The following is a 119,419-nucleotide window of genomic DNA, read 5'->3' as shown; positions in this document are numbered from 1 at the left end:
GCCACGACTCTATCTCGTTATATTATACGTGCCGATTGCACGACAGCTTTTGTTCGTTAGTATAGAGTGATCCCCTGGACTGTGGCCTGTGCGTGGCGCGTGGCTGATTCAATTAGTCAAAGGTAAACATATTGCAGTAGTTTACGTAGTTACAGGACAACAAGATTTTAGATGCCACTGAACACTTACCTTTCATAATTCCTAAATTTTTTTTATTAATTAATTATGAGGTTTTAGGAAGCTACGATAATTCAAAAGCATAATCCACGAGGTGTGCTTGTAACAAGCAGACCAGAGCCGCAGGATATTGCTTGTATCTTAGCTTTAGCTCTACTCTTTTCCTTGGATGGTTGATGAGCAACCTTAGCAAGCATTGAATCTGACGGCGCGGCGGAAGGAAAATAGAAACAAATAAAACTAGGTGATACACTAGTCAATGAGCAGAAAACAAGGCAGCGGTGGTAGCTCAGTCGGGTTCGAATCCCGGCGCTGACAGATACCAATGAGTTCTTTTAACTTAAGTACAATGTACCTCATCGCTATTACGGTGAAGGAAAACATCGTGAGGAAACCTGCATATCTATAGATTTAGCACATCTAGATATGTGAACCCACCAACCCGCAGTGGACCAAGCTTAGGAAGGCAGTTTAGACCTTGGGGATATGCACAAAGGTTCCACTCTAGAGAGCCAGGTGCAGGTACATACACCCCCACAGAGAATAGAATAGAATAGAGCAGAAAACATTTGCTCAAGCCAGAGATACCGATACCCAATACCTATTTTCTATTTATTTAATACTTTATTGCACAAATATGAGATCCTATTCGTTGAAACCAAGCCGGAAGCAAGACAAGAGAATCAAACTTCCGCGACCGAGCCAGCGGACCGGGCTCCAGTCGGGATGTTGACTGAATGCCCTTCGGCAAATCTAGGCACGCTGCTGGATAGAACAACTCTGTCAGTGGTCATTAGCCTAAGACTAGGGCTGCATACCAATGAGCCCCATCGCTGCCGCTGTGGGGAACATGCCGACCGCCGCGGCCACCACGGCCTATCGTGTGGCCGCAGTGCCGGGCGCATAGCGCGCCATGCCGCGCTTAATGACACCATCCGCCGGGCCCTTGCCAGTGCAAACGTTCCCGCTACCTTAGAGCCAAGCGGGATCATGCGGGACGACGGCAAGAGACCCGACGGCATGAGTCTGGTGCCATGGAAGAGGGGTCGGCTGAACTTAATACTTTTTACTGGTGCCAATTATAATTGGTATTTCATATTTTTTTAATTAATACTTATCTGTTAACAGCCAAACCTATCGGCTAGCGACTAGATACTAAAGTATACCGGAAGTCCGTACCTACTTACCAAATTAAAATGGCTTTAGAATTAGAATTGAATGCTTGGAAATCCCTACTTACTATTTAATTTATTTCGTACCTAGGTAGGTATTGTCGTTTAATTGTATGAAGATAGTAAATTTGTAGTAATTTTGAACCCGTTCTACTTATACAGTGACCTTACAGGCCTGAATTGATTAGTTGGGGACACGTTTAACTATACGTCAATATAAATTTCACGCGTTTACACGAGCATACATGTTGAAAATATTAAATTTTAGATGAGTAGTTACAGTGTGCAGTAAATGAGAGTAAATTATTATAACAAGAGATAGCAAAAAATGGCGTGACATGACGCAAGGATAAGGGAGAATATTATTATAAAATAACAACATAGCAATAAGAAGCAAAACTTCAAAAGGACTGAAGGACTGAATTTTATATAAAAACTTATTTCGTTCTTACTTAATAGTTTCATACCCCTACGTACCGATACATAACCCGTGACGTAAAAACAATAAAGTTTTAGTAGTCAGTGACGTCAAGCAGTACGTAGTAAATAATAGTAGTAGTAAATAATGACGTCAAGCAGTTACGTAGTAAATAATAGTAATCTGTGGTTTAAGTAGGTACTGCGTCAACATCAACACCGACGTAGGGACAGTAGTAGCAGACATGTCCAATAAGCTTACCAACGTAACGTTACTGAAATTACAATTTATTTTTTTCATAATTCGAATCAGAAATCAGTTATTATTGAACTGTTATGTTAGGTACCCGTCCTGAAACTAAGGGCCACTTGCACAAACATTTAAATCTAGATTTAGTGTCAAATCTCGATTTAAGAAACGTCAATCCATATAAAATTTGACACTAAATCGTGTTTTAACACTAAATCTAGATTTAATATGTTGGTGCAAGTGGCCCTAAGCTATAAAATAATCTAAGTGGTATTTCGTACGGGTAGTGATAACGATAAACGAACCAAATAAAACCTGAATGCTCTGATTATAATGAAACGTGGAAAATCTTAATTCACCACGGTTACGATAAGGTCAACCGGGGCCAAGTCGCCTACGGGGCTAATGCCTCGAATCCATTTATCTTCCGAACCACATACTTTAGAACTACTGGAGTCATCTGCTATCTATCTTTGTAACTGAAACTTTTACCTCTGACCAATAGATGTCGTATCCGGGTAAATTTTCTTAACAAATCTGCCATTTTAATTTTTTCACCTTTTTTGGCCACCTCAGGTTTCCTGACACGTTTTTTTGAATCGTTCCAAATGTGTGTTTGTTTAAAAGAATCTATGTTTCCCAACTGTAAATACTGTTATTGTTTTGTTGATTTACATATTGTTTTGATTATTTTATTCAAATAACGTAAGATTCGGACACAATATGCAATTAAAAATTTATAGGTTTAGCTTTTTTTTGGGGTAAATGCCTCTGGGCTGATGGGGTTATTGCCTCTATTGCGGCGCAATAGCCCCATTTCCAGAGGTTCTAAACATTTTATGTTATGATCAATGTATTTTATACACTCACGAGCAATGAAAAAGTTCCACTAACATTACCACCAAATTACTCCTAGACAAGAAGAACATTTAACAGCGTATCAGAATTAACATTCTTAGATTGGTAATCCTACTAAAACGTAAATTATTTGAATATATATTAAACTAAATGTTTAAAAAAATTGGCGTCATTTGGTGTTGACATTATATCTTGTTAACACGGTATATAGAAAATAATCATTAATAATAAATAAAAATTAGTCATATTAACTGAATGATCCCACTTGTTTTTAAAACTCTAAATAGTTTTGTAATGATTTAAATTCCGTCAGACTCTAAAAATGGTATACTTACTAATTTAAAGTTGTGGTTTGATTGCAAATTATAAAAAATATGCCCTTGTATGCTTTTATACTTTATTTGTATTTGTCATGTAATTATTTATACTTTTTTAAGTCCAATAAAGTATTCATAAATAAAATGTTGAGCACCCCTGGAATCTTGGATGGGGTAAATGCCACTACAAGAAATTAGGGTGTGTAGGCGCCATAGCCCCGAAAATTTTTTATCAACTAATTCTCCTTAACTAAGCGCAGTATTTAGTTTAAAAGCTAATAATTAGCTACGTTAATAGTAAATCTATACATTATATCTACTTAAACTTGTAAAAAGCTCTTCCAAGCACACAAAACTAGTGAAAGAGGCATTAGCCCCACTAGGGGTTATTGCGCCTAAAAATCCCATTTTTTGTAGAAACGTCGTTTACACGTAGAAGATATTTAAAATTCTATAAAATTGCATCAAAATATGAAACTAGATAAAATTTCCTAATATGTATCACAAGTTATAGCTTAATAGGGCGTATAGTCTGTTTGTTATGTTCAAATGAATATGAAAGTCAAAGTATTGTGGCGCAATGGCCCCGGTTGACCTTAACATATATTAATTTATTTATAAGAATAACTATACTGTTTAAAATCGAGTATCGTTTCGTTACGTTTGCACCAATTAAAGAAATTTACAGCTCGCATGATTCGGCTCGGATTAACCGCATATTTTTTATAAACTGAAGTGCTTACGGAATTTCACTAAAAAAAATACACCCTGTATAGATAGCTATTTCTAAGCTACCCATGATGCCGATGCTGAAAATCACGAGCCTACCATACCATAGATGTGAGACTGCAGACATTTCGAACTCATAACGCCTCTTTATTCCGTAAATTATGTATATACCTAATACACATATTTTTTTTCAAAATAACATATTTTTTTTAGTAAATAAACGATGTGTCTTTGTCTATGTCTATGTCTAACTTGTAACGTGTAATACACGACCACGGGCTCACAAACGCTTCGAATACAATAATAGCTAAACATAACTCTGGCTAATATTGCTATTTTATATGCGCAGGCGTATGTTGACACTAAAAATATAGATTCTAGTCATTCTGGATATATAATAATTGTGCATTCTCTACTAAATAATAAAGAGAAATAAAAAAACAGGATAGTAATAATAATAAAAATACTCATTTATTTTCCAAAACCTCGCACCCTGATTTGAAATAAATAAATGTGTAGGTAGAATAAAATAATAACCAAGTATATCAGATTTCCTTTTGGTTCTCAATAATAATACGAAACTTAATAGGAAACATAATAATAGAAAGGAATCTATCTATTATGATCTTGCATAATAGTGCAAACTAAACATGAAATAAAACAATACATACGCCTAAGTACCACTGAAATAGCGTCTTTACGCAACATAACTAGAGTACACGAAACAAGCAGGCTAACACATTATGCTCTATTTATGCCAATACCTTGGTATTACACAACAAATATAAACCGACCAATAATACTACTAACAATAACAACTGTTTCATCAACTCATCTATCTTTCGCGTGTTCCGTGATCTTTTCACCATGTTCCATCCACGGGAAGTTAGGACCACCACCCGTTCGCTTCTTCCTCGCCTCGATCATCTCATCCGACACGGACTTCAGGTCATACGCCCAGCCGATCTTCGCGAAGAAGTCAATGAAAGCCGTCGTGAAGTTTAATCTATTGTTGCCGAATTCAGCCGCTTTGTAGTCCCAGGGGAAAGTGTGGTGGTAATTGTGGAATCCTTCTCCGAACGAAGCCAATGCCACACTAAGGTTTTCAGCTGGTAGCATGGTGTGGTCGTAAGGCCGGTAGCCCCAGAGATGGGCAGCGCTGTTGACGAGGAACATGACGTTCAGGTTGGCTATATAGCGGAACACCGCCACGTGCCAGGCCACATTGAGAGACTCGCCCCAGCAGTACACCGGGATGAGGGTGGGTAGCAGGAAGCAGATTGTGCCGCAGAATGGTATGGCGTAACTGAAATGGAAAGAGGTTAGGTTAGTTACTGTAGAATAGGAATTCCAGCTTAATAATTAATAAAGGATTGTGTATTATTAAGATTTTCATCTGAGTTACATTGTGCGGAGTCATAAAAAGGATATTTGTAATAAAAAAGCTACTTTTTCATAAATAAATCATTTCTACAATGTCATATCGACATAATTAGTATCCACTTCTGAATAACAATTATTGCATTTTATACTGCATTCCACTTACTTCCACCGAACACAATGTAAGTTAGTAGGTACTTGTTTTGCATAATAAGCAAAGCAGGTGACCGTATATTTTGTATAAAATTTACTTATAATGTCGTGTCTGATATAAAAATATCGACGCCTTGGAGGTCAACTAGTCTGACCCACAAATTTGTGAAAAAATTAGTTAGGTATACCAAACGATTCATAATCGATGAAAGTCTACAATGGACAAAAAACAAAAAAAATTGTGGGTTGGACTAATTGACCTGCAAGGCGACGATATATTAAGTAATTTTTTGTCGCATGTTCATTAATACTATTTGCGTGTAACATACTTTTACACATAGGTACCAATTACTGAAACTTATGTCACGCACTGACGTGATCTTTTGCGCATCTTTCGCCCCGTGCTAGTTATGATCGACATGACTTGCCTTTAGGCAGCTAGAAAGTCCTTATACCGACTTGGAGCTCGTCTATCGCACTAAGGACAACAGGTGGAGATTTTCGGAAGCAAAAAGACTGGTGTGGAGCTCGACAAACGCTGGTGCACATACATCCCTTGCAACTATACGCCAAAGGATCTCATATCCGTATAAACTTACTCTTTCTGAAACTTGACCACCGGGTTGGCGTCCAAATCCGACATGTCCATAGTAGGTCCTGCCTTCTTCACATCAGGATGTTTCCGCACCAGCAGCCAGCCCACGTGCGCGTAGAAGAAGAAGAAAGAAACATGTATTTGTCTGTCTGAGAGGCTCCTACTGAACATAACTTGCCTTAGGTGTCCTGGAAGTGTGACCAACTTCGAAAGTCAGAGATTCTCGGAAGCGAAATGCTGTTGTGGAGCTCGACTGTACGAAAAAGGTGTGCTCATGACTTATAGCATACTCACTCTTTCTGAAACTTCACCACCGGGTTGGCGTCCAAATCCGACATGTCAATAGTAGGTCCTGCCTTCTTCACATCAGGATGCTTCCGCACGAGCAGCCACCCCACGTGCGCGTAGAAGAAGAAGAAAGAAACATGTCTGTGTCTGTCCGAGAGCCTCTAAACTAAACATAACTTGCCTCAGGCGAACTGAAAGTCTGACTAACTTCGAAAGATTGGTCACAGTGAGGACTGTGTCAGAGATTCTCGGAGGCGAAAAATGCTGTTGTGAAGCTCGACATACGATGCCTTTATACCTGTACGTAGAAGGTGTGCTCATGACTTAGCATACTTACTCTTTCTGAAACTTGACCACCGGGTTGGCATCCAGATCCGACATGTCAATAGTCGGTCCAGCCTTCTTGACATCAGGGTGTTTCCGCACAAGAAGCCAGCCCACGTGCGCGTAGAAGAAGCCGCGGTGAGCGTTGATAGGGTCCGCGTCGGTGTCGCTGTATTTGTGGTGCAGTCTGCGGAGAAAGAGGTGGGAATGTTAGTGGAAGTTACGGGTAATTGTTCTAATACGAGTATCGGTGAGCGACGGGAATTGGGCTAGAATATGGTCATCGTGGTGAGATGATTAGCAAGACGCCGAATACCTTGGGTGCGCCGGTCATATAAGAGGTACAGGTTTCCGTCAGTCGGGGAAGCTCTTTTTGTGTAGTTTCCCATTACACTGGGAAGTTAAATCATAGTATAAGCTATAGTATAAACTAGCCGCTACTAGGAAGAGTCCAACAGAGGACGCTTCTTCTCTGATGATGCCTTAATTTTTACATACGCGAGATAGGTATATTTATTAGTAGCGCTTCTTCTTTTTCGTAGCGTGGTGAAAAGATTAGCAAACAGAAAAGTGTCTTGGTTGGCGGGGTAGCTGTATTATTATGATCAATATTCGTTCATAGCCATGGTCTTTCTAATATTATAAAACTACAAAGCATTAAAATTACCTGTGTTCCCTGACCCAATGGTACGCGGTATACTGGAAGGCAACAGAGTTGAAGAGCATGAGTATGATCTGCAGCGGCAGCTTCGCCTTGAACGCCTTGTGGGACCACAGCCGGTGCGCGCCCGCCGTCACGCCGATCATGGCCATCGAGTAGAGGATCACCGCTGAAGAGAGAAGGTTGAGTTTATTATTAAGTAGGTATATATACCTATTGTTATGTATCATCACACAATCAAAAGCCATCACGTCCCCACTGCTGGGACACAGGTCTGCTTCCACCACGCTGGCCTAGTCCGGGTTGGTGGACCCCAACACAAGCAAGCTTGTGCTGAGAGAGTTGTCGGGTAAGTGGGCAACCCGACTGTCAGATTTTTTCTCCGAGTACCTCCTCTGTATACCTATAGTTTTAACCCCAGGAAGGTTACCCCAGCTTGGCTTGCAGTACAACGTATCTACAACGAGATAAAAGTCTGATAAAGGATTGATGTTATGAAGACCAAGTAGATATGGTCTGCAGAGGCAGCTGTGTGCAGACTAGTAACTACAGGGTACTAGTTGTGATAAGACGTGGGAAAGATTGTCCGTCGCACAAGCTCTCGAAGCGAATCCGCTATGTGAGATGAGACGACGACACCCGGGCATTTTAGTGAACCCCCAAATCATTTTCTTATGGCGATGATGGAATGGTATGCATGTAGGTAAGTATAATGTAATTAATATAAACACATCCTAACTATAACTAAAATAATATGCTGTAGTGCTTATTTTTTCGTAACATTTCAATGATTGCTGTAATGGTTTGTCAGTTTTTTACCTCACTAATGTTTTTTCCTCTAATTGCCCATAAGTGGATATTTGTGAAGAATATTCTACTTTATTATCTTGTACCTTAGTGACATTGTGTTTTATGAATAAAATACTCATTCATCCAAAAAACTACAAAGGGCAAAGGTTAATTAGTATTCTTCACAACCAAGTATGTAGGTAGGTATGTAGATACTTACAATGACGAATAATGTTTCGTTATTACTTATTACATTTAAATTATGAAATGTTTTGAAGGATCTCCTATGCTAAATAATCGTTAGAGTTCAGTCACCTACCTACCTACTTGTAGAACAAAAGTTGTTTAGATATTAGTCATATAATATGTAGTGCAGCAGTGGATCAACTTTACGATGATCATATCGGACACTGAATGATGTACCTTCTTAAGTTTAAGATTTAATATGTTTTAGTGTACTATTAAATGCATCAAATACTACATTTTATTTATTTTTTGCACCTTTCTACTTGTTTTCTTGTACCTCCTGCAGGTTGGCTGGTAGAAAATGCTTTTAGCATTAAGTCCACCTTTTGTACACTTATGTTATATTTGTGCAATAAAGTATTAAATAAATAAATAAGTACAGTTGCACATAAGTATTAGTTGTTACATTATAGGTACTTAGTTGTCCGTATTCATAAGATGTAATCGTTCGAAACAGCTGGCTCTAATAAGTGTGTCACTATTATATTGTATTACACACGCGCGACGCCCCGTCTTATCTTATCAATACGATCTTTCTTCATGTAACCACATTCATCATCATATTCATCATCAGCCAACACGTATTCACTGCTGGACACCGCTCTTTTAGAATCCCACTTCACAACACTCCCTTCACTTCAGGTTCCGGCGAATATAAAGCACAGCATTTACCCATTAAGGAAGATATAGTCGATTAAACCTATAGTCGATAAACACTTTCTTAGACAATGCCAACACTCACCATCATCATATTCTAATAAACATGAAAGTTTGTAAGTACCTATGCATGTAGGCATGCATAAATATTTATGGAATTCTACATGTACAGCCTAATTTCAATCCAAGAATTCCCTCGCTCACGGCCCTCACGGGCAACAGTCCCAAATAACAATAAAAAACAATAAGTAAAAATACTCACAGAAGATAATCGTCTCCCATTTAGCAGCAGTCAGACCCAGATACAGTCCATACAGCGCCGCAAGATGCGCGTACGTGAAGGTGGCCACATTGAACCATACGATCTCGTATTTCCTCTTGGACACCTTGATCTCGGGCCTCTTCGCCGGGACGTCCCGGGGCATCTCGGGGGCTTCGGGGATCTCGGGCCCGAACATGTCCTCGTCCGTGGATTTACACACCATGGTTGTGGTACTGGAATATTCGTGGGGTTGGTTAGGGTAAGTTAGGGAAGGGTTGTTGAGGTTTGGTTAGTCTAATTTTTCATACAAATAAACACTCGCGCCTGAATTGCATATGTGCACCAATGTGTTCTATCACTTATATTATGTTAGGTTTATGTAGGTAATGGAAGGTAAGTATTATCATCATTTGATTCCAGTCCAAAAAAAAATTTGGTTTCTAAAACAACAAATAAGTAAGTTATTTGATTCTAAACTCTGCTTAGCACGGCGCAACCTACCTGCCTCAAGACTGTCTCTAAATTGTGCATCGCCCGTGCGCCCGATCTTAAATAAACTCACTCAAAACGCTCGTCTCGCGTAAAAAAAACCGTCTCGGTGGGTCAATCACCCTCGAAACCGGCCTCACGTGGAGTCTAAATCACTGAGTCCACAAGTCTGTCGGATGTTATCTGGCCGGACCCGGTCAGGTAAAAGTGAAATGTTTGTTTAGGAAGTATCGCATGCAGTTTGTGCACAGATTTGTCTAAGAGTTTGTGCCATAAGGGATTTGTTCTTTCTCAAAAAGGGCGTTCAAGCTTCAAGGCATCAATGAAGTACCATGTTACAATATACATACGTAGGAATTAAGGCGAATTTATAAAATAAATTTATAGTAAAATCTAATTGATTAATCAAATACGTGTAAAATCTTTAGATCATCACAATCTGGTTTTATAAGCTACGGATCATAAATTTTTGTGCATTTGAAATTGCAGTGTAAAATTCCACTTATTAGCCGCTCTGTCTGTTTCCAGTTATGCTAATTGGGGTTACAATCAAATAAAAAATAGCACATTCGATAATTCTCATCTAAATGTGACGATCAGGCACCTAACACGTGCTATGGTGGGCCGGCGGCACGTGGTAGCTTAGTGATTGCATTTCGCATGTTTCACACAATAAACAATAAATATCAAACAATAGCATGAAGTGCCAATATTATTTAGTAGCAAAAACAGTAAAATAGAAAAAAACTCACCTTTTTCAGCAATTAAACTTGAACCGGCGGATACCGTAGAAACTTCACTCCCGGGAAACTGCGCACCAAATTTAAAACTGTTTCACCGATACCCGCGAAGATTCCTTCCAACAGTTCTTATTTAACCCTCTTTCGATCACCAAAAGGCAAATATTATTAGGGTAAGAAGAAGAGACTTATTGAAAGAAAAGAATGAGAGTGATCCGACCTATGGCCCCCACACCGGCTCGGCCGAGAATGGAATAAAAACTACTCACAATGCAGCACCGCGGGCATTAGAAACGCATACATATAGCTGCAGCTATATCTACATGCATAACTGTAGTTATAGCTGCGTATAACTTATATTACATTGCATACATATACACATAGGTAAGTATATGATACATCATACGAGTTTAGTGAATATGAACCGGGGCAGACGCCAAGATAGTGAAGAAGTGCATGCGCCAAGTTATTATATTTTCTCTGTTACGATCAACAAGAGTTAATATTGTAACGTATCTATGCCTAGATACTAAATAGATCTATGCGCCTGCCTACGTAAGAATAGCTTCCTACGTCGATGCGCCGGTGATTAGCTGGGCCACTATGTTGAAATGCATTTCCCATTGAAACACACAATCACATAATAGATGTGCATAATATGTGCTACTTCCCATACAGATAGCAGGTTGTGGTGGTATGAGGTAGGCAGAGGACCGTTCGTTCGTTGGTTGCAGTGACGGAGAGGCCCACGTCCAGCATTGGAATATTGTTGTCCAAGAAACTCATGTCTTATTCGTTACAATTACTGTTTCGAGAGGGGGTCAGGTTTCTGTGCCCCTTACTTTACCCAATAGACTTCCTTTACCCAGAATCAGTCACTATCACTATCGGTGGGAGCGGGATGCTCCAAACGGAAACTTTTCTATACCACACAATACACACATGGACGAACAATGACTCATAATATAACTCTTACTACACAAGAAATAAGAAGCGAACAAAGATCAAGATTGATGTACTACATGTAGGTACTTGTACAGTTGACAAGTCCATCTATCACCCTACGCGTGCAGTGCGGGTGATTTGATTGGTTGAATTTGATTAAACTGTTCACCCCTGCTCTTTACATAATAACATTAACAATGAAATTGGATCGATAAGAGAGGTCGTGGGAATTATTAGCAACTAAGCAGTGGCTTTTGCACCCTATGATAGATAGTGAAAACAGTCTGACAGAAATCTTATAGCTAAATAGGTAAGTAACTTCTATTTTTGAGCTGCTTGTAAGTTGTAAGTAATAGGGATAATGTGATAATTTTCTTAGAAAACCCGTGTCAATGTCGAGTGCTATCATCGTATTATTGTGTAAACTTTGTACACACACGCACTCACGCCTTGTACTAATGTACTCCCTTGCGGGGTAGGCAGAGGTGCATTGTTGCACCCACTTTTCGCCAGAGTGTATGTTAGTCCCAGTGTAATAGGGGGCGGGCCTATTGCCATTTTACGGGCACATCCAAGACCTGAGAACAAATATCTGTGTTTAATCAAATATCTGCCCCAGCCGGGAATCGAACCCGGGACCATCGGCTCAGTAGTCAGGGTCACTAACCACTACGCCATTCGGTCGACCATTACCTACTTTTTAAAATATGGTATTGTTCTGACTTCTGACACTAAATGATTAGGTGCAAGTAGTAATTACCTATTGTAAATGTGTATTATATATCAATATGGATTTTTATAAGATGAGAGAGTTTACACCTATAAAGGTACTGTAGACTGTAGGTAATATCGATAGTTTATACACGAAGGTGCGGGTAGTAAGCGATACGAAACAGATTAATGAATGAATCAAGCACCTTCACACGTTGTAAGATACTATAGTTGTTTACTATCTTCTTACGATAAGTTAAGATGTAGGTCGTCAGAATATATTATGAAAGATTTATCTTGGAGATTTTCATTGCTGGCTTTTGTATTTTCATATAAAAATATTTGGGGAATACGTAACTAGACTGTAGACAAATTGACGAATTTAGACTAAAAGAACATTAGCTCACACTTAGGTACTTAATAAGCCGTACATTAAAACTTACTTAGGAACTTGTACACACAAAGTATATCCTTTTCAATTATTAATTTCATGATTTTTCAGTGAAACAGTTACCTATGACGGAATAGCCCAGGTACCTACATAAAAGTACCTAGGTCAGTACTAGGTCCTAATGCCTCCTGGATCCCCCAGCACTTCCTGATCATCACAAGCAGGATGCATGTCACGCGCGCAGTCGCAACAACACCGATGCAATTTGTGCAATACTTAGGTATACTTTTATGTACAATCAGAAGAATAACACTATTTAAATCATATTTAAATGTAACAAAAATATACGTATAGTACAAAAATATATTCTGGAAACAAGTAAAAAATTTAAAAGAGAACAGTGTGTACAGTGTTATTCGAGCATTATTTACACGTGAGATTTCAAACATTTATTACCTAGGCACAGTATTAATTAGTTACAGTAACAAATCTAAATCGAATAAGTAGATTGAATATTTTAATGTGACCGATTCGATTCTACGCTACCTACCTGCAAACAATGTAGGATTGGTAAGTATGATGCAGATTTGATTAGGTACAAATTACATCACTTTATTCAATGCTCATGTTCTTTCTACGGTTGTAAATTGATACGTGAAAGACGTAGGTATGAAATCGCTTGAATTCGCAAATTGCAGGCATATTACTATGTAGGACTTACCTACCTATGTACTTGGTATGTTTGTATGTAGTCCATATAGGTGTGTATATTGATGTAAGTACATACAATTTCTCCGTAACATAAACAGTCACGCCCGTAAATCCCTTTATGTGAATTGGCTTATCGGCTATAATTCAATAGGTACAGTATTGTGCAAATTAATGTGAACACGAGTGAAAATTTGAAAAAAATACATTTATTGGCTGTAAAATAAAAAAACTGATTTATATTAATACAATTTAAGTTATTTTAATAGAAAATGTGTCCTCCCTGGCTTTTATAACTTCTCCAACACGTTTTGGCATAGAATCGATATGATTTTAACAGTTTTCTGATATTTACTGGTCTAAAAAACTTGTATGGATTACAGCCTCAATCATTTTAGTTTTTCTTGTGCAATCCGTTTTACGAAGTCTAACTTTGACGATGGCCCACTTATTTTCAATGGGATTAAGTGCCGATGAGTTCTCTGGCCATCCAAAGGCATGATATCTTGTTGTCCTTGAAATATTTAAGCATAATCTTGGACACGCGGAATGGAGGCGAATTTTGTTGAAAAACTTATTGACCGTTATCATCAAATTTTCTTAGTTCAACTTCTAATCTCCGTTCTTGCAAGTCACTGTATTTTAGCGAGTCCATCATCCCTTCGACGGGCACAAGTCATTAGGTACCTATGTAAGAAAAAACATCCCCAAACTAAGAAAAGTTGATGCTAACGGTCAATAAGTTTTTCAACAAAATTTGCCTCCATTCCGCGTGTCCAAGATTATGCTCAAATATTTCAAGGACAACAAGATATCATGCCTTTGGATGGCCAGAGAACTCACCGGCACTTAATCCCATTGAAAATAAGTGGGCCATCGTCAAAGTTAGACTTCGTAAAACGGATTGCACAAGAAAAACTAAAATTATTGAGGCTGTAATCCATACAAGTTTTTTAGACCAGTAAATATCAGAAAACTGTTAAAATCATGTCGATTCTATGCCAAAACGTGTTGAAGAAGTTATAAAAGCCAAGGAGGACACATTTTCTATTAAAATAACTTAAATTGTATTAATATAAATCAGTTTTTTTTATTTTTGAGCCAATAAATGTATTTTTTTCAAATTTTCACTCGTGTTCACATTAATTTGCACAATACTGTAGGTACATGATATATTATTCTATGTAGGTCTAATATTTGCACTAACAGACCTACCTATGTAGTAACTTGCCATTGCTACTCTTGCCAGTGCCACTACCGAAGTATCTTGTCCTAATACAATATAAGTATTTACTTACAGATTAATGTTTACTACTTTTTTTTATTAATGTTTAAGTACCTTTAAAGCGTAGCAAAAATAGCCGACATTGTTTAGTTTTATTGAGGAATCTCTGATTTTATAAGTTAGATATCAAATTAAGTATAAGTAAGTAATGAGAATACATTATATGGCATTATGAACATGATATACCTACATCCCGCAGATATAGGTATTAGGTAACACTTAGGGTGCCTTCAAATTAGCCGCGGAAGCAGCGTTGCTGTTAAAATCCATATAAATTTTGTAATTTAAAAGCTGCGCGGTCGCAGCGCCGCAGCAGCGCTGCAGTCGCGCGTTAATAATTTATATGGAATTCAGACAGCAGCGCAGCTGCAGCGCTGCAGCCGCGCTGCTTCCGCGCGACAATTAGCGGCTAATTTGAAGGCGCCCTAACACACAACTTAGTAGTTGAACTAACTAGTTACTAGATATCTATACCTATCTAACAAAACTTTTTAGTTAAAATAACTGTAACTTCCGGAAGCTATTTTTCAGCATCATTGAACAAGAGTCGATAGTACCGCAGCGATTACTATGCGAACATGTGATATGCACCACGCGGCATCATACGATGCAAGTTGAGTGCTCTCTAATCTAATAATGTTTCGCTGTCACGGCCACTACTGCATACATCTGCATATGGCTCAAGGTCGACTATGCTTTGACACTCTTCCAATTCCTAATAGATACCCACCATACGATCGCCGCGTGGTTCACCCAAAATATGGGAGGCAAATGTAGGTTTCTGCACCTTTAAAAATCTGCGTTCATTATCATCATCAGCCCGTGCTGGACATAGGCCTCTCCTTAGGAGCACCACAATACTCTGTCCTGTCCTTCCTCATCCAGGTAACTATGTACCGGCTTCTTATATTTTAACGTTATTAGTCTAGCGCACCGAAGGGCTTTCCACGCTACGCTTGCCTGATGTTGTTCTCCAGACAAGAACATTAACTTGCCTCAAATTCTACATAGAATCAAGAATATTAACCACTACATGACCCTACACTGTGCATTCCATTGACGTCTTCCCATAGTGATTTCTAGGAACTTAATCATATTTAAACTACCTCTTACGCAGGCAAAATATAATAGGTAGGTACAGTAGGTAGTAACAATCTAATTTAAACAGATAGGTACCTAGCCTACCATGTTACCACAAATATGACCACAAGTGAAGTAAGTACATAATGACTTTATTGTTGTGAAAAGTATATAAGTACATAGCGTGATCTATTCAAGCTCGTCCATTATGTCAATAGGAAAATAAGCAAATAATATAAAATGTCTTCACTAGCATCATACATAAAAGTATATTTTAGTCAAGATCTATAGCTATTATTGGAATACATAGATATTACGAAAGATATCCTATAGTTTCAGAAATACTATGCATTTTTTTAGTAATCCACGTAAAAGGGTTTAGCCTAGAGAGAACACACACTGTGACCTCGGCCTTCCTCATCCAGCCTCCAATGGATATGTGTGTAAGTACCTATATGACATGTTTTCCACATTACATATATACTTTTGCGATTGGTTGTCAAAGGTTGATGAACTCCCTCTAATATCTATCACCGCTAGAAATGAACAATAAATTTGAACATCTTAGTAATTTCCAATGAAATGGTTAGGATAGGTACTTCACTGTAGGTTATAGGTAGGACACAAGAACATGTCACATTTAGTAAGGAGGTGTTGGTGTCAAGTTCAAGAAAATTAAGTAAGTTTTTATTATTGTTTTCCTGTTCATTGTTAAAACTGACCCGTTCAAACCTATTTAATTCTGTGTGCCAAAATGAAATTGAATGTGAATTGCTTATATTTATTTTAAGGGGTCACACGTTTTTGAATATTAAGTGCAATTAGGTAGGTATATATACTTGTATTATAAATTTGAATTAGGTACTAGGGATTGGATTATATACTTAATTAAAATTTAATTGTTTTAAACCTTGTCCTCATTTATAATTTAGCTAAAGTTACGCACAACAGTTCCCTTTGACCACCCCTAAGCTAAGACACAAGTCGATAGTAAAATGTAATAACATAGCTACATATCTCATATAACACACATGAATAGGACATTAATTTTTTTATCGTGGTCGGACGCTCTATTTCGGCATGCTCAACTATTACGTATACTTACATAGGCACTTATGATAAATAATGAACAAATAGTTTTATAGAAAAATATATTCGTCTTATAATAAAATTAATTATAAGAGTAGGTGTATAAAATGGACGGAATAATAACAATTTATCACACTTGTTGTTTCAAGGACTAAGAAAGGATGAAAATTCTTAAGAACTTGATAAAAAAAATGGATTATTATTAATAGATAAGACACACATTAAGATGTAGACTAGATTAAATTAAATAATATAGGTACACAAGTGATGTTATTTTATAATACATACCTTACTGATCGTTATAAATAAAAATTAAAAATTTAATTATAAAAATATATTAAGTAAGTATATGATCCATTCTCAGAATACTTATAGCTAAATCTAATAATACTACATATTATGTAAGTTAAATATTTTACACAGAAAAAATTAAATAGCTTCATATGAAACAAAATAGTATTCCGATTGTATAGTGCCACAAACTTATCTGTTCCGGTGAGAGCGAACTAAATTGGTCCATATAATCTATGTCATGTCAATATGAAATTCATTAGTAAGTAATGAGGTATGGACCAATTTAGTTCGCTCTCACCGGAACAGATAAGTTTGTGGCACTATATGTGAATCGCTACCTTCTCTTAATATTTTTTTTCAAACAGTCTGTTTCTAAACAACGTAGTAGTCATAGGCTTTTTAAATTAGATTATGCGTATTCCACTGAACACCTATACAATAAACATTTCGTGTTATTGTAAATTAGAAAATAAATACGTTCCCTTCGCCACGACTATAATTAAATCGTTCAATAAATAGGAATAAGTATTAGTTATTTATTACATACCAAATCGAAACGGAAAATTAATTATAGGCAGTGCATTTTTCCTTTAACAGCTACGATAAGAAAAATACTGGTTAATACAATTTTATGTATGGACTATTTTTCCTTCTATTTTTGCATAAATTGTTTTAAAATGTATTAAAGTTAAACAGTTAGGATATGAAACTTAATGTTTCGTGCACTTTGATCTCATGTCTAAAATAATCACTTTATTTTGTCTGGCCACAAAGGGAAGTTTAAACTTTGATATTATAGTAATTTGTATTCTTATCAATCATTCAATTTAACCTCATTTACTTTATATAAAGAGTATGTAACCAGCACGTGCCTGTTATAGCCTCTAAACGTGTCTCTTTGCTTTATATACTTTCCTATCAAATGAATGTGTTTACGTATAAAGTCAGATCTTTCTAAAAGTACTTGTGTCTTCTTCTTATCATATTATTAATGTATAGTACCCATGTCTTCTTTTATATTTGTGACCTGACTGGTATTCATTAATCTACTTAAATTAAGTACAAAATCAACATAATATCCCGCCTACACCCTGCAAACTTACATCTAAAAGTCCCACGATTCCAACCACTTCAGGCCATACATAGTAGAGTTCGGCTCATTAGCCATTGGTCCATTCATGCCATAAGTTAGAGGGGCGAACATATAGAAGCTGTGAACAGTGACACACACCACCAGCCCTATGGTCGCCTGGTAGAATGCCGTCCCGACTGTGGGCTGAAGGTAGCTCTTGATGGACGATAGGAAGTATTCAATTAGGGTACCTGGAATGGAAGATAATGGTGTTTTTAGGTGGGAGTTTGGTGTGTAATGTAGTGGGAAGTCGCTAGCTAGACAATAGACACTGTAACTTACAAAATTTTATCTGAAATCTAAAAAAACATTAAAGATATCTAGAACAGGACCAAATTCTGTAACATACGGCGAAGATAAGTAGTACCTACCTATGTAATTATTACTTTCTTTATATTTGTTTATTTTTTATTTTATTCATATAAATTTATGCTCTCTATGGAACTCTTCCTTTCGCAAGTTGACTGCGAAAAGAACTGCTGTTTGATTGGATGCGGAAAGCTAGAAATAAAGATAGAGAGAATCCAGTGGCGTGCTTTGGGAGAGGCCTACGTACAGCAGTGGACTGCTACAGGCTGATGATGAAACTCTTCATGACCGATACCCTTTCGGACACATCTACTAAGAGGGGTCAGTTTTGTTTCCAGTCTACAAAGATTTTACTCATTATTTTTAAGAACCTATTGTCTGCCACTGCTTGCCAAAGCCAATCCCTGGGTCTTCCACCTACCCCTGTCCATGGCCTCCTCATTCCAGTTCCTACTAAACACGTCTAGGTAATTCCGCCATCTTCTTCTGGGTCTGCACCTGCACCGGCGGCCGTTATCGGGTATCCATTCGGTGGTTTTTTACCCCACCTATATCCCATTCCATAGAGAAAGACTTCTGACAGAACAATCATTACATTCGAATAAGGGTAGTTTTTGTTTGTATCAAATGTCTTTACCCGTGGAATGGGATATAATCCTAACTAATATTATAAATGTGAAAGTAACTGTGTCTGTCTGTCTGTCTGTTACTCTTTCACGCCAAAACTACTGAACGGATTTGAATGAAATTTGGTATACAATATACATACGATATTTAGACCCTGGGAAAGAACATAGGGTACTTTTTATCCCGGAATTCCCACGGGAAAACTTTTTAAGGCGAAGCGAAGCGCGCGGGAACAGCTAGTATGATGGTATGACGTAATAAACCCACCTGTGAGCATGCAGCTGAACACGAGCGCCGGGAAGTAGTGGTGGAAGTAGAGGATGCGGCCCATCGTCCAGAAGGGGACGTAGTGTAGTGCCCAGCCTAAGAAGCACCAACCGCTGCCGTTTAGGAGTAGGCGGGAGGGGGATTCTGCGGGGGAGAAAGAAAATTCGTCTATTACACACCCACAGAACAACACAAATTTAATACATATAAGTAAAGAAAATAAATGAAAAGATTAAAAAGTAATTAAACAAATTGCATGATGGTGCGGTGGTAGCTCAGTCGGGTGAGCGCCCGCTTCTCAATCAAGAGATGCGGGTTCGAATCCCGACGCTGACATGTACCAATGAGTTCTTTTAACTTAAGTACAATGTATACCATCGCTCTTACGGTGAAGGAAAACATCGTGAGGAAACCTGCATATCTAGATCTAGCACATCTAGATATGTGAACCCACCAACCCGCAGTGGACCAGCGTGGTGGGAAATGGTCCAAGCTTAGGAAGGCAGTTTAGACCTTGGGGATATGCACAAAGGTTCCACTCGAGAGAGCCAGGTGCAGGTACTTACACCCCCACAGAGAATAGAATAGAATAGAATAGAAATTGCATGATTGCTGAAACGCGTTATAGGTCTAGCTCAGCTTGATACTATGCATCTATGAGAGAGGGGAAGGGATGTTTATTGTAATTCTTAGTTAGTATGTTACACAAGTCTTAGGCCCCGTCTCGACAGGCGAGGAAAGCTCGACGATACCATCGTCGCATTTCTATATACTCTCATAGAAGGTGTCTCCGCACGGCTATAGTACGTAGAAGTAAACCTCAGCCTCGGGCTAAATCTGAAATGAACTCAAGTAAAGTTAAACATAAAGCGCCAATCAAAATCCTACCTTCACGCACAACACCCAAGGCTTCATCGCGCTTGTCTCTCACGGCGTTGACTATGAAGATGACGACATATCCCATCAAGAAGGCCAGGTTGACCCACCAGATCACCGGGTTGCCGAGTAAGTATACTCGGTGGGAGCTACCGGAGAAGTATTGACCCTGGAAAGGAGGATGTGTTAGTTATACGACATGGTTAGCGACATACAGGTTTTGCAAAAGTTATGTAATAATAAGCCTGATAAATTTTGGTTTTCATGGGAATTTCGAGATAAAAAATTGCCTTAGTATCAATACAGCTTACCAAAATGAATGCCAAATTTCATAAGAAATGGTTGACTTTGCCGTGAATGAGATCAATGCATCTTTCTATCCACCCATGCATATTTACAAACTTTCACGTTTATAATACTACTACTGACATCTAGCGGTCGGTAAACTAACTTCTTACTATTAGTAGGATGCAATCTGAGTACATAATGTCAGCTGTCCGATGCCCATATTACTGACCATAGAGAAAAAATAAACAATTGTGTAAAGAGTGCCATCTGGAGGAGTTTTTTGTCATACTCTATACGTCATACTGAGCCTACAACGCCATCTCTTTATATTGCTCAACCTCATTGTACATACATACAGGGTGCCCTGTTGGGTCACCCTGTATATATAGATATTGTTATCACAAGTTAATAGCCGGATCTCCACCAAACGATCCAATGCGATCCGATCGCCCGATCCAAGAAGTTTAGTATGTAAGATTCCTTGGATCGCGCGATCGGATCGCGTTGGATCGTCTGGTGGGGATCCGGCTATTAACTTCAATCTATAAAGATAAAATATAAGACATATTTGCGTTGACGTAGTTACACCACACAACAGTTATTACATTTATCAGCTAAATTTAAGTTCAATCTATTTATGTACCTACCTACATGCAACAATAAATAAAAAACAAATTATTATATAATTCTTTATTACCTCGCATATAACAATGTTTCAGTTCAGTTTTGTTCATGTCACTTGTAAAATAATATGCGAGTGGGTGTGTGTATTCCTTTCACCATGAAAACCAATTCATGTTTTGCTAGTTTATGTTTCCCAAGAGAAGCAAATCTTGTCACTTGTGGTGATAAAGTCATTTCGTCCAATAGTGCATCATTTATCCTCGCGAGGCAAATCTTTGACGACATTTATCAGTTTGGTACACATAGTATTTTAATCTTCAGCGGATATGAAGATGTCGATCGCTCTTTGCCAGTGCCGCCATTTCAGCTCGGTTCCCGTGGAACCACATGGAACCTGGATCCATATGGAATCTGTCAGGTCACAAGAATTTCATAAAAACACTTTTTGCGGATAAAGATGCTTTTTCTTGACACACCATGTTTATTTTTATTTGTAGGTATATAAAATTTATAAATAACGATATACCGAGAGTATAGGCTTTTATTACAAAAATGTTATTTGCGAGGAGTTTGCGAGACATTGTAAGACAACTGAACTGACACTGACACGCAATTTCTTCATAAAAGCCATAGATCATGACAATGATAACATTCAAATACTACTTATCTATGTGTCTTGTTATTGTTCTATGGTCTTGTTGATAACGCCATCTTACATCTTTTTTGGTAGTAAGAGTAATAAAAAGAGATGGCACTACCTTCTACTAAAAGTTCAGCCATTAAGGCACTGACTCCCCCCTGTTACTGACCCGGCTTAGCTTGGTGTCAGATAGCCGAGCCGTGTGTAAGATTTCTCTGACACCCATATTACAGACTCCGCATAGCTTGGGGTCGCATCGCCATGATTTAGATTTCCGCGAATAGAATTATTATCTCACCTTATAATTAATAGGCCACTGCCACGGCTGGCTGGCGGCCTCGCCCTCCTTGGGCTTGAGGCCGGCGTTGCCCTGGAACATCACCGCGTGCGCTTCGATGAAACGCTCGAAGAAACCGGCTTGGAATTCCGAGGTGGAGACTTTTGGCACTGGAAGTGGAAAGGAAGGGGGATGAGATATTGGATTGGTAGTTGAAATGAAGGCTAGGCCCTATTAGTGCGTTGCGCTGTGTTCCCTATAATTGTTATTTATGATATGCCCCATTGACGATGCGATGCAACGCACTAATGGTGACTACAAACAGGGAAGCAGTTGTACCAATATTGATATGTGTGTGTTCGATTCGATGAATCGAGTCCCAATCACAGGGGAAGATATTATTTTTGGGATATTTGATGTACTATGTAGTATACTTACTCACTCGTATTTAGGTCTGCTCCATATTTCATTACAACAGAAGGGATTTTGAATACATTTTTAAGTAACCAATATTCATTACAGTGGGATTAACGTTACTATACCACAACCAATGAATTAGTAAAGACACTACACTATCAGCTACATAATTTATCATATGAATCTGATGGTCCACTCACGCGCATCAAAGATATTCTCCTCAACGGTCCACAAGGCATTCTTATCCCTGAGATTCGGATTACAAGCCACTTCATGTTGTTCATAACCCCACTTAGGTAAAGTCTTGCCAGTAGAAGTCAGGGCACAAGACTGTAGGTAGTGGACTAGGAGTAGACGTGTGGAGACTGTTTGTATGGTGTCTCCGTCTGAACCACCGTTCACTATGATACGCCATACGTCGTTTGCGTCGCCTATGCCGTCCTGGAAAGGTTGAAGTGGTGATTTAAACAAATATGTTGGTAGTAAGTTAGACTTAACCAGGAGATCATGAACACGCCAGCGTAGCGTGGGACGCCCTCGGGCCTACTGGACTGGACCATAGACAGGTGGCCGGTAGTGGCTGAATGAGGAAGGAAGACTGTTGTGGCGCTCCTTGAGGGAAAATTATGCCAGACAATGACGATTTTTTGATAAATACAATAAATAAAATACAAATAGGTGAAACCTGAAATTATTTGGATGTTTCACAAAATGCTTAATTATTCTTACCTCACCATATCCAGTGACCTGCATTAGTTTAGATGTGAGTGGCGCGGGCTCTCTGTAATAAAAAAAAAAATAATCAATGGTTTAATGGACAACATTTCAAAAAACTAAAGCTGCTATAAATCGAAAACCATTTCGAGATATAGCTCTAAAGGCCACAAAAAAAATGTTTTTGTATTTTTTGGATGTATCATTTTCGAGAAAATCATGAAATAGTAAAAAAGTGCTGATCACGTCATGCATCAGGTGCGATGCGTTTTGATGATCAAAGCCTATAGATTTAAAAACAAAGTAACTGTCACTTTAATTTTTTTATTGACGTTGACGTTTTATCGTGACGTTGTTGTTTATTTGGGTCATTTTCATAAATTCTGTTCTGACACTTTCTGACTATTTTTTTATTTATCATATAAAATGGTTAGAACGTATTAAGAGATGACCTCTATACAATATGTCCCTGAGCATGCCACCGCCTACACAGCTGAAAAAATGCTTATGATTATTTTTTTACATGATAAGTAAGTACTTTGTATCATCAGAAATATCAATGTCATTTGAAAATGACCCATTTGTTGGTTGGCATGTAAACAAAGTTTAAATGTCACTTGTCAGTGTCATTTATGTTTTTTTTCGAGACCAAGGCAATAGACAAAAATAAAAATTGAGCCTAATATGTGACGTCCCTTCCGGTTTTAAAATAATTAACTTTAAAGTTAAAAATAACATGCAAAAATTAATGTATATACAAAATAAAAAAATACGAGTCTTCTAATTTTTTATAACCTTTCCGAATAGCTAATAAAAATATAGGGTAAAGAAAATGAAATGTTGTCCATTAAAAAAGGATATATTTTCCATTAGAAACATAAATACAAAAGTGTACATCTATAATAATATACACAGGAAGAACTGCGACAAAATCTAAATTAATTTTAGAATGTCACAGAACACTGGAAACATTAAGAATTTTGAATGATGTAACAATACAATGGACGAGGGTCTTAACGATATCATTGGGAACTTCACCCCCTACCAGAATAGAATAGAATAGAATAGAATAGAATAGAATAGAATAGAATAGAATAATATACACCTACAAGCTATTCATATCACACCACAAAAGTTTCGATATCGTTAAAATCTCAGGAGGTGCTTGATATACCTACTACTCGTACCTTTGTTGTTTACTTTCCTAAATCCTGATATCCTTGTTTAAACCCACGGGAAAATTGATTTTTCTTTCATTTTATTTATTTTATTTAGTTTTTATTGAAAATCCAACAGCGTTACATTGTAAAAATTAATGCTAAGTACAAACAAAACAGTAAGGCTAATAATAGGATTCACAGTAAGATTACTATAGTAAATTCTATATCGAGATCGGGACAGATCACAAAAAAGGCTTAAAAAACTTAGGTATATATAAGTAACATAACTATAATCTTATCAATTAGATAACTTAAATGTAACTAAATAGGTCCAACTAACTGCATAATGATGTGAGTATAGTACTTACGTAATTAAAGTTAAAATTAAAATCTTGTTTGTAAGGCAATAAAACCATCATTCATCAAGTAAAATTGATTAGCTTCTCAGAGTAGTGTTTGGGAAGAAGGATAGGGTAAGAAATAGGAATTAAGACTAATTATACTAATAAATATAAGTTGTATATATAAATTACTGTTATAAAAATATTAAATAGATAATACATAATTACAATACATACATAAGTACTTACGACAAGTAAAAATTTACTATCAAATACATACATATAAATATATAGGTATAATTAATACATTAAATTAATGAATTAAATTAGAATTGGTAATGATAGGGGTAAGATAGATATTATCTGTTTGTGAGTATATCTATAATTTGTTTTTTAAAACACATTTTAGAACAGTTAAAAATATCAATATTTCCGAATCTCTTGTTGAAAGTCTGTGTTATTCGGTTGAGTACAGAATTAGCAGCATAATTAGTGGAGCAAGATGGAACGTGAAACAAAGGCGTATGACGGGTGCGACGGCCTGGTACTCGGTATCCCACGCTACCTACCAGCTCAGGACAGTCTAGTAATCCTCGCACGATGTCATACAGCAAGCACATATCAAGCACTGTTCTGCGTTCTTCTAGCGTTAACAGTCCGTGCAATCTGCACCCATCTATGTACGCGTCCACGGGTTTTCTAGCACGATAGTTTAGGTGGTTGATAAATATTTTTTGTATACGCTCCAGTTGTGTTTTGTATATAACATATTGGGGTGACCAAATATGACAGGCGTATTCTAATATGCTGCGAACATATGCATAATAAACTATCTTTATTGTGTGCGGATCATTAAAAAGTTGACAGGTACGTAAAACAAAACCTAAATTTTTGTATGCTTTGTTAGTGACTGTGTCTATATGTTTATCAAAAAGTAGTTTTTCGTCTAGTAAAACACCTAAATCTCGAATAACTCTTACCCGGTTGACATTTATACCGTTCAAATGGTAATTGTAATAGATAGGGGATCTCTTGCGTGTAAAACTTATACATTCACATTTGTTCGCATTTACAGTAATATTGTTATTTTCGTAAAATTTACATAATCTGTTGAGATCAGCTTGAATTGCGGCACAGTTTTGTTCATTGGTTACCCTAAAAAATATTTTTTTGTCATCTGCGTAAAGAAGATGTTTGGAGAATTTAAAACAGTCAGTTATATCATACAGGTATGCACAATAGAAAAGCGGGCCCAAATGAGATCCCTGTGGGACGCCTGTAGGGATAGAAACATAATCAGACCGATATCCTCCAATAACAACTGCCTGAGATCTATTGGTGAGGTAAGATTTGATCCAACGTAGAAGATCTCCGTGAATTCCGAGGTTATGTAGTTTTACGAGCAGGATGACATGATCCACACGATCGAAAGCCTTTTCAAAATCTGTGTAGATCACGTCAACCTGCCCGCCACCGTCCATAGCACCCATCACATAGTTCAGAAAAGTTGCCAAATTAGTAATAGTCGAGCGTCTGCGAAGGAACCCGTGTTGTTTATCTGAGATTATTCATTACCTATGTGAGTGCAGATTCCGCCCCGTGGCTACATGCGTGAGTCTGACCAGCTCCCCGCTCCTTACTAGAGTCACTTCTCCTTCCGCAACTTCCCTGTTGTACGGCTTGATGATGAACCGGTTGTTCTCGTCCTTGTGTGTGTATGCTGTTATCTGGAAATGAAATGAAGTAATAAAATTTTACAAGCCACCTGCCTGTCTATTTGTCTAGCCCCGACACACTCGTATTACAGTCTCTGGGTATCTAAGAATCGTCTCCCAAGACACTATATAGAGCTTCGCTCACTGTTTTAGTCGAGGCGACTTTATGGCGCAAGCGCATTTGTAAATGAGGCACACTTCCCTCGTTTACAATGTCAAGTACTCGCTTCGCTTTCACATCATCCATGCCGTGTCTCAGCCTAGACTTCGTCAGCCTCGGAAGAGGTTCGTATATAGCAAACTATCTATAATGTATATGGGTTGGTGTGATTTTTTGCCGCCTCCTCAACTCTCGTGCAGTGTGCGGATCGCCTATATCTACCTGCTGTTGCCTGGCGCCCACGGCCGCCGGGTACAGATGATGGTGCGAGTGCAGGTAGCCGCCCGCCACGCGGCTGTTCTTCAGCGTGATTGTGGCTCCGTGCGCGAGCTGACGCGGCGCCGTCGCGTTGTGCAGGCTGTTGTTGAGGAGGCAGGCCTGGAAGCCGGGGGAGTAGAAGCCGTCGCCGTTGCCGCTAGAGTGGGAAATGAGAGGGAAAGTTTAAGGTGCTGGTGAGTCAGGTAAGCACTGGCTGCTAAGGATGGAGTTACTGGGAAATAACGTGACATGTAATTATGAGTTGTTACGAATTTATGTGCAATGTAATCGACACTGCACTGGACCATCAGAAGTCGCCATCTCTTGTATCTGAGGCCAATAAGAATCACTCTGGGTTGCTCGGCGGAGTAAGTAAGTATAATATTGGTCTTTTGGTGAATGAAACCTGCACATTTAGATCTACCTACCCACACTGGATCAATGTGCTGAGAAAGGTTTCAATGTTAGTGAATAGGTACACCCAAAAAAAAACACTTTCTAAAGTGTTTAGGCTTGTTTGTACTTAACCTGAGAATAGCAAAAACTGGTAAAAGCTATGAAAAGTATACAATTTCAGCACATAAACTCACTTAACAAGTACGTTATTGGTTACCTTCTGTTGAGAACGGCAAGATGTATCCAGAAGAAGAACACGTAAAGAGTGAGCGGCCACGCGATCAGTGTCACGCTTCTACCCACGAAGTGCTTCACTGTCAGCTTCTGAAATATTATAATAATAATAATAATAATAATTTATTCATTCATAAAGCCTTACAACATATTATCAAAGTAACTTTATTGTACCTACTTACCTAATTAAAAAATATTAATTTTTATAACACACTCTTATTCTAAATTATAAAGATCTTTTGTTTCTGACTAGGAGGTGTTACTGACTGATTCTACCCACTGCGGCCATTTACTGCGCTATTCATAAATAAAAAAAATCACATGATTTTTTATACAAGCAATTAAAATACTCACAACAGGCTGACTCAAATCGCCAAGCACCTCCCACAGATCCGCTATGGTCCGTAACCCCACAAACATCACCATGAACAGTCCAACAAACTTGACGGACATGGTGCAGGCCAGCGAGGTGCCGAGGAACACCTGCCAGCACAGCATGCGAACGGAGAGTGGGGGCTCCCCGTCTGATGTTAGCGATCTCACCTGGAATTTAATAGGAGTTGAGGTGAATGGGAGATCTTGGACAGTAAACGCAAATAAAGAAAAAATATGAAAATGGCAGCCAGACTCATGCTAAATTGTAGCCCAATTTGTAGGTCTGCCAATACTTGTTTTGTAATGACCACTATTTCCATATTAGCCTCTAAATCTGCAGGTATTATATAATAAATGTGTACATTATAACCTTTTTACTCACTTTAAAAGCTCCATACATAGAACAGCTCATGAAGAAGAGTAATATCGGATCCAGTAATATATATCGGTTGAGTGTGAGGTAGCCAACATCTGAAACATTATGTCAGGCATATTTACAATATATGTATAAAAAATAATATTGCTTAGACATATTATGTGGATTACTTACCAAATAGCAATAACATAGTTCCAAGTGAAGAAGCTTCTAGAGATTTAGTCATTTCCCACAAAGTCAGGAATGTCAGAGGCACAGTCATTGCACCCAGTGCAGTACAAAACTGAAATTGCAAGTAAAATAATTTTAATATACTTACTAGATATTATCTTTCAGTTTAAATGCAAGTCTCAGACCCAGTTTCAATTATAATTCAATAAGGGAATACTCACAATTCTCATGCCTTCATATCGGGCGCCATCATACTTGTCCCCCGGTGTCTCAAAGGGAAATTTCCCATCATATCCTGTCAGTGACCCTGACAGAGCAATGAGCATCTACAGAGGACATGGAAATACATTAAACAGATGTAAAACATGGCATAGAAGTGTCAAACTTATGTAGGTATTCATAATATTATTAGCAAGAATAAAATTTGTAAACATTACCTTTCCAAGAGGTGGATGAACATCAAAGAATAGAGTTCTATTGATGTACCAACTGGCCATCTTGCCAAAATGCGTCTCATCCCAACTGAAATAAATAAAATACCTCACATAAATACCTACCTCAGAAAACTTAACTATCTTTAGTAAAAATTCTGAAATATTTTTAAGACCATTCATCATTTTAGGAGTTAGTGACGCATCATGCAGCTCAATTTATCTGTGTAATCGGCCAGTTTACTTACTATCTAGCTAGATGATTTGTAAAAACAAATACTTGCAATTTTTTAATGAAAAGTTTTCACAATTAACTTACCATACATGGTCTGGTACTAGGACTTTGTAAAATCTGGTGGTGAATGTAGCAGTACAAATTACTGCAAAAGTTATCCACCATCTGAAAATAATTTTATTGTAGTTAGGTAACTTTCGGTAAAAAAGCTTTAAAATAAAGTTTAGTAAACTTACAACTTGGTTGACTGACACACTTACATTTTATTTGATGATTGTTTTGTAGAATGTTCGCTTTTTGCACCCATATTGGAATTCTCATGAATATTCAATATAAATCTTCAGCACATTCTAATTAAGAAATCTAACAAAAAAATATTAAAGTTTATTTATAATTTCTCAAAAATGCCACCAAATCAAAATGAAAAAACAACGGTAATAAAAACTGACGTTGACAGCATAAATCACAGAACACATTTTACTCTAGCGAGAGGCCTGTCGTTCTACGCGCAGTGGAAGTGGAACCAAGCCACACCGTGGCCGTACCTACACTGACCTGACTGAAGTGGATCCTCCGTTATTCGTCGTCTTTCCGTAAGGACAAATCCGTTAAAAAGTCTTTATTAATCGGTATTTTATTTTTAAACTGTGTAAAAATGGAAGTAAATAACTAAAAAATAAAAAGTTCTTTGATGTTGCCGCCACGCTACGGATCTCCGGCACATGCCAACGAGCGATCGTTTGCATTTATTTTATTTATTTATTTATTTATATTTGGAAAACCAACCAGCAAAATACAAGTTTATGTTACATGGGGGTTATATGACATTTCAAGCGAATAACAGGTTTTCACATTTTTCTAATTTAGGCACTTAATTTTAACTAAGATGAAACAGTGACTTAATGACATTGTAAAACTGAAAATTATACAATTTTATAGTCTGAAGAAAAAAAAAAAAACAAGCAAAAAGAAGTAAGTTGAAGACTATCCCCCAAATTCATAGTGATTTTAGGTACTGTAGTGTATTGACATATGGGGTATATTAGTGTAAGACAATAATAGTGAATGTGGGTAGATTGAAGATCTTCAGTCTGGACCTTCCATGAGCCTAACCTGTGCTGCTCATCAATTCTGAGTGCTAATTGTGAGTATATAATAGTGGCGACGAGAGAAAAACGTAAAATAGTGTGATAATTGTGTGTACAAATAAGTGTTGCATATAATCAGTGTGATATTCGGCAAAATGAGTGCAGTAAAGTTTGGTGAGTTTGATGTAGCACATGGCTGTTGGGAAAACTATATTGAAAGGTTCTCTTTTGCCCTACAAGCTGCAGGTATTGTGGATGATTCAATTAAGAAGGCTAATTTACTGGCTTCAGGCGGCCCTGATTTGTATGATTTGATAATATCACTGATAGCCCCATCAAAAATAAGTGAGGTTACTTTTACAACAATCAAATCAAAATTAGACAATCATTTTCATCCGACACCTAATGAGATTGTACAATCATACAAATTTCATACTAGGAATCAAGAAGAGGGGGAAATGATAAGGGATTACATTGCACAACTGAGGAAATTGAGTATTCATTGTAACTTTACTGAGTTGAATCGTACTCTAAGAGATAGGTTGGTTTGTGGTATTCTGGATAAGGACATACAAAGGAAGTTATTACAGCAGGGTCAGTTAACATTCGAACAAGCTTGTGAAATGGCAGTATCTCATGAAACAGCAAATGTTGACTCAAATATTATTGTTTCATCGGGATCACGTCCAACTGTGGATATAATGGAGGAACCTATGGAAGTAAATAAAATAACAAGTAAAAAATTTCAAAAACCTATGGATAAATCATGTTTTCGCTGTGGGAAAAAACATGGTGGATATTGTAGGTTCCGTTGGAGCAAATGTAACTTTTGTGGAAAAGTAGGGCATATAGAGTCAGTTTGTATGAGCAAATCATCAAAGAATAATGATACAATGAATTCTAACTGTAATGGTCTTTATGAAGAACAGGTTAATTTAATAAAACAGGAGAGAATTGCAGCCTTCATGATACAAGTTATGTTGAATAAAAAACAAATAGAGATGGAGGTTGATTCAGGTTGTGCTTTTACAATTATAAGTGAAGCGACGGCCAGACTCATTTTTGATGGAAAATTGCCTAAATTAGAAATGGTAGACATAGCACTAAAAACATGGACTGACAGTAAATTGCAATTATTAGGGAAAATATCATTGAACGTTTGCTACAAAGATATTAATGAAAACCTCACAGTTTATATTGCTCAAGGAAACGGACCAAGTTTAATTGGCCGAAACTGGTTTGCTGCATTGAAAATTCAGTTATATGGAATAAACAGTGTGAGAGTTGACTGTAATAAAGTATTAAATTTATTACAAAAATATAGAGAAGTATTTCAAGAAGGATTAGGGAAATATACTGGACCTGTTGTTAGTATTATACCAAGAGAGGGAAGTATGCCGAAATTTTTGAAGAGTAGGCCAATACCATTTGCTATAAAAGAACGTGTCATCAAAGAGATTGAGACTTTAGTAGCGGATGATGTGTTAGAGCCGACGCCTCACGCAGAGTGGGCCACACCCATTGTGCCGGTACTGAAATCAAATGGTGGAGTGAGGCTGTGCGGAGACTATAGGTCTACTGTAAATTCCGCTATTGATACAGATACATACCCACTTCCGACCCTAAATGAAGCTTTTGCAGAATTACAAGGAGGGGTATTATTTTCAAAAATTGATTTGGAGCGAGCTTATACGCAAGTGGTAGTAGACGAACCAACATCAAGGTTACTCACATTAAATACACCTAAAGGACTCTACAAAATGAAAAGATTAAGTCAAGGAATTAAAGCATGTCCTGGAATTTTTCAAAGGCTCATGACATCATTACTGGCTGGCATTCCTGGGGTATCAATATTATTAGACGATGTGGTACTTTGCGGAAAAAATGTAGAGCAACACGACCAAAGATTAGAAATGGTGCTGCAACGACTACAAAAGGCAGGACTTCGGGTTAACAAAAGTAAATGTATGTTTGCTGTGAAGAGTGTCGAGTTCTTAGGCTTCATCATCGATGAATTTGGTATTCACCCATGTGAAGAGAAAATTCATGCGATTGATAAGACACAAGCACCTAAAAACATCAAAGAGTTGCAAGCTTTCTTAGGATTGCTAAACTTCTATGATAGATTTATACCGCACAAAGCTACTGTAGCAGAACCACTAAATAGATTATTGGAAAAAGATGCTGCATGGAAGTGGAATAAAGAGCACCAAGAAGCCTTTGAAAAGTTGAAGAGAATGTTGTCGAGTAAAGACACATTAGTCCACTATGATATGAAGAAAAAGCTAATACTTTCGTGTGATGCTTCTCAATATGGGTTAGGAGCTGTATTAGAACATGAAATGAACGATGGTTCAATAAGGCCCATAATGTTTGCTTCAAGAACGTTAAATGTACATGAACGCAACTACGCGCAAGTTGACAAAGAAGCTGCGGCGATCATATTTGGACTGAAGAAGTTTCACCAATTTATAAGTGGAAGGAAAGTTTTGATCAAAACTGATCATAAACCGTTATTGGGTATATTTAATCCGAGGAAACCAATACCAAATATAATATCACCTAGAATGCTCCGTTGGGCACTACTTCTTAATTCATATGATTATGAAATCGAATATGTGGAAGGCAAAAAAATTGGCAATGCTGATGCATTAAGCCGTTGGCCGTCAAATACAGAAGAACATACGGAAGATGAAGAGTACTTAGGCGTTCTATTGATAGAAGAAACCCCAATAGCACTAGATTTGTCAGCTTTAGAAGTCGCACGGTTGACAAGGAAAGACAAGATACTTAGTAAAATAATGTATTGGATAAGAAATGGATGGCCTGCTAAAGTAGAAAATGAATTTAAAGTATACTGGCAAAAACGAGAGGAACTATCTACATACCAAGGATGCATTCTATGGGGTAGTAGAGTGGTTTTACCTGAAATAATGTGGTCTACGGTACTTGAAGAACTACACGGGAATCATGACGGCATTGTCATAACAAAGGCATTGGCTAGAAGTTATTTTTGGTGGCCTGCGTTGGACAAGCAAATTGAAGACATGGTGAAGAAATGTGATACCTGTGCTGAACACAGAAACATGCCGCCTAAAGTAACACATCACTGGATCAGACCAGACAAGCCCTGGTCTAGGCTACACGTAGATTACGCAGGACCATTTCAGGGTAAAATGTTCCTAATATTGATAGATGCCTATTCAAAATGGCCTGAAGTTAAGGTGGTTAATGATTTAAGTAGTGCCACTTTAATAAAGGAACTTCGTCAAATATTTGCTGAACAAGGATTGCCAGATTGTCTTGTCAGTGACAATGGAAGAAGTTTTATATCTAAAGAATTCAAAGAATATTTAGTAAAAAATGGTATTAAACAGATATTGGTAGCGCCTTATCATCCGGCTTCTAATGGTCAAGCTGAACGAACAGTTCAAGTTATAAAGAATAAACTGAAAAAGCAGACATCAGAGCCATGGAATGTGAAACTCCCCAAAATATTATATGGACTAAGATCTACTCCAAATACGGTTACGGAAACCACACCAGCTGAAATGCTAAATAATAGAAGATTTAGAACAATTTTCGATAATCTGAATCCCTTATCATACAAAAACAACAAAAACAATGACACCATGGAAAGCAACGAAAATACAAAAGTAAGAAGCTTTGAAGTAGGCCAAGCTGTCTACGTTAGAAATTATTGTGGAAATCCTCGTTGGCTGAAGGGCATTGTAGAGAAGAGAGTCGGAGTATGTCGTTATTTAGTTAAATGGAATGGCAAATAATAATTGTTAACAAGACATATCAATCAGATGGTCACTGCTCTTCGTGGGGAGGAACATGAGGATGTCCCACAAGACACAATTGTACAGCGGACACAGAGTGAAGATGGAAGAGACATCATATCCTTACCACCGCGAGAACAATGGGCTGAAATCATTGGAGTATCAGGGCCAGCAGATGTCATCATACATCAAAGTCCTGAAGTAACATCAGATACAGCCAGAACCAAGAGAATCCGTGAATCTCCACCAACATCTCCACAACCTCAAAAGAAATATGTCATGGAAGACATTGATGATAGTGATTTAGATAACATAGAGCCTCTTGATATGGATGTAGAGACTCAGTAGATTAAATACCATTATAGCAGCCATGTTAGCATTAGTTAGGAAATAAGTAGATAGTAAGTGAAACAAAACAGTAATTGTGAAAGTGACAATTAATTAGTGTTAAGTGAAAATATAAAGTGAAGTGTACCACATATCTCGAGGGGAAGGCATGTAGTGTATTGACATATGGGGTATATTAGTGTAAGACAATAATAGTGAATGTGGGTAGATTGAAGATCTTCAGTCTGGACCTTCCATGAGCCTAACCTGTGCTGCTCATCAATTCTGAGTGCTAATTGTGAGTATATAATAGGTACTATAAAGTAAGTTTAAAATTAACGTTGTGATAAACGAGATTTAACTTTTTGACTGACGTAAAGAGTCGAAACTAGTCGACTATCCCCCAAATTCATAGTGATTTTAGGTACTATAAAGTAAGTTTAAAATTAACGTTGTGATAAACGAGATTTAACTTTTTGACTGACGTAAAGAGTCGAAACTAGTCGACACTAGTACGATTCAAGGTACTTAAATTTAAACCTTGTTGTAAATTTACAATAGTGTCTTATGAATATGAGGGTAAAATATGTAAAATCTTACTTATGTAAAACCATATAACAAGCAGTATTATTTAAATTCTTATACATATTATTATGTAGCATTCGCTAAGCCGTCCAGATTGCAGCAACGAAGGCTAACGAAACCCGTTCGTTGGCCTTCGTTGGGCCGGCCTGTACGCAGCTTAAGCCCAAACCGACCTAGTGAGTGTTTTTTTTCTCTGTGTGCGTACTCTGCGTTTTATGTCATATGTCAAATTTGCTGGTGGATGGTTGGTTGGCGGTTATTGTTTGAGTTTTGATTTTGAATATCTACCAATATTTTAGTTGTTTATTTTATTTTTCTACAACACTAGAATCTCCACTCCATTCTCCAGTTAATAATATTTTCAAACTATGGACTACTCTACTATAAGCAACAAAACTACCGACCGCACCGAAGTGGAAGAAGTTACAAATGGTGAACTATCGGAAAGGTATTATTTGCTTAAAAAACAGCACGACAGCTTATCACTCAGCTATGAAGCGACGAAACAAGAGCTGCACGATACCAGAAGAAGCTACCAAACAGCACTAGACGTACAAAGTCACTTAACAACCGAGTTAGAAACTCACCAGGCTGATGAGCAAAAACGTCGGCAAGAGCTGACTTCTAAAATAACTTTACTACAAGAAGAGATCTCCGCTTTACGGGAGGAGCGTTCAGAAACAGCTGAGCGTCATGCATCGCAAATAAACAGTTTGGAAAGTGAGATTCGTCGTTTGAAAGAGGAGAATGTGAATCAGGAGGCTAGGAAGAGTCTGGAGCGAGATCCGGTTGAGCTTGAAGAGACGCGGGCTGCTTTGTCTGCCGCGTTGAGCGAGGCGGAGGCGGCGACGGCGGCGCTGGAGGCGGCGCGGGGCGAGCTGGCAGCGTGGCAGCTGCGGGGCGAGGCGCTGATGACAGAGCTGGAGCAGCAGCGGGAGGCGGCGGCGGCGCGGCGCGAGGAGCTGCGCGCGCTGCAGGAGCGCGAGGCGGCGGCGCTGGCCGACCTGGCCGAGGCGCGCGCCGAGCTGCATCAGCTCACTGGCGCGCAGGACCACGAGCCACACGGTGAGACACTGCATACCTGTTTGCTACTTAAGGCTGTGTACAGAAAGAAAGCATTTAGGTACTTTACTATGGATATTTTTCCTATGCTGATTTAAAAAAGTATGATAATTTTTCAGCAAATAAGTTTCTAGCTTTCTTTCTGTATATATAGCTTATTGATAATTATTGTTATCCAGCTGTAAAATTTAATTTCGATGTTAATCATTTTTTCTAATTTCTTTTAGCTGCTAAAGGAAATTCTCTATTTGCTGAGGTGGAGGACAAGAGACAAGAAATGGCTAAAAGTCTGATCCAGATGAAACAGACCAACTCAAAGGTAAATATTATATTTACTCATTCTTGCTTGCCCCATCCAAAGTTAAAAAACTAACAAGGTCATTAAGAAACAAACACATATAAAATACATTTCATTCAAAGACCAACATTTTATTTCAACTCAACTTAAGTATTATGTAGGTAAAATATCTTGTTTGGAACAATACAGTGTTCTTTATTTATAGATATTATATTTCTTCATCCTTCATTACATGAGTATCTTGTATATCAGAATTTTGATCTGGAACTCTGAAAAATGCAGATATAACTTAATTCATGTACAGCTCAACTCGAAACACCCATTGTCTCAATAATTTAATGGATATACTTGTACCTTCCTGCAAGTGTGTGTCTGCCTGTAATTGGAATTTCTAGTGGGTCTATTGGTAAGTCTTTACCTATATTTACAGATCTGTAAGATAAATAGAAAATATTTAGTTCTAATAGGTTATTTTTAATATATGATTATATGATTATCATGAGCCTCCTATTGCCCAATGTTGGGTATAGGCCTCCTTTTGTGTACACATTTTTTTGTGCTGCTTTTGTACTGATGATACTAATGTTTTATTTAAAATTACTTACTTATCATAGCTTCTGTTTAACATTTGGTTTTTCTGAGCATTAAATATAATGTTAGTTATTTCGCTCTTTGCCTCAACCAAGCAGTGTTCATCTTTCAATTTCCTTAACTCTTGTGCAACAAAGTTCCCAAATACAGTGAATTCATCTGCCAAAGAACTCCTCTGTGAAGTGTGGCCTTCAATATGTTTCATTCCTTTTTCAGTAGCCTTCTCGTCAAAGTTATCAATCTTACCCTTTTCGTCATTTATATTGCAATCTTCAATGTTAAAATAAGAGTTATGTGATGCTGATGAATATGTTGAATGGTGGCTCTCATCAGAAAATAGTTCCTGAAATTATACAGTCCTTTAGCTTATAATACAATCATCATCACGACCCATTACGTCCCCACTGCTGGGGCACGGGTCTCCTTCCAATGAAGGAAGGGTTTAGGCCTAGTCCACCACGCTGGCCAAGTGCGGGTTGGTGGACCCCAACACAAGCAAGCTTGTGCTGAGAGAGTTGTCGGGTAAGTGGGGAACCCGACTGTCAGATGTTTTCAAGCCGCCCGAAGGCCTCTGACTAGGCTTAACGACTGCTGCCGAAGCAGCAACCGGGACCCACGGCTTAACGTGCCGTCCGAAGCACGGAAGCGTCCAGAAAAGCACCACTTGAAATTGGTCACCCATCCAATGGCTGACCGTGTCAGTTGTTGCTTAACCTCAGCGATCAGTTACGATCACTGAGGCCCGCTCGACCACGGACGCTTCATCTATATAATACAATATGAACATATAATTCATAAATGTTAAATTCCTTCATAAAATAAGCATGCAAGACAGGTAAATTTCCATTAGCTGTTGAACAGGTCAACTACTAAATGTAGCTTACAAAGTCAGTAATCGGGATTTTAATAAGTTTTTGCAGTAGATTAATATTTCAAATATGTATGACAAAGTATTACCATTTTGACCTCATGCTCTTCATTCTCACTTAGTTTAGGTTTTTTAATGCCCTGAATAACTCCATCTAAAAACAATAAACTCTTATATGCAAACCATTTCTTTCCTTTGAATCCCTCAGGACTATTATACAGTTTATGTGTCCTAGCAAATGTAGTTCTCAAGTTTCTAATTTTTGCTTCAATATTGCGCCTATTTTTGTGCAGAACTCTTGAAAATGCTTCAAGTGTCTCTATTCTGAATAGTTTTCTTCCATAGTTTTTATTGCGAGAGTCCCACAGTGCCGGGCTATTTTTGTACATTTCTATTAGTTGCATAATCTCATCTCTGCACCATTCATCTTCACTGCTACAATTATTGGTGGTATCCAAATCCTCATTATTTGTTATATTAGTGCTAATTTTTTCACATACATCCAAGCTATCTTTATTTAGGAAAGCCATCTTTCTATAACCATACCAAAGTTTCCCTGTAAATTTTCCATATTTTTTTATTGCAGTTGACACTTTATGATGAGTATTGGCAAATACTGTGCGTAAATTCTTAATTTTGGTCTGAACTTCAGGTGCTAACTTATTTAGAGATTCAGCAATTTGTTTGATAGCTTGGATCTTTGCTCCCTTACGATAATAGCTTCCATGTTCTTTATCCCACAGTTCGGGATGGGATTTGTATAATTCAATTAGTTTGAGAATTTCGCATTGCCTCCACAGGCTCACTTTGGTTGTAGAGTCTGATTCTTCATTGGACTCGTCTGACATACTTTCATCTCCCATTTCACTCTGAAAATATAACACATTTAGTACTTTCAGAAAGATTGCAGCATGATAAATAGAGATAATACCAAGCACTTTGGTAATCCATTGTAAAAAACACTTCTAAACTACATTTAGATTGAGTTCCCATTTATGTGATTTGTAGTAATAGTTAGTAAATTCCTAATTACTTATCTTACTTACCTTGGAATCATCTATTGATCCCTCATTTTTCCTAACATAGACTTTGCTGAGAAATGACAAAGGTTCATATCCAGACCAGACATGGCCTGTATAAGTGCCTTTCTTTAATGTTTCAGTCTTGATCTTCTTGTCCATCCTCCGGTACATGGTTCTTAGTCCTCGGATCTTCTCTGTGACAGAGCTCACCCGTTTGTTCAGAGTCTTGGCTATTTCTGTGACTGCTTTGCGTTTTTTACCAGAGTTATTATGATCAGGGTCGTCGGGGTCCCACAGCAAAGTATTATTCTTGTAAAGCTGCATCAATTTCTCAGTCTCCTCATACTGCCAACTCATTTTAAGTTTAGTTTAATGTTAACAAGATGCAAACATAAAGTTTGTTGATGTTTTTTGATTCTGCCAGCTTTGACGTGACAGTGACAGTTCCGATTATGTTTTGACATTTAGATTTCTTTATATGTTTTTTTCTGTGTTGCCAAGAGTAAAAATAAACTTTAGTGTGAACATTACAAAAAATATATTACAGTGTTCGAGGAGTTCCTGTTGTAGTTGAGGAAACAGTTGATGCTTAGATGGCTGATTTTATTGAGCCGATATTGTCGAAATCCGGCTAGAAAGACATTGTTATTTAGTAAATACATACCTGCATACCGGTAAAAATCATAACCCTCCTTTTCCCCTCACCGTAGTCAGGTAAAAATACCACTTGGCTAGGACTATGAAAGCATTGTTAGGTATATCTATATTCTTTTTCATGGGGAAAGTCATCTGATACAAACAAATACTACCCTTATTCGAATGTAATAAGGGTTCTGTCAGGTGTCTTTCCCTGTGAAACAAGGTATAATAACACTAGTGATATCGTTCCAGTTACGCCGCGAGGTGGCCAACAAACAAGCCGAGGTGGAGGCGCTTCTACATGAGAAGCAGACCGTGTGGCAGACGCAGCTCGGCGCCGCCGCGCACTACGACCGGGAACTCATCGGTACCTGCTCCATTCTGTTGTTAGCACATCAATGACAATACATTAGGGATGTAGGGCAACAGCATGCGGATTTTAACATGGGCGCGGGATGGCACGCCAATTTTCCGCGTCTCGCGTGCATATTCCTCACGTTACAATACTTAAACTCCTTAATTGAAAACACAATTGGAAGAATTCATTGGTTTCATTCATTCATACTTTTAGGCGCAGGCCACCGTACATCCAAGGATTTGAACCCACGGCCTCTCGATTGAGAGGACGAGGCCTTATCCATTACGCCACCACTGCTTTGGTTATGGTGATTATGAAAAAAAAAACATTCATGATTTTGACTATCTTTTCAAAGGTTGAACCTACCTTTAATGCTTACCTACCACCCTTCCCCTTCCAGAGAGCTACGAAGAGCGCATCAGCCAGCTAGAGGGGCTGACGGAGCGGCAACGTCGCGAGCTGGCGCGCTGGTTCGGCAAGCAGTGCGACCCCGCCAGTAACGGCTGGCTGGCCGGCGTGTTGGACCACTTGAAGTGAGTATACTGCATACATCGGCCAGCTAGAAGGGCTGACGGAGCGGCAACGTCGCATTAATGCATAAAACCACATGACCTTCTGGACAAACTGGATACTTAAATTGAAATACATAAACATTTGGTTTTGTGGGATGTACGAGGGCGGGTCAATAAGTCCGTGACTTTTATAATTTCCCGCCACTTAACTGAAAGAACAACACTGCTCCTGTCAACAAGCATCTGTCAGTAGACATCTGTCAAAATTTGCACAAGTTACGTCACTTGGTTTGTGTTTTACACCCGTTCTTAGCAACAACCGCGTGATTTAAAACATAATGGAAAAAACTGAATTTCGTGTGCTCACTAAGCATGATTTTTTTACGGAAAAAAACCATCACTGAAACCAAGGCTAAGCTTGATAAAGATTATGGGGACTCTGCACCATCAATATCTATGGTTAAAAGTGGTTTACTGAATTCCGTTGTGGCCGTACAAGTACGGAAGATGCCGGACGTCCATGGCACCCAGTTGAGGTCTCTACACCTGAAATGATTGAAAAAATTCACGACATGGTGTTGGCCGATCGGAGATTGAAAGTGAAAGGGATAGTGGAAGCCACAGGGATATCACGTGGCTCACTGGTTTCAATTTTGAATGATCACTTGGGTATGAAAAAGCTTTCCGCAAGATGGCTGCCGCGTTTGCTCACAAACGCAATCGAATGACAACTTCGCAGAGGAGTGTTTGGCGTTGTTAAACCGAAATTCGGACGAGTTTTTGCGCCGTTTTGTATCCGTGGATGAAACGTGGATCCACCACAACACACCAGAGACCAAAAATCAGTCTAAACGGTGGGTTTCTCGGGGTGAATCGGTGCCAAAGAAGGCCAAGGTGGGTATTTTGATGACCTCGAGAAACCTCATTTTTTGGAAGGGATAAAAAAATTGCAGAAACTTTGCACAAAGTGTATAGAGCTCAAAGGAGACTACGTTGAAAAATAAATAAAAAAAATATCCAAAAACCAGTATTTTGTTCAAAAAGTCACGGACTTATTGACCCACCCTCGTATGTAATAACATAAGTTGTTTTCTTTGAATAAAGATTTATTCTATTTTATACATTTGCGAGCATCGCCAGTGCAAGTATGTATTTGTCATTCATAGAGTTCATAGTCACCCCGTTATACCAAATTCCAGTTATTTATTAGTTCTCTATTATTTTCCCCAACCCCATCCACCTTCTGTTTTCAACTCCACCCAACAACAAATTCCTCTCAATTCCAGAACCGAATGCGAGCGGCTTCGCGCAGAAGTATTATCCCGCGGCGCGGCGCAACTAGCCAGCGCCGCTCAAGTACGCGACTTGCGCCGCAAGATGGCAGCACTGTCTGCAGGAAAACAACCCTCAAACAAAAATACTCCAGAAACTAAACCCTCCCCGCAAAGAAACCTTGTCATGAGAGATATCACCAACAACGTCAAGGAAAGAATCAGTCTGCCGACTAAAGTTGAAGAAGAGAATTTGCCGCCGAAAGTACAAATACAGAAGTTACCGAGTGTCGATGATGTGAAGAAAAGGGTCACGTTTAATTAGAGTTAAGGGAAGTTGTGGCTGGTGTAGATGTAAATGATAGTTGAATGTTGAATATATTAATCATGTCTTTATTAAGTACATTCGGGTTTTTCTTCTATTAAAAGAGATACATTTACATAATATTTTTTTATAAAATATGCCAAATGGCTTGTTTCGGATTCAAATGCTATACAAAGTTTATACCTAATACATTTACGCTACATACATGTAATTTTTAAATGCAGTTTAAACTTTGTTTTGCTTTGATATTAGATTGTAGTAAAGCGGTTTCGTAAAGGGTATATAATGTTCCCTTCTACCAACTGAAATGAATCGTAATTATATCTTTAACTGTTTCTTCTACTTCCTTGAGTTATCGAGGTCCCACTGCACCATACATCGCTCTAGCGACGTGTCGCCGGCGTCTTGCCGTCTCCTACATATTACTCCAGCTAAGCAGTGGTCTCCCGTGCCATCATCATGTTCTGTCTCGCTCTAGCGACGGGTCGCCGGCGTCTTGCCGTCTCCTACATATTACTCCAGCTAAGCAGTGGTCTCCCGTGCCATCATCATGTTCTGTCTCGCTCTAGCGACGTGTCGCCGGCGTCTTGCCGTCTCCCTCGCGTCGCGCTCGGTCGCCGCGCGCAGCCGACGCATCGTCGTCTCGCGGACGCAGTTGTTGAATGACGCTGAAATTTATAATTATTTTTACAATTATTCCAATTCAAAGTCAAATGTTATTCATGGTATAAATTATAATATAATATAAAAAAATTCTGATGAACGTAAATTTTTGCAAACCACTCTCCGTTTGGATAAGGGGCTCTTTCATAACATTTGACGATCATATTATGAGTCTCCCACGATTTTCACTGAGGCTCGGTCAAGAATATTTTAATCCAGGCACTACCGACCGTCTACATACTAAATTTTGCTGTCAGTTGAGTGGGCTGGAGGGTGTCCCATGCTAAATCTGTCTATTTGTGTGACCTCTACTAGAAAACTTTTCTGCCTTTCAGAAACTTTCCTGTTGGAAACAGTTATCCCTTGTTAATATTCAAAAACATCAGTTACAGTTATCTTACCAACAACATCATAGCACTTGAGATAATCGCCATCGTCCGCGGCATTTTCATAGCAATCCAGTACGGCCTCCTTACAGCCGGGGCATACGGGTTGCAGCTGCCGCATGTGAGCGGTGCGCGCGTCGATACGGCCCGCTATTGTCGACAAGTTTTGGATTGTTAGCCTGCAAAGGTTGGGTAGTTTGAATATGGAAAATGAATACTTAGTCTGGAATTATCCATCTTGTTGCCTACATAGTGGCGCCTCTTGCGAAAGCGATGATGAACCATCAAATTGACTGAAAATATGGATACTACCTAGAGAGATAATATTAGGGAAACTTTCCGTTTAAGTCTGCTGATTAAAGTAGGTACACTTTCAACTAACCCAATTTTAACATGAACACAGTCATGTCGCCATATATGAATCGGCGCAAGATCTGTTTCGTAGTCCTATATTTATGTACTCGTAGAATCATAAATATTCCTTCACCGACACTTACAGGTCAAATATACTCGATCTTTCAATAAGAAAAACCAACAAAATCACCTCACCCCCACTTCTCCGAGTGTTTCTCATCCACCACCCTGAGTCTGTCGACGAGCACCTTGTCCCTCGGGTCGACGCCAGCGCCCCGCGGCGGCGGCGCGGCGCCGGCGAGAGATGCGTCTTCTACTAGACGTTCCACCTGGATGGTGCAAAGAATAGATTTTATTTATTGCACAAATATAAGGACTAGGCCTTTGGAAGGAGACCCGTGCCCCAGAAGTGGACGTGATGGGTCGTGATTATGATGATGATGATGACAAAATATAGGATATGAGGACATGAGTTTAGTGTTTAGCTAAAAGAATTTTCTACCAGCCAACTTACAGGCGGTAGCTACAGAAAAATTTGTAAAAAATAGTAAAAAATATATTTTTAGATAACTACTTAGGTATGAAAGAAGAAAGATATCAAAAGTTGAAGGTTGTAGAGCAGTGGTTCAGAAAAATCCCCTGAGTCACCTCATTTCGGCTTACTAGTTATACCACTTTTGGAACACTGTTAAATAAGCACATGTATGTTATGCAGGTGGTAGAATGATTAAGTTCATGGAAAGAGGGAAGATCAAATGGTGAGATGATGAGCAAAGAAGAGTGAAGAAATAAGGCGATAGAGGTATGATGGACCAACTAGTAGAGGGAAGACTTGGCTTCCATTTTGGTCCAAAAATTTTGGTGCAAAGCTCCAAAAGTTTTGGAGTCAAGATATTTCATGATAGGTAAGTACTTACATACTTATCCTGTCAGGTAGGTACTACAAAGACCGCTCAGGACTCGAATTATTAATACAATGGAAACCGTACTCTGTCATGGTAGACACCAGCAGTCACTAACTGCTATAAGTCACGTGACACATGCTAACCATTTTGTTAGAGATGCTGATCTTCCGTCCTTGGTCTTCGTCGTCGGCATCGTGTGCCGGGTTACAAGGCCCTTCGGCTGGGCGCTGGCTCTGTGACTGATTGGCACCCATTTTGATCTGCTAAAAGAGTTAGAACATGACATGGGTATAAGTATAACCAGAAGGGAAATTTTCGCTCACTTGACATTATCTTCGAGAATCTCGAGATATATCGAGTCGCGTGTTGAGATGATGTCGAAGGAGCGAAAATCAAGGGCAATGGAAAGAGCAGTTGAAACCTACACTCTCCGGAAGGCTCCTTTTGTACGCCCCATTTATGAACGGTCACCCTATAACAGATTTATTCGTGGACTTTGGTCATGTTAACAATCATTGTATTGAGTCAGGATTCGTTGATTACTATCGCTGTACAAGTCACAACTGCTACCTCACCGCGTCGTGGCTTAGCTTCATGAGTTGTATGTAAATAGGCTAGGTATTATTAGGTGCTTTTTATTCACAATTCTGCTAAACAATACCTAATGTACCTACTAAGTACATGTACCTACCTAGCCACTTTAGAGTAGGAAAATATATATCCATTTTAAAATTTCAATTTCGAGGGCATCGTTTTAATTGAATCCTTGCCAAGCCATTACTAAATGACTATTGTTGAAAGTCCCATTTGCCTAGGCTTTGGAGAAGTTAAGAGTTATAACTGACCGAAGGTTAAAATCCGCAAGCTTTATAAAATAGCTAATAATATGTAGGTACAATAAATCATTAATAATTTTTTTTATAACAGACACCAAACTTTTATGAGATCTAATCAACTAATTGTTGTGCTTTTGAATGTTAAATCAGTCCTGTAATAAAGATGCTCCGCTCCATAGCCGTGACCTTGACCTTCTCGTGATTTGAGCTGATCTAATCAGATGAATCGGTAGCATCTTCCAGCACACAATATCCACCGAGGGTTAGTCCAGCTTGAAAAACAAATTACGAATGAGTGCTGTTATGCAAGTAGGCCACCCAAGGAAGCAAAAATAGGAGAAATCATTCATGTCTAAGCGAATTTTGGTATACCTACTTAGTTGTAGGGAATGGTGTCTGAAACAACATATAAGTAGGTGGTCAAAGTACTGAAAAAGGGGCATGCCGCATGCCGCTAAGGTTAAGGGGGAATGTTAATTAAGACCCCATTTTACAGTTTTTCTTTTATAACTCGTATAATTCTGTAGAAAAAAGGTTCTTTGCACTTCTGGGATTCGGTTGCACTCTTGGCACTCTTGGGTTACGAAACTTAGTTTTCCGTAATCTACAGTGACCCCCTGGGACTCATGGCATAACATTTGCATGCATTTGTGACGGATGCCCTATTGCCTGCCGGATCTGATATTTGAAACCACGTTTTTTGTTGAACGGATTAGATGCGAAGGATAACTCATATACTGTAGCGTCGCTAATCCAATAAAGATTAATCGGAGATAAGTAAATGTTGTTAGTTATTTTGTTTTGTACTGCGAGAATAGTCTAGATCTACCTAGGATAGCTACCTAAGTACATTTATACATGGTCCTTTTTGTAACAGCTTAACTACATATGTAGGTATTTTTGATATTGTTTACAAAGATATCATCTTACCTATATGACATCATAATAGTAATACCTTATAAGATATTTACTACGACCTACCTACTTAATTAATCACATGTAGGTATGAATCATCATTTACTACAACGAATTTATTGAAATTAGGTTTCCTTGTTTTTGATTAATAATTATAATCTATAGAAGATGTGTATCCGGTATCATTATTGTGATATTTGATGTAGATAAAAGTACATAAAAATAATAATAACTATGTACCTAAACTTTACTGGGACTTTTGAACATTTAAGTAGGTGCTTTTTGGTTATTATGTAACAGACTAGACAGAATGTTTTATAGATGTGACAGAGTACTTTAATTCTATCCAGACTAATGTTTTATTAATTTTATTTGATTGAACTTTCATCTGCGTTGAATTCTTTTGTATCGAACATGTGATGAACGTTGTCGGTGACCACTTTTGTTGATTCCATTATTGGTTGATTCCATTATTGGTTTATGAATTTTGATGTTAACACATCAAAATTGTCTCACACGCAATATACTGTAACATAATCGGACCCTTCCCTCAAGGTCACATGCAGACACGCTGGCCAAATCTCGGTTGACGGGTCACAATATGAATAAGTTACACAGTTTAGTAAATTACTTTATTTCCAAGTAACATAAGCTCCAATTCACATGCAATGTCGGTCTGTATTGTGTTGTTACTGGTTTACATCATTCGCGCAGATTTATTATATCTTTACTAATAAGATGGGCTAAATTTAATTCGGGTGTCATCATAGTTTCTTTAATTTTGTAACCGGATAATATTATTACCTATGCTATCGGGATAGGATGACTAATGTAGAGGAAAATTGATAGTATGACAAACATTATTTTGGGTATCACCCAATGAAAGGTTTGTTTGTAGTTACCCCTATATTGTGAGTTTTTCGACAAATTTCGTTCTTTAAACTGCGTAGTTTTAACACCTGGTTTATGCAAAACTCTTCAGCAATTTTCAGGCACATGCTCAGCTAATATGTCAGGCTATTATGTGCACTTGTTCAGCTAATAGTTGCAAGATAAGCATATGCAATCCAGTTAATTGCAGCAGCCGAGTGCTAGTGTCAGACTAATTTGGACCTGCAATGTATACATAAGTAGGTATAACGCATCTTCCGCCTCAGTTGTTATCAATGAATGTGTATAACACACAAACAAAATAAGTAAACACTCATGGTAACTTTGTAGCCACACTCAGGCTTAGCTGCGTGCAAAAAGCGTAAGTTTACGCCCAATTGTCATCAGCATTTAAATTTAACTGCCGAACTGTACCCGGTACCAAATGTGGCTACCTACACAGGCTCTGTCACATTTTCCACTGCTCTATTTGTTGGTGCGTTTCCAGTCGAGCGCGTCGGCAACCTTCGATGGAGTGTCAACAATGGAATAAGTCCGTGAGATGATGGAACTCGTTTGTGAAGATGATCTCTGTTGGCGACCGGGTGGTGACGTCATAGCACCCAGCCGCAGCGGGGGTAGTGTAGAGATGCCACTAAATGTTACAGAATTTCAACAAATTAAAGGTATATCAACAAAATAATAATATTAATTATGATGACAGAGTTTATTATTATTTCAATACTAGAGTACTATGTAGAGTACCTATATGAAAATTATAAGACAGTCTACGAGTAGACGACCGAATGGCGTAGTGGTTAGTGACACTGACTACTGAGCCGATGGTCCCGGGTTCGATTCCCGGCTGGGGCAGATATTTGTTTAAACACAAATATTTGTTCTCGGGTCCTGGATGTGCCCGTAAAATGGCCATAGGCCCGCCCCCTATTACATTGGGACTAACATAACACTCTGGCGAAAAGTGGGTGCAGCAATGCACCTCTGCCTACCCCGCAAGGGAGTACATTAGTACAAGGCGTGAGTGCGTGTAAAAAAAAAAGTCTACGAGTAAGAGCGGTGGTGGCATCAGTCGGGTAAGCGCCCGCTTCTTACAACAGAGATACGGGTTCAATTCCCAGCCATGACATGTAGGTACTAATGAGTTCTTTGATTTTATGTAGGTACACTGTATACCATGGCTGAAAAACATCTTGAGGAAACCTGCACAATGCACATGTTGGAGCTGTAGGGCGATCCGGAAAAAACGCAGCACATTCTATTCGATAGTCTATTCGAAAGTGCTGTCAACCTGTCAACAACAAAATGGCGGTGTATTGCGGTGTACAGATTTGCGAAAGTTTGACAGCTATCATTCCATAGGTCATTGTCAGAATAATATCATGTACTCTGTGGTCATTCTTTTCGAAACTCATTCGAAAGGTAAAAAGTGTTCGAAAGTGCTGTCAAGTTGACAATAGTCGCACTCGAATTCGATTCTATTCGTTAGCTCGAATTTTCATGATACGGGTACTGGTATGGATTTTAATTATAAACACTATACTTCGATTTCTGTTCAGAATAATAGAGGTTTATAATTGTTTATTTTTTAACGTTACCTATTTTGGTGTGCCAAATGCAGACATGTGCATGTAAAAATATGTGTGTCTACAGACTCTAGATACTACGCAAACCAATATGTGTGTCTAATAGAGGCTTTATTATTATAGATGCAGATTCGTGTGGCATCTCTGGCGTGTTCTAGCCGCGAGCAGGCAGATATATAGAAGATGCGAGCGCAAACATCGTTTGTTTCTTGGTTCTACGTGAAAGAGGAGTTTGTGAAGGAAACGAGTTTAACGAAAAATACGAAAATGTTCAAAGTTTTGATGCTGGTTGCCGCTACGGTGAGTAATTAGGATAAATAGATTATAGAAATAAATAATTTTAAGGATCAAGCTATTAAATCCAAATGTATATAGGTACTTATTATAAGTACATATAAGTACTTAGTCAACTAGGAAGTATTTTCCTACCTATCTCGCATTAGTAGAGTTGGCTATTTAAATCAAAATTAGGCATAATCATATTTTTTATTAAAGTACTTAGGTACCTTACCTACTACTGAAGTTTAGTCAACCTCATAATTTATAACTGCTTAAATATTGAGATTCAATAAATTTTGGTGTATGTGTTACCTACCTCAACTTCCAAAGCTCCAGCTCAAATTTATTTAAATCTTAAATTGTACATATTATTATAAACATTAAGTACTATGTCATCAATGAATCATGTGAATGAACCAACTAAATAAAACTTTAAATTAATGATATACTTAAATAAAGCGACTGACATACCTACAAATATTACGTCCTTAAACAAATATTATGTACCTGAGATTTGTTCGCGGTGGCGGTAGTAGGTACCTATTAGATACCTACATTTAATATGAACTCACATGGAGGTGATAATATTTTCCTTTACTATTATCATATTTTACGGCTACTTTATTTAAATCGTTCTGTTTCATTGCCAATGACTGTTGCATACATCGAGTGTTTTACCCTCTACCATAATTTTATTTAGAAAAGTTATCTCGAGTTCAAGTTCCAGCCCTTTTCCTAAATCCCATAAAACTCTATAAAAATAATAATTGATGTTAGTATACTGTGAAGTCAAACGAGTGATTAACACTAAACAATCATCAGTAGTTTATGTTTAATCTTCACCAAAAAAGCTTTTGTAGCAATCCATAAATACTGTGAAATAAAGTAGATTCTGGGCAAATGGATATGTACCGAAGACCACAGTGTTAAGGCACTCTTTGGGAGAGGCCTATGTCCAGTAGTAGAGGATTGAGGGCTTATCATCATCACGATTCATTTATAGCATTATATAAATGCTACGATGACGTAGTTACGTACGTATTGTAAGTACACGATAAGGATGGATAATGTATACCAATTTTATCTACTCTGTTTCTACCCCATGCACCCATTAATTGATATTATAGGTAAAAGATCTCCTGAAAAAGTTATAAATCCGGGCAGATCTAGCGCCATTCCACCTCACACTACCACAGTGTCCTTATTACAGTGGCTGAAACTAGCCTTTTTAATTTTAACTACGACGCCGACGATACCTATTAAATGAATGATAACAACGTAAACAATTTAGGCCGAAGTACACTGAATATAATGGAATCTGTAACGGTGGCTTTGGTATTGAATTTTTCCAATAAGGATACATTTTAAGTGGGAACAACTTAGAACTTACCTCAGATATACTAGTCCTTTGTGACTCGCTCCGAAGCCTTATTGTGGAACCGGGATGGGCACGATTATCCTTGATTTTATTTATTTACTTAAACCGTGCGTATTTCTGTGTGCATTATAGTAACTGAAGAAAAATTTCCGGGAAACATATTAAAATTGGTCTCGGATAATAGAATAAGCAAACATTAAATTCCAAACTAAACACGAATAATTTTGAAACACTTTTGAAATTAAATCAATTTTGATTTTGGGAATCTATGAAATAAAGTCTCAAATTGACATTGACAACACACCCAGTTACATACTCTGTGCCCAGGTGCCCAGTAAGAAAATTGAGCTATTTTAATTTAAGGGCCCGTACAGGGTGACGTGCCGCGCCAATTTCGGGTTTTCAATGCTCTTCACACAGCACACGCAGTGACACGCACACATGTAAGTTTGCACAGTGGGTCGATAAACTTTTACTCGCGAACTTTATTGACAATTATGTTCAAGTACATTTTGGGTGATTTTAGGGTAAGTAAGTATTATTCTTACTTACACTGGTAGGCACCAGGAAAGAGTAGAAATTAATAGGGGTGCCACTTTACTCTATACTCGGAACCCGATTAGCTTTCTCAAACAAATGTGGTATTTACTTGTAGAAACTACAAGTATTAAAGTGTAGATAATAAGTTTCGGGCATCCTCCAGCCAACTGAACCCCGACGACAAAGCAAAGTAAATACATAGTGTCGCAAAAGGGCTATACTAAGCCAAAAGGGGATGACTCAAGGGCTCATTCTGAACAACTTTTGTTCTACGAGATTTGCAAATTCGCGAAAAAAAATATTCGTTTTCCATGGTAAAAAGTCGGTTCTACCTTTTTTGGCATAAGATTTTTTTGCCTAATCTCGTATTGCATAGTAACGTTTGGTCAAAGTCTCGTTACGCCGAAAATCGTATGGCATAATTTTCGTTTAGTAAAAAGTTATTTCGCATAACATTGTTTAGCCTAAGGTATGGCCAAATCTTGAATAGCCTAATAATGCTATGGCAAAGGTTTATACAAAGTAATAATATTCGGTTGGCTTTAACTTTGACGGAGCGTCTCCCTACATAGCGCAAACTGGTGCCTTGTATTGTTTCCGCTGTTTGGAAAACGCTCCGCTCCGCTTCGCTGCGCTCCGCTTTGGTTTTGATGAATATGTGCACCTCCTCGCTTTGCTCGTCGTCGCACCTATTTTTAGGTTTCGATCTCATGGGGTTTGTAATAATTATATTGGTCGTTAACTTTCGATTTTTTGATCATACAATATCGTGATTTTCGGGATGTAGGAGAAAAATACCACAATTTGTACATTTACTACATACTTAATATATTATTTATTAAGATAACATTAAGAGAAACAAGATTATACATAGGTATAGACGAACATAAATTTGAGCAAACGAAACTTAGGTGTTTAAAGATTGTGCCTAAAGAGTTTTAGACGAAACGAGCCTTATGCCACATAAGTCTTGGCAAAGTGATGGTTCGGCCAAAAAAGTTTAGACCATAGAATAGAATAGAATAGAATAGAAAACGTTTATTATCATACATATACACAGACAAAGTAGAAAAAAAACAATATTTAAAAATGAAAATCTAAGATAACACTTGTGTTTACAATATTTTATCATCGTTATTGTATGATAAAAGGGGTAGGCTCAGCATAAGCTATGCAAGTGACCAAAAGGGCAAAGCACAGCGCTGGTTTTCAGCGGACCCCAATCTCATAAATCCACACATGCATGTTAAATACATTTATGATACTGTGTTAAAGCACAAACTATATACAAACAAACTATATTAAAGAGAGAAGAAAAAAAAAATTACAGCTATATTTTTTTGAAAATTACAAAATAGTTATCAGGGAGTACTCAAACCATTCGGACGCAGTAGTAGCCAAGTATATTAAACCTTTTTTGAGAAAAATACATAAATGCCCAACTAATTATGTAACATTGAATCGTTCAAACTTGATATTACTTCCATATTAACTTAAATAATTATGCATTTAACATTAAATATTATAAAGGCATCTTCTGATATTCTAAAAGTATTTTTTTTAATTTAGCTTTAAAAGAAAACTGGGACATATTTAACCTTAGAGGTGGGGGAAGATCATTCCAGATCTTTGCCGCTGCGAAACGAAAACTACCTTTGAATCCCATAGTTTTATATTCAGGAAGAACTAGTGTGTTTTCGTACTGCATACGGGTTCCACGAGCATGAAGTTTCCGCGAGCACTTCCTAAACAGGTATTCGGGTTTTTCGTCATTGAGGATCTTATATACAAAGTTAGCATAATGTAGTTTCCTTCGAGAAGCCATGTTTAGAATACCCTTTTCGTTAAGGTATGGACTTACGTGACTTCTCTTCGGAATATTAAAACAAAATCTAGCACATGCATTTTGGACCCTTTGTATAGCTTTTTCCGTTTTCTTAAATATTCTAGGACCGTAAACAACATCACAGTAGCTAAATAATGAAAGTATAAGCGAATCTACTAGAATTAAACGAACTTTCTCACTTAAATTATTTCTAATACCGTAAAGCATTTTAAGTCGGAAGAAAGCTGTTTTTATTTTTAAATTAATATGTGCTTCAAACCGAAGATCTTCATCTATAATCAGGCCTAAGTTTTTAACTTTAGATGCCCTTTCTATATTCTGGCCATCGATTATGATGATTGGATTATGATCTAAGACCACTTTTCTTTGTTGTTTTGATCCTAGTATCAGATACTGAGTCTTTGATGGATTCAATACCAAGGTGTTATTTGTTGCCCATTCCCGTACACCGTTCAAGTCATCATTAAGCAATTTAACAGCATTTTGTGTGTATTCTGGCTTGAAACTGTGATAAAGCTGCGTATCATCCGCGTATAGATGAAAATCGCATTTTTTTATACACCTGCCAATATCAGTAGTGAACAGTATGAAGAGAATTGGGCTAATAATACTACCTTGAGGCACACCTCGTGATAGGCATTTAGTTGATGACTTTTTTTCTTCACCATGTTCATTTTCTGTGACAACATATTGCTTCCTGCCAGATAGAAAAGACTTAAACCATAAGCACGTATTTAGCGACAAGCCGTAGTATGATAATTTTGCAATAAGTAGCTCTGTATTCACACAATCAAATGCACGAGAAAAATCTAATAAGACCAGAAAGGTGGCGTCTTTAGAATCGGATGCAGAAATAGCATCATCAACAACGTTGGTTAGTGCCGTAGCTGTGCCATGACCTCGTCTGAATCCTGATTGATTTGCGGGCAAAATGTTTTGCGCCTCCAAATAATTTGTCAACTGAGCACATGCCACTCGCTCTATAATTTTAGACATTACTGGTAAGATGCTGATTGGCCTTAAATCTTTGTGTGTCTCCACATTGTTATGTTTAGGAAAAGGTATAACTTTTGCCAATTTGCAACTTTCAGGAAAATTCTGTGTAGTGAGCGACACGTTAACAATGTGAGTTATAACTGGCAGAGTTATTGATAAAGTCATTCGGATCATTTCAGCAGATACGTCATCATGACCTGTTGCTCCAGTTTTTATATTATTTATAATTTTTTTAACTTGCTTTTCATCGGTAGGTGAGAAATTAAATGTAGTACCTCCGAATTTATTAGTTTTAAAGAAATTTAGCGTATCCTTGTCCGGTTCTAAACCACCCGGGGTATTTAAAAAGGCTTCATTGATTTCATTAGGGTCATTTACTGAGTTTGGTATTTCAGTAGGGTGAGAGTTATTAAATTGGGATATTTTTGACAAATGTGACCACATTTTCGTGGGATTTCTATAATTATTATTTATGTAATAGTTAAAATAAGCAGTTTTTTCTCTTTCCAGTGTCAATGTTATTAGGTTTCTTAAGCTTTTGTAGTAGTTAAAATGTTTTTCAGAATTAGTCCTGCGTGCTCTATTTAGAGCCTTATCTCTGAGCGACATCATTAATAGCATATTTTCGGTAATCCATGGGTTAGGTCGTTCTTTTACTCTAACACGTTTTAACGGTGCATATTTATCATATAGAATTCTAATTAGGTCATTGAATAAATTAATTTTTTCGTCCACGTCATTAATTACATAAATATCCTGCCAATTCAAAGAGTGAAGATCCTTCAAAAACAGTTCAGAATCAATTTTATGTAGAGAGCGAACAGAAACATACTTAGGTTTTGGTTTTGGTTTTTTTATATTAATATCCACAAGAACTAAACCATGGTCGCTAATAGCACGATTATGGTAGACTGATACTGAGCTACAACGCTCCGGAACATTTGTTAAAACAAGATCTAATAATGTGGCAGAGGTATTAGTAATTCTCGTTGGCTCTTGGACTAACTGCTCTAAATTCCGCATAGAAATAAAATTTGTAAACTCGCGGGTAACGCTGCTATTTTTTTTCAACATATCTATATTGAAATCTGTCAATATAAAAACACAATCGCAATGTTCGAAACAATCAATCGATTCACTTAAGGCTTCAGTGGCCTCACTAGGTTTGAGACCGTTTTTAGTTCCAGGCCTGTAAACTGACCCTATGGCGATGCGCATACCCTGAATTGAAAGTTCAATCCACATTTGTTCTAGCTCAGAAATTGGATGTGGACGTACTCGTGTTCGCAAACCCTTGCGAATAAAAAATCCTACTCCTCCACCTGATTGAGACTTAGGACGAGGGTTATGTTTCAATATGTAACCAGGCATAGATGGAATAAATCGATCGTTACAATTTTTTATCCAAGTTTCGTTGAGAGCGATTATATCTGGATCATAATTCAATAACATAGAACAGAGCTCGTCGTTACCGGTATATAGAGATTGGGCATTTAATAATCCCAAACGCAAACATTTTTTTCGTTGGCTAGTCATTTATCATATTAATATCATTGTGTGGAGAGTCAGAGTGGTTTGAGTTTCCCAGACAATAAAAACAGTAAAATATTAATTTTAGATACATATTAAAGTGGCATGCCAGTATATTATCATAATTTCCACCCCAGTGGCAACCAAAAAACAAGTTTTCTAACAATATTAAAGCCCAAAAGTTTTATCTACAGCATCCAAGTTACTTATTCGGTGAACGGCTTTTCCTTCTTCCTTGCGAGCAAGTACATGGCCATTCTGAGTCCAAATATATTTCCAATTCTTCTGTTTCCCGATCTCTCGGGCTTTTTGGAATAACGTTTGATTCATTTTAGTTAAACGCTCATTGACGTAAAATATTGTAGGTTCACCCGGTAGATTCATGTTCTCTGTGGTAGTTCTCCTCCTGACTCTAGCATTTTTCAGGAATTTATCTCGTACATTTTGCCGAACAAAACGGACCGATATTGTCCGAGGACGAGATGGTTTTCCTTCACGCTTAGTGCCTTTGCGGTATGCGTGTACAACATCGCGTTCCTCTAAAGTCATACCTAGTTTGCTCGCTATGAGGGTCGCTATGTGTATGACATTTTCGCCGCTACCTTCTGGAATACCTGATATTTCAATATCATTGGAAAGTGATTGTTGTTCTCTGTCATTTATCTGGTTCTCTAGGGTTGAAATAGTATTTTTTAGCTTACTAATTTCCTCTATATCGGCTTCTCCAAAGGATTCCATACGTTTTTCCAGTGTTTCCATTCTATCTTCCACTTTGTCGACTCGTAGGCAGCATGACTTTAATGAGCTAGAGAGCTCTCTTATTTCACTACGAAAGCCGGTGAAATCAGATCTTAAGGCATTCAAGTCTGTACGAAATTTCTGTAGCTCTTCTAGTATCTTGGATAAATTAGCGAACTCGGTTCCTGTTGCATTAGTACTAGCAATATCCGCCTTAGGGGAAGTTGGGGCATGTTGATCAGGATTCTGACCCAAAAACTCAGCGGAATCAACGGTTCTTACCGGTGTTGAGTTGGCATTATTACGCGGTTTTTTTGCCATGCAACTAGTACAAGTCCAAGGTTTAGTGAGTACTAATTTGGTCGATAAGCCTACACAATCTCTGTGATAGATAGTAGCGCAATCAGCAATAGCGCAAGTAACGCCATCTGCCGCTTTTGGTGACATAAATTTCTTGCAAGCACCACACTTGTTCATTTTTTGTAGCTCTAATTAAAGATCACAAAAGTGGCCGGCCGGTCCGCGGATTCGAACCCACGCTCGTGCGTTGGCAGGGTTTGGTACCAAAACTATAAACCACCGCGCTATTTCCACACTACGAAATTATTCGAAAATGTTGATCAGTATGTTATATAACTGTTACAATATTAATTGGAGGGTAGAGTTTGTGCTTAGACTTTTATTTAGTCACGGATGCTTGCACTAATTAACACTTTTTGCACTGTTTGCACTAAATACCGATATATGTATCCGAGAGTTTGCAGCTTTAGCTATAATTTGATACTAAGTTGTCTCGAATCTATTATGTTTAGACAATAAAAAAATATAAAGTAAACGGGAGCAATGAACACAGTATCTTGTAAGTATCACGCGCCGAGCCTTTACATACGAGTTATGCGAAATGAGTTTTGGTCAATAAAGATTATGCCAGATGAGCGGAACCCTAAAAAGTCACATGTCCAACAAAGTTTCTATGAAAAAGGTTTTTTTTGTTAATTTCCAAAACTCGTAGAGCAAAAGTTCAGAATGACCCCCTGTCTTACTCCTTTTTACCGGACTGCTGAAGGAGGAGGGTAATGTTTTTTGATTGTATGTTTGTCTGTTTCTTTGTTCCCTCCTGTAGCCTAAACGGCTTGATAGATTTTGATGTATGAGGTATTGTTAGAAGCTTATTGATGGCGCAATGGTTATAGGCTATGTGACGTTCCATTAAAATGTACATAGCGCCCTCTAGAGGACATAACGTGATGATCGAAAAAATAATAATTCAACTTTGCCGTGTAAGGTATCAAATGAAAAGGCTTGATTTTCACATTACAAAAATATGCATATTGAAGGTATTTAAATAACAACACCAAAATTATTGAAATAAAAAATTATCATGAACTACTGACGTAAAATTTCATAAAACAAAAACAACTAAAAAGTTACAAATAAAAAAACTTGACCGCCACTCAAGGCCGTTTTCTAAGTAACATTCAGCTAAATGGTGAACCCTCTGCTGGTCCCCGCCTACGATACTTTCCATTAACATTGGGACTTGTTTTCATCTTTTTAGCGTGCAGTCGGGTTTTTTGTTTGTTTATAATTTGTTTAGTACTATATACCGCTTTTTCAATACCTGTAAGTACATTTTTTGGTAGCAGCATAATATTTTTACTTAATTTTAGGGTTTCGAACGTCAAAAGAAAAAAAGCAACCGTTATAGGATCTCTTTGTTGTGCGTCTGTCTGACTGACTGTCTGTCACCGCCCTTTTTCTCAGAAACGGGTAAAGATATCAAGCTGATATTTCGCATAGATGGGGAGTACCCCAAAAAAATATTATGGTACTCCCTGTCCCACACAAGTAAATTGGGGCTTATATTTTTTCCAGTTATTTTGATGTGTACCTATCCTTTTTTTTCTTTGTTGTTTTGTATAAGTATGTGTTTCTTTTCTTTAAATCTGTATTTTTTATCTTCAAATCACGCCATCTATCGTTTGTTTTTTTTGTATAGAAGAAATTCCGTTAACATCTTTAAAATAAAATTGAGCCACCACCGTGTTACTGCCCTCATCAGATCCTCACGAGACCATACCTCAACCAGCACCAAGAGACTGTATTTTTGATGCCTAACCTAATGTTCGTGCGTATTGTCATCACTTAGATCCATTCGCTATATTCCTGCTCCTCATCAGACCTTTACGAGACTGTAATGTCACGAGAATATTGCACACTATCTAATTTAATTTAATGTATTGAATATACTGGAAGAATTATGCTTCCTGAATTTCAAATCAAATTATGTTGGTGTCATAAAAGTTGAAAAAGTGCAATGACAACCAATGTGCAGTGATTTTGTATCTGTACACGATAAGATCGCGAGCTGTCAGTGCTGCCTAAACCGACGTGACCCTTCTTTGGAGGCCAGCGGCCAACTGAGTCAAACGTCACTTGTGTTTATGATTTTATAACACAGAAAGCCGCCATAGATATTTGTATGAAGATTTGAGGGAAAAAAATTGCTCAAGTTTGGGATTAATTTACACAAAATAAGTGTGTGTTTATTAAAAAACAAGGTATTTAGCGCCTAGTCCAAGCCTTTACCTTTATAATATGATAAAAATCATATGAAAATTCATAATAATTACGAAACAGTTGTTACAATACGGGAGTGTGATTTTCTGGTTTTTCGTCATATTCTGAATTTTATTTACAGTTATCCATAACAATTTACTTAAATTCGAATCATTCAGCACCTAGCTAGACTCTTCGACTACCTGTGTGATTTTTTTCAAGGTTGTAGAGCATCGTTTACTACATAATTCTATGACAATGCCAACCCTCGATTACCCCTTGCTGACCCTTAAGTGCAACGGATTCTTATCTCAATCATTACCAGGAAATAAAATTTTCAGTTTTCGACCTTCTCGTTAGAGACGTATACTATGTTGCTTGATTTCAGCCCCATATCCTAAATCCTTATAAATGTGTACCTAATTAATATATAAGGTTAGGCTCAGATTATATTGTGATCAATTGAACTTATTGAAGTTCGATCAATATTATATGAGTAAGCTTCATTCGAAGATATAAATTAACAATGTAGTCCTTTCAACCTACAAGGCAACTTTCGCACGTGTAAAGAGTACCTAAATCGATTCCAGAATCGATAGTGTGTACCCAGCCTAAATAAAAAAAAGTTATCCTACCCGTTCTTTTCTAGCCTATGCCTGTCCCTACAATTCTCTTCATTATTTTTAGAGATGCCGGACAAAACTTATGGGTTAGTTACATGGGTGGGTGGGTATTTATATCTTCGAATGAAGCTTACTCATATAATATTGATCGAACTTCAATAAGTTCAATTGATCACAATATTATATTTCGTAGCTTCATTCTTCAGATATAAATTAACAATGTAGATGTTTAGAGTTTTGTAAGTTTTGTCCTTAGAACGGAAGTTTTCTTGTAATAAAATAAAAATTACATTTATATCAAACTAACGTTTATTCTTATAACTATAATAAGTACAACTGTCATAAGTTAACTTAGGTAAGTAATTAGGCACTTTTGGTTTGTGATACATAATCAAAATAATGAACAATCAAAATAATCAACAATTATTGGTCATTTAAATTATTACCTAGGATAGATTTAGCAAAATCACTCTCATCAGAAATAGGGCGCTTGTAAAAGCGAGCAAATGTTTCTGAAGTCTTTGTCCAGCTAGCTGTCCTACGAATAACGTCTAAGGAAATGCCCGCGGAGCTCGCAGCCGACGTGGAGGCGTGCCTCGTGCTGTGCGCACCGAACACCGTCGTGTCCACCCCGCTGTCGGCCAGCACCTGCTTTATCCATCTACTGATAGATTGAGCAGAGGCTGCCCTGTGGGGCCGTTTCCAGGTAAGTATAAGGTTATTTACGTCTGTGGGTCTTAATTCCTTGGTAGATGTTAAGTATTGTTCTATGACAGTGGCTGGACAAATACTTTTATTCTCATTATAATATGGTAAAACTAGTACAGGTTGGTCACGACCAGGAGCTGAAGTCTTTATAAGGTCAGAGATAATAATCTTAATTCCATTTGCATCAGATTTAATGTTATTTAATTTTATTAGTGACAGCGTTTGTACTCTGTGCGCTGTACATAATGCTAATAGAATAACCAACTTCTTGGTTAACTGTTCTAATGAAAGATCTTTATTTGAGGGCCAATTTGATATATTATTTAGCACAACTTGTGGGTCCCACGTTGAGGTATATTTTGGAACAGAAGGTCTTAGTTTAAACGCTCCTTTCAGGAGTCGTTTGATTCTGACGTCTGCACTTACTTCGCCTCCTAATAGGAGGGAGAGTGCCGAACGATGACTATTCAGAGTTCCATACGCGGAACCCTTATCGAATTGTTCCGTTAAGAATAAAATTACATCGGATATAGAAGGTTCGTAACTGTTAAGATTATTATCTCGACAAAATGTCCACCAAAGTTTGAAAGAAACATTATATTGTTTCAACGTGTTCTTGGCCAGTGATGCAATAGTCAGATTTAAGGCAGCCTCCGGAGTTCCTCTTCTAATGAGCGCGAGCCGCAGAGCCTCGCTGCAGCCAGGGTATGCTCCCTGGCCGGTGGACACCGTTGGCTGAAAATGTGTTGAACTTCGTCATTTAATATAATAATCTCTGAACTAAGCATGCTTTTTAGAAGAGGAAACCAGGGCTGAGAAGGCCAGTAAGGGAATACTAAAATGCCACTTGACTTGTCAAACATAATTTTTTGAAGGCATTTAAGGATTAATGAGTATGGTGGAAAAGCATAAAAGAACCACCGATTCCAATTTTGTGTGAATGCATCGACTGAAATTGCATCGGGGTCTGGTTTCCATGAGACGTAAGTATCGCACTTAGCGTTGGTGCGGGAAGCGAATAAATCGATCTCAGGTTGTCCTAATCTGTGAACTATTTTAGTAAAAGCTTCTTCAGATAGTGACATTTCAATATCTGGATTTATAGTTTTACGAGACTCCTCATCTGCATCCTTATTGTCATTTGTGTTTATGTAAGAAGCAAACAGCCAGATTTTTCGCTCCTCGCACCATTGCCAGATCTTTTTAGCTAAATTGTTAAGATGGGGGTACTGAATACCCCCCATGCGATTGATGTAACTAATAGCAGTCGTATTGTCAACTCGTAACAATATTGCACAGTCTGAGCTATTTCGGGCCAAACTTTTAAGGCTTAAGAATATTGCTAATAGCTCCAAATAATTAATATGGAACTGCTGTTCGCCCTCTGTCCAGCCACCATTAACGCGATTATTATTACTGTACGCACCCCAGCCGGTTCTAGAGGCATCTGTAAAGATTTCTTGATCGAATATTTGGATGCCTATGGTATTGCAAGAAGAATAGATGTGCTGAGCCCACCATTCTAAATCTGGTAAAATATCTGTAGATGGTTTAAATTTCGCGTCAAAAGAATGATATTTCTGTAACGCAAGAAATTTATGTCTCTCCAGTAATTTCGTGTACAACCATCCATAACGCACTGCTGGACAAGCTGCGGTCAAAGTGCCTATTAATTGAGCGAAATCTCTGATTGAACACGAACGTAATGTTTGGAATTTTTTAACCAATTTGGCTATATTGTCTCTTTTTTTATCAGTGAGGGATATTGTCATATATCTTGAATCGTAGACAAAGCCTAAGAAACAGCAACTTTGTTCGGGTTTCAATGAGCTTTTACTGAAATTAATCACGAATCCCAGGCAGTGTAACAAAGAAATGGTTTCTCTGACGTTCGATAAACATTCTTCATAATTTTCTCCGATGCATAATATATCATCTAAGTAAATAACCGAGGTGAAGCCACGTGATCGAAGATAAGTGGTGACTTCTCTCATGAGTTTCGTAAAAGTTCTTGGGGCTACTGAGAGGCCGTAAGGTAATGCCGAAAACTCAAATAAGGAATCATTTCCATTATCGTCTTTTTGAAATTGAAACCGTAGGTACTTTCTATCAGAGGACGATATAGGTAAAATTAAATAGGCCTCTTTTAAATCAATGGTGGCCATGAAGCCATCTTTAGGTATTAATCTAGCGGCCGTTCTGTAATCCTCCATTTTAAAATGTAATTTAGGGATAAACTTGTTAAGTGGCTTTAGATTTAGGATAAATCTCTTTTCACCGTTGGCCTTAGGGGCTAGAAAAATCTTGGAGATGAACTGTTCGTCGCATGGCGTACATTCAGATATAGCTCCTAGCTCCAATAACTTGCTTATAGAAACTGCCATATCTTTTTTCTCCGATAGAGTAAAAACATTTTTAGGAACAGTTTTTTGGAAGACTTTGGTTTCGAAAGGTATAGAAAACCCATCTTTTATCCAGCTCAATACGACAGGATTATTCGTGATTGATAGCCAGCAATCGAAAAAATATTGTAACCTGCCAGCGTGACGTACCAAGTTTAGTGGCGTGGAGGAGCACGCTGCTTGTTGTAGCTGCCCTTCGCTTGTGTCGTTCCCCGCGACGGATACGTTGGTCTCTGCGTCGCTTGGATCTTCTGCGCGCCTCCCCTCCCCCCCCTGTTCGACGACGACGGCTGGAAGCGGGAAGGCGTGGACCAGTTTCCCTGGTAGCGGGATCCGTTAGCCGACTTGGACGTGGACGGCGCAGGAGGTTTCTGGATCGTGACGACTTTTTTAATTTGGAGTCCTTGTTTCTCGATCATCTGAGATGCTCTGATCTTGTCACCGAGTTTACTTCCAAATAGCGACTCGTCCCTTTCTACATCTTGAATGACAGAAAGGAAAGATTTGTCCAGTCCTGGTAAAATTAAATTTGATCTGGATTCTGATTCTTTATAGTGAAGGTCAGATAATATGCGGCATGCATCAGATAAAACCTTAACAGCTTGGACTTTATCCTGCTTATCATCACCGCTGCCAGTAACCAGTGTATTCATGGCTCGGTTGATAGCAGTTATGCCCAGGCCGAGTTGTTGCTGAAGATTCTCGATCTTCTTATCTCTGCCCCTGGCAGCACCGTTTATGGCCGAAATGATTTCTGGGTTGAGTGTCGGCGCTCTCAACAGTTTACAATTTTCGGGAATCCTATATTCCTTTAGTAATGATTCAGCTGCCTCCTTAGGCAAGCCGCGGCGGAGAATTGGCAACCATCTTTGCGCCAATGTTTCGTGAATTTTTTCGCCGTACATAGGCGTTTCCGGAGTTGTATCGCCTAAAGCCGAAAGAAACTCGACATCAATTTCTTCCGACTCGTCCACTTGCGTCAGGGTATCAGTATTGGTTGTCTCAGGCGGAGCATCAATCGTTACCACGGGAGATTGCTCTTCCGGTTGTGGTGACAGGTTTTCGGCCAGCGGCTCGTTGTCTGAAACAACGTAAATTTATTATCAAATTTGTTGATATAAGTGGGTAGTTTTATTTTTTAGCTCGTTGTGACTCTCGGCCTACACCCAAGCTTAAGGTTCTTGACTCATGGTTGCTCTCGGCCACCACCTCGGTTAACAAATCCTGTCGTGGCTCGCGGCCAACGCCCAGGGTAAAACAAATCCTGTCGTGGCTCGCGGCCGACACCCAGGATGAAACATATCACTTTAACACACACTGTTCGTAATAAGTAAACTTCTAGACTTACCTGAGTTGTCATCCGTTGATGAATCTGAATAAACTATACATCGTCGGCGCACAGCCGGCGGTGTGGCTTTTTGTTTTTCTTGTAACTTCTGTAATTTTGCTTCATAATACTGAATCTTCGCTTCACTACTGCGCTTTGGCATTTTAATAAAAGTACTTACTTATTCGTGAAAAAATTATAAAAGAAATTAAATTTTAGGTTAACGTGTTACCGTTGCCTCGCACGAAAAAAGAATGAAGAGAATTGTAGGGACAGGCATAGGCTAGAAAAGAACGGGTAGGATAACTTTTTTTTATTTAGGCTGGGTACACACTATCGATTCTGGAATCGATTTAGGTACTCTTTACACGTGCGAAAGTTGCCTTGTAGGTTGAAAGGACTACATTGTTAATTTATATCTGAAGAATGAAGCTACGAAATATAATATGTAGAGTAACGCAGACAGAAACTCTAGTTTGTATGATTTCATGTTATCTTATAAATAAATAAAATTTTAAAACATTCAGAGTACGAGTACAATGAACTATCACTTGTAGTAACGAGTTATTTTAATAGGTTCATTTAATAACACCTTTTAAATTGAAGATCCGACGGTGAGATATCATCGACGAATTGATGAATTTAAACATTGTTTTCTTGTTGTGGCTGCCACAATAATATAAAATATAAAAATTATGTAAATTTTCTACCAATTTTAAAGCATTTTGTGCTGTTTACGGTGAAGTTTTTCAAATACTTTTGGCACGCACGCATCTTCGAATGAAATTCACGGCAATTTGATTTAAGTGCGATGGAAAAAACATTAGTTGGCTCTGCGCATTAAGTTTTTTGTCGCTCAATTTTAATACGCATTGATTCAAAATCATTTGTAAACATATTTTTTACCAATAAATTATGGCTATCGTCTTCGTTTCCGATAAATTAGACAACTTGCAAAATTAATCATAACTTGGACGTGTGTATCCGTGTTTCGACGTGTCATGTACGAATGGATGTGCCGGTATAAATAAACTTGATTCATTTAATAATGCATTAGCTCGTATTCTCTAGAGACTTTTTAGCTATGTGTCACCAAAATGAGATTAGTGTATTATAGGTATACAGTACCTATAATACCTCATACTAAAGTTACTTATTAAAACTTCACTTGGGTAGGTATGTGTGGATACATTTAAAATTAACTGTTAATTTCACCAGTAGAACAATACAGGTAGGTACGCAACCTGTATTGTTCAATTAATAAAAAATATCCTTTAACGACTCAACACGTTATCCGTCAGTGGTGCGGTTTCCGGGTGCGGGTCTGTTTGATATGCGCGTGTATTCATCATGGCAACTATTTATACCTCAGGGACCTTCAACCTTCAGACCTCGGGGCAAGGGATCAACGCCTGTATTCCAGGTATCGAGACAATGGATCTGTCTTGAAAGGGTTTAATGACAGCTGTAATCTTATATTTGTTAGTTTTTTTCTCGTTTATTATAATTGTTATAAATATAACGATGCTATGAATGTCAATGCGATGCGATAGCTAACAAAACAAAAGAGAATCAGTTGATTAAAATAAAATGTAACCATAAATAACCCAGAAGTCATTTCTCCTTGGCTACATTTTAATGAACGAATATAATAGTATGGTACGGTGTTCTTGTTAATTAATAATTATAGACCAGTATCAAGATATCCGAGTTACAAGTTACCTTTATTTCCATTTGAATAGGTATAATTGACAAAATATTACAAATAAGTGTCTAATTATATCTAGATTATGTTATAAAGATAGGTAAACCTTAGGTTACACATTACCATACAAATTCGCTTGTTCCGTATTCTCATCACGCAAAGTATAACTCAGCGAGTCCGCTGTTTGACCGAATACGGCTGCAGATTTAACAGGAGCTAGGGCTTTCAAAATTATACGGAAAAAGTTTTATTTTAATGATCTATGATCCAATCCATACTTTTTATTTTATTTATTAAATACAGAAAATATACATACACATACAGCATACTTTCTTATCTACCTCACAAAGCAGATAGGAAGTCCCCTGAAAGTTTATTATTTACTTACTATATTTATATGGGGTATGGTGAAGATATATTCCATAATGTTCCATAACTAATTATCTAAGTACTTAATATGATTTTGGAAATGTAAAAGCTCCTACAGGCAACCCTAATTTCAGTGACAGTTGCAGTGATAAGGCGCTAGATTCCAACGTGTAGAGTAGAGTTGTCGTCGCGCCGCGCATCGCAATCGAATAGCTGTTCGAGACCGATGGGGCCATGCAACCTGCGATTTATAAGTACACAACATAAAAAGGGGGTTATGAGTTTGATATGTATATTTGGCCAAATATCTCCGAAAGAAATGGACTAAGTACTTCAAAGGGATAAAAGTACGAGAGTGATGCGTGCAAGTATAGGAAATGCTGCATCAAAATGTACTCATCTTCTTGTTATTTGCCTTTGACGTGTGTGTTAAACCTTTAATTATGTAAGGTTTTACTATGAAAACCACCAAGATACCATCAACTTAATACCGTCTAAGGCTGGTCGCTAATCTCGCAGCCCGACACCTTTCACGGTGACGGCCAGAATGGCAAGTTCAAGGCAGACGAGTGCGAAATATACACGCGGAGAAACCAGAGGAGACCAGCGGATGTTACAACCAATTAGGCAGGATTCACAAAAATAAAGATATCAAAAAGCGTGACACAGCATTTTATGACTGGAGGCAAGCTTCTTGGCGTAGTTTTCGTGCGCAAATTCTTAATTCCAACTAAGTTTTTTTCAACAACCTGCTTTTGAGCAGACTATTGTTGTTGTAGGGGAGAAAAAAGGAATGAGCTCCTAATTCTTTGACTACTTTAGTTCACAAAAAACTGAAAACCGTGTCCTTTCATCCATTCGGTCAGTTGGATTCAGGAATTATGCCAATATTACACCAATATTATATTAAATTAGACCGAATATCTACTTATATCTTAAAATAGAACGAACTGTTGATGCGCATCATTCTGAGTAAAGTTATTCAAATGAGACATTCCTTCCTTACTATTCTTGACCTTAGTGGTCATTTTGCGCTAACACAGTTGGTATTGGTTATTATCATATTAGTTGTTAACTTAGACCTTCGAACATCGGAGATGAGTGAGTATAGTATCTACTTAAATAAGTGCTTTGTTAGAAATATGCCATATGAGTCAAATGGCATACCTTTGTTGATATTTGCGCATCGCTGGTCACTATTTTAACTAAAATGGTACCTACTTTGAGTTTGAGACAATCCTTCAGCAAAACGGCGATTCGGCTCGCGACCTATACGTGAGTGCACCACGAGTCACTCTGACAACCCCTTTAAGGGATTACAGCCGTTCTGATTTACTAGCATAATAAATATGTCTGTGAGTTTAGCAGGCCAAATACACAAAAGATAGACGTCTTTTCCGACACAAGTTAAGAAATAGACACCTATTTGAACCACTCTTGCGTTTCTTTCTTCATCATTTTCATAAAATACTTATATTAGTTATCACTATATATATTATTACTCTCATAGGCATCAGGGTATTTTTTAGTTTATAGTATTTATTTGTTATTGTAAATACCTACATTGAGGCTGTATGGTGGCTCGCAAAAACTCGAGATTCTTCTAAATTAATGACTCATTACGGTTTATGAGGTCAGATTAATTTTGCGTCTCTCTTAGCGTCGCATTAGTGCTAATAACAAAAAACATATGTTATGAGAACCATTGTACTTAATTAATACCCGAGCAGGATACAAAGTAAATATAACTTTATATAAATTTATTTATTTAAGTTAATTTAGTATTGTTATTTTTGGAGTATTATTTGACCAATGCAGATTGATCGTGTCAATTTAAAGCTGTTAGGTTACCCAAACATGTTTCATATAATATGCGTAATTCATGTGAGTGATATAAAATAAATATGAAATAAAATTAATAAATAAAATTTTATTGACTTTATTCATGCAAAAGAAAAAAATACAAATTAAATACTAAAAGCAAATTAAAACTACGAAAAATAAGTCAAAACACGAAACATAAACATTAATATTAATCTAAGTCACAAAAATAATTAAAACAAATGTCAACAATGAAATTTTGTATTCATAAAATCATTGAAATAATTTCTCAATATAATTTATTTCAAAATAAAATAAGCTACCAGCTTAGCAGCAGACACATAAACCTAAACAAATGCCACCCAAAGCTAATTTAAAAGAATCGTGCCCAGTCAATTTACGGGGAAATATCTTACCTACACAAAAACTCATGAGAATTATACTTACTTATAAATTTACATAAATTTGGTATTCATTACATCAGTCTTACTACAGTGTATATTGGATGTTCGGATTGGTCTTGAAGACCACTCACGATCTCGACTGCGTCTGATGAATCACCTACGATAGGGTCACTGGTATTTTTGGACCGAATTAATTAACTATGGGAGAGGTTACGCCATTATCAAGAAAAGATGATAGTCCATTAATTTAAGAGATTAGATTAGGACCCTATGCCAATGAAAGAAATAATATTTTTACCATTCAGAAAATTGTAGGTTGGTAGGTAACGAGAGTTGTTAGCTAGGAACTTTTTGAATCTATGATTTAGGTATTTATTCATAGCAATTTTCACTGTGTTTCACTGCTTTAAAGAAGTTGTTAATTTATAAGTTGTAATAAACGAGGGATTTCAGTGACCGTGCGTGGGGACCAAAGAAAAGATTGGAAAGATTTATTACATATGTTTTAGGGTAACAACCTTTTGCTTACCTTTTTTGGTGTCTCCAAAACCCTTTTCATTGCTATTTATATCATTTGCTGATTTAGGTGGTACATTACTAAAAGAAACAGCGTGACTTCAGTACGCAGAGGTAGTTTGGTGCCAGAATTTAATTAATTGTATTACTTATGAGTTTTACAGTAGGTAGACCATATTATTAATTAATTACTCTTGTTGTATGTAACCGACAGACTTAGATATTAAGATTCGATTAGATTTCATTTGAACTGGGGTGGCTCTAGCTATGCTTTGATGGCTTTGTTGGTTGCCACAGAACAACGCGGACTCGGTGTTTGGTTGCTAGTTAGCAGGAGGGTTAGCTTGAGTCTATCTTGATAATGATACGAAAGAACGAAAGCTGTAATGCGATAAGTCACCGCAATAATATTAAAATTTTCCAAGTTCTAATATTTTTCCAAGAAACAGCAGAATTACGTTTTGATATGTTGGCACTTAATTTTTTTTGTATTTTTATTTTCTTTATGCAAATTGAGCTCTCAAACAAATAATAACTAGAATAGAAATAGTCGTAGAGAAAACTTAAAGGTCACAGGACCAGAAAATCTTGTTTATCCCACATTTATACACCAAAAAATCTTTCTGCAAAGGTCATATTGAGGATAATATTTATAATCTAAATGGTGCAGCATTTGATGGACTATAGAAACAAGGTTTTACGATTTACCTACGACTAAATAAATTACGAACACAGTTTCGCTTATTTTATGATTGAGTATTATGTAGGTACTGCCGTACTGTCCCCATAGATAGGTTCTGCAAGAATACCTACTATTTGTTTATGTTTATTTACTTAACTTTAACTCGAGTCTTATCTGACTGCTTTTTATCCACTCTGAGATCCTTTCCTCTTTAAATTTCATTTAGGAACGTAACTGAAATCCTATAGAAAATAGAACCTACTTACTTACCTACTTTTTTCAGGAACCTGTCTGAAATTCCCTATAATCAACTATTAATTTTAATTCCCTCTTTTTCCACCAGGTGGCGCTGAGCTACGGCGCTCCCAACAACGTGTTCGAGATCGACATCTCTCCTGAAGAGGCTCAGCGGTACCTGAGCAGCCCGCCCTTCACGGACCCCCAGCTTACCGCCCGCACTAACGTTCTTCCTTTAGTAAGTTGTCTTTGGTATTTAGTCAGAAATCGTGGAACAGGCTCTAAGTGCTTATTCCCATGACACAAAGTACCTAAATGGTTCCTTTTCACACAGAACATGATTAAAATGTTCATACAGGCTTATTTCTTGGTATAAAAACAAATGCGTGGTTCGCGAGTGTCGCGACGAGAGAAAAAAATCTAACGTGATAGTGCAGCCAATCAGCTTGAAGTGATAAGAGACTTTTCATATGCTTTTCATTGATTTAAAATACTGCTAACGACATCTGTGGTACTTTTAGTGATACTAGGTATTATTATGCCATCACACCTAGGAATAACCAACTCTAGATGTCTCTGTTACCGTTGATTTACGTAAAATGTTGATGTAATTTCCCAGGTCCGTTGGAATGACCCTCGGTTTCGCGCCGCCGAAGCCGGGCCCACGCTCGGACACTACTGGAAGAACGGCAAGGAGATCGAAAACACCGACGACTATGTTGAGGAGGTAAACTTATAACCATTATTTATAAATCAAAATAAATGTTTGATTGAATTAGGTGCGACCGTGATGTCTGCCTCCTCTATCGTAACCAAGATTGCCGGCTTTCTGCATTATTATTTCCTAATTAATGAGTTTTCATTAGCAGTTTATGCCTGTCAATGCAGCTCTACGTTAATCAACGCCTATTTATTAATGGACCTACCCTAACAATGATTTGCCAAGTTATCAACAATAGTTTATGACTGTCAATGCATACGGTTTACGGTTGCCAACGAACGCCTTCCAACAGTGAACCTACCATGACAACGATTTGCCAAATTGCTATTCCACATCCTAATACCCACATTTCCACCTTCCAGGTATACGACGCGTCCCAATTCCACGGGCAGGACGGCCTAGGAGCCTACGCTTACGGCTACAAGGGCCCCGACTCCGCCAAGGTCGAGAACCGAGTTCAGTCTGGTGACGTCACTGGATCGTATACGTACAGGGATGGAGACAACAATCTCATTAAGGTGAGATTGCTATTTGTGGTGTGCAGGCGCGGGGGGAAAAGTTTAGAAAGATAAGAAGTAGTGAAAATAATATAGGGCTGTAGGTCTATTTAGGTATACTAAGTACGGTTCTATAAAACTATAATTTTAACCTATAATCGGTGAGAAAGATATGAAGGAGTTCCTTGCGTACGTCTGTCTGTAAAACCTAGAACTCCATAACGGATAGACCATCTCGAATCTTTATTTATAGGTATTTTAGTTTAACCTTGAAAAAGGTTCACCTAATGTAGAGTATAGTGGTTAGTGTCCCTGACTACTGAGCCGAAGGTCCCGGGTTCGATTCCCGGCTGGGGCAGATATTTGTTCTCGGGTCCTGGATGTGCCCGTAAAATGGCAATGGCCCCCTATTATGTAAATTGGGACTAACATAACACTTTGGTGAAAAGTAATGCACCCCTGCCTACTCCGCACATATTACAAGACACATTAGTACAAGGCGTGAGTGTGTGTGTGTGTGTGTTTTTTTTTTTAATTGTTTCACTACTTTAGTATGGATGTAATACCTATCTGGAAATAAATGTTAAATAATAATAATAAAAAAACTTATTGAAGTTTAGTTTACCCGTGCGTACCGTGCGTGCATACAAATCCTGCAGCAACCCTCTACATCCCCCAACCCTCCGCAGGTCCGCTACTGGGCCGACAGCGAGGGCTTCCACCAAGAGGACAACCTGCCCAAGGTGGTGCTAGAGCCGGCTCAAGAGACGGAGGAGGTACGACAGGCCAGGCTCGCTCATGAACAGGCTTGGAAGGAGGCCGCCGCCGCCGCCGCGCAGCAACCTGACCCGCAGTGAGTATAGAATACCCGCCTAAGATCGTCGGTCCAGCGGGCATAGGGTTTCTGATTTCTCGACCTGTTTTCGTTCTCGAGCTTCGAGAATTCTCGAGCCCAAATTCTCGAATCTTCTCGAGTCTCGAGCCTTTCTAAGAAGACCTTTAGAAAAATGCCTTAATTTAAATAAAAAAAACACAAAATCTCCTTTTTTACTTTGTCAACTTAATCACAAAGAAAATACTCTACTAATACTCATAATTAGCTGTCTAGCTAGCTACTTATTACTAGTACCTACAAGGTGGGCCAAAAGTAATCACCCTATTGGAAGTTGCTCTCATTTGTGGAAATGGCCGTCAATTTCAAATCAGTTTTGATATTGTTGGACTAGATAAATGCAGAATACTAGTTCAGAAGCCGTGGAGAGATATACATATATACTTACTCCTCAAGAACGCGAAATTATTATGTTTATTCAGTTTTCAGGTCGCCTTTTTTTTTCGTTTTATCTGTAATTTTTCCCTGCAATACCGCCCGATTTCAGACAGTTTTTCTGGGGTTTTTTGAAGCGGGACTTAGTGAATAAGCTCGTGTCTCTGGAAGCCCTTAAGGAAAACATTCGACACGAGTGCGAGAATCTCTCGCCCGAAGTTTTCGCTGAAGTGATGAGAAATGCCATTATGGCAGCCCGTATGGCAATCAATTGTGACGGCGCCCATTTGGCCGATATCATCTTCTCGACTTAACCAACAAAATTGTATACGTTCAAATAAACATAATAAAAAAACAGATTCGAAGTTTTTCATTTAGAAAAAAAATGAGAGCAAAACAACATCGGATGACTTCTTTTGGTCCACCTGAACTAGAAACAGTATGTAACTATTACTAACTAAAAAGTTATCTTTTAATCATTTATTAGTACAGCACTAGCTTAAATGGAGATGAAATATAATAATGCGTGAGTGTTGTTAAGCGGCGCAGGAAAATTCGAATAGAATACCTATTCTTAATTTTTATCTCAAGGCTCGAGAAATTCTCGAGTCTTCAGATATTTTTCTCGTCTCGAACCAAGCCGAATTTCTCGAATCTTCTCGAGCTCGAGAATTCTCGAGCAGAAACCCTAAGCGGGCAGGGCCGTCCCATGCTGCGTTTGCCTGTTCGTGGTCTCCCCTAGGAGACTAATAAATATAAGTTAAATATCTATGGTTGTCGGACAGCTGATATATGTATATAAAAAAATACATCGGTAGCAGACCCTGCATCAGGTCATTGGCTGGTATGTGCGACCTGACCGGCCGATTCTTACACCACGGTGTTTTCTAGTCTAGCTGTTCTAAAAACTATAAGAAGAAGTGAGTAGAGGATCCTAGAAGAGGTTAGAGGATTAATCACGGCATGTAGGTAATGTAAACAATAGTATAATTAACTTAAAGTATTTTTCCAAGAATTTACCTTCCTTGAAAATACTTATGGCTCGTCCAACTTAATCTCATATCTCGTAAAGTCATAACAAATATAGTCACTTACCCATGGCAATGGCCTCATTAGCATGGACAAACAATGATAAATTGATAAGTCACTACATACTCGCCCCACGTTACCTCTCTAATGTAATATTAATTCTACAGGCAAGGTGGTGCGTCAACGTACGGTTAATTAACCATGGATGACATAAAGTTACCCATGTACTGCATAATGATTCAATGAATCAAAGCGTATCACTTCTACTGACCTACTCTGGGTCTAAAATTAATGTTAGCCAATGAATCGATTTCTGCTAATGGTTCTGACTTCCTAGTACGGATTACAACATAAGAATACTCCCTCTAAGTAGAAATACGTACCTAATTATTACTGTTTTCGTCTTCCAGGGGTGAATACTCACCGAACTACGACCAAGGCGCCCAGTACCAAGGCTCTCAATACCAAGGCGCCCAATACCAAGCCCAGCAGAACCAGGGACCCCAGCAGTACCAGGGAGCACCCCAGCCTCAGTACCAGGCTCAAGCCCAGGCTCAGTACCAAGGAGCACCCCAGTACCAAGGGCAGCAGTACCAAGCCGCGGCCTCAGAGCCCCACGAGTCTGTAGTCCCAGCTGACGCGCAGACGGCTCAAAGCCAACAAGCGCCTGTGACCGACGCCAGGCAAGGCAAGGCTTACTACGCCAACGCCCAAGCCAGCTTCCAACAGCAGCCGGCTTACCAAGGTCAACAGCTGAGGGCTCAAGGTCAAGGGTTCCAGGCACAGGGCTTCGGTCAAGTGCAGGGTCAGCAAGGTCAAGGAGTGAGGGCTCAGAGCCAGGCGTACCAAGGTCAAGGTCAGGCGCAAGGACAGGCTTCGTACCAGAAGCAGCAGGCTCAGCTTCAGGATGAAGAGCCTACTGTAAGTATTCGTTCAGATATCTCGAATGTGAAGTTAGATTTATTGAGTCAACGTTCTTAGATAGCTACCAGATTATTTAAGTGAACATCGCAAACAAATGCCCTAAATATAGCATCAACTTATCTATAGGAGGTAGCCTTTGATCACACCATATCCTTACGTTCCAGGGTCCCCCCCGTGGATTCTTCTACAGCTTCGACTACCCAGTCTCAGTGATCGTGGCCAAGAATGCCGCCGGTCAGTCTGGCCCCGTGAACCCCGGACAACCCATTGACCACGACACCGTCGGGGTTAACGCGAGGGGTTAAATGCGAAGATAGGGTTAGAATGTAAATTTACGACAGGTACCGCTTGTTTAGTTTAATTTCTTGTGATTTTTACGCCCGAGTTACTGTGACTAACAATAAAGTATTAAAAGTTTACTATCTGACTGGATTGACGACAGGAAGAACTAGCAAAGGTGCAATGAATATAAAATGATAATCATAGCCATAAGATGTTTGTTCCGTTAGAGAAATCACATTGGTACTCAAGTATAAAAATTGTTTCTAATAGGTCACAGTGCTCTGGGTACTTTTCGTTGCCATTTTAGTTGACAAGTATCTAGGTTAAGTTAATTTTATAAATACAATGAAATTAAAAGTGAAAATCTAAATACCTTGCCTTATGTTTGGTTAAGCATAACAATATGATGTTGAAGAGTACAAATATGGATAGCTCGACTGCTGTTCGATAATATAACTTTCTTGGTATATTTTTTTTGGGTATTTTAAAAAGTTTTTTGTTTATTAATTCTGTCAGTAATTATCGAAGTTAAATTCTTGAACGCAGTCATTTTGGTACTTACTTACGTGTAGAACGACATAATTGTAATCTTCACTTTGTATTACAAAATAAACAATCAAAATTAAACGTGTTTTATATCACAATCCAATAAAAATACAAAAGCCAGTTAAAGAGTTTATTGCCAGATCTGTCCTAATTGAGGTGGAGCCAAGAGTGGCATTGTATTCAACGGAGATCTACCCAAAGATATCTGCTGCTGCAATTGTAGCTGTTGCATTCTCTGCAACTGTTGCAGTTGCTGCAATTGTTGCATTTCCTGCAATTGTTGCAATTGCCTCAGTTGGGTTTGTTGTTGGATCGTCGTCGGTTGCTGTTGCAGCTTCTGTGAGAATGGAAGCCTTTGCCCTATTCCTCCAATAATGTTGCCCAGTCCGTTCCATGCCCAAGAAATGGTATCTGGTACATTCACTTCAAACGGGAACCAAGGGAGACTCTGAATGAACTGGCCAATGCTGAACTTAGCTTTAGGATTGGGCATCACGAAGAAAACTCGTTGTTGTTGCGACGACGGCTGGGCCTCAATTATAATGGCGTCGTCTACTTCTTCGTTGCCATTCAATTGTTTGAAAACTTCAACGTCTTTCATGTAATCCCGGTCAGTGGATGTGTTTTGTTTGTCCCCGTTGAGTTGGCCAGCGATGGAAGCGACCGCATCGCCCGCGACCGGCACGACGACCTGTTGTAGCCAATTGCTGAAACAATGACAATTAAATTAAATAGAGTTGTGTATTCAAGTGTCTCCAAAACTCATAAATTTTACTTAGCCACCATACAATTTTGGAGTCATTTTGTCAATATATCTGAATACTATGCTATTATTATCCTAAATAGGTAACTACTGAATAAATAAAGAATAAAACATTAATTTTGATGATTTAGTGACCATAAGTTTATACAGAATGAATGATTAATGACATCAGTCAATAATTAAATAAGTGTGTTTACAATAAAGTAGAAGAGGATTTTAAGTTACTGTGCATAAAAAAAGTTACTTAACTTTAATTAATATAATTATCATGCATAATTTTCTATGTATAACAGGTAAGTAGGTAATCCACAACCTGCTTAGGTATGCTAAGTTGCACGATGGAACTTTAAGCTTAGGTCGACCTTAATTCATCTAGTGATGCCTTGCTCTAACAGAATACGGGTAGGAAGTGACAGATTGTTTTAGATTACTTACGGATTATAGGGTCCTTGAAATGGTGTTGCTGGTGGATAGTACGGCAATCCCTGCAATCCTTGTACTCCTTGCAATCCTTGTACTCCTTGTAAGCCTTGCAATCCTTGGAAATTATACCCAAGAGGATTAATCAGTTGTTGCTGCTGCAAATTTTGCAATGCCTGTAGATTGTAAGCTGATTGTAGCGCCGCCGACGCTTGCAGCGGTAAGGGCTGTTGTTGAATCGGCAGAACTTGAGGAGCTCCTTGCAGCTGTATATTTTGCAATAGCTGTAGTTGGTAAGGAGACAGCTGTGGAACCTCCTGTGATAGAACAACTTGGGGCTGTTGCTGCTGATTTTGCAGAATCAGTTGCTGCTGCAAGTTCTCTTGTTGCTGTTGCAAGTTTTGCTGTTGCAGTTGAAAGTTTTGTTGCTGTTGCCGTTGGTGACTATGGTGCCTGTGTGAAAACTGCTGTGGGGGTTGATTTAATGACTGAGCTAACTGTGAGATCTGCTGCGCTTGTTGCGAAATCTCTTCTTGCTGCTGTGCTTGTTGGGCCTGCAGCATAGATTGCTGTGACTGCAAATTCGATGTCACTACTTGTTGAGGTAGTGAGATGCTTTGCACATCTTGCAGGATTAACGGACCTTGGATCTGTTGCTGTTGTTGTAATATCTGTTGGTTCTGGTCGGAGATACTTTGCATATCCTGCAGTGTATATTGATTACCTAAGAGTTCTTGTTGCTGTTGCTGGATGACCTGCTGCGGTTGCACCAGGGTCTGTGTCGGCAGCAGCACCTGCATCGGGGCCGCGAGGACGCATGCCGCTTGCAGACACACAAATATTACCGCTAGGAAGCCCATTGTGGAGATGTCACTTCCACAATCCACTCGGAATAAATGATAGCACTCTTGTTAAAACAGTTGGTTTTATAACAACGATTAAACTGATAATTTAACACAAGGTTACAATTAAGTTTATTCACTCACACACAAACTGAGAAAACACAGATGGCACGGTGTATTTTTGGTCAAAAATCTAGGTCCTTAGTGGACCTGACTGGGTGTTATCGGTAGCGTCCAGTGCGAGAGTGCGCGTAATGTGTATTGTTCATTATTATGCTCGAAGTATCGGCAGCACACTTACTCACTGACGGGGGTCCTAACCTTGTCCTCGACAGGCTTTCTTTTTTAGGGTTCAGTAGGTAAAGAGGAAACGGAAGTGCACATAATACTTTTTTGTACCGATTCAATAAATGAACAATAAGAAATAAAAAAAAAATATGTCTTATGAATTTCTTTAGACGAGAATTTCGTTAGAATTTCGCTACCATAACCTAGCAAAGAATGATCTAGCTAAAGACTGTCGTAGTTTGCCTATCTACTTATCTTAGGTATAGTGAAACAAAATAACTGTTTTTTTTTCACGACAATGATTGTTAGTGCTAGCTCAAGGCAACAGTGACTGACCTGAAAACCATATCTGTGACTAACTAAACGTATTATCTGATGACATAAATTTTTATGTGAGAATTAATAATAGAGTTTACGACGACTTAAAACTCATAATAATCCTTGAAAACAGTTTAGATACCGAGTTACAATGTTATGAATGAGATAACAGATGCAAGTTGACACAAATGTTTATGAATTAGATTAGTTACGGTAACGTTCGTAATATTATACCCAGCCACAACGGTTCATTAACTTACACAATTTGTTTCTTAAATAATTTTTTTATAGTTTATAATTAATCTAATATTAAAGAAAGAAAAGAATATGGGGACATTTCAGACACTGTCATCCGCCCCAAACTAGGAAAAGCCTGTAATATGAGTTTCGGACTGCTGATATACACAGACACATAAATAAATACAAGTATTATTATATACCTAGGTACATATTATCAATACACAGCAGGATCTGAGTACAAATTTAATTCTTATCTGTATTCAAACAAATATCTGCCTCAGCCGGGATTTCAACTCGAGACCTTCGGCAAAGCAGTCAGGGTCACCAACCACTACACGCCCCGTTCGTCTATAGGTGAATGGAGTACCTATGTATTATATTCGGCATACATAAACATACAATATTGTGACTAGTCATTTCGCTATCTACAGTTCCTAGACATGATTGAGAGACCAAGTGATCAAATCCTGGCAAGTACCTATGTACTGATGCATTCGTTTCAATTAAGGAAATGAAGTACAATTATATGATTTATACCACCATGCTCTTACGCTGAAGGAAAACATCGTGAGGAATATGGTGATTCGCACATCTAGATTTCTAGAAGTGACCCTCCGTGATAGAGGCCTATTTCCTGTAATGCATGTGATTAGGGAGGAAATAAACGGCTCCGTGTTCGATTCCCAGTAGAGATCATTTATTGGAGTTTTATGTTTATTATATTATAATTTTGGCACACTGTAAATAATTATGTAAGTATAGGTTTATTGCCTGAAATAAAGAATTTTTATTTTATTTTTATTTATTTATGTATTAATTGTTCTACTCTTCAACTCCGTGGTGAAGTCGGTTCTGCTGTTCGGTTGTGAAACGTGGAGAGTGACTAAGGGATTGATGAACCAAATATAACTGTTCGTCAACAAATCCCTGAGGTCGATCCTCCGCATCTTCTGGCCGAACACAATCCGGAACGCTGACCTGTGGAAAGTGTGCAAACAGTCGCCATAGAGCAAGAAATCGCATTGCGAAAATGGAGATGTATCGGTCACACTATAAGAAGGGGAGCTGATAACATGGCAAGCATCGCTTTCGAGTGGTAACTGCTAGGAGGCCATCGCGGAGACTCGGTCGCCCTGTGCACACATGGCGGCGCACAGTGGACGGCGAGCTGCGAGCGCAAGGCCTGAGCTGGACGGAGGCCAGAGCGGTTGCTGAGGACAGGACGGCGTGGCGCACTCTCGTGAAGGCCCTCTGTACCACTGGGGTACCTTAGGGTTAGGACGACAACAATTGTTCTACAGGTTCATTCTGACATTTCAGAAAACCTTTTTTGTTTATTAAATAAAAGCCTCATCCTTACCTTACCACTCGATATCACATGCTATCTTGGGGGTACTTACTCATAAAACAGTCGACCGGTGCGGCGTGTGTTCATTCCTAAGGTTCACTCAAGGATATTTTTTTAGCAAGGAACATAAGTATCTACTTCTCTGTTATGGAGAGTGATTGATGGTACTAACGGCAATTAAGATGAGAGTATGCATATTTTTTTTAAACTGGTTTGTTTCAGTTAGCTGTTATCAATCACACCGGGCTACCGTCATCAGAAATCGGGTAGATATGGTAAGTAAATAAGAAAAACAGAGTTTATGTCATTGTCATGTTTATGTCTATCAATAATTTTGCTTGATCTTATCATGGAAGTAATAAGTACTTAATTATAATTATATATTATTATAGTACTTATTAATTCTACGGCCCGCCGGCCGCGGCCGCCCCTGCGGTCCCCCCGGCGGCGCGCGCGCCCCCGGCGCCCTCCGCGTCCACGTCCACGGAGGCCCCCCCGAGCAAGGTGGCTGACCTCCTCTCGCAACAGCGAACCAACTTCAGAGCATTCAACAGAATGGTGAAGAATATCAAAGTGGACGAGATACGCGACAAGTGGGAACTGGAAGACGAGCTGAAGAATGTACAATCAAGATGGAGTGCGATCGACACCTTACACTTACAGATCGATAACTATCTCCAGGGATCGGATTCAATTTACGACGAAGAATTTGGAATCTACGAGAACACCTACAGATCAATCAAGAGGGACTTGAATCTTAAACTAGCGTCAACAGCGCATCTTCAACAATCAACCCCTCGCATCGACATCCCAGTGTTCTCCGGAAGCTACACACAGTGGCCCACCTTCTTCGACCTCTACGTGGAGAGTATACATAACAACAATCTCCTTTCTAAATGCCAAAAAATGCAGCACCTGAAAGGGAAACTACGCGGAGATGCGGAGCGACTCATCCAGCATCTTCATATATCATCCGAAAACTATGACGCAGCATGGGATCTGTTGACCCATAGATACAATAATCAACAATTGTTATTTACAAAGCATATTGAAGCATTCCTAAATCAGCCGATTGTGCAGAAACAGACATCATTTGAGATCCGACGTCTCTATGATACTACGATGGAGTGTCTACATGCCATACAGAACCTGGGTATCGACACAAGTACTTGGGACCCTCTGTTGGTGCACCTCATATCTAAAAAATTAGACATCGAGACCTATGGTGATTACAAAGAAGCACGGAAATCGCCACGTGACCTGCCATCGCTTTCTGAGCTTATGGAGTTCCTAGAAGGCAAATTCACAGCATTGGAGCCCATACATAAGAAAGAAAGGGAAACAACATCAACTACATCAAACAGGCCATATCAACAGAACAAGCCGTATTATCAATATCAAGGCGGGAATCGCAGTGGAAAATTTCCAAAAAGGGAACTGCAAGCTATTGCAACATGCACGTGGAATTGCCCGCTATGCAACAACAGTCACGCGTTGTACAAATGCAACAAATTCGTCAGAATGACCCCCGAGGAAAAGCTGATTACAGTAATAAAACTACACGTTTGCCAGAATTGCCTCTACAAACACTACGACAATCCGTGTGTTTCAACAAAAAGGTGCAAACAGTGCCAGAACACACATAACACCATTCTACATGATGCCTACGCCAATGTCAGCAAAATGCCGCCGCGCGCACATATGCCGCGCATGAATGAAGCCGCCGCCGTTTCCGTGTCGAATTCGACACCCGTACATACAGTACCTACGATGCCTTCACCTTCAACTTCGCGCCAAGATAACAAGCAGCACAGCGTAAATCACGTTGCCACAGATGACGAAGAGATCTTACTGACGACCCTCTCACTAAAAATCAAGTCCATTGATGGTCGTTATATCACCCTGCGGGCCCTACTCGACCAAGGCTCACAGATATCCCTAATATCTGAAAATGCTGCTCAGCTGTTAGGCTTACCAAGGCAACGCTATCATGCTTCAGTATCAGGCATCGGAAATGGCTCGAAACAAGGCAAAGGAATGATTACACTCGATTGTCGATCAATTCATGACGACTATTGTTTCACCACTCAAGCATTAGTCATAAAGCACGTCATAAATAATCTTCCCAACATGACCTTCAATCAAGAACCATGGGACCACCTGCAACATATCAAGCTGGCCGACCCCCAGTACAACGTATCAAGACCTATAGACCTACTACTGGACGCCAGCATCTACTCTAACATAATTATGAGTGGTCTTATCAAGGGTCCTAACATGGCACCCATCGCCCAGCAGACGAGAATGGGCTGGATATTATCAGGAAGCGTGAAAACCTTCAATTGTCACGTGGTAGTCAACAATTTATCAGACATCTCTCAATACTGGGAGCTTGAAGAGATTAACAATCAACCAGAGGATCTCACACAGGACGAGCAGTACTGTGAAGAGTTCTACCAATCCACTACCAGACGTCTGGAGGACGGAAGATATGAAGTGGCTATACCCATGAAGCCCAACTTCGAAGAAAAACTAGGACAATCAAAATCAAAAGCCATGGCACAGTTCCATAATTTAGAAAACAAAATGAAGAAAAATCAGAACTTTTCAGAAAGTTACATAAAATTCATGAGAGATTTTGAAGAACGCAACCACATGCGCTTAGTCAGCGAACAAGTACAAACTTCGTACTATCTCCCACATCACGGTGTGTTGAAATTATAATCAACCACTACTGCATTGAGAACAGTATTCAATGCGTCAAGCAAGACTTCGTCTGGATATAGCCTGAACGACCTGATGGAACGTGGTCCTAACCTTCAGAAAGACTTACAAAGCTTGATACTGGGGTGGCGTCAGCACAAATACGTCATCACGGCAGACATAGAGAAAATGTTCAGACAGATCAACGTCAGAGAGTCAGATCAGCATCTACAACGCATAGTCTGGAGGGAGTCACCACAAGAAGCCCTGAAAGAGTATCAACTTTCGACCATCGTCTTTGGGCTGAAGGCCGCGCCATATATGGCAATGAGAACACTGAAACAGTTGGCGATCGACGAAGCAGACAAGTACCCATTAGCATCAAGGGCATTAATGACGTCATTCTACATGGACGATCTTCTAGAAGGAGCGAGCACGATCGAAGAAGCAAAACAGCTACAAAAAGAACTTATTGACATCTTGGGAGGGGCTGGCATGAATATCCGGAAGTGGTCCAGCAATACAGCGAAGCTAACTGAAGGTTTATCAGCCGAGCAACTTGATACCCCCCTCGACTTCAAGTGCTCAGAATCCAGGAAGACGTTGGGCATCCGCTGGAACCCTACAAGTGACACGTTCACATTCCAGAACAAATATCAATCAGAAAACAATGAAAAACGACTCACAAAACGAGAGTTACTATCAAAGATATCAGTGATATTTGATCCGCTTGGATGGTTATCGCCGCTTACTATCCGAGCGAAATTATTATTCCAACAAACATGGTCCGAGGAACCCTTAGATTGGGATGGACTATTACCAGAATCGCTAAGCAACGACTGGGAGCAACTAAAACAAGATCTTCAACACATAGATCATTTCGAGATACCTAGATATCTGGGAGATAAATCAAACTATCAAATACATGGATTTTGCGACGCCTCGGAGAAGGCTATTGCTTGTTCTATTTATATCACAACACATGATTATAAGGGCGAGTTTACATCAACACTCATGACTGCGAAAACAAAATTATCGCCGTTGAAAACAAAACCGTCGCTACCCAGACTTGAACTTTGTAGCGCGCTCCTATTATCACGACTTATGGAAAAAGTCATGGAGACCATATCAGACAACACACAGATCTTCGCATGGACCGACTCTATGGTGGTCCTTGGCTGGATCCACGGAGACATCAACAGGTGGAAGCCATTTGTCGCCAACAGAATACGTTCCATACTGGAAATCATCCCTGCTACATGCTGGCATCACGTCAAGTCAGAGGAAAATGCAGCTGATTGTGCCACACGAGGAGTAACTGCTGCACAGCTGTACAAACACCCGCTGTGGTGGAATGGCCCGGCTTGGTTATCCACATTCGAAACAGAGAAGATCAAAGAAAAGACATATCAACCTCCAACAATTGAGATCAAGAAAAACAATGTGAACGCAGCCTTATGTCATAAGAATGACCTAGTGGACAAGTTATTAAACGAATGCAGTTCACTGCACCGAGTAGCAACCACTATCGCTTGGCTATCACGTTACATAAAGTGGCTGCAAAATAAACAACAAGTATCATATAAAAACTACCTATCAACTGCGGAGTTGCAACAAGCACAAAATTTAATTGACAAAAGTGTACAATCTGGCGAATTTGAAGAAGACTTATCAAGATTGTCAAAAAAGGAGAATATGAGGACTTCTAGTAAACTACTGAGCCTCAACCCATTCATCGATACGAGTGATGGACTACTGAAAGTTGGCGGACGACTCAACAATTCGTCTCTCAGCCATGCAGCCAAGCACCCCATCATCCTACCGAGTCACAGCAGACTCACCGAGCTCATCGTACAACAAGCTCACTCCGCCACGCTACACGGTGGACCGAGCCTAACATTATCATATATCAGAGACAGATACTGGATACTAAGCGGACTCCGAACGGTGAAACGAGAATTGCGCAAATGCGTGAAATGCAGGCGATTCAACTCAGAACAGAGACATCAGATCATGGCAGACCTGCCGGAGCCTCGAGTGACGCCATCCCGCCCGTTCACGTACACAGGTGTCGACTTTACTGGGCACTTTGACATCAAGGCCAACAAAGGGCGCGGCGTGCGAACACACAAAGGCTACGTGGCGGTATTCGTATGTCTATCAACAAAGGCCGTGCACTTGGAGCTAGTATCTGACCTCAGCACACCTGGATTCCTAGCTGCCTACCGCCGATTCTGCGCTAGACGGTCTACACCCCGGTGCATGTTCAGCGATAGAGGAAGCAACTTTATAGGCGCCAACAGGCTGCTGCAGAAGGAGTACAAAGAGATACTCCAAACTATCAATGAAGACCTGCTAAGTAAGATCAGCAGTGAATACCACACACAGTGGAAGTTCAACGCGCCAGCCTACCCATCAGCAGGAGGCCTTTGGGAGGCTGCCGTCAAGAGCTTAAAATATCATCTCAAAAGAGTGATTGGCGAACAGAAACTCACCTACGAGGAGTTTATCACTCTACTGCATCAGATCGAGGCGTGCCTCAACTCACGACCTCTCATATCATTAAGTGAAAGCCCAGATGGCGAATACTTGTCTCCAGGACACTTCCTGGTGGGCGGCTCACTAATCACAAGGCCACAGACGGATCCCGAGCAAATGAATTTGACTACGAGATGGCGTTTAATCCAATCAATGAACAAACAGTTCTGGAAGAAGTGGTCATCAGATTACCTACAACAGTTGCAAATAAGAACAAAGTGGAGAACATCTACCAAAAACATGGCAGTTGATGACGTCGTCCTTATCAAAGACGACAACCTACCCCCTGGCAAGTGGGCGTTGGGCAGGATCGTCGCCGTACACCCGGGCCAAGACGGACACGTCCGGGTAGCTACTGTGAAAACGAAAGGCGGCATCATAAAACGACCGATCTTAAAATTGGCTCTGTTGCCAGTTAGAGAAGAACACGCCACGTCACAGATAAGCGACGTACAAAGCACGACACCAACGACTGATGACGTCACAACAGCTGATTCGCATGGAGACGCGCCCGATCAAGTGACAACTCCCACGGTCAAGGCCAGCGGGCGACCAAAGCGAACAACAAGGAAAGGCATTTGTCACTACATATCCATGGCGCTACTACTTTTCTTATCAATGATGACTTCAGCACAATGCGACTGCAATATCACACAACTTAACAACAACATGAACATGTATTTCGACAAGATGTACGATATGAGCATCATCCGAGACGACTGGAAATTAATCATGTATTACAATATGAGTACATACTGGTCCGGACTGCAACACCTGGAAAAATACGTCTATCACCTGGAAGAATTTCTGGATTCAAATCATTTATCAACACAATACCAGAGTATCGTATATCAACTGCAACACGACTTATCAGAAATATATCACTATAATAAAATACTCAAGAAACACGTCACCAAACGGCAAAAGAGAGGCCTTATCAACGGAGTTGGATACATAGCCAATTCATTATTTGGAGTTTTAGATGATCGATTCGCAAGAAAGTATGAGAAGGACATTGAGAAGATATCTATGAACGAAAATCATCTACTACTTCTATTCAAGAACCAGACGAGTGTCATAGAAGCACAGTCGAATATTCTACAAAGGAACGAGTACATCATGAACAAGCAGTTTGGGATGATCCAAAAACACCTACAAGAAGTAAAACTCGCCAATAATAAACTGCTGACGCAAAACAATAATGAACTTTATATCATATCAGCGGCCCTCTCAGCATCAATCATGATATCCAACGTGCGCCGTGTACAAGAGAACCTTATCAACACCATTACAGACCTCACCCACGGGCACCTGGACGCGCACTTGTTGCCACCAGAACAGCTGGAGGAGCAAATGAAGGTCATTTACAGTCACCTGCCTGAAGATCTGACTGTACCTACTGATAAACATGACTACAGAGACTTGTATAAATTAATGAAAATTCATGTGGAAGTCGGGAAATCTTACCTAATCATAGAAGTCAGAATACCTCTGGTGAGCAAAGAAACATACGAGCTGGACAAAATAATCAGTTTACCTCACCAGTCCTACATCATCGAAACAATAACTCCGTATATCGCATTTAACCTTAGAAGGGATCAACTTATATTGCTATCAGAAAGTGAAGTAAAGGAGTGCACCCACACATCAGTAAATAAAATACTATGCTCCATTGATAAACTCATACATCAAGTTCAGATGACACAGAGCATATGCAACATCAGCATTCATAACAAACCCATGTGCCGTACAAGAGCGGAGCCGTGCCACGAGCTGTGGATTAAATTACACAACAACAATAGATGGTTGTACTCATGCTGTGAGAACTGCTCGCTGCGCATTTTCTGTCCTGATAACAAGATGACATTGAAGTCGTTGACCGGTAATGGCCTACTGGATATAGGTCAAGGTTGTGCAGTAAAGAGTACGACATTCTCGATCATTGGACATAGCAACTATATGAGCCACATGCAGATGGAAACTGATAATACATACATTGTTGGATCATCAATTCTAAACCACATCGTGAATACGTCAGATATGACGCCGTTCGTTCCAGAAGACCACATTCATGACTGGGACAATTTGAAAACACAGATTGACGACCTGAAGCAAAAGGCTAACGAACCCCTCAGCATTCATGATGTGCACCAGTATTCGGTAATGTACACCGTAATGGGAGTCGTCATCATCTCCGGAGCTGTATACTCTCTCCTGCGATGGCGAAAATACAAGCGCCGCCTCGAGCTGACCACAACGAGCATCGAGTCCCGCGGCGCCCCCCCGGCGCTGCCGCTGCGGCTGCTGCGAGCGCGCGCCCCCGCCCTGGCCCACGCCGCCCGCGCCCCGGCCCCCGCCGCCCTCGCCCCCGGCACCCCGAGCGCGGACCACCACGACACTTGGACTACGCCGACTGTTCGACCGCGCTCAGTTAGATTAGACATTCCTTCCGTAATCATTAATAGTGAAGTGTGTGAATGAAATACTTAAGTACTTACTATATTGTATTTTTTGTATTTGAATGAAATATTTAAGTTCAATATCTTAACATTGCATTTTATACCTAATTAATTTAATTTACAGTTATCATTATACTTGCAACTTTACTTTAGCTACAGTAACATTTAAATCTTATTTTATATAATGCTCTTCCTTCTTTTGAGTGGGCAGGATGTACGGGCTACGGCTACCGTACAATAGGTACTTACTTAGATGTTATATGTATTATGTATATTGCTATAAGGTTGAAATCAGATTGATACTTACACACACATACATTACTTGTTTACTATGCAGTAATATTTTATAATGGAAATAAATTAGTGTTAAAACAGCGCTCATTGGGTTTGGTACTATCAGCCTTAACATAACCCCAAATCTTATCATCTATCATTATCATAGAACTGTAAACACACTACAGGGAAATGGGAATGATTACAGTGACCTCTTGACCTATTTGTATGCGTTTTATTACATGTTGGACCTATTATTAGAAACTTTAGAGAGGATCTGGTACAGATATAGATACAAATTTTAATAAATTAAAAAATCACGAAACAAAAAATTACTTTATTTAATCTCAACAATATGGCATGGCAAGAATAAATAAACAACACATCGTCAACACCCCGTACAAACAAATCAAATAAATAAACAAACAAAATAATCGAAACCTAAAACTAACAATACAACAACGATCAATAAATGCAAACTTTACTATCACGATTTAAAGGTACATCAATTTCAATATCATCTTCCACCACAATCAGTTACTCTGCTCCGGTTTGTCTTTGTCTTTCTGGTCCCCTGGCTTGCCATCGTCTAGGACAACTGCCATCTGCACCTCGTAGGTCCCGGGCTTGGTCCGGGACGGGCGCACCACCACCCCGGGCAGGCGCGCTTCGTGGAGCCCCTCCACCTCGTTCTCCGCCGTGTCCGCTACAGGGACCTCCTCCGCCGGCGCCGCGTCCGGGATCTCGTCCGGGTGAACGCGCACCGACAGCAGCCCTTGCACCCGCTGCACTAAATACTCCAACAGAGGACCGAATCTGGATACGCCATTGGTGGAGATCAACACGCGGTCAGGGTTGTCGGGTTGTGGTTTGAGCACGAACATGTTGAAGTTGAGCGTGCGGCGCACGGGCGCGGGCGCGGCGCCCAGCACCAGGCAGCAGAGCAGGGCGGCACTGAGACGCATGGCGGTGGGAGTCAGGGCGGTGGTGGCGTGCGGTCCGCGCGGCGATGGCCTCAACACTGCTCACGGTGCGTTTTTGCCCCGCACCTAAGCTTCATAACGGGTCCGCGGCAAAAAGATAATAATTGCCTCATTTTATGGCGCACTCCGGATAATTGCGGAGATCTCTCGACACCTTTCGTTTGGAAAGCGCTTCCGTCTTAATTCGAGTGAGCCGGCCGGTTGCATGTGGGCCCCCGCAATTATTGGCTAAATACTCATCATTACTGGCAGTCCGCGTGTTCGGAGCCTGCATCTGCAAATTGGTTTCGACAGCCAATTACGAGGAATTAAAAGATTATTTAAACTTTTTTGTTTGTAATGTTTTCTTCAGCCCCACGCTTGTACTTATCACGGGTATCGAAAGATCAAAGTCGCGTGAAAGCTTGCAGTGCTTTGTGCGGCTTGTAGCGCTACAACTGGTTTGTAACTGCAGTTAGATCGATCGATCATAATCGAGGATGAATGATTGACGGCGATACATTATTTATGAAGTATCAGTAAATAAACAAACTAATTGATGTTTTAATGATGATGTTATCTGATTCTTCACTGACATTTTACACGACAGCAATAGCACACGCTTTCTTATGCATTCTCACTTTGTATACTGAGTATAGTGGTACAGATTCAGCGGTCTCCCAAAATACTTATAAGTACTATAGTTACACCTTACTTTCTTTTCTTTGTCTAAATTGAGAATGCACAGCGTGTGTACAACTTTGGCACCGAAATTGGAAATTGGACAAAAAAGTAATCGAGTCCGAAAACCATAACAAATAGGATAACCGCGGCCGCGGGGTAATTGTAGTTTAATTAGACTCGTGCCGCGCGCTGCTCCCAATACACGATGAAAGAAGATAGAATGTCCGTTGCAACGAGTTCAGGAGGGTCACTCTAGACAAAAATAAAGGAAACAGCTAGAGCTGTCATGCAATCGGCACGTTTATTATTACAACTAGATAGAGTTGTAGTTAGCCCGGTATAGCTCTGAAAGTTCGTTCTTCGTAAGGTAGAGTAGAGGCTGACAAACCGCCGCTTATTATTTGTGAAGTAATTACTTACTGAACAGATACGGAGAGGAAAGTCGCCTGTGACGTCTGCTCGTAAAAACTGATCGATGTTTCACCAGCATCAGTTTTCCTATAATGAAAAGCAATCATGACACAAACATGATCTTGTATCTTGTATGGTACCATGGTGGTATTAATTAACTTATGCTTTTAAATAAAAATATCAATTCCCGTGATATAAAAAAAATCTTACCAATTCAGATACAATGATGATGTGACTATCGCCTAGATGAAAAGTTATTTCCCGCTAAAGCCACGTTTTCATAATTTGAGCACTAATCCCACAATTCAATTTAAATAAAACAAGCCAAGGGTTCGTGTATCCAGTGAGCTAGGTCAGGGCGCGGCGGTGGGTGGCGCAGCAAGAGATCTGGTTATATCGCCTGGTTTATGGGTGCATTCGCGGGAAAACACGCCGTTAGCCGTCTGTTTGCGGTCGAAGTGTTGGTAGAAAGCGGAATCTATAGGAAATAATCCATATGATAATACTGAAGCTATCATTCGTCCATTTCCCACCTAAGATGTAATACGAAACTATGACTTCTGCCTTGATAAATTTAAATTTGCTTGCAACTTTTTCGGTGACTTACCTGTCCAAAACGCATTTATAACATAAATAGGTACCTACTTTTTGATGTGTATGATACACTTACGCACATTCCCTGTAAGCTGGTAGTAGATAAGCACCTGATTGTATTCTTAGTCATAATCTTATCGTATATCGTCTGCACCTTCTGCCATATGTAGATTTAGACGTTCATTTTATTAATTATAAATATACCGTGCGTGCTACATGTACTGACGGCTGCTAAGAAATCCGAATGTAAAAGCTATTAAAGGTTCAAGACGCCTCTCAACGCCACCTCAATCCATTCACACTGTTGCATTTCCCTTTTACATGTCTAAAATAATAAGGTATACTAAATAATAATAATAAATAATAAGGCCCAGAGTTTCATTGAAGAAAATCTAGCTATAAGTGTAAACTTAAAGTCTTGTTTAGCGACAATTTTAGACAATTTAGCCATTCCCAGCTCTCCATTCCACATTCAAGTTGTGCCTTGACATTCTCAAGTGAGAAACTGTCGTATCTACAGAGTGTCTCCGTGATCTCCCAGCCACTTGGGCCGTGGTGTCGAGCCTCATTTGTCTCGGCTCGGCTGAGGGCGGTAGAAAGCCGGCCGGCAGGTTTGCGCCGCCACCAGACACCAGACTCCCTGGTGCACTATCGCTCTATATACCTATCTAGAGTTAGGTCGTTGTCGGCGCGCTCTTTACTATGCGCTAGGGGACAAAGTAATAGATGCAGTGGCAATTCGGCTGATAATTTGTTTAGTTTTATTGTTTTTTACATGAATGACGTAATGTTAACTATAAATACCTACTTGACTTATCTTACTACCGTGATCTCTTCTTGGCTTTGATGAGTCTGTATACCATTATACATATACGAGTATATGATATCATACCAGATATAAGGTCGATCTACATATTTGTACATTTCAATTCGTCGTAATAGTACGAAATTTTATTATTTTACTATAATACTAGGCCTAAACCCTTCCTTCATTAGAATGAGACCCGTGCCCCAGAAGTGGGGACGTGATGGGTTCGTGATGATGATTTTAATATGAAGTAAAATGATGGATAGATCTTATAGTGTAAGTAATACTTAAGTACCTACTTACGTTCTTGGTTCTAGTAACTCTAGTTGGGTGATTAAGCTTTGTAGGTGATCTAGCGATTATCTGCGTCTAGAGTATTTGGTGCACTAGAACTAACTGACGATTACTGTTTCCTCAATTATTCCAAGCTGACCCGAGCCTTAATTACTGTTTTATTACTGTCATAAATATAACTTGAAGATGTTTAAAACGTAGGCACCTACACGTTCAGTGCTATGTAAATACAAGGAGTGTAGTATTAATTAAAAGCAAAGAATTTCAATTAAAAGTTTATTCGTTTCAATGGTAACTACTTTTTATGTTTTCCATCAGGCTCCTTGTATCTGATATTACCAGATCTTTCTAAAGTTTTGTGTTTTGCTCTGGTTGGCAAGTTTGTACATAAAAAAATTAACGTTTTTTCTAGTGATTGCTAATTTTTTTTCAAATTCAAATTCAAATTCAAATTCAAATTCAAATTCAAATTCAAATGGTTTAATCGACGTAAAATTTTACAATTATTTGTCGATAGTCATCTACCACCATTTCAAATCTACAACACTAACTTTTGGTCATCACTTTGTTTTAAAGCCACCTTCGATACCTAAATGTAAATTAAAATTGTACCTACGTCATGGTTCAAAGAATCTCGAATTGCCAACGAATTGCATAGGTGCATAGACCCATTTTTCGTTTTATTAGGCTACGAGTAGATACTCGTACATAAAATACCAATCAAACTTGGGAATTACTCTTACACATTCCGATACATAAAAAATGTCGTACTTGCAAAAATTTAAAGGTTTTTCTCAAGAGTAAAGAACGTAATATAAAAAGAAAAAATAAAAATACGTGCTTTGGTCACTTTAATCTAATCCAAGTTCATCTAAATCTAGTTTTTCCCAAGTTTGATTGGCAGCTATCTTCAACACGTTTGTCTGTGGTTCACTGCTGCGGCTTGTTTCGCTGTGCGTGTGGCGGTATGGGCCGTGCGTTGCGTCTCATTGGCTCCTCGACGTCTTCTAGAGATTCTTTTGTTTCCGCGCTGCCCTCGCTAGCTTCTCCCAGGCGACTCCTCTCCGATTGCTGGATGGTCTTTTCTGTGAAAAGAAAGAATATAGCAATATACATTAATATATTGATGAAGGGATTCTAAATGAAAAGATCGCATAGTTCTGTTCTAACTCTAGAATCAATCAGAAGGGCTAGTACGGGGTGCATTTAAGACGTGACAAGAGTTTTGCATCGCGCTCACTATAACATCGCGCAGCCTGAAGAGCGAGGATAACTTTTGTCATTAAATGCGCCCCGTACTAGCCCTTCTGGACAAGACAATTCTTCCTCTTATCGTATCCATCACAGGGTTTTTCACCGTGGTAAAAACATAGGGCTGTCAGATTAGTTTTTCAATCGATGAAGGTCTGTATTTATACAGTTGAATATACATACCCTGGCTAGCAGCTCCACCGTCAGCCCCCGCGGCATGCGGTTGCGCCTGCAGCGCGATCAGCTGAGACAGCCTCACGGAGCCCTGGGGCCGCCCGCCCTGCGCGCCCTGACCGCCCGCCGCTGGGCCCGGGCCTAGGGGACCCGCTATAGGCCTGGAGTGGGGAACAGATTATAAGGTAAGAATGTTGTTGATAGGTAGATTTAGTATACTTATGAATGTCGGACGTTATTAAATTATATTCCTGTGAGAATGCAAACAACGACGTTGCATAAACTGTCGTTGGTTGTTTGAGGTTTTCTGACTGTTTTAATAAATACAGTTGAATTTATTAAGTAGACTTCCTGAAGGATATTTTCCTGGGAAGTAAAGTGATAGACTCAATCCCATAAAGTTCTTTTTTACCCGACTGCCGAAGGAGGAGGGTAATGTTTTTACAATAGAGTTGCAGAAGTTGTTTAGAATGATAAGTTTAAAAACACTATACCTATTCATAATTAAAATGAACCCCAAATGTGTTAAAATATGTCCAAATTTTGGATGTTTTTGTGGTAAGTAACAGCTGCGGTAATGTAAATATGTTCAGATAATTTATCGCACACGGATATAGTGTCAATATAAGTATTCATTATAATGAGATAAATTAATATTGATTTAACTTCCATGAATCAAATAAATGTATTGTGCTCAGTTTAACGTTGGTAAATAATGAGTTTTCAGCAAGTATAAATAATATGAATGCTTTTCATAGTTTCAAAATACTTTATTTATAGGTATTAAGTAAGTAGGTACATAAAATAAGATAAAAATATAACTATTTAGAAGGTGTGTATTTTATATACCATTGAAAGTTTGCAATCTATTATTAATAAAATAAACCTGAAAACCATTTACCATATAACAACGCGGACTTGAGTGTACCCTTTATAATTATTTAACGGTATTTACATACTTACATAACATACATTTAAACACCCACGCCTTGTACTAACGTACTCTCTTGCTGGGTAGGCAGACTTTTCGTCAGTTTATGTTGAACCCAATGTAATTGTCATTCATTCTCAATGGCATTTACATTAAACAAGGTTCAAAAGTATGTTTTTTATCATTTATACAGTACCTAATTCGACCAAAGTGAACAGAAGAAAAGTATGAGAGGTCTCATGTACAGTATACGTGCGGTGTTTATTTATAAGTACATATTTACCTATGTAGGTAGACTTTTTCACATCATCCAAAACATCGCATATTAAAATGATAAAATTAGTTTAATCCTTATTAAGATTATTTCTTTTGTTAATTAATAGCAAAGATACGGAATTTTTGCATGTTTACACAAATTGGCTTATCTTTTGACCACCAGCAATCGATATTATAATAATGGATAGCATCTTAAGATGATAAATACTGATAATTAATACACCAACAAAAACTATAGTAAGTAATTAAGATATCGATAGTCTATAAATACAAATACATGTCAAAAACACTACGTCTTCACTGTTTTAGAAAAGTACCTACAATGAAGTCGCTGAGTGCCTTTGTTTTTCTTTTGATCGGTACATATTTATAATTATTTTTTTCTGTGTCTTTAAATTTTCATTTACGCCCATTGATTTATTGGATTACCACCTCGATCATAGTCCCTAATAAATGAAAATATGTAATATAACACGCAAAATATCATATATCAAGTTCTCCTTTTACCTCCATTCTCACAATAACACCCTTCTCTTCAGCTCACGCGGCGCTCTCCACCCCTATCGAGGATGAGTTCGAGCTGACCCGTGCTCAGGAGCGGGCGCTGTACCCTCGCTACGTGCAGTTCGGGGAGGCCACAGCCGACCTGGAGGCTCCCGTGGACTACCAGCTAGTGGAGGAGGTCGCCAGGAACCCGAGGAATACTGCCTACTGGCTGTATACTAGGTGAGTGCTTTATTTGAGGTGTGATTATGATTAATCTTGCAGCTCCATGAGTAACATAGCATGGCCTCCTACAGACTTCAGAAGTTTCTGACCTAGGCTGTTTCTTTGGCTTCGCCCCAGGAGATACCGACAGAATTGAAGTCGCTGAGAATGGATCTCCTACAACTTATTGCTTCTTCTACCCTGCAGCATAACATGTATCATTCCTCATTAATACACAGGGGTAATCTGTTTTGAAATGCGAGCTTAACGTAGCTCAACTCTCTCAATCATCTCTTTCTAACTGACGCCCATATCCCCTCAACAGACGCAACGCCAACCGTTACCAGACGCTGACGAACGGCGACGAGCGATCTGTCCGCAACTCCAACTTCGACGCGAGCAAGGAGACCGTGGTGGTGGCGCACGGCTGGCTCAGCAACGGGAACACCGAGCCCAACCCTGCCGTCAGGAAAGGTACAAGCCTGGCTATCTAGCATTATGGTGACCTGACTAATGACAACCAGGGGTCAATCAAGGCGTCCCTGAGTTAGATGAAATAAAATTTTAATCTTGTCCGGCAAGTGGACTCGCCCGGCCGGAACCGCTTAAATTTGTCCTTCCTTCAGCAATGCAAAAATGTGCCCTTATGATGACGTATATTGACTGTTAACATATAATCATGTCAGGCATATGGTAGGCAAGTTAGCAAGTTCTCTGCACTGACTGGCTACACAGATTTTTACAGTGAGAAACTGTATTGTCTTCATTCTAGAGAAGACCCCAAATAACTCTGGAAAGTGGATCTTCTTGGAATAGAAGTATTTAATCACCACACCATCCATATCTAGTTTTTACCACACGATAAGTCTAATTTTAATGCATACCCATTTCTCCACAGCATACCTCAACAAAAAGGACGTGAACATAATCGTAGTCGACTGGCGTCGCCTAGCCATGTCTGACTACGCGACGGCGGCGGCGGGCGTGCCGGCCGTCGGGCAGGGCGTCGGACAGTTCATCAACTGGCTGCACAACTCCTTCGGCCTCCGCTATGAGAATGTCCACATTGTCGGGTTCTCTCTCGGAGCGCATATTGCTGGCAACGCTGGGAGGGCTACTAGAGGAAGAGTCGCTAGAGTCACAGGTAAATAAAGGTGTCCTGGACGCTTATAGCAGTGAATAGAATGAGGAAGCCCAAAGCAGAGATAGTTGATCCAAGGAGAGACAGCAGTGGTTAAAAATGATGGTAAAATTAATAATGTGGTAGTGTGAAATTAGCAGAAGATGCCAATATAGTTTCACGAGGGTAGGATATGAACCTAACGGCGCTATCAGCCATCGGAGTGAATGAAGGAATGTACCAAATATCTTCATCATCCCCAGGTCTGGACCCCGCCGGTCCCATGTGGAACTACAACCGCAACCGTCTTCAACCCACGGACGGGGTCTACGTGGAGGCCATCCACACGGACGGAGGCTACACCGTCGGCGGTCTCGGCATCGGCTCTGCCATCGCTCAGGTTCGTTGCTGAGATTGTTTCATTTTGCCAGCCAATATGTCATTGTTTAATGTCTAGATGAGGCTTTAGTCCACCACGCTGGCCTAGTAGCAACATAAGCAAGCTTGTGCTGAGAGAGTTGTCGGGTAAGTGGGCAACCCGACTGTCAGATAAGGGAAACGTTATGTATATCAGTACATTTTGACATTCAGACCTAACCACCCGGAAGGAAGTTTTCAAGCTGTCCGTAGGCCTCTAGAATTACTGCCGAAACCGCAACCGAGCCAGGGCTTAACGTGCCATCCGAAGCACGGAAGGGTCAAATGTAATTTTACAGCATATTTTTGGCAAATAAATGCCCTTCTTTGTTCATTCCAGGTGGACTTCTTCCCCAACGGCGGTATAAGCCAGCCGGGCTGCCTCACCAACATGTGCAACCACAACCGAGCCTGGGAGCTGTTCGCCGCCACCGTGACCCACAACCACCTGCAGGGGAACCGCTGCTCCAACAGCCTCCAGGTCTCGTGGAACAACTGCCGCGGGACTAGACTCATGATGGGCAACTCGGACTTGAGGAAGACTGGGTAATTGTGGTTGCAAGTTTTCGGTGATTCATCATCATCATCATCTCAGCCATAGGACGTCCACGGCTGAACATAGGCCTTTCCCAATGATTTCCATTTTGTCCGATCGGATTTCGGTGATTGGCTTTTGTTTATCGGGTGTTTCTTAAGGCTTAAATTGCCTTAGATGAATGGCATCAATCAATGTGATAAGATCTTCTTGATGGTTAAAGTCAAAGGTTGGTTTTCGACGAAGATATTGCGTTATTGAATTATAAATTGTTATTTTCAGATCCAAAGGCTCTTACAGGCTGGACACGGGCCGCAGGTATCCTTACTAAGTAAAACCGACAGTAACCGAGTAGACATACAAGACTGATGACCGCTAATTTTATAAGAATAACTATTTAATAATTATCAAAATCAAAATCAAAATCAAAATCAAAATCAAAATCAAAATCAAAATATTTATTGCAATCAAGTGTACATTAGATCATGTCGTATCTGATAAAACTTCCATGTTTTATTTATTATGTACTCCGCATTTAGCACCTTTATATATAAGTAAAGTACTTACTGAAATCCGAACGCAGCAGGGTCTTGATAGAGATCATAGGGCCGGTTCACAACAAACTGGTTCTGTCCGTTGATGAGGTAGCCGTTAGGGCCGAGACCAGCGAACCCTGGTCTCTGGTAACCGAGGAAGGGCGAAATGACTCCTTGGCCTGAGGGATCCAACAGGATCGCATTCTGATAGCCTGGAGAAGAGAATAAAAGCATGGTAAGATGGTTAAGCAGAAATAATTTAACAAACATTGGATGTTGGTTTATACGTAGGTAGTGGTAGGTACTTATCTAAAGTCGGAATGTTTTGAAATAGAAATGTTGATTAGTAAGATTAGGTTAGGTATAATAATTAGTAGTCCGATATTATATGTTTTATCTATTAACCTTATTAATTAATAATGTTGACTGATTATTATGTATTTTCTATCTAATAGCGGAAGATAAACCAGTCGTATAATTTCTCTCAAATGAGTAAACAAACTATTGCCAAATAATTAAAGGCTGGCGATTTCCGCTATCAAAGTATTTAACCTTATTAAATGATAAAAATAACATAAGCAAGTATTTTTTGCTATCTAAGTCAAGACGTAGGAATAGGAGTATAATTAGAAAACTAAATACCTATTATATGTTTTGGCACAACGATTTAGACCGTAAACAATGTCAGGCGAATATTCAATGACTTCTTCATTCAGCTTATCCGTCCATAATCGCTATACGATAACTGTATGTTTCTACGAATTTAAATCTGACTGAAACGACCAATTCCCTCAGCACTTCAATTTAACTTTCCGCTGACTTCAACCTACCTCCAGGCACTCCCTGCACCCCTTGCACCCCCTGCCCCCCCTGCCCCTGCCCCTGCCCCGGCGCGGCGGCCACCACGTACACGGGCTGGTACCCTCCGATGGTGCCGGGCCGGTAGCCGGGGACCGGCATGTTGATGATGTAGACGCGCTGCCCGGGGATCAGGCCCGGGATGTTGGGGGATGGCGACTGGAAGGGAAGGTGTGGTTAGGAATTTAATTGGGGTGTTTATAACTATCTTAGAGTACCTATATGAAAATAGTGCGTTGCTACGCCGCCGGACGCAATAATTATTTGTGTTGCGGCGAACCTTGTTCTAGAAGACTTTATTGTCCTTATTAGGTCTAAATTAGTCGGATTGCTCACATGAAAAGAAGATCATCCAAGGAGCAACCATTTAGTCTATGCAGCAACTAAAGAACTTTTAGTATGGACCGATAGATGGCGTTGTGCGTTGATTATAAGGAAAAATAAAGAAAAAAAGGCTCAGCCACCTGTTGCGGCGGCTGCTGCGGCTGCTGCGCGCCGGGTATGAGCTCCACCTCGCTGTCGGGCTCCAGGGTCTCCAGCCGCGACGGCGCGCCGTTCTGGTTGCTGGGGGCTGCCCCTGGAATTAACAGCAATGTTGGTTTATTGTAGCGTTGTGGCGTATGGAAGATGTGTTTTGCTAGTAAGTAGACGTAGCATAAAGTACAATTAACACGCTGGTGTTGCAAAAAGGGTACTTATACTAAAGCCGAAACCTACATATGCAGCATATGATATCTAAGCCCGGGAAAGAATTCAGAATTTCAAAATAATGTACCTACCATTTTTGAGTATAATTACGTCCAAAGTTTATCTCGAAAATTGGGTACTTACCAACAACCCTTAAAATATGACACCGTGGCCTACATAGCAAGGACCTTATAAAATGACGTAACCTATCTATGGAAAAAGAAACGGTTATCGGTTTAATTTTAATTCATTATTTTATTATTTAGATTAAAAAAAACATTTATTCGAGGTTATAAATCGGTTGTTTATTTTTAACAACCGATTATATATTATAATTGTCTTAACAGAATGTTTTCTTAGTGATAAAACCCCAAACTACAATATTCCTGGTTATAACTGTCATTATTCTAAACACTTCCTTAGCAAGAATGATGGTCCTGTAATATTTACCAGGGACAACCTTCTGGTTAATATCATAGAACCTCCTTTCAACGAGTCCAATTGCCTAGTAATTAACGTAGGAACAGAACTGACTCTAATTGCCATCTACAGATCACCGTCTTTCCATAAAATTGAATTATTCTGCAAATCACTTGAAAATGTAATTGATAACTATTGTAAAGCTGACACTTGCGTTATCACGGGAGATATCAATATTGATATTGGGCCTCATAGTAAAGACAAACGATCTGATGATTACCTGGATGTTACAAACCACCATGGCTTTTACCCGGGACATTTGCTTGCGACACATGATACTTCCTGCCTTGACCATGTTCTATTAAGGACGAAAAAAAATTGCCGAACTGTTGTGTGTCAAACTGATATAACGGACCATGACACGGTGTTATTTGGAATTGAACGAAATCATGACCACCAGCCGGTCAATGTAAAGCCTCCGATAGTTAATACTACAATAGACTACGTCACCTTGGCTTCCGATTTAGAGAAAAAAGATTGGACTTCCATCTATGAGTTGACTGATGCCGATTCTGCTGCTAATTATTTTGTAGACGTAGTGAGTAATGCCATAAAACTTCACACTAAAACTGTTTCTGTAAGAAATTCTATGTCAATAAAAAAACCCTGGATCAATGACGGAATGCTAAAATGCATACGAAAACGTGATTTACTACATGCAGAGGCTAGGAAGAAAGTCAACAGAGGCAACTTAATCATGCAAGCAAAATACAAAGCTTACAGAAACTTTTGCAATAACCTTATACAAAATTTAAAAAATAACTACGAATCCAATCTCATTAAAAAATCATCCGGCAATAGTAAAAAAATGTGGTCTGCTTTAAAAAAAGTATGCAATATTACTAAGAAAGACTCCAAAAGCCTAAAACTGCTAACCAACAAATCTAACCCTGCTGATTCCCTTAACGATGTCAATCAGTACTTTACTAACGTTGGCGGTACGCTAGCTGAGAAAACATTACAGCGGCTTAATAAAACTGAGGTAGACTTGGCGAATGCTCTCTCAGTAACTTCGAGCTCCGGACCACCTAAAGACTCGTTCTTCTTTACGCCTACAGATGAGATAGAAGTCCACAAAATAATCGTGTCTCTTAAAACTGGTTCTGCTCCAGGATGGGATGGAATCACTAACTCTGTTCTAAAACACACATATAGAGCACTGCTAAGCCCTATAACTTTTATATGCAATTTGAGTTTACAATCAGGTATTGTTCCTGCCTGCATGAAAAGGGCCAACGTCTGTCCAATTTATAAGGATGGCGACGTATTAATATCAGCCAATTACCGTCCAATCTCCCTATTATCTTCAATATCAAAGATACTTGAAAAAATAGTTAACAAACGTCTGCTCAACTATATACATAAGGAGAACATCCTCTCTGATCGGCAATTTGGTTTTCGCAATAATAGATCTACAGAGGATGCGGTAACCAGCTTAGTTGATCATATAGTGTCAGAACTGGATAACGGCAAAAAATGTGTGGGTATCTTCCTAGATCTCGCGAAAGCCTTCGACACGGTGTCTAGGGTGATCTTGCTGAAAAAACTAGAGATTATTGGTATACGTGGTGTGGCTCTAGACTGGTTTCATTCTTACCTTACTGACCGCCAGCAGAGAGTTATCCTTCAGAACCATACCAGTAAATTCAAAACCATTAAGTTTGGGGTCCCTCAAGGCAGCGTTCTAGGACCAACCTTATTTTTACTTTACATCAATAACCTCTGCCTTTTGGACATCCCACACGCAAACGTATTTGCTTTTGCTGATGACACCGCTCTGGTTATCTCGGCTAAAACATGGGATGCTGCCTATGCTGCTGCCAGCTATGGTATTAGTTTGGTTGGTGACTGGCTATCCCACAATCTCCTCACACTCAATGCCGATAAGACGAAGGTGTTAAACTTTAGTATTAGTCATCGGTCTGCTCCCTCTGCTGTGATTCCTGTCTATGCTCACACTTGCGAAGTTAGACAAAATTGTGATTGTATCCCTTTCCAGCAGGTAAACTCCATAAAATACCTCGGCGTTCATATAGATAAACACCTAAAATGGGTCAATCATGTAGATGCAGTTAAAGAATCGCCTTAGAAAGCTAATATTCGTCTTCAAACGCCTGCGTTCAGTAGCTAATGAGTCGATTATTAAGGTTGTTTATTACGCACTGTGTCAAGCTATTGTATCTTACGGCATCGTTTGTTGGGGTGTAGCTTGCAAAAGTCTCCTAATCAAGGCTGAGCGTGCTCAGCGTGCAATATTAAAAGTAGCATACAAAAAGCCGGTACGTTACTCAACTTCTAAGCTCTATAGAGAAACGAAAGTTTTAACAGTACGACAACTTTTTATTCTAGCCACAACTCTGAGATTTCATAAAATTGCCCCTGTAAATCTTGTGGAGAGATCACGCCCCCTAAGACACGAAAAATGGAAAGTTGCAACTACAAAGACTGAGTTTGGCAAAAGACGTTTCGGTTACATGGGTCACTTCTTATACGAGTACACTAGGGTTAACCAAACCTTATCCCTCCTAAAAACTACAAGACATATATGTAAACAAAAAGCTACTGCGTGGCTTATGTTACAGGACTACAATGATAGTGAGCTACTTCTACCGCTAAATACCTAAATCCACAAATTGTTGTTACTCGGTAGACATGGGTACTAATATTTTTATTTTTTTTTATTTTTTTGTCTGCTACTTTTTGTTTGACTAACAATGTTACCTTAACTAAATGGAGATTAATAGAAAAAATTGTCTTGTCGCAAAAATTTATAAATACTGTGTTACTACTAACCTTCATTCTTAACTTATAAATTTTTTTTTTATTGTATAGCATAAGACGAAAGAGACTAATCCCTACGACACAGGGAATCCTAGTGTAGGGGTTAGGGATATAATAAGACTGTATCAATGTTTTGGCTATCAATAAAGATATTTGTATTTAATAATAATAATAATAATTTATTTTTTTTTCAACCAACATGGATCAAAGTGTTAGTAATACATGTACAAGAACAATCACACGACTTAGACATCTATTGTTAGTATAAAAATAGGAACTAATAAACAAAACACGCAACATAAAGTACTTAACTAAGTATGTAAAATTTACATTCCCGGCTTAACCTCCAAAACATGAATCATGCAACAATGGTTCATGTACTGGAGATCAAACCGGTTTGCAAATAATGCGAGGATGGTGTTGGCGCTGGCCCGCACCCTGCGCACCAGCGACGTGCAGCGCTTGCGCATGGTCGCGTGGAAGCAGTCCACCCTCGCGGCGGCGAACATGCCCGAGGCGCTGCAGAACCGGGGCAGCCCCATCAGCACCCTGAACGCATTATTGTATTGGACGCGCAGGGCGTTGTAGGCTCTTTGTGTGTGATTCACCCACAGACTGCTCGTATAGAAGGAAGAACAGTAAGCTCTAAAAAGAGTGATCTTCACTTCTGCTGAGCAACGAGCGAATCTGCGGGCTATCATGTTAGCTCGTACTGACAACGCCCTGCGCTCCCGTTCAATGTCTGCATTGTCTTTCAGGTCGGCGGTTATCACATGACCCAGGTATTTAAATTGCTCCACAATTTTAAGTGGTGAGCCATTTAGTTTTATGGGTGGTACACACGATGGAGCCTTACTACCAACTCGAAACACCATGCATTCACTTTTAGACACATTATATTTTAAGCCGTGGCTGGATGCGTATCGCTCACAAATGCCTAATAGTTTGGTTATACCACAGACCGATGCACTCAGCAGGACCATATCGTCTGCGTAACTTATATTATTGATACAAACATTATCAATATGGCAGCCTACTCTGGTTTCACTGAGCTCCTTTATCAGCGCACTAACGTACAGGTTGAAGAGCTTCGGAGAGGTCAACCCCCCCTGCCTCACCCCGCACTCCAACCTGTACGGCTCGGATAAGGCGTTCGACCATCGTACTACGTTTATCTGACTTTGATACCAGCATTTAAAGATATTATTTAATTCTGGTGGCATCTCAGCCTCCGACAACTTTTGCCACAATATATCGTAGCTAACGAGGCACACACTCTCGGATTGGAACATTGCACAACCGACACATTCTGGAACACCGTGCGGTTCCACAGCAGCGCGACGCCGCCGTGCGGGCGCCCGCGCAGCAGGCCGGCCGCCGCGCCCACCGCCGACGTGCCCGTGCTCTCGAACTCCTGGGAGACGCTGCTGAGGAACGCCAGCTCGTCTGGCATCAGCCACGTTTCTTGCAGTGCAATAATGTCAGATGTTTGACACAGCCATCTAATACTTTCAACCATGGAAGTAATAATAAAAGGGGAATTATAAAACGAGCGAACAAAAAAAAACTTTGCGACTGATGATGACATACAGTTTTAATAACTTGAGCGGTATGAATTTGAGTAAGCGAAAAATTAACTAAACTGACGACGAATATTGTTTTATAATAAAATCCAGTACGAGCTTACAAAAAGTGGACTGTGACAAATCCATTTCAGATATTAAAAAAATATCCGAGCGACTTAATTACTAAGTGAGCGACTGGAAATACAGAGAGGGCAACTTCAATATTAAGATATATTCGATTTTTCTAAGTGAGGTTATACTTAGCGAACTACTAAAAAGTTCACTTTGAGCAAAGTTTTGTATGCTGCTTTATTAATGATTATTGGTTACTGATATTCTATTTGAGGGCTTATGTTTTTTATTTTGATACGCTTTTTAATGAAAACTACAGATTTTTAAATGCACTGGCAAAAAGGATCGTGCGACTGTCCCGAATTTTTCAATAGATATGTATGCAATCACGTTTTGGGGCTAGCAATTCGGCTCAAACTAACAACACCACCACTGGAAGCAAAAATAATACCCATTGGACAAAAAAGAAAACGAGGCCGGCCCAATAAGTCCAAGCCCGCACTTATTTACCAGTGTCGATGAGTAGTAGGGCTCCTCATACCTATCAATGTTTCTTAGTATTTATAAGAAGTTTTTTTTTTAGTTGACTGAAGCGTCTTATTTTAATTTTTGTTCATTTTATTGAAATAAATGCATGCATATTTCTTTATTTTTATGGAGTACATTGTTTTATTTAATTACCCTTATATTTCAATAATAAAATTTCTCAACTAATAGAATAGTGTTTCTTAAAATAGTTATTTCATATTATTTTTATTTTTTAAATGTGAGCTCATTATACTCTGCTCATTAGTGTATTTTTCAAAGTGGTTTTTGTATTCGAAACACTTCATTTAAGATAAAATGCCGCTCAGTATAAAAAATACATTTGCCAAATATTGAAAAAAATGAAGGACGTAACGTTGACACTCAAACAAATATTAGGTCGCTCAAATATTATGAAGCTGCTCATTTTGTATTTTAAGTAACTCAAATTAATGTTTGTAAGTTGCTGTCCTGTTGATTTCTCGTCACTCGCAGTCAGTCGCTCACTTAGTAATTCTATAACCCAAATTAATTAATTTTGACACTTAGAACTGTAATTTACAGTCACTCGTTTTATTGCTACCCATAATAAAACAGGAATGCGCACTCACCAAAATGATGCAAACAAAAATAGACCTAACGAATTCACCTTAAGATTTATATTTGAACTGAAAGAGGCCGCGAGCCGATTGAGAGGGTTACCACAGAGCCCTTCCTCTCTTTCTAACAATTGCCAGGATTTAGTTGTGTAAATTTTAGTAGATTTTGTACGAAGAGAGCTATGCAAAAAAATATTAAATTAACTCATAGACTACTGTATATCATATCATTTTCAAAAACAAATTTATAATAAATCATTATTAACATGTAATTTTAATGAAATATTTGGTATTTGTATGAATATTAATTTCATAAAAAATATTGGTAGTTTTTCTTAATACTTTACGACAAGACCAAGGTTGTCAAGATGACGGATGACGTTTATACTGTTGTGAGAGACGTTATGGTTAGGGTGACCATTCATTCGTACTTTTGAATCACTTTCCATTAATTAGGACCTGTTTCATTAAATTTTTTGTTTTATTTTATACCTAAGTATCATTAGGTATTATTGTGGCTGTTATCTTATAAGTCTGGTAAAGAGTTATGAGCTGTTGATTTTTTTTGGTGAGAGATATGAGTATTCTATTCTATTCTATTCTATTCTCTGTGGGGGTGTAAGTACCTGCACCTGGCTCTCTCGAATGGAACCTTTGTGCATATCCCCAAGGTCTAAACTGCCTTCCTAAGCTTGGACCATTTCCCACCACGCTGGTCCACTGCGGGTTGGTGGGTTCACATATCTAGATGTGCTAGATCTAGATATGCAGGTTTCCTCATGATGTTTTCCTTCACCGTAAGAGCGATGGTATACATTGTACTTAAGTTAAAAGAACTCATTGGTACATGTCAGCGCCGGGATCGAACCCGCATCTCTGGCGTGAGAAGCGGACGCTTACCCGACTGAGCTACCACCGCTCTTGAGTGACTCTGATATGAGTATTATAAGATAATTTATCAAGCTTAAAACCGGCGGAAGCACTTAGGTTGAGATATTTTTTTTGAAATCTTATGATTTTCATCAACTAGACTATGTAAACGGAACACCCACAGAGTAAACACGTTTTAGGTACATAGTTGCGTTTAATGTTAACCTGTTTTGACACTTTCTTGTCAACACTACACCCAACTTAATTTTATTTACTTAAAATTATATTTTCCCAAATATCAGCTTTCCTTCCAATGAAGAAACATAGCAAAGATGGTTCCAAGTAATTCCCACAAATTTTCATAATTTTAAACCCGATGATAAATCCCGATTCATCGCAAGTGTTTATTATCGTTACAGTCGAACTAGCGTGTTTTGAAACTATACAAGGCCAGAACGCACCCATAGTGTACTAGCACTGTATAGTTTCAAGTGAAAAAAATAAATATTTTACTTGAAAATATACACGATTTGTGCGTACTAATCGCGTATACTTTCAAGTTGGGATTTACTGAATCGTACTTGAAAATATACATTGCTATTACGCATATTGCTTGATTGGCGTACTTGTCGCATATAATTTATACCTACATGCCGATTCTAATTTACTTAACTATTTCGGTAAATGTAAATGACTACAATTGACTTGTTCTGCCTGTCATACCTATAAAATGATAATAAATGAAGATGAACAAGCTCTAATTTGATTGATAAATTGATATTTATAGCAATCATACTTGCAAGTAAGCATACCTACTAATATCTTATTATTTAAATGAATGAAGATTAATACCTACTACACTCCTCGAATCGATAAGACTAGCTTAATGACGCCGTTGGCAATATTAAAGTGCATTTAACAGCGCATCAAAATATTATTAATAACCAACTAAAATAGTAAATTTTGATCAAATTTTAAAATTAAAGTTTAAAAAAATTTGGGTCATTTGGTGTTGACTTTTTGCTACTTGGACTTATTCATTGCTCGTGAGTGTAGTAGGTAATAGTAGGTATTACCCTATAGACCTATTAAAGACTTATTTTTCATCAAGTTTTGAATTCACCGTAATTGTCTTTTATGAATTGTTCTACACCCTCTTATGAGATAATTTTTACTATTAACAACAGTTCTACAGTTTAATATCAATTTACTTTTTAACTTACGGTGTAAACAAAAAACACGTTACGAAATTAATGCCAAGTGCGGAATGATGATGCAATGTTTAGAAAGCAATAGACTTATTACTATTTCGCATGAAAGAAAGAGAGAGCAACAATTCAAAAGGGCTACCTGGTAACTAATCACGTATAGTTTCAAGTGCTCGCATTGCCGCTTGGCGCTTGAAAATATACACGATTAGTACGCAGTGGTAACTGCTGCAGTATATTTTCAAGCCATAATTTTGGCCCAACTTACTTGAAAATATACGCGATTAGTGCGTAATGGCCTTGTATACTTTCAAGTAAATCATGGCACCATTTTAATTTGAAAATATACGCGAGCAGTCCCAACCTCTGCGTTCTGGCCTTGTATAGTTTCAAAACACGCGTCGAACTATAAAGTCCTGACAATTGTCATATCACCAAAATACATTCGTACCTACATTGCAATCGAATTATTCGAATAATAGGTGACTTTGAGACCATCGACACCTATTCGCGTTATGATAAAATAGAAGTGATGTCTCATGAATTACCTAAAATTATGGTCACCAAAAATAGAAAGAGATGGAGGGCTCCGTGCTGACTATCTCTGTCGGCTCGTTTTTTTGGTGCAGTGCGCATTCCTGTTGTATTATTACTTCCATGCTTTCAACTGACCTTTTGACATTTTTACAGTTGAAGCTTACAAACTTATACAAGGAACTATGCATTAGGTTTTTGTACTAGGCCGCTGGTGCTACCACCATTCGCATCCTTCGGCTTAAAATGCACAAACCTTCGAAATATAATACCCTTAGGCCATATATTTTCATTTAAAAATAAAGGCAACTTGTGCTCTGGTACGAAGAACTTGTATGCATTATGATCTGCCTTCCTTTTCATATAGATTTTTTCCAACGACACACATTCTTGGGTTTTTAACTTAATATAGTCGACCATGTGAGGTACTGTTGTCTCTTTATGTACGTTTGTTATGAACACAGGAACACTTCGATCCGCTGCTTTGAAATTATTATTTGATTCACAGGCAGCCGTCCCCATCAATCCAGAATATCGATATGATGATTTCTTTTTTCTATAAGAAACCGTTTGCCAATCATCTTGTTTATTTACAAGTTTTTCATTCATTTTAGCGCTCGCCTCAAAACCTTTATCGGCACAGCTGATTTCGCATGACGTCATCGTAGGCGGTTTATCGCACCGAGCAAACTCGCTGCGCATACCCTCCGCCGCGTCATTACTAATATTTCTGTAGCTCAATTTATGTGTCGATTTTGTATTATCGACGGCTACGGTATGTTGTTCAGAAATATTGCTATTAGGCGAAGAATCTTTCATTGCCTTTGTAGATGTCGGTGTTTTCGTTATTGTGTCCAGTGAATCATTTACTGACGCAATATCACACTGGGATAAACCTATCGGTCCACTATCCAAACACCATGCACCACGTCTAGTGTTTACACTACAAATTGGAAGAAGTGGCGAATTATTTTTTACTTGTAGCTCTGATTTGAATTCTTGCAGCTGAGTAGAAGTAACATAGGTTTCCTTTATGTTATTTATTTCTGCTTGGAGACGTACAATATCTTTTAATAGTTGAGTACAATCCAGGTGATCAAAAGTCACCGGTGGCAGCTTCTCCAGCTCGCGGGAAACGAAAACAGGCATCACCTCCGCGGGAACAGACTTAAAAAGTGACATAATGTCTTCCAGGTCACGGTGTCCTTTTCCTTCTTTCTTCCGTTGTATTTTTCGTTTCGTCGTTGGGACGGCGTCAAAAAGTAACGACTTGGACTTTTGAATTTCGTCATTACTAAAAGCCGATGTACAAATCCGCAACAATGTATCCTCATCAATCACTGAAATTTTATTCTGGATGTAGGATAACAATTCGTTTATCACTAGATTACACGTATTACACTTTAACGTACTCGTCGACATTGTTTTATTTATTTTCGATAACGACACGCATCGAGCGCGAGGAGGCGTGCGCGCAGCGACGCTTTAAGGCGCATTTTGTATTTGTATTTGTATTTGTAAAACAATACATAATAATAATAGACAGTGAAATAAATACTTTTTAAAACTATTTTTCTGTTTATTTAATCAGGTAATGAAAACCGACGAAATAAAAATGCCGGAAACGGGAACGATTCGGAGTCGGAATCTTTAATTTAGATGCATAATAGCCGCCAAAATGGCGGCGGCGGGTGAAAAAAAATCGTTCTTTTTTATATTTACTAAATAATATTACCTACTAGTTTGAAAGTTCTAAGCAATAATTATATATATGCGCCTGATTCCAACATCGAAAACGTTATCTCCGGGACAAGTTGTGTGTTTTCAGCTGTATAGGTATACCCATTTTGCAAATATTATTAGCCTGATTGTACCACGCGCATTTGTTAGATTTGGTTTTAAAACTTAAACTTGTCGATTACTAAGGAAACGAGCCTTTTATTAGAATAGATTTTAATACTATTAGTACGTAATTAAGTACCTTTTCTCTGCTGCGACTGGTAATAGTTAGCTGCTTCCGAATTATCCAAGTAGTAATCTAATCTGAAAAATAACATTCAGAATATTAGATACCTACATAACATCAGGATATTGACATCAGGTGTATCGTATCATCACCATCACCCTGCATTGCAGCGTCACAACACCCTCTCTTCGTCCTTCCCCTTATCGATGCCATCATAGGTCTTCAGATTTCAGATACTAAGGTATATCAATAGAAAAGTCAGGAGTTATGACTCCTATTAGTCTTATGAGACTTTGATTGTGCGCTTCAACTTTAGGAGAGCTTTGCCGTATTTTCCTCTTTTTATAAGTAGGTATACTTACCTAAGAATATTGGTTATGAGTACAAATATTTTCAATAGTCTTACGTATTCAGCTGCTGCAGCTGCTGCGCATGCTGTAGTTGTTGCAACTGTGCCTGTTGCGGGTGCTGCGGGTGAGGATAGGTGCGCGGCGCGGGGGCGGGCGGCGCGGCGCCTGCGCACGCGCACAACACTAATACTAGCCACTGGAAATTTAATAAAAAATAGATTATTAGCAGATTAAGAAGTTTGAAGCCAAGTCAAATGAATATAGGTTAAGAAAAGAAAAGAAAATAATTTTCTTTTCGCAATATGCCTATAAATTAGCAGTTAGTTCCATAGAACCACAAAAGACCGAAAATATTCTACGAAAAAATCTAAGCCAAGAAAGAGCATAACATTTTATTGTAGTAGTAGTAGCTACTCAATATCCAGAGTATCCTAATACTTAATAAAATTAAAGGCACTAGTGTCGGTGCAATGCAAGGATATGTCGCACACTACATTTGCATGGCAACAGACGAGACTCCACGCAGAAACGAACGTCCCCAGAGAATACCGTTGTCATTTTCTCTCGTATCTGCTTAGCATTCTTTCAGCAACTTCTAAATTTTCCCTAACACCGCTCCCTGGGCGCATCATCGCCATTAGAATTCCGAGTTGGTGTGACAAGGACCTTGGCTCCGGTAAGGCCGGCTGAGGAAAATGCTCTGTCGTAATATAAACTTACTTATGGATATCTTCGGCTTCTTCTAACAGTGCTTATGTCATAGTTAACTGCCTATAGTTAGTTACATTGGTACAAGGTGTATAAAAAACTTGACTGAACGATTTAGTAATTATTTAATAAGCTGATATAAGTACTTTTAAAAACTATTTCAATTCAATGTAGCTAAAGGGGTCAAGCTATATACAGGGTATATATTTTTGTTAGCAGTTTATACACATACACAACATAGATAACAATAAATGTAGTTCCTTAAATTTAGATAAAATTTTACCTTGCAGGTTCTATAATTGGCCAAATCACGGCCTTCTTTGCTTTATCCTAATGTACTTTTGATTTGCCTGTTCCTACCTATTACTTCAATATTTCCCGCTCATACATAATACAAAAAAGTGGCAAATTAAATGTCTGATTATCAAAGATTCCCGACAAATTGAGTCAAATTGCCCATATAAATACATATTATTAGATGTAAAATAGTAAACGCCACGCAGAGACCGGCACACGCAGTCGTATTAACATAAGTATGTGTTTTCTGAAACGTGGCGAAGATGTTGACAATAAATTAACAACTATTAACATGTTTACTGGAGCACGTAAACACACGAGATTTATATCACCTCCTTTAATTACTCACATTTTATGTATAGTATGTGAATACTCATCAAAGTAAGTATTTATAGAATTGCGCTAGTCAATTAAAGTTTTATAAAAGTAGGTAAATAGCTTACACAAATGTGTCCCTTGAGGACACTAAAAGATACACGATACGTTTTTCACATACAATATACATACACGTAGTATGACGTAGATTATACTGTAAGCTATTACTAATATTTGCAGTAGGAAGACGCAGGGTATGCCCATATCCTGTAAATATATCTAGCCGTGTGTCGAATCTAGTCCTTTGACACTAGAGCCAAATATAAATAACTATATAGAGATCAAATATAAATAACTATACAGCAAAATCCGCAGGATACAACAAAGGCCACGTCACTACACAAAGCACACACACGCTTGAGCAATTCTGACAAATTATTAAGTACGTAAGTACCGAATAGTTAACATATTATTTGGTGCAAGCGGCGGAAGCGCGGTGGTAAGATGGGGTCTGGCGGTCGCAAATTAGTATGTAACTGTCGTGGCCAGCCTTCACCTACTTGCGCGGTGTGTGATGATGACTGGCTCTATATCGCCGACCTTTTGCACTGCTGAAGCTAGAATCAATAGACTTATGTTCTATTGCTGGAGAGTAGAACAATGCACTGTCTAGGAACAATTGATAATAATATAAAATATTAATTTATTTAGCCAATAAAAAGGACACTTACAACTTTAGTTGAATATATTAGGACTACTACGTAAGAGTATACATTTCCATCTTAATTTCCTAATTGGATCGCTTATTCCTGATACATACCTAGTTACCTACATAAATAAATGATCAATAGAATGTTAGTTATTATTGGTCATATAGGTTACGGTTGAAGTGTTCTTAGAATTATAATTAAAACAATTTGTAGTTATAGGTTTGATTAATTAATTAGTTATTCATAGTATATTGTTTACATTTATTTAATAAATACCTACCTTTAATGAATGACCCTTATATTAAGTAGGTTGTCTGTTGTTTGCTGTTTGTCGTCTTTAAAAAGTCTGCCAACTTGCTTTCATGAAACTGATTAGGTACATAAGTGTGTCAAACAATGAGAGTGCGTGTACAGTAAAACGAAAGAACAATCACATATAAAATTTCGTAACTGAGCGATTATGTCTTCACAAAGAGGACAACATCGCGGTGGTATGTAACCGTGACCTTACGTTGTATTTGACAGTTACGTACTATAGTGTACCACATAAAGGGTGCGATGACCCCTGCACTCTGCACTTTGTGATTCACGAATTTCATCACGTACTAAAGTTATCAAATCTTTTCGCTAAAAATATATTTCTTCGTTGTTATTTTTTTGGACATCCGCGGAATGACTGTTTTACGTTTTGAATATGACAATCGTGCGGTTGTAAAAAAATGTTTGTCCAGATTTAGGCCTGATTAAGGTTCCCTACTCATAACTTTGTCTGAGTCATACGATGCTTGTCTGTCTAAATTATTATTTTCTTGGCTTTCCTTGAGGAAGCGTCAGCGTTATTTACAAAGATTCTCCTAGTTTTGTTCAAAGACGTGGTAAATGTTATAACATTGTCGATTTAGTTCGATTTCCTTAATTTATTGAGAAGGAGAAGAATATTGTCCATATCCTAATTTGAGTAAATCTGCCTAAGAATGAGCTTAGGTCCAGCTGAATGATTATGCAGTTTATCACACAGTTGTGGAACCGACATTACCAACCTATGTCGTATCTATAATGTAGCTACTGAAACTTTACGTTCTTTGATTCTTACATTTATAAGAAGACGCATAAGACAACCTAGGCGCTAACTGCGTCTTCTTTTTATATTAAAAAGAGAACACACATAAATGTTACCCTTCGCCAAAGGACATTGCAACAATGGTAGCGCAATAGCGCTAGTTAAAGTGTCACAGATATTTAGCCATGTGTCCAACAGTTGGCAACTTCACGGGAAGAAGTTCCAACGTTGCGTCAACGTTGCGGCGTTGTTGTAATGTGGTAATGATAGCTTGATGTGACGCAGGATTCGCGTCGGTGCGTCACGTATACTTCATACTTGATATAAAATTAGCTTTTTCAACAAAACATTGATATGGATAATACAGTATGCCCTTTTTTCAATCGGTTAAGTTAACTTGTTCAATGTTTTACAGACTGAACTTAATTTGACGTAACTTTTTCTAATGCTCCGCTTCCATATTAGAACTACCGCTTTCGTTAGATGACAAACTCATAAATACTTACCTATATCCAAAAAATAAATAGGTTATTTAATAGTTCATACTATTGCGTCCTGCCCACTATAAACTCCGCTTTTCAGGTTTTGACCGAAAGAACACACTTTCATTATGAAAAGGTTTTGTGCAACTTTAGTGATACTGATTTCAATTTGAAATAAGTTAGCTTGTAATATTGTGCCGTCTGGTACTTCATGCTGTTATGATAATAATCGTCCGTTACTTTCATATCATGTAACATTACCAATGAAGTATGTAATTGATACTAAATATGGACCACTGATCTGTATGGTGACGGCAAAAACTAAATATAGTATTATGTGTACGTTACGTATTGTAGCATAATATTGTGTTTCCGAGGATCAAACGTTTGCATGAATGGATGAATTTAAATTTCTTGTTTAGTGTTTACAATAAATAGGTAAAAAAGATTGCAAATTTAACATAGAAAAAGATTAAGAATCTTTATACGTAATGTAAAAAAATGTTATTAGCTTAAAAAAAAAGATTTGGAAAATAATAGAGGATTCAATCGTTTACCTAAAATTTGCCAACAACAAAAAAATACAGAACTTTCATTACGCGTTGAACTCTTTTCTATGAGTCTACGAAAAAGTGCAGTTGCGTATGTTTATGGTTATTTCAATTTAATAATAAAGATGGTTTAGTTATTACTATGACCTATCCTCATTTGCAATTTAGTAGCGATAATTGATAGTAGGTAGATACCTATAATAGTACTTAAGATAAATGGAGGTACATTTTGTAAAAATGCCGTATTACGGTGATGAGAAAAAATACATTAATTTGTAAAGATGTATGTACGGAATATAATACTTGGTATAAAACGGTGATACAAAAGCGATTATTATAAACTGCGAGTGAGTCACTTGTGAGTCCTCTCAGGAATCATTAGGGACAATGGGAAATATACGGGGGAATGCAGTTTCGCCAGCTTCCGCAATAGCAGTGGCGGTTGGGTTCATATTTTCTGACTACTTCATTACCTAGTTTAGTATAGGTATATTTACCATATTTTTACTGTACCTACTTGGTAATAATATTTTTTTAAGGCGCATATATATAACTTATAAATTATTAAGTTCAGATGATCAGTAAAATAATTAAAATAGTATATTTATGTATAAAATACGAAATTTGTCGCTATGTAAGAACTCTTCCTCACACGAATACCTATTTATAAATGACCATGATCACTTATAATCAGTGACTTTAAAAATAAAACAAATGAGCACTCACAATAGCGGCGGCCATATTGCACGAACTGTCACTGGTGTATATTGGTCGAGGCGCAGGGACGCACAACAATGAGTGCGCGCGGGGAGGCGCGGGCGCTTATATTGTGTGTTGTGCGTCGCGGCGGCTGCTGCGGCCACCCCTGCTAGAGCCGGTTCGAATCCCGGCTAGGACAGAAGCTAATCGATGTTTTTACCTTCCATATTTGGAAAATTATGAGTCATTTTTGTTTAAACTGTTACTGTTAATTATTTTCTTGGGATCCATGAAGAAGCCCCTTCGATTCAATTGTAAACTGTAGCTTACCAGTACCCTGGGCAGTCTGACATCCTGCTGACTGGCTAATCTTTTCAGCGCGGTGACCTTCACATAAATATATTAAATACTGTATGTTATCGTTCTTTTAGTTGCGTTTTGGGTAGATTTATTGACATGCGAGTTAAAGTTGCAGGTTATTTTACTGTTTACATTTTTTTAACTATTTTACTAAAGCTTGGGAAGGACACTCTTAAATATTTGATATTGTTCAAATTTATATATTTTTGAGCGTAATACGCAGAAATGTGTATGAACGCACTGCTCGAGTATGTCAATGGAAGTGCATAATGTGGGTTAATTGCTCTATTCTTAGCTGTGTGACATTTTGGATTTAATTAATAAAATTATCTCATAATATGATCTTCAGGCTTGGTTAAGCAGCACTTGAGTTGTATGTAATGCAGAGCTGTGATGGCCAGAATTGTCGTAGATAGCACTTAAGTTCATGCTGATGTAGATTTTCTCAAGTGAGAAACTTTGCTCTAAGTTTACATGATTGACCTTTTTTATTTGTTGTTGACAATCAATAGCACCCGTAATAATGTGAAATAATTACCTTTTTACCGCTACCTCCCTTTATAATCAGAAGAATAAACAAAGAAAGACATACATTACGAATATTAATTGAATAATCATGCTAACTTTTGTTCAAATCAAGGGCTTTATTGTACTCTTAGGAGTATGACTGATTATATTGGCAAATTGCCATTTTCTAAACATCATCTTCACATCTTGCTTCAGATGTGAATATTGTATACAGCTGTTGTTCAATCCTTAATGCTTATTTCTACTTCAACTTATTGAGTAGTATAAAACAGTCAAATACTTTTAAAAAGTACCCGCTCTTGTATGTCTAGCGAATCTAATATAAGTATTCGTTTATTCCTAGATAAACCTCTTACATATTTACTCGACAATCAACGACCATATACGAAACAAGGAAGTACACCAGAGATGGCAGACGATCTATCCACTAAATCAATCATTTTATTGCAAGTAGGTATTTCTTAGCATAAGCCCTAACAGATACTTTAGTATTCAGTATTTGATTTAATCTAAAGTCATCAGTTCGCTTCTTAGCGCCTACAAGCTTACTGTAGACTTCTAACTAGTTCTCAACGCCTGAAGACGTAGAATTTTATAACTCCGCATTGTATATTTCCTGCTATGCTTTGAAAAGAAAATTTTATATTTGTACGATGAATAAAAATTTTTGACTTTTGACTTTTGACTTAAAGTTTTGTGTATTTAGTACCTAATCAATAGTGATTCTGTAGGTTCAGAATAAAAATTTTATCTCATAATTATATGTATCGCAGTCATATATAACCTGAAATATATAACCAGTTTTAATGTTATTGAAGATAGATGCTAAGTAGTAAAGATAAAGAAAGAAAGAATAATATCTAAACATCTACAGTACGACACAACCATACTGCATAAATAGTTCACAATAATAGTCATAATTTTGTAATAGTGGATCTCGTGGAATTTAATGTCAATTTAAGGGTCAGCAAGGGGTAATCGAGGGTTGGCATTGTCATAGAATTATGTAGTAAACGATGCTCTACAACCTTGAAAAAAATCACACAGGTAGCCGAAGAGTCTAGCTAGGCGCTGAATGATTCGAATTCAAGGAAATTCTTATGGATAACTGTAAATAAAATTCAGAATATCACGAAAGACCAGAAAATCACACTCCCGTATTGTAACAACTGTGTCGTAATTATAAAGAATTTTAATATGATTTTTATAATATTATAAAGTTAAAGGCTTGGACTAGGCGCTAAATACCTTGTTTTTTTAATAATCACACACTTATTTTGTGTAAATTAATCCCAAACTTGAGCAATTTTTTTCCCTCAAATCTTCATACAAATATCTATGGCGGCTTTCTGTGTTATAAAATCATAAACACAAGTGACGTTTGACTCAGTTGGCCGCTGGCCTCCAAAGAAGGGTCACGTCGGTTTAGGCAGCATTGACAGCTCGCGATCTTATCGTGTACAGATACAAAATCACTGCACATTGGTTGTCATTGCACTTTTTCAACTTTTATGACACCAACATAATTTGATTTGAAATTGAGGAAGCATAATTCTTCCAGTATATTCAATACATTAAATAAAATTAGATAGTGTGCAATATTCTCGTGACATTACAGTCTCGTAAAGGTCTGATGAGGAGCAGGAATATAGCGAATGGATCTAAGTGATGACAATACGCACGAACATTAGGTTAGGGATCAAAAATACAGTCTCTTGGTGCTGGTTGAGGTATGGTCTCGTGAGGATCTGATGAGGGCAGTAACACGGTGGTGGCTCAATTTTATTTCAAAGATGTTAATAGCTAAAAGCATCGGGTTTGGGCTATTACTCGTAAGTATGTTTTTCAGAGAGAGAGAAAGAGATTTTATTTTTCCTCTGGATGTGTTAGGTTTACTAAGTTCATTCTGTTAATGGCATCAAGTTGTTATGTGTTCATAAGTAATAATTATTTATTAACAAAATGCTGTTGGTTCTCCACGAAAATGTAATAAATAAAAATAATTTCGTAACGTAAAATTGTCAATGACGGAATTTCTTCTATAGACAGTAGCCACAAAAAAAACAAAGGATAGATGGCGTGATTTGAAGATAAAGATACATTTATTCGACACATAGACAGCAACAACAAAAAAAATACAGATTTAAAGAAAAGAAACACATACTTATACAAAACAACAAAGAAAAAAAAGGATACACATCAAAATAACTGGAAAAAATATAAGCCCCAATTTACTTGTGTGGGACAGGGCGTACCATAATATTTTTTTTGGGGTACTCCCCATCTATGCGAAATATCAGCTTGATATCTTTACCCGTTTCTGAAGAAAAAGGGCGGTGACAGACAGTCAGTCAGACAGACGGACAACAAAGAGATCCTATAACGGTTGCTTTTTTTCTTTTGACGTTCGAAACCCTAAAATTAAGTAAAAATATTATGGTGCTACCAAAAAATGTACTTACAGGTATTGAAAAAGCGGTATATAGTACTAAACAAATTATAAACAAACAAAAAACCCGACTGCACGCTAAAAAGATGAAAACAGGTCCCAATGTTAATGGAAAGTATCGTAGGCGGGGACCAGCAGAGGGTTCACCATTTAGCTGAATGTTACTTAGAAAACGGCCTTGAGTGGCGGTCAAGTTTTTTTATTTGTAACTTTTTAGTTGTTTTTATTTTATGAAATTTTACGTCAGTAGTTCATGATCATTTTTTATTTCAATAATTTTGGTGTTGTTATTTAAATACCTTCAATATGCATATTTTTGTAATGTGAAAATCAAGCCCTTTCATTTGATACCTTACACGGCAAAGTTGAATTATAATTTTTTCGATCATCACGTTATGTCCTCTAGAGGGCGCTATGTACATTTTAATGGAACGTCACATAGCCTATAGCCATCGCGCCATCAATACGCTGCTAACAATACCTCATACATAAAAATCTATCAAGCCGTTTAGGCTACAGGAGGGAACAAAGAAACAGAACATACATACAATCAAAAAACATTACCCTCCTCCTTCGGCAGTCGGGTAAAAAGGAGTAAGACAGGGGGTCATTCTGAACTTTTGCTCTACGAGTTTTGGAAATTAACAAAAAAAAACCTTTTTCATAGAAACTTTGTTGGACATGTGACTTTTTACCATGGAAAACGAATATTTTTTTTCGCGAATTTGCAAATCTCGTAGAACAAAAGTTGCTCAGAATGAGCCCTTGAGTCATCCCCTTTTGGCTTAGTATAGCCCTTTTGCGACACTATGTATTTACTTTGCTTTGTCGTCGGGGTTCAGTTGGCTGGAGGATGTCCGAAACTTATTATCTACACTTTAATACTTGTAGTTACCTTTCTACAAGTAAATACCACATTTGTTTGAGAAAGCTAATCGGGTTCCGAGTATAGAGTAAAGTGGCACCCCTATTAATTTCTACTCTTTCCTGGTGCCTACCAGTGTAAGTAAGAATTATACTTACTTACACTAAAATCACCCAAAATGTACTGGAACATAATTGTCAATAAAGTTGGCGAGTAAAAGTTTATCGACCCACTGTGCAAACTTACATGTGTGCGTGTCACTGCGTGTGCTGTGTGAAGAGCATTGAAAACCCAAAATTGGCGGGGCACGTCACCCTGTACGGGCCCTTAATTAAGAATAAATTGCGTTTCATCATACACTAGCTACTTTAAAATTATGTCCTAGACCACGTGTATGTTAATATTCTAACAAAGTAGAGTTATAATTATAATGGAAAAAGGTGATGACTCCCCAACAAACATTTTACCCTCAGTTACAGCTATTTTTATAACTTTAACCTGTATAACTGTGTTATAATTATCTCAGTTCTAACATAAAGCGATAAAGATGAGTTAACAAATGAAATTAGTGTTAACAGCAGGTTTAAGTGTTAAAATGGTATTAGTCAAAGCAATTAAAATTAAGATGTTATAGGTTTAAACTGTTTCTAGAACCTAAAGCTATACAAGAGTGCTCACTGACACCTGTTAACACTTATGGTTGTTAAGTGGTTTCCTTTAATACTCATATAAATCTTTAGGTGTCATATTGAATTGAGGCTGCAGGAATTGGTTATAAAAGAGATTTTGTCAAGAGTGCAGTAAGACAAGATTCTTACAGTGTTGGAAAACTCAACAATGCAGTTTTAATATTTAAGGTTAACTTAACTTACGCCTATTGCGTTAGGCAAGTAGACTGTAAAAGTAACGGTGTTAAGCAAGACTGTGCGGATCGACTAAGACTGCATAATACCCTTGGCTAAGGGTGTTCTATTTCAAAAAGTGTAATAGATGACTTAGGTGAGTCTATATGTCTTAAATGTAAGTTCGCCATTTGCATTGGCGACCTAACCTATAAATTGCTGGGATAAACAATATTTTGCTTTAAAATACTTACTTGTTTATGTGAATTTTGTCATTCCAGTCATGCCAATCGATTTATGAAACTAATGGACATACAGCAAGGATACAAAAAAATACAAAATTGAGTCGTCTATTTTATATTTACTTATGTTTCATTTGAAATCTTTAATAAATTCGGAGCGCATTAAAATTGAGGTGGGAAATATGGTATACATTACAGTAAAATTACAATGGCATATTATTTTCAATTCACAAAACATGTTAAGTCAAGTTAATATATTATATTTACTGTTATTTAGTAATTATCAATACTGTCACTCTAATACTATAGCGTATGATTGCTGTTGACACTATTATTTTCAAAGACATACAACTTGTATGGTAAAAGTGTATTCGAAAAACGGTAACATACTCACTTAACCCTTTTTTACCAAACAAATAAGAGTCAGGGAGTCAAATAACCATTCTACAACTACAACTATACCGGTAAAAGTTCTAGCTGAGAGGGATTAAACGCTCTTCTATAGTAACTTTAGCACTTCAATGACACCGTACTACAGGCTTTCTATAACTTAAACACTTCAATGACACCGTTTTACAGACATTCTAAAGCCTTTACTCTCAAAATCGTGGGCCTCTTTCGTGGTTATAAGTGAGTTAGAGCACTCTCCTACACTCTTATACAGCTATGTCTTAACACTTTAATTTTCGAATGGAACCATTAT

General features: G+C 38.6%; 11 protein-coding genes across 14 annotated transcripts; 3 read left to right on the top strand and 8 right to left on the bottom strand.

The window, feature by feature from the left end:
* Positions 1 to 4,368: 4,368 nt before the first annotated feature.
* LOC105382122 (acyl-CoA Delta(11) desaturase) lies at positions 4,369 to 10,782 on the bottom strand. The gene is made up of 5 exons (XM_011551955.3): positions 10,517 to 10,782; positions 9,276 to 9,508; positions 7,328 to 7,490; positions 6,674 to 6,847; positions 4,369 to 5,226 (listed from the first exon to the last, which is right to left on the bottom strand). The coding sequence occupies exons 2-5, from the start codon at positions 9,496 to 9,498 to the stop codon at positions 4,752 to 4,754; spliced, it is 1,035 nt and encodes a 344-aa protein (XP_011550257.3). The 5' UTR covers positions 9,499 to 9,508; positions 10,517 to 10,782; the 3' UTR covers positions 4,369 to 4,751.
* Positions 10,783 to 18,080: 7,298 nt separating this feature from the next.
* LOC105382123 (protein O-mannosyl-transferase 2) lies at positions 18,081 to 29,496 on the bottom strand. Its single transcript, XM_048628961.1, has 16 exons — positions 29,291 to 29,496; positions 29,115 to 29,195; positions 28,802 to 28,886; positions 28,586 to 28,690; positions 28,368 to 28,476; positions 28,200 to 28,288; positions 27,797 to 27,985; positions 27,426 to 27,532; positions 26,777 to 26,969; positions 26,255 to 26,406; positions 23,194 to 23,245; positions 22,665 to 22,905; positions 22,069 to 22,217; positions 20,231 to 20,387; positions 19,343 to 19,486; positions 18,081 to 18,330 (listed from the first exon to the last, which is right to left on the bottom strand). The coding sequence occupies exons 1-16, from the start codon at positions 29,335 to 29,337 to the stop codon at positions 18,113 to 18,115; spliced, it is 2,118 nt and encodes a 705-aa protein (XP_048484918.1). The 5' UTR covers positions 29,338 to 29,496; the 3' UTR covers positions 18,081 to 18,112.
* A 5,538-nt stretch (positions 29,497 to 35,034) lies between these two features.
* On the top strand, positions 35,035 to 41,768 carry LOC105382153 (protein Spindly-B). Its single transcript, XM_038105526.2, has 5 exons — positions 35,035 to 35,880; positions 36,105 to 36,196; positions 39,548 to 39,662; positions 40,054 to 40,186; positions 41,452 to 41,768. Exons 1-5 carry the CDS (start codon positions 35,184 to 35,186, stop codon positions 41,759 to 41,761), a joined length of 1,347 nt encoding a protein of 448 aa, XP_037961454.2. The 5' UTR covers positions 35,035 to 35,183; the 3' UTR covers positions 41,762 to 41,768.
* LOC105382124 lies at positions 36,282 to 39,108 on the bottom strand. Its single transcript, XM_038105525.2, has 5 exons — positions 38,681 to 39,108; positions 37,724 to 38,503; positions 36,781 to 37,109; positions 36,530 to 36,607; positions 36,282 to 36,444 (listed from the first exon to the last, which is right to left on the bottom strand). Exons 1-5 carry the CDS (start codon positions 39,011 to 39,013, stop codon positions 36,384 to 36,386), a joined length of 1,581 nt encoding a protein of 526 aa, XP_037961453.2. The 5' UTR covers positions 39,014 to 39,108; the 3' UTR covers positions 36,282 to 36,383.
* Positions 41,769 to 42,145: 377 nt separating the features above from the next.
* On the bottom strand, positions 42,146 to 50,219 carry LOC105382126. 2 transcript variants are annotated; one of them, XM_038122587.2, is made up of 5 exons: positions 49,964 to 50,219; positions 44,213 to 44,332; positions 43,360 to 43,493; positions 42,826 to 42,989; positions 42,146 to 42,429 (listed from the first exon to the last, which is right to left on the bottom strand). In XM_038122587.2, the coding sequence occupies exons 2-5, from the start codon at positions 44,321 to 44,323 to the stop codon at positions 42,284 to 42,286; spliced, it is 555 nt and encodes a 184-aa protein (XP_037978515.2). In that variant the 5' UTR covers positions 44,324 to 44,332; positions 49,964 to 50,219; the 3' UTR covers positions 42,146 to 42,283. The 2 variants fall into 2 exon arrangements, with proteins under 2 accessions (XP_037978515.2, XP_048484921.1); XM_048628964.1 differs by having other exon boundaries at positions 44,213 to 44,329.
* On the top strand, positions 48,455 to 74,301 carry LOC105382125 (glutenin, high molecular weight subunit 12). The gene is made up of 7 exons (XM_048628963.1): positions 48,455 to 48,594; positions 69,061 to 69,192; positions 69,574 to 69,681; positions 70,038 to 70,193; positions 70,862 to 71,025; positions 72,879 to 73,389; positions 73,557 to 74,301. Exons 1-7 carry the CDS (start codon positions 48,478 to 48,480, stop codon positions 73,695 to 73,697), a joined length of 1,329 nt encoding a protein of 442 aa, XP_048484920.1. The 5' UTR covers positions 48,455 to 48,477; the 3' UTR covers positions 73,698 to 74,301.
* LOC119693540 (transposon Ty3-I Gag-Pol polyprotein) lies at positions 58,950 to 63,388 on the bottom strand. Of its 3 annotated transcripts, XM_038117313.2 has the most exons (3): positions 63,242 to 63,388; positions 62,044 to 62,974; positions 58,950 to 60,226 (listed from the first exon to the last, which is right to left on the bottom strand). In XM_038117313.2, the coding sequence occupies exons 1-2, from the start codon at positions 63,381 to 63,383 to the stop codon at positions 62,049 to 62,051; spliced, it is 1,068 nt and encodes a 355-aa protein (XP_037973241.2). In that variant the 5' UTR covers positions 63,384 to 63,388; the 3' UTR covers positions 58,950 to 60,226; positions 62,044 to 62,048. The 3 variants fall into 2 exon arrangements, with proteins under 3 accessions (XP_037973241.2, XP_048484919.1, XP_037973240.2); XM_048628962.1 differs by having other exon boundaries at positions 58,950 to 62,974.
* A 35-nt stretch (positions 74,302 to 74,336) lies between the features above and the next one.
* On the bottom strand, positions 74,337 to 76,597 carry LOC105382127 (probable basic-leucine zipper transcription factor I). The gene is made up of 2 exons (XM_011551962.3): positions 75,419 to 76,597; positions 74,337 to 74,927 (listed from the first exon to the last, which is right to left on the bottom strand). The coding sequence occupies exons 1-2, from the start codon at positions 76,261 to 76,263 to the stop codon at positions 74,351 to 74,353; spliced, it is 1,422 nt and encodes a 473-aa protein (XP_011550264.3). The 5' UTR covers positions 76,264 to 76,597; the 3' UTR covers positions 74,337 to 74,350.
* Positions 76,598 to 91,095: 14,498 nt separating this feature from the next.
* On the bottom strand, positions 91,096 to 113,472 carry LOC105382130 (glutenin, high molecular weight subunit DX5). The gene is made up of 8 exons (XM_048629052.1): positions 113,458 to 113,472; positions 108,665 to 108,804; positions 108,274 to 108,335; positions 97,436 to 97,548; positions 96,944 to 97,130; positions 96,145 to 96,325; positions 91,600 to 91,751; positions 91,096 to 91,250 (listed from the first exon to the last, which is right to left on the bottom strand). Exons 1-8 carry the CDS (start codon positions 113,470 to 113,472, stop codon positions 91,096 to 91,098), a joined length of 1,005 nt encoding a protein of 334 aa, XP_048485009.1.
* Positions 93,019 to 95,909, top strand: LOC105382128 (pancreatic triacylglycerol lipase). Its single transcript, XM_038105634.2, has 7 exons — positions 93,019 to 93,156; positions 93,337 to 93,523; positions 93,831 to 93,979; positions 94,404 to 94,649; positions 94,889 to 95,025; positions 95,383 to 95,588; positions 95,860 to 95,909. The coding sequence occupies exons 1-7, from the start codon at positions 93,075 to 93,077 to the stop codon at positions 95,906 to 95,908; spliced, it is 1,056 nt and encodes a 351-aa protein (XP_037961562.2). The 5' UTR covers positions 93,019 to 93,074; the 3' UTR covers position 95,909.
* LOC125490318 lies at positions 102,292 to 107,768 on the bottom strand. Its single transcript, XM_048629205.1, has 2 exons — positions 106,427 to 107,768; positions 102,292 to 102,435 (listed from the first exon to the last, which is right to left on the bottom strand). The coding sequence occupies exon 1, from the start codon at positions 107,712 to 107,714 to the stop codon at positions 106,476 to 106,478; it is 1,239 nt and encodes a 412-aa protein (XP_048485162.1). The 5' UTR covers positions 107,715 to 107,768; the 3' UTR covers positions 102,292 to 102,435; positions 106,427 to 106,475.
* Positions 113,473 to 119,419: the final 5,947 nt, after the last annotated feature.

The sequence above is a fragment of the Plutella xylostella genome, chromosome 22, assembly GCF_932276165.1.
Source record: "Plutella xylostella chromosome 22, ilPluXylo3.1, whole genome shotgun sequence".
NCBI lineage: Eukaryota > Metazoa > Arthropoda > Insecta > Lepidoptera > Plutellidae > Plutella > Plutella xylostella.
Note: the sequence above shows the minus strand (reverse complement) of the source record. Positions and strands in the feature narration are given on the sequence as shown.

Excerpts from the sequence above, each read along its gene's own strand:
- LOC105382124 (XM_038105525.2), bottom strand. The coding sequence starts at position 39,013 with ATGAGTTGGCAGTATGAGGAGACTGAGAAATTGATGCAGCTTTACAAG. Across the intron at positions 37,110-37,723 it reads AAGAGCATGAGGTCAAAATG|GAACTATTTTCTGATGAGAG; the intron begins GTAATACTTTGT and ends GTATAATTTCAG. Across the intron at positions 36,445-36,529 it reads AGACACACACTTGCAGGAAG|AGTTCCAGATCAAAATTCTG; the intron begins GTACAAGTATAT and ends TGCATTTTTCAG.
- LOC105382126 (XM_038122587.2), bottom strand. The coding sequence starts at position 44,323 with ATGGGTGCCAATCAGTCACAGAGCCAGCGCCCAGCCGAAGGGCCTTGT. Across the intron at positions 42,990-43,359 it reads AAACACTCGGAGAAGTGGGG|GCTAACAATCCAAAACTTGT; the intron begins GTGAGGTGATTT and ends CAACCTTTGCAG. Across the intron at positions 42,430-42,825 it reads CAAGTGCTATGATGTTGTTG|CGTCATTCAACAACTGCGTC; the intron begins GTAAGATAACTG and ends TATAAATTTCAG.
- LOC105382123 (XM_048628961.1), bottom strand. The coding sequence starts at position 29,337 with ATGGGTGCAAAAAGCGAACATTCTACAAAACAATCATCAAATAAAAT. Across the intron at positions 27,986-28,199 it reads CTATGTATGGAGCTTTTAAA|GTGAGATCGCTAACATCAGA; the intron begins GTGAGTAAAAAG and ends ATTAAATTCCAG. Across the intron at positions 18,331-19,342 it reads GTTCAGCTGCATGCTCACAG|GTACCCTAATTGAATACTTC; the intron begins GTGGGTTTATTA and ends CTTCCATTCCAG.
- LOC125490318 (XM_048629205.1), bottom strand. The coding sequence starts at position 107,714 with ATGTCGACGAGTACGTTAAAGTGTAATACGTGTAATCTAGTGATAAAC.
- LOC105382122 (XM_011551955.3), bottom strand. The coding sequence starts at position 9,498 with ATGGTGTGTAAATCCACGGACGAGGACATGTTCGGGCCCGAGATCCCC. Across the intron at positions 7,491-9,275 it reads ATGGGAGACGATTATCTTCT|CGGTGATCCTCTACTCGATG; the intron begins GTGAGTATTTTT and ends TTCTCTCTTCAG. Across the intron at positions 6,848-7,327 it reads CATTGGGTCAGGGAACACAG|ACTGCACCACAAATACAGCG; the intron begins GTAATTTTAATG and ends CTTTCTCCGCAG.
- LOC105382127 (XM_011551962.3), bottom strand. The coding sequence starts at position 76,263 with ATGGGCTTCCTAGCGGTAATATTTGTGTGTCTGCAAGCGGCATGCGTC. Across the intron at positions 74,928-75,418 it reads TTTCAAGGACCCTATAATCC|CAATTGGCTACAACAGGTCG; the intron begins GTAAGTAATCTA and ends TCATTGTTTCAG.
- LOC119693540 (XM_048628962.1), bottom strand. The coding sequence starts at position 61,875 with ATGGCAGTTTCTATAAGCAAGTTATTGGAGCTAGGAGCTATATCTGAA.
- LOC105382153 (XM_038105526.2), top strand. The coding sequence starts at position 35,184 with ATGGACTACTCTACTATAAGCAACAAAACTACCGACCGCACCGAAGTG. Across the intron at positions 39,663-40,053 it reads CTACGACCGGGAACTCATCG|AGAGCTACGAAGAGCGCATC; the intron begins GTACCTGCTCCA and ends TTCCCCTTCCAG. Across the intron at positions 40,187-41,451 it reads GGCGTGTTGGACCACTTGAA|AACCGAATGCGAGCGGCTTC; the intron begins GTGAGTATACTG and ends TCTCAATTCCAG.
- LOC105382128 (XM_038105634.2), top strand. The coding sequence starts at position 93,075 with ATGTCAAAAACACTACGTCTTCACTGTTTTAGAAAAGTACCTACAATG. Across the intron at positions 93,157-93,336 it reads CTTTGTTTTTCTTTTGATCG|CTCACGCGGCGCTCTCCACC; the intron begins GTACATATTTAT and ends CCTTCTCTTCAG. Across the intron at positions 93,980-94,403 it reads CAACCCTGCCGTCAGGAAAG|CATACCTCAACAAAAAGGAC; the intron begins GTACAAGCCTGG and ends ATTTCTCCACAG.
- LOC105382125 (XM_048628963.1), top strand. The coding sequence starts at position 48,478 with ATGCGAGCGCAAACATCGTTTGTTTCTTGGTTCTACGTGAAAGAGGAG. Across the intron at positions 71,026-72,878 it reads GCGCAGCAACCTGACCCGCA|GGGTGAATACTCACCGAACT; the intron begins GTGAGTATAGAA and ends TTCGTCTTCCAG. Across the intron at positions 73,390-73,556 it reads TTCAGGATGAAGAGCCTACT|GGTCCCCCCCGTGGATTCTT; the intron begins GTAAGTATTCGT and ends CTTACGTTCCAG.
- LOC105382130 (XM_048629052.1), bottom strand. Across the intron at positions 108,336-108,664 it reads CAGCTGCAGCAGCTGAATAC|ATTAGATTACTACTTGGATA; the intron begins GTAAGACTATTG and ends GTTATTTTTCAG. Across the intron at positions 97,131-97,435 it reads CGCAGCAGCCGCCGCAACAG|TCGCCATCCCCCAACATCCC; the intron begins GTGGCTGAGCCT and ends CTTCCCTTCCAG.